Below are 144179 nucleotides of genomic sequence, written 5' to 3'. Positions count from 1 at the left end.
ACAATTAGAATATGTTCAAACAATGCATGTTTTCTAAGGTTCACTGTATACTCAATAACATTAAAGGCCTGGCCATACAAAATCTGTCACTAATTTCATTTGGGCAAATGATTTTTGTTGAAAATCCCTTTCCCATCCTAAACATTATCATTTTGGGCTTTAAATTTGTTGTTATTGTTCTTCCTCCTTGCCACCATATACACGACTAGCAATCCACAAGAAAATCCTAGTTTTTCAACGTCAGTCTTTGATATGTATTTGGTCTTTCTTCCTCTGTACTAGTACATCCACAAAGAAACAACTTCTTTTTCTATTTCAAACCTTGCAAACTTGAGCTATCTCAAATATTTGTTTTAGACATTTCCTTACTCTGGGTTAGAACTAATACTACAATTGATTCTTAATAATACATTTCAAATGCACAACAAGACTTCACAACAAAAAATATAAGTAGATGCATACAAAGATTCACAGACCAACCTGATGGAAGGGGGGATGAACTCGGTCGATAAGTGGGCATGAAGTCCATCGCTCGACTGTAGAATCTGAATGATACGGGAGTGCCAGAGGTGTCAGTATTGGTATGAGCAATGGTATTGGTATCAGTATTGGCATGAGTATAAGCATTTGTATAAGTATCAGTATTGGTATTGGATTTTTTGGCTAATATAATGTAAGGTTTGGAATTCCAATGATGGTTTCGGATTTCCCGGAGGTGCTCTACTTTTTTGTGCCATTGATCTAAATTTGTTCTAACACGCAGAGAACCTTGAATTTGTTTAGCATGCATGGGATGATAGGTATACATTCCCATGAAACCCTAATCAATATGAGGAAACTCTAAAAAAAACACAGAAACCTTGAATTTGTTTAGCATGCATGGAATGATAGGTATACATTCCCATGAAACCCTAATCAATCTGAGTAAACTCTAAACAAAAAACAGATACCTTGAATTTGTTTAACATGCATGGGATGATAGGTATGCATTCCTATGAAACCCTAATCAATCTGAGGAAACTCTAAAAAAAACACAGAAACCTTGAATTTGTTTAGCATGCATGGGATGATACGTATGCATTCCTATGCAATCCTAATCAATCTGAGGAAACTCTAAAAAACACACAGAAACCTTGAATTTGTTTAGCATGCATGGGATGATAGGTATGCATTCCTATGAAACCCTAATCAATCTGAGGAAACTCTAAACAAAACACAGAAACCTCGAATTTGTTTAGCATGCATGGGATGATAAGTATACATTCCAATGAAACCCTAATCAATCTGAGGAAACTCTAAAAAACACACAGAAACCTCGAATTTGTTTAGCATGCATGGGATGATAGGTATACATTCCCATGAAACCCTAATCAATCTGAGGAAAATCTACAAAAAACACAGAAGCCTCTCGCAACTCACAAGAAAACATCATCAATGCTAAGTGAGGGTAGGAAACCTAATTCACGAAATGATTCTAATATAACACAGGAAATCGTTCCACATAAGACGAGCAAACAAGAAAGCCTGACGAATCACAAGAAACCCCGGATGAAAATCACAGAAGAATGTGGAAGAGAAAAGGAGCAGATTTAATATATGCTTTTATGGAAGAAAGACGATTACAAACGAAAGGACGTGCAATCAAAGAATCGAACAGAAAATGAAAGAATTTTGAAGAGGAGACAATGGGAAATACCCAAAGCTACCCCTGAGTTTCCCTTAATTTCCACATACATGCCCCTGGAGGGGGGGGCATCTGGAGAAATAAAGAAAACACGAGTATTTTTTGAAGCCTCGAATATATGTACTATAACCAGCCCGCCCTGATGAAATGCAGAAGTACAGAAAGAAACAACCCCATATCCATATATCCTTGTGATGCAGAAGGAATATCAGACAGCCCCCCATATCCATTTGATCCACAAGAATGATCGAGCAAAAACTCCATATCCAGATCCTTGTGATGTAGACGGAATATCAGACAGCCCTCCATATCCATTTGATTCACAGGAATGATCGAGCAAAAACTCCATATCCAGATCTTTGCGATGCAGACGGAACATCAGACATATCCATTTGATTCACAAGAATGATCGAGCAAAAACTCCATATCCAGATCTTTGCGATGCAGACAGAACATCAGACAGCCCTCCATATTCATTTGATCCACAAGAATGATCAAGCAAAATCTCCATATCCAGATCTTTGCGATGCAGACGGAACATCAGACAGCCCTCCATATTCATTTGATCCACAAGAATGATCAAGCAAAATCTCCATATCCAGATCTTTGCGATGCAGACGGAACATCAGACAGCCCTCCATATTCATTTGATCCACAAGAATGATCAAGCAAAATCTCCATATCCAGATCTTTGCGATGCAGACGGAACATCAGACAGCCCTCCATATCCATTTGATCCACAAGAATGATCAAGCAAAAACTCCATATCCAGATCCTTGTGATGCAGACAGAATATCAGACAGCCCTCCATATCCATTTGATCCACAAGAATGATCAAGCAAAAACTCCAGATCCAGATCCTTGTGATGCAGACAGAATATCAGACAGCCCTCCATATCCATTTGATCCACAATAATGATCAAGCAAAAACTCCATATCCAGATCCTTGTGATGCAGACGGAATATCAGGCAGCCCTCCATATCCATTTGATCCACAAGAATGATCAAGCAAAAACTCCATACCAATATCCTTGTGATGCAGACGGAATATCAGACAGCCCTCCATATCCATCTGATCCAAAAGAATGATAAAGCAAAAAACCCCATATCCATATCCTTGTGATGCGGAAGGAATATCAATCAGCCCTCCATATACATCTGATCCAAAAGAATGATCAAGCAAAAACTCCAGATCCAGATCCTTGTGATGCGAAAGGAATATCAAACAGCCCCCCATATTCATCTGATCCAAAAGAATGATCAAGCAAAAAACACCATATCCTCTCTGAACTTGCAAAACGAATCTAATTAAACCACTGCAGAAGGAAAAAGGCACACAACCATATCTATCTATATATGCAAAAGATAACCTGAAGGACAATCAAATAGTTCCATATTCAACAGATCCAAAAGACTAAGTCAAGCAAAAACTCCATGTCCTTGCTGAATATACAATAATAAAATCCAAATAAAAGGAGAAGAAAAAACAGAACAATCTTCCATATCCATCTGATGCAAGCAACAAATCAATCAAGAACTCCACATCATTTTCAGAATGTGCAAAAGAATCTACTACCACAAAATTCCATACCATGTAATCCTTCTTGACTATGCAAAAGACCTTCATTTATAGACAATTCTGCATACAATATATCCTTCTGATACCAGACACTTGAAAAAAAAAAGTCTCAAGTGTCTCTCAAAACAACTATTTCTGTACAAAAATTCACAAGAAGATACATTTGATCAATCCTCAGTTCTCGAACAAACTCATCCTGTACATACTCACATGGACATCGATATATCCATCATTAGGTTATATATAAGTAACCAGATTTGTCTGTTGGGGTTTCAAAGCTATATACCAGATAAAAAACTAGGTATTTTTAATGAAGCTCATATGTTAAGCTATTAAGAACGATGGCGAACATGATTAAGTCTTTATTTGATTGTCTGGCCATTCACCGGAGTATCCTTCCGAGCTTTCTTTGTTTGAGCTCACGCCATAGCCAGGCATCTGACCTGTTACGAACTCTTCCACTTTTGTCTGAAATCCTGAGCTTATATGATTAGTGACAGATCTATCCTTCCTCCTTCCTTCTTCTGGTTTCCCTTGACCTCCTTCCATCCTCCGCTCTGAAGCAGCTCCTGGTTCCATCCTTGCTTCTCTTCCTTCCCCCTCTTCTCTCCCATCTCCAGCTCCCATCGTGTCTCCTCCACCTCTGCTGTCTCCGATCCTGTATGTGCTCAGGTCAGGAGCCGGGGTCTCGTGAATAGTGAACTTGAGGTCGTGCGGGACGTTCTTCTGGAAGTCGGTCTCGCTCGCATCGGTTCTCTGTAAGAGGCTGCTATGCTCTGCCGCCATAGCCCAAAACAAATGCACAGACAGAGAGACAGAGGCAAAGAGAAGCTTTCTTCTGCAAGACCTCAAGAAAGACAGGTGAAGGGTTTAGGGTTTAGGGTTTAGGGTTTAGAGAGACAGACAGACAGACAGAGAGCGAGCGACAAAGAGAAGCTTCTTCTGCAAGATGTCACGAAAGAAAGGTGAAGGGGTTTAGCGGTTTAGCGGTTTAAGTGCCTAAACCTTTGGGTGCTCCGTCTCCCGTTAATTCTTCGGTTGTTAAAATCTTCGAATGCCTCCTCCTCCTCATGTTCAATTAGCGATGGCCACGGTTCGGTTCGGTTTCTTTGCCTTGAAACCGAACCGAACCATTTAGATAGAACTAAAACCAAACTCAATCGTTTATGAACTCTCGAGTCATTTAAGCAAAGGTAAACCAAAGTTCAAAGTTCAAACCATTTAAACTCAAATCATTTAGGAAAAGGTTGAAACCAAACCGAACCATTTAATAAAAAAGTTAAGGGAAAAATGTCAGGATACCCCTGGAAGTTCGTCTATTTACCACAATGCCCCTGGAAGTTCCAAATTTACCAAACTACCCCCCCTATGTCCAAAAAAATACACTTTATAAAGTAATTATACATTCAAATCTACGAGCCCTATTTACCAAAATACCCTTCAAACACAAATTTCTTTACTTAAGAGATTCTTTGGGTCCTTTGTACTTACTTTATAGGGAAAAGTACCAAGATACCCCTGGAAGTTCGTCTATTTACCAGAATGCCCCTGGAAGTTCCAAACTACCCCTATGTCCAAAAAAATACATACACATATAAAGTAAGTACAAAGGACCCAAAGAATCTCTTAAGTAAATAACCATGTGTATGTGTATAGGTATGGGTATTGGGTTTATATGTGTATGCGTATGCGTGTGGATGTGTATGTGTATGTGTATGTGCATGTGCATGTGCATGTGCATGTGTATGTGTTTATATGTGTATGTATGTGTATGTGTTTATAAAGTAAGTACAAAGGACCCAAAGAATCTCTAAGTAAAGAAATTTGTGTTTGAAGGGTATTATGGTAAATAGGGCTCGTAGATTTGAATGTATAATTACTTTATAATGTGTACTTTTTTGGACATAGGGGTAGTTTGGTAAATTTGGAACTTCTAGGGGCATTTTGGTAAATAGACGAACTTCCAGGGGTATCATGGTACTTTTCCCTACTTTATATGTGTATGTATGTGTATGTGTTTATATGTGTATGTATTTTTTTGGACATAAGGGTAGTTTGGAACTTCCAGGGGCATTCCGGTAAATAGGCGAACTTCCATGGGTATCTTGGTACTTTTCCCTAAACCCAATACCCATACCTATACACATACGCATACACATATACACATATAAACCCATACCCATACCTATACACATACGCATACACATGCACATACACATGTTTCTTTACTTAAGAGATTCTTTGGGTCCTTTGTACTTACTTTATATGTGTATGTGTATGTATGTGTATGTGTATGTGTATGTGTTTATATGTGTATGTATTTTTTTGGACATAAGGGTAGTTTGGAACTTCCAGGGGCATTCTGGTAAATGACGAACTTCCAGGGGTATCTTGGTACTTTTCCCAAAATTTAACTCTAATCATTTAAGGCCAAGTAATTAAAAATATAAATAAACAAAAATACATTAAATTAAATAAACATTTAAGTTAAACTAATTAAATCAATAAAAAACCATTATATTAATAAAACTATCAAGGTGGAAAAAAAAGTTAACCAATAAACCCGAGTTTTAAAATCAAACCGAACCGTTTATTAAAAATCCAAACCATTAAATTTTTTTGGAACCATTTAACGGTTAAACCATGGCTTAACGTTTTGGTTCGATTTGAGACAAAATCGTGCACATTGCTACTCCTCGTGTTCCATCAATCTCCTGGTGCCTTGTCTATTTCTTCGATCTTCTAGTGTGCCTCCTCCCTCATTTTATTGTGTAATCTAATGTCTTCTCTAACCCTTTTCTTTGTCCAGTTGGTGTCCCCCGCTCCCATTCCTTTTTCATCCGTTGCCTCACACTAAAATTCATTAATCCCATGTCTTGTCTCTCATTTATCTCATATATCCTCTCCCGAATCTTGTTTACTGAATGTTTCATTGCTTGTTCTCTCGATCATGCATCAATTTCTTCAAAAGTAAGAATATTGACAAAGGCACGTACCCTTGATAGGTCTTTCTTTGTGTTGACAAGGGAAGGGGTAGGCGGTGAGAAAAAAAACTCACAATAGGCATCGAGTGCAACTCCCCAATGAGTTCGTGTCAGAGGTTCATTTTTAGAGTGTTTTTTCAAAGTATTTCTTTTATTTTGCAACACATTTGTTTGCAAGCTCATAAAGTCATTTAAACTGTTAAGCATCAATATCTCCTTGAAAAAAATCATGTCGTATCATAGTGATCCGTTGAGAGGATTTTCGTTGACATGCTTAGGCATATGTGAATTGCTTTGTGGTTAGTTAATCCATGATTTTTTGGATGGACAAGTTTGAACGCAACTTTATAATAAGATGATTATTGGCTTAGCTTGAAACATTTGAGAGTTCTACTGCTTCATGATAAGAAGTTACGTAACAACGAGTGCCACACATTGAATTAAGCTCCAAATTACCAATTAGAAGGGACTACACCAATGAATAGTTGATGATGACAATGATATGCAAGATAATTATGACAAGGATAGAATGTAAATGTTTGAAAATGATGTTAATCCATTATTATTCATCATTGTCACCTAACTTAACTTATTAAAAACCGAAAACTTTGTGAGTTATAAACCCATTCAAATCACATTAAGTATAATACAATAACATTATGCCCATAACTCTCCTGAAACCGCTACTTGAGAAGAGGAATCATTACATGCTAGGTTTTTTGTATAGCAATCAAGCGACAAACACTCAATTATGATTATGACCATGGCATGCTTTATGAGGCTTCTTTACGATCAAAATAGGGCACTTCACATGGTGGGCACAATAATCGCTTACACTTCCCAATAGAGCTCTGCATAGGACATGCAAAACACTACTAGTGAGTAAAGATGTCTTCAAGCCTTTCTCAATCAATTAGAAAGTTATCTCTCTCGTAATTATGTCACTCTTGCAATTAGAACCATGTGCACAAGATTGACCATACATGTGTGTATATGCATATATAAGTTCAAAACATATTACCCACCCTAAACTTATCCTCAAGATCAATAATTTGTAGGTATTTGAGATATTCATGTAAATGTATCCATGTGTAATATGTATACATATATGCTTGAATGCAACTTGGATGACTTATGAATGTTTGATTCCCATTTTTTAACATAAAATTAACAATACAAAAGTTGTAAATATAGTCATGTTCCTTGCTAAGAGTTGTGTTTACTTTATATGTGCCAATCATTCACTATAAGAAGACAACCTTACCTTTTTATAGTTCCATAACCATGACTTCCCACTACCAAAAGACTTGGGTTCAAGTCTTCGATAGTCTCACAAATGACATCTCTTGGATCCCCGGGTTTAACAATTGTTTCGGCTACTATCTATGAGAACATCCAAACAACAAATAACATGTAACATTTGTACATGTATCCAATTTATAATAACATATTTGAGATGCTTGTAAATATAAACATTGATTTGATGTGCATACTTATTGATGTTACATTTGTATAAAGGTTGCATGTTTTATAGATATGCAAGGCGATGCATAGATTGATACACAATGACCATTATGAAATCTATGGTCCATCATATCTACTAAGATAAAATCTACATGCATTTTTAGATAACGATGCATCATGAACCAACAACCTACTTTTAATAGTTATTGTTTGTCAGTAATTGGAATCCTTTTCTATGTATGCAAACCCATTTGAGGACAAAGATGGTAGTGTAAGTCATATTTGTAAAGACCAAAACAACGTTAGTGTAAGCCATATTGGTAAAGACCAAAACATTGTACGTGATTTTCATAAGGTGTATTGACATCCATCACAGAAGAAAATGAAAAGCTAAAAGCCAATTAAGTAAGAAGTTGACACCTTATGTAAAAAATAACTAATTTGATTAATACTATTATGGTCTTGACATGTAGACAAAGAGGAGACTTCATGTTGGTCCTAAAGAAGACTTCAAGATGCAAATGCTTATCTCGTATTAATATTCCCATATGCACATGCATCGATCAATGGTCTAACTGATGATATGCTTACTCTTTCACGATGTGTAACAATGAGAGTCAATATACCTGTTTTTGTTGACAGAGCCCCCGTGCTTTATTCATAAAAACCTCGATTTCTTTGTCTCTACCTTTTTCAATGTTTAAAATAATATCTCCTCCAACAATCAATCCTGTAAAATTTAGCTCCAACAACTCAAATGGATTGTAGCCATAATAACAAATATATGCTATGTTTAACCTATGAATTCAATGCCAATAATCTTTTAAGTAACCATAGGAATCTCGGTGATCTCTAGGATGGAGACAACTTGTTCAAACACATGTATGTAAGGGCTACCGAAGTTATGATTTGCATTCACTTTTATCTAAATGAGTATACATGCATACAAATTACCATGTAATAGGAACTTGGGCACATATTATATCCCCCAAAGTTCACAATTAATGCATGCAAGTTCTACTAAATTAATACTGTCAACGATGTTTTGGTTTAATTAACATATTTAAGCAATGGCTCTTTTGTGACCACATGTATCCAAGGACGAGTTTTCGTTCTCTCTAAGCAAATAACGACCGAGTATACCCTCCCCTCCCTCAAAGAACTAAGCTCGAAGATTTGAACCAAAACCGTTCAAAAGTATACCATTACACTCGTAAACGATAACAGTCTTGCAAGACGATCCAAACCATCAAGTCCATAAAAGCTTTAACCTTGGGCCGAATACCTCAATAATAAGATACAAGGTCCTTGATTAAACAAATGATGGGGATACATAAGGATTACTTAATCTCACCAATACCCCATTGCATATTCCTCAATGATGATGATGGCGGCTAACAAGACTAGAGCCCATCGAAGAGCTCCACATGACACGACTTACAAGACTAGAGCTCATCGAATAGCTCCACATGACATGACTTACGTAGGGGGGATAAAGGTCGGTCAAGTGTTAGTCGGAAGTGCTAAATTATGTTCTAGATGTGATGATACTTCAATTATGGTGACAAAGATGGCGACAACATTAACATTGTGCAATTTACCTTGGTTTGGGGTTATGGTTGTGAACATCTTGGCATGGAGGAGGAGGAGCTTGTAGGGGGCCAAGAGACTAGGACCCATGTGCTCAAGGACCCACTCTAGAGCATGGAAGCTCTGCTCACTCTCATCCATGGCCACCACCACCACCATCAATGTTCTCCCACCTCCATCCGAGGACGACAAATCTGCTGCCATTTTTCCTTCAATTGTACTTTAATGGGCTCCTTGGATTTCCAATCAAGTAGTAAATTGGGCCTTAAATTGGCTTCAAATTGGGTCTTGATTCGAGGCTTGGATTAAGGATGAAGAGATTAATTAGGATTGGAGTAAGGTGAAGTGATTATAGGATTGAATTACAGTTAGGATTAAGAGATTAAGGCTTGGATCAAAGGATTAAAATTGAGATTAAGGATTGGATTAAGGCTCAAGACGATGATTGGAGTAAGATTAAGGATGTACCATTAATATTTATAGTGGGAGAGCAATAATGGGCCAAATCAGAACACAAGACACGCAAAGTGCGCCTAACAGTTCATATAATTTGAAAAGAAAAGAAGAGAAAAAGGGCACTCCCCCAAAAAGACAGTATCTTTCTCTCTCCATGATTTGCTCCCCATTTCCCCCCCATTATAACGCCTCACTCATGTAAAACCCACATGTCCCACACACCCATACTCACACAAATACAAACTGTACACATAACATTGCCTTTGCGCATCTCGCTCCCCAATGACATGCTTCGTGCCTGTAACGATTCCACTATAGATGGATAGATAGATTCGATTGATCGATCGATCTATTTATCTATAGATCAATCGATCAATAGAGAAATGTGTATCGATTCATATAGGATTCTTGTACATGCATAGACCATTTATTCGGCTAGCACATACATTGAATATCGAATTTCCTTGTAATTCACACAATGCTCTACTCTCGATCCGGAGGATTTCGATATAGATAGATTGACGGCTATAGGTTCGTAAGGTTTATGGTATATAGATGGATCTTGATTGATAGTGAATTTATGGAACGTCACATTTTTATAATTGTTGAACCAAGTGTCTACACATGTGCTTGTCTACCCATGGCCCTCCCCCCCTCTCCCCTCTATAAAAGAGACATTGTCAAATCTCTAAGTCATTTCAATAGTTAAGGCATTAATGGATCAATGTAACCATTGGAGTTTACACATTGGCTATCTACGAGAAAAAAATACAATATCAATAATTTTCATAGAACATGGTTGAGAAAGATTTAACGTTGTGATGCATTAGTAAATCAAATTATTCATATATAGGGGTTTGAGGTTTGGGGAGGAGGTACATCTCTAGAATGTGATTCACAAGGTGTAAAACTTTGTTTCAATGATGTCACATTAGGGTCAATGTAATTTATGCGAATCCTGGAATACTTGGCCAAAATCAAGGACTCAGAGACACGCTACATACCAATCCAAGGTGCTAGCAAGAAGAAAGGCAAAGTCAATACTCTTCGCTCATAACATTGCTAGTAAAATCGATCTTTTACACAAGGACTACATGTATGGACACTCATAAAATAAATTAATAAATACGTTATGTTTAAAAGCATGAATGTAAAAAGTATTTAATTTCAATTCTCAAAACGAATAGTATTAATACTTTGTATAGATGTGAACATTCTTTCATTGTGTGTTACTAAAGTCACAACCATATTGAAGGTTTATTACTCTTGTTTTAGACCTCGATGGTTGGATTATCTTTATGATGAGAAAAGTGATGTTGTTTGGTTGGGAAAAGTAGCTTTAGAATTGGGTTATTGTTTTTAGTGCTAACAAGATTATATTAGAAAGGAATGATTCTACATAGCACCGTGCCTACACCATTTTTCATACTAGTGATCGAGACTTAATAGCAAGGGGGGATTTATTTTTGGAGCATCGACAACAAAATTATATTAGAAAATGAATGATACTACAAAGCACCATGCCTACACACTTTTTTTTTACTAGGAGAGCAATAACCCTTTCGTGTGTTGACGCATAACTAGGTGAGATTTCTTTTGGAGCATTAACAACGAAATACAATTAAAAATGAATGATACCACAAAGCACCATGCACACACACACACACACACACACACACACACACACACACACACACACACACACACACACACACACTTGCAAAGCCCATTGTCTTAGTATATGAAGACTTACTAGCTTGGTGGGATTCATAGCCCAATTAAAAAAATTCATTTTAAATAAAAAAATTGAACAATCATTAATGTGTTGGGTAGAGATGGGCCTCTTCCTTGGAAAGAAACAACTCCAACCAAGTCTCTTTGAACTCTTCGGGGTCTCTTTTAGTATTTATGCCTTAACTCCTCAAGCTTTGCACCACCATTATCTTCCCATCCAACGTTGAGTTGTTTCAACTTGTTTTATATTTCTTCTTTTATTCTTTCATGATCTCTCGGTAATCCTCTACACTAGTCATGACTTTGTCATGCAATAAATATCTCAATCCATGGGTTAGATATTCATTTACATAATTAAAAAATTTACTATTTTGTCATCCTTGAAATCAACAAGAAAGATGTGGAGGTGTTATCTATGCCTAAGTTTGGCCAATGGCCAAAGCTTAACAATTCATGTGCCATGATGCTCACACAAAACTCTCTTGCAATGATAAGAGAAAGAGGGGTTCATTCCTAACTATGAAAACAACATACTAGTTGTGCAAAGACCCTATTTCTAGTAAGACCAAAGAGAGAGAAAAGAAAGATATATTAAATTCTTCTAAGACCAAATTTGGCCCATTAGACAATTAGTTGCAACAAATTGGGAGGTGTACCCAATCATCGAAAAAAATAAATAGATAAAAGAGGTCTAATATTGTACAAAAAGGCATTATGGTGTAACATATTCTATAAAGGAAATGACTATTTGCTAGGCCTAGTTTCATTTCCATCAAAGACTCTCGAAAAGGAGAGAGAGGTCAAAGGATTTTGATGTGGGTGTGGCCCATGGTTCCGATGTAAAAGGTACCCCGAGTCCTGACCATAGCTTCTAGGCAGTATAACTCACATTCCCTTATCTTCTTAATTGCTCTACACAATGATTGTCTTTGAGGCACGCCATCCGGGGTTGTTTGGGTGTTCTTTGGTTTTTTGCTTCAACGATGGAAAGGCTGGGTGGTGTAGATGTGTCCACGCTCATTGCCCCCTCTTGTCCATGTAAAAATTCATTGGTTACATGTTGGTGAATATTAGAAAGGTTATGGTTAGCATTTTGTAGTGTATTCTCGCTATGTTCTTTTAGCTCTAAGATATATCTACCAACGTTCTTGTATCTGGGGTATCTAATAGTTTGGAGAGGATGGGATAGGTTCCTAGTATGACTTGGTATTTCCCCCTTAAGTTGGACACTCACATGTAAAGTGATACTCATCCTCTACTTCTATGTGACATAATCTATATATCATTTCATCTCTTGGGGCTCCATTAGCACGACCATTCTCAACCTCAAGTTGTGAGATGATACTCTAAGTCGTCCAATGGCAACCTTTACCACTTTGACCTACATTTCTTGGTGCATTTCCAAGATGTGTGCTTGGTTCAAAAAACTTTGTTTGTGCATGAGAGAATGACTTTCTTTAAAGCATCCCATTTGCATTCTAGTATGGCACCATGTTGCATCTTTGTCATTTGTAACCTATCCTCAACCATCTTGGAATACATGGGCACTCGCTTAAGGTTCATGCTCGAGTGTGGTTGTTTATTATCTTCAATGGCCTTCTCACAATCAAACATATGCATACATTTGAGGTCAATACATAAAGTCTTATGATGGGATTCCGGTGTCCATTCACCAAGTGAGAATTTATGTATATGATCCAAAACATCTTCGAACAATAGCACATACAATCACACTATTTCCATTGTGTTTCTACATGTAAAACCATTACTGTTGGGCCATAAGGATACACCATTTGCAATAAGCAATTCGGTACCATTCCACATTTGTAGGAAATACCTTCGGAAAGTAGCATAAAGTCAATCACACTATTTCCATTGTGTTTTTACATGTAAAACCATTAATGTTGGGCCATAAGGATACACCATTTGCAATAAGCAATCTGATACTATTACACATTTGTAGGAGTAACTTCCCAAATTGGTTCAAATCTTTTTCATCGTTAGAAGAGTGCTATGTATTTGAATATCTTCTTGCATCGTTGAGATATGTGGCATGAAAGACTCTTGTGCATCAAGTTGGAAACTTCTTGTAGGGGCATTCATGTCATCAAAGCCATTGGATTTGAAAACAATATCATCTTCTAGATTGACAAAAGGTTATCTTTATCCAAACAAGCATAAAAATTAGAACCTTGATGAGGAATATAACATCCAACTACAAAAGTGGGGAAATTGTTAGGTGTTTCTATTTTGAGCCATATGTAGCATTTATGCTCATCATTTTTAAAATATGACGAGAGAAAGAGAGAAGGAAAGAAAGAAAGAAAGATATATTAACGTCTTCTAAGACCAAAATTGGCCCATGAGACAAATGGTTTACAACAAAAAATGGGATATTTACCCATTCATCGAAAGTAAAAAATACAAATAAGATAAAAATAGAGTTTAAGCTAAATAGTTCTAGTAAAATAACAAGCATGTTCTATATAAAAAACATGTTCTACAATGAAAATGATGTTATACTAGGCCTAATTTCATTTCCATCTAAGTCTCTCGAAGAGAAGCGAGAGGTCAAAGGGTTGCGATGTGGATGTGACCCATGGTCCTAATGTAAAAGTTACCCCAACCATAGCTTCTAGTCGATGTAGCTCACGTTCCCTTATCTTCTTAATCTTTTCTACTCCACGTCGACTTATGTGTGCATAGATAGAGGCATATAGTACTATATGCCTCTATCTTGGAACCCATGTATGCATAGAATAGTGCACCACAATAGAGGAATGTACAAAAGTATTATAAGCAAATTATGCAAAATGTAATATATCGGCCCAATCACCTTGTCGATAACCGATCAAGCATTGAAGATACTACTTTAATGTTTGATTTGGATGCTTTGTTTGTCCATCCGTTTGTAGGTGATAACTTGAGGAGAGTTTGCAAGGGACTTTGAGAATTGTGAGAGGTGTTTCCTAAATTCATATATAAATTGTGGGCCACGATCACTGTTAAGCGCTTGGATTGCACCACGAACGGTCATGAAGAAGAGCGCATCAACAAGGACGTAGTATGGCTAAAGGATCTATGAAGAGGAAATGGCAAGAGGAAAAGGAGCTAATGGACAACTAAGTGTGAAAGGGCCATACCCTAAATATAAATGCTATATAAACCACATTGTGGTGGCTTTGTAAGGGTTCTTCCATTTGTAAACTTCTCCTTGTTGATTAAGAGTTAGAGCTTCCTCTCCTCCTTCTTGTATCCCTTAAGCTTAAGAGAGATTAGTGAAGTGTTTAGTTAGAGAACACTAATCTCTCTTCCTTGTTGGTGCTAGACCTCTTAGCAAAGAGGGTGAATAAATTTATTCATTACTCTTATTGTCTATGAGAGAGAGCTTGAGAGATTGAGAGAGATATCGTGCTTAATAATCAATTAATCGCTAAGTGACTGTGAGGTTCGGAGGTGTCCGACAACCATCTCCACCCAATTCGCCATCAAAAGGGTATACGCTGGTCCGAGCTCCACAAACGACATTGAGGAGGGTTTAACTCCGTCGATACATAGATCCTATACATCTATTTGGCGCCGTTGCCGGGGAAGCGACCGACACTTGAAGTCGATTTCGAGTGATCGAACACTCGTAGGCAACCCACTTAACAAGGGAACAAATCAAAAGGAAACCATGATTTTTTTAATTAAAATTGTCACCATTTCACATTTTAATTAAGCTAATTTTCTGTTTTTTTTAGTATTATTTGTTCCCCCCCCCCTAATCGCCCGGACATTAACAAGCCATTTTTCTGGTTAATACTAAGCATTGTTAAGATTTAGCCATTTCAGGGCGAGGATAATTAGTGTGATTCTTGCTGATCACGATCATTTGACTATACACGAAACGATCGTTTGAAAAAATAAAAAAAATAAAAAATTGAAATTCAAAAATTTCGACCAAAGTTCGACGAGAGATCATCTTCCGACGAACTTGCAAAGCTTGACAAGAGAATATCTTTCGACGGGAGATCAAAGTTCGACAAGGAAGCATCTTTCGACTAAAGATCAAAGTTCAACAAAAGATCATCTTCCGACGAACCTGCAAAGCTTGACAAGAGAATATCTTTCGACTAAAGATCAAAGTTCGTCGAAAGATCAAAGTTTGATAAGGACGCGTCTTTCGACGAACCCACAAAGTTCAATGAAAGATCAGCTTTCGACGAACCCGCAAAGTTCAATGAAAGATCAGCTTTCGACGAACCCGCAAAGCTTGACAAGAGGATATCTTTCGACGAAAGATCAAAGTTCAACGAACATACAAAGATCTACGAAAGATCAAAGTTTGATGAACCCGTAAAGTTCAACGAAAGATCAACACTCGACGAACCTGCGAAGTTCGATGAAAGATTATCTTTCGACGAAAGATCAAAGTTCGACGTCGGGACAACACAAGGAACATCCAAAATCCTTCATCGTACATATGGCTAGGTCCTCATGGATGGGGATGTTCAAAACCTGACCCACATGCCAAGAAGAGCTCACCCAAATTGACCAAACACACGGTACTAGCCCATCTAACCCGACTCGATACCACGGAGGGTGGTTAACCCCAGGGATGCTACCGAACATGAACCTCCCACTGAGCCTGGCAACCAAAGCACCCCTCAACACACCCCCACTACAAGAGAGCTCAATGGCAGATTCACTCAACGTAGAGCGACACATATGGGATGCCATGCAAGAGTTACGTGCGATAGAACGAGAAATGATGATCAATATATGGATGATGCAACTCGTGAAAGGAGGATAACTGGAGGTGATCACCCAAGATATCGAAGCTGCTTTGGCGGAAAGGAAAGACACGTTCTTGCGAGTACAAAAACAAATTAACCTCCTAGAAGCATCATCACGTACGCACCATCGAGAATGCGAGCCCAACCCCGCACCGCATTCGAGCACTACGGGCAACAACCCAAACGAAGCACACATGCGAAGACCCCCAACACCGCCACGTATGGACGCGATCCCTACACTTGACCAAACCACCTCAACACCTCCAAATGTCGAACTTGGACTGGCATTACAATCCATCCAAACACTAGTGACATTGACGGAAAAAGAACGTGCAACCGCGAACAACTCAAGAAACCCCACAAACGATAGCGGGAAGAGCACTTCCATTTCTAAACTAGTACCTCGCTTCCTCAGTTTCGGAGACGCTTACGACCACGTAGAGAGGTTCAAACAAATATGTCGGGCTTATGAACCTCTCATAGAGGTTACCAAAGTAGCCACATTCGAGCTTATGTTCGACGACCAAGCCAAAATTTGGTTTAGGACTTTGAATGAAGACATCGTCGGACTTTGAGTATATCATCGAAGTTTTTCTAATCAACTTCGCTCATAGAGGCAATAAATGGAACCCGATTGACCAACTTTTTGCCCTCAAGCAAGAAGTGAACGAGATGGTTAGGGATCATATACGTCGCACGAAAAGTCTTCACCATCGGTGTAGCCCGAGCGATAAAATGTTATACGACAAATTGATGAGCCGCTTCATCAATGGGTTGTTTGACCTAACACTCCAAAATTTCCTCATCGCCAGGATGTGCCGGTCATTCGCGGAAGCTTGCACCGTAGTGATGACTTTCAAAGATTCAATGAGCAGGTTGCGGATACCCACACAAGCGCCTACGAACAACCGCGAGACGACCTCAGAACCCACTCCACCCACACCGCTGAGAACACCCCGTATAGAAAGACCCCAAGCATATGCCCAAAGAGAAAATGTAAGGTGCATAGTGTGCCATGGACATCACACCGGGCATGAGTGCCCTCTCCTCCACCAACGACGACCTCAACATTGTAAGTGGTGCAAAGCCTTCATGATGCACTCTCAAGAGAACTATTGGCAAGCCCCAAATGGAAGATATGGTCAAACACCAGTGGTCGAGCACCCACGATCACCCCCACCGCTTAACTGCCCACAACTACCTGCAATACTTCCCCAACAACCCCCACTACCTCGCATTGGAGCTCGCCTCGCCAAACTAGAATACACCATTGATAACCAAGCTCAGGTTGGGGGGGGTGGGGGAGGTACCCTAGAATATGAAAACCCATACTGGGAGTATGTCATTGAAGAAGAGATGCTTTCTCACTTCGTGGACTTCGAAGGCGACCGAATACCAATCTACGTGTTATGAGGGGAACAGAGGGGCCCACTGATGGGATATCGAAATAAAAATGGTTTAAGAAGGTCAGAATTGAAATGTTTCAATTGACAAGGGCCACATATGGTTAGTGAGTGCCCAACTAAACATGAGTACTACAATCGGATGGCACAACGACCACGATATGTCCCACTGGAAGCACCCTCAAAACCACCAATACAAAGTCTCAACAACACTCACATGACCTCATTGAGTGGTTCCAGCGGGAGGCATCATGCCCGGGGTGTGGTAAAGAACACTTGGTACCTGACTGCCCGGAGAAAAAGAAATGGATTGGCACCAACCTATTATCCATAGTACCATCAATGATTGGCGCCAATGTCATCACATGAGCTCAAAGAGTAGCTCATAATTTGAAGTGTCATGACCAGGGCCTTCCCACGATCACACAGAAGAAGCGAAAATCTAAAAAGACCACCTCCACGAAGACCTCCAAGCAAGATCAAGAACCTCAGGGAGATGTAGAAGCGATACCCACAACCCCTAACCAAGACTTACCCGCACACCTAACAACGTACCAAAACCCAATAGCTGAAAAACAAAAGGTCTAAGAATACATCAAACTCATACACCACGAACAGATCGAAGGGTTGCTTAGCCTCCCAAGTCTAAAATTCGACCAACTAGAAGAATCGGTAAACCCACCACCTTGATACGCGGATATGCCCCCCGTCGCCGCAACGCCAACTAACACCCCCATCTCTCAATCTACTCCGATTAACGAACTCAACACAATCCTGCTCCAACAAATATTAAACCTAAAGTTATGACTACCATTACCTGAAGTATAGAGCTACATCGGCACCTTCGTGACTGACAATCACGAGCGACAACCTATACTTGCTAAAGACGTAGAATTCACACTCGGAGAGCTACTCAAACTCAACATTCAACGATGGCATGACGTCCTTCGTAGCCTCAATGAAGGTCTGTCTGTGGGCTATGGGGAGAAAATACACACCCACATCCCTCATATGACCACATGCCCCAACCAACCCAAAGAAATGCCGGTAGATATATGTGGAGCTCATTTCGAGAGTAATAACACTAGTTTCACTCTGCCCGTTTGCGTCAATGACACAACTTGTGACGCGATTATCGACACTGGAGCAGGGGTAAGCATAGTCAGCTACGAATGTTGGTGTAAGTGGGGCAACCCAAAATTGTTTCCTTCAGACGTCAAGCTCCGAATGACGGATGGTTCCATCCAACGGCCAAAAGGCATGATCCCGACACACAACTTTACTATCCATGGGGTCGACTTCAATCTTACCTTCGTCTTCACAATATCATCTAATCACATGGCTTACGAGTGTTTACTAGGACGGCCATGTTGGGATTTCGGTCCCTCCGGATGGGATGTCCGGAAATGAATGACGGCAAGCCCGGCTACGGAGCCGGATGAAGAAGACCCCGGCTACGGAGCCGGATGAAGAAGACCCCGGCTACGGAGCCGGATGAAGAAGACCCCGGCTACGGAGCCGGATGATGAAGACCCCGGCTACGGAGCCGGATGAAGAAGACCCCGGCTACGGAGCCGGATGATAAAGACCCCGGCTACGGAGCCGGATGATGAAGACCCCGGCTACGGAGCCGGATGACGAATGTACCCGGAGAGAGATCCGGATGCGGGGACATATCTGTGAATATGTTTGCCAAGGGCCCTTGAGGCTATATTTGTAAATAGCCCGAAAGTCATATGTGTATAAATATGACTTAGGGCAAACTGTTCTAGTTGCTGGTCGTAGTTGCTCATTTTTATGCGAAGAGAGAGCAGCCGAGAGAGAGAGAGAGCGACGAAGAGGTCGTTGCCTCTGTGTACTGCCGCCGCCTGTGGCGAAGACAGTGAGCTCAAGGTTGTTGCCTTGTAGCTTCACCATTGTACATCTCTGTTTATACTGATAGTTGGAGTTTGAGGACTCCCGTGGTTTTTCCCCATTTAGGGTTTTCCGCGTAAAACATCCAGTGTACCTTTCTCTCACTATTGTCCTTGTGCACTTTGTATTTCCTGTTTTCTGTGAGTTGATCCTATTCCTCGGTTGTGGCCGAGCACTGTTTTTCAACAAATTGGTATCAGAGCACGGTTAACACAGAAAATGGAAGGCGGCGGTAGTGGGCCTCCGGGCATGATGGTGTTGAACTCACATAACTACGCCGACTGGAAGATAAAGATGGAAGACCTTCTCATCGTCCGAGACCTGTACGAACCGATCGACAGTGCCGAGATACCCAAGGGGGTAATAGAGTCGGAGTGGAAGCTCCTGAACCGGAAAGCCGTAGCGACGATCCGGCAATATGTCGATGTAAGTGTCCTGCAACATGTGGCGAACGATACGAACGCCTATGAGATGTGGAAGAAGCTGTCGGGCCTCTATGAGAGGAAGAATGCGTTGAACCGGACCTCCCTGATGAGGAAGATAGTGAACCTCAAGTACCGGGACGGCGAGAATATGGTGGAACACGTGAGCACGTTCATGGGATTCGTGAACCAGCTTGCGGCGATCAAGTTCCCGTTGGAGGATGCAATGCAAGCCATCATTCTGATGTGTACATTGCCGGAAAGCTGGGAGAACTTGGTGGTGACTCTCAGTACCTCCTGCACCGAAGATAACTTGTCTCTACAAATGGTAAAGACAAGCATTTTGAACGAAGAAGCGCGTCGGAGAGATAAAGAACCGGCCTCCGACTCGAAGGCGCTGCTTACCGAATCGGAACGGGGAAGACAATGGAACCGGAGTCCGCAAAGACGGGAGAAGTCGGGGACCCGGTCGCAGTCAAGAGGAAGACCCACATGCTTCCACTGTGGGAAGCCGGGGCACTTTCGAAAGAACTGTCGGCATTACCGAAAAGACAACGGAGCCGACGATACCGATTCGAAGAAGTCACCGGAGCGAAACGGTGCATACCGGGGAGCCACGGACCGGAGAGGTCCGGATCGGCGAGGGCAGGACCGGAAAGGAACGACGGCACTCGCGGCAAGTGAAGAAGAGATAATGCTCATTACCGAAGAGAGGGAGCTGAACCTTGCCGGTGAAGAGATGACCTGGGTGGTCGATTCCGGAGCGTCGTTCCACCTGACCCCGGAGAAGAAATACTTCTCATCCTACACAACCGGTGAGCACGGCTGTGTCCGGATGGGAAATGAAGGCACATGCCGGATTGCCGGCATAGGAGACGTGTGGCTGATGACATCAACCGGATGCAAGATGCTGCTGAAGGATGTTCGACACGTTCCGGAGGTCCGATTGAACCTGATCTCGGCCGGGAGGCTAGATGATGAAGGCTACACGGGTAGCATCCGGAACGGTGTCATGAAGTTCAGCAAGGGGAGCCTGATAGTGGCTCGGGCCCGGAAGGTCAACACACTGTACCTGATGAATTCCCGGCTATGTCCGGAGGAGCTGAACGTGGCAGCCGACACTGCCGGTGAGCTGTGGCACAAGAGACTGTGCCACATGAGTGAGAAGGGGATGAAGAGGCTTGCAGAAGACAACCTTATTCCAGTGAAGCATGTGCACCTGGAGAAGTGCACCGACTGCCTGGCCGGTAAGCAAAACAGAACCTCCTTCCACTCAAGGCCACCGACGAGACGTAGCGCACCATTGGAGTTGGTGCACACTGACGTGTGTCAAGTAGAAACGAAGTCACATGGCGGAGCCCAGTACTTCGTGACATTCATTGATGACCACAGCCGGAAGCTGTGGACGGCACCGTTGAAGACAAAGGACCAAGTATCGTCCGTCTTCAAAGAACTCCACGCGAGAGTGGAAAGGGAATCCGGCAAGAAGCTGAAAGCGATACGAGCGGATAACGGAGGGGAATACCGGGGGCAGTTCCAGGAGTACTGTCGCTCGAAGGGAATCCGGCTCGAGTTTACTGTGCCGAAGACGCCGGAACTGAACGGGCTGGCCGAGAGGATGAACCGGACCATAATGGAGAGGGTCCGGAGTATGCTGGCGCATGCGAAATTACCCAAGGGGTTTTGGGCTGAGGCAATGTCGACGGCGACATACGTGATAAACAGATCACCCTCAGTACCTTTGGACGGAGACACGCCGCAGAGAGTGTGGACCGGTAGGGAAGTATCCTACCGGCATCTGAAGGTGTTCGGGTGTCTCGCATACGTGCATGTGGCAAAGGACCGGAGAGGAAAGCTAGATCCAAAGACCCGGCCATGCATATTCCTCGGTTATGGCGATGATGAGTTCGGCTACCGAGTATGGGACCCGGTCGACAGAAAGATATTCCGGAGTCGTGATATCATCTTCATGGAGGACAAGACACTCGCCGACTGGGAGTCGGAGAAGAAGATGAAGAGCTCCAAGTCGACCGGTGAGGATCAACTCTACGAGGAACAGTCCCGACCGGCAAGGGACCGGTTAGCACTCGAGGATCTGGCCGAAGACGGTGAAGAAATAGAATCGGCCGAGGAAGATGAAACTGATACCGGAACCGGCCCCGATCCCGAAATGGATTCGGATGAAGAAGAAACGGAGGAGCCGGTTACCGAAGCTCCGGAACGGAGATATCCTCTAAGAGAGAGAAGGGCCCCCCGGAGATTTCCGGAACCAGAGCACGTGCTGCTAACCGACGAGGGGGAGCCGGAGAGTTTTGAAGAAGCAAAGCTTGACAACCATAGCCGCAGGTGGTTAAGTGCCATGCAGGAGGAGATGGATTCCCTGCATGAGAACCACACATATGAACTTGTGGAGTTGCCGAAAGGTAAGCGGGCACTTCGAAACAAGTGGGTGTTCAAGCTGAAACCGGGAGATGCCGGAAACCCCCCGAGATACAAAGCCAGGATCGTAGTGAAGGGGTTCCAACAGAAGAAGGGCGTCGACTTCGACGAGATATTTGCCCCGGTAGTGAAGATGACCTCCATACGGACGGTGTTGAGCATAGCGGCAAGCATGGACCTCGAGGTAGAACAGATGGACGTGAAGACGGCATTTCTTCACGGTGACCTCGAAGAAGAGATCTACATGCAGCAACCGGAAGGATTCGAGAAGAAAGGGAAGGAGCACCTGGTATGCCGGTTGAAGAAGAGCCTTTACGGACTGAAGCAGGCTCCCCGGCAATGGTACCGGAAGTTTGACTCCTTCATGACCGACGAAGGGTACCACAAAACGCAGTCCGACCACTGCGTGTTTGTGAAGAAGTTCGAAGGAGGAGACTCTCTAATACTCCTCCTGTACGTGGACGACATGTTGATCGTCGGACGGGACCAGGGCAAGATACGGATGCTGAAGAAAGCACTTCACCGAACCTTCTCAATGAAGGACCTGGGTCCGGCGAGGCAAATACTAGGGATGCATATCATCCGGGACCGGAAGAAGAAGCAGTTGTGGCTGTCACAGGAGAAGTACGTGACAAAGGTGCTTCATCGGTTCAACATGTCGGAAGCAAGACCGGTCGGATCAACTCTCCCGGCAAACTGCAAGTTGTCCAGCAAGCAAAGCCCCAAGACAAAGGCTGAGAAAGAGGACATGATGAAAGTACCATATGCCTCCGCCGTCGGAAGCTTGATGTACGCAATGGTATGTACAAGACCGGACATAGGATATGCAGTCGGAGTGGTGAGCCGGTACATGAGCAATCCCGGTAAAGAGCACTGGAACGCGGTCAAGTGGATACTCCGATACCTGAAGGGCACGGCAAACGTGTGCCTCCGATTCGGCTCCTGTAAGCCCGAACTCGACGGCTTTACCGACTCGGATATGTCGGCTGATGCAGATACCAGCCGGTCCACATCTGGGTATGTGATGACGTATGCAGGGGGAGCTGTCTCGTGGCAGTCGAGGTTGCAGAAGACGGTTGCATTGTCAACCACGGAGGCGGAGTACATGGCGGCTGTTGAAGCCGGCAAGGAAATAATATGGATGAAGGACTTCATTAGAGAGCTCGGTATCCGGCAGGAGGAGTTCCGACTCTACTGTGACAGTCAGAGTGCCATCCACCTTGCGAAGAACGCGGCCTATCACTCCCGGACGAAGCACATCCAGCGAAGATATCACTGGATCCGGGAAAGGATAGAAGACCAGGAGTTCGTGCTGACGAAGATCCACACGGACGAAAACGGGTCAGACATGCTGACCAAAGTGCTCACACCCGACAAGCTGGAAGCGTGCCGGAAGAAGGTCGGACTGGAAAGACATCCCATGCCGAAGTGAAGGGGGAGTTTGTTGGGATTTCGGTCCCTCCGGATGGGATGTCCGGAAATGAATGACGGCAAGCCCGGCTACGGAGCCGGATGAAGAAGACCCCGGCTACGGAGCCGGATGAAGAAGACCCCGGCTACGGAGCCGGATGATGAAGACCCCGGCTACGGAGCCGGATGATAAAGACCCCGGCTACGGAGCCGGATGATAAAGACCCCGGCTACGGAGCCGGATGATGAAGACCCCGGCTACGGAGCCGGATGACGAATGTACCCGGAGAGAGATCCGGATGCGGGGACATATCTGTGAATATGTTTGCCAAGGGCCCTTGAGGCTATATTTGTAAATAGCCCGAAAGTCATATGTGTATAAATATGACTTAGGGCAAACTGTTCTAGTTGCTGGTCGTAGTTGCTCATTTTTATGCGAAGAGAGAGCAGCCGAGAGAGAGAGAGAGCGACGAAGAGGTCGTTGCCTCTGTGTACTGCCGCCGCCTGTGGCGAAGACAGTGAGCTCAAGGTTGTTGCCTTGTAGCTTCACCATTGTACATCTCTGTTTATACTGATAGTTGGAGTTTGAGGACTCCCGTGGTTTTTCCCCATTTAGGGTTTTCCACGTAAAACATCCAGTGTACCTTTCTCTCACTATTGTCCTTGTGCACTTTGTATTTCCTGTTTTCTGTGAGTTGATCCTATTCCTCGGTTGTGGCCGAGCACTGTTTTTCAACAGGCCATTCCTAAGAGTAAGCCGCCTTGTGATGTGTTAGGAAACAGGTCCCTCCGGATGGGAAGACCCGGTGAGAACCGGATGACGAGTACCCGGCTACGGAAGACCCGGTGAGAACCGGATGATGAGTGCCTGACAAGCGTCGGATGAAGGATTACCTGGAAATGGAAGACCCGGTAAGAACCGGATGATGAGTACCCGGCAAGCGCCAAATGATGCAGGCCCGGTGAGGAGTGCTCGCCGGATGAAGGGACATATTCGTAAATATGTTTCTGAGAGTCCATCGGGACTATATTTGTAAATAGCTGAAAAGTCATATTAGTATAAATATGACTTAGGGCAAACTTTGTATGTAGTTGTTGTCATTCTTGTTGGTGCAAGATTAGAGCGCGTAACAGTGTACAGAGAGAGAGAGAGAGAGAGAGAGAGAGAAAGAAACGAAGAGGTCGTTGCCTCTGTTGTAACCACCGCTTGTGGCGAAGATCGTGAGCACGAGGTTGTTGGCTCCGTGAGCTCATTGTTGTAATCATTGTGATATAGTGATAGTTTGCAGTCTGTGGGTTGCCGTGGTTTTTCCCGTATTTGGGTTTTCCACGTAAACATCCTGTGTATTCTTCTCTCCTTTGTGTCGTGCGTTCATTTCCCGTTTTCTGTGTATGATTCTAAGCTCGGTTGTGGTTGAGCGTTGCGCATAGGGAGCGTGGAGTTCCTGTCAAAGTGGTATCAGAGCAAAACGACACAGAAAATGGACGATTCGTTGGGAGGCATGTTCAAGCTCACCGAGATCTTTGGTTGCCGGTCCAGTTCGGGGACAAGAGACCGGACAAAATCGACGCCACGATATGGGAGGTGATGCACATGAAGACAACGGCGTACACACGGTGCTTCATCGACATGAGCCTATACAACAACTTCAATGAAGAGAGCAAGGCTCATGAGCTCTGGGAGAAGATCAACATTATGTTTCAAAACAGAAATGTTGTTAATCAGGTTTCCGTATTCCGGAAGCTAGTAAGACTCCGGTACCAAGATGGCTCCAACATGGCGGAGCACATGAATGCCTTCCAGGGGCTGATACACCAGGCAACATCATTGGAAGTACCTCTCGCCGATGAGGTACTAGCGCTACTCCTGCTCGGTTCCCTCCCGGATAGCTGGGAGACGTTGGTTGTCACTTTGGGCAACGCCGGGCCGGAAGGGAAACGGTTATCCCTAGCAAGAGTGAAGTCGAGCTTGCTAGATGAGGAGGCGCGTTGGAAAGATAAGGATACGAGCTCCGACTCCAAAGCGCTCCTTACCGAATTGGAACACGGAAGACAAATGAACTGTAGTCCCCAGAACCGGGAGAAGTAGGGGACACGGTCAAAGTCAAGGGGGAGGCCTACTTGCTTCTATTGCGGCAAGCCAACACACTTCCAGAAGAACTGTCGGCACTTCCGAAAAGACAAGGAAACCGACGATACCGATTCGAAGTAGACACCGGACCGGAGCGGTAAAGACCAGAGGGGGCCGGACCAGAAGGGAACGACGGCAATCGCAGCAAGTGAAGAAGAGTTGATGCTCATCACCGAGGTGGGTGAGCTAAACCTTGCCGACGACGAGATGACCTGGGTGGTCGACTCCGGAGCGTCGTTCTACCTTACCTCGGATCGGAAATGCTTCTCATCCTACTCAGCCGGTGATCACGGTTGTGTCCGGATGGGGAATGAAGGTACATGCCGAATTGTCGGCATAGGAGACGTGTGGCTGACAACACCAACCGGATGCAAGATGCTGCTGAAGGATATCCGACACGTTCCGGAGGTTCGTCTGAACCTGATATCAGCCGGTTGGCTAGATGATGAAGGCTACACGGGTAGAATCCGGAACGGTGTTATGAAGTTCAGCAAAAGAAGCCTGATTGTGGCTCGGGGCCGGAAGGTAAACACGTTGTCGTGAAGATTTTCGGCAATAGTGTGAAAATCCCATAAAACATACAAAATCGAGTATGAATCATGTAATACAATAATTGTGAAGATAACATTTTTAATATCTAAGTACAAAATGATGGAGGTTTCGAATGCACTTTATTACACGAGAAATGGACAACTAAATGTCAAGATATGAGGGTATAAATTTTGTGAAAAGAAAAGAGAAAATTGTGAGATATCCCACATAGGCACGACAAATACGGCTCTCATCATATATAAGGAGGAGCAAAAGATATTATCTTTGTGTCTATGTGTGGAGCATAGAGAGTTCAAGGTAACTTGAACTTAGAGTAGAGGTGGCTAGCTACTTGTAAAGGGTTTTGGCCAACCAAAACCGGACCGGTGATGGAGCCGGCGTCGGCATCCGGCGGCGGCATCCGGCGAACCGACGACTAGATAAAATAAATATATAAAAATATATACATATTTACATATACAAGGAGGGCAAGTATGGATTCGAACCTTGCACCTCCAAGTTAGGAGTTAAATGGCTTACCATTAAGCCATAATATTTAGTTGAAATTATATTTCTATCATTGTACTTTTACATGTAAATTCTCATCCATGAGTGCTAAAATAAGTGACATGGTTAGCATGCACCACATGTAATACTTAAGCGCCAAATGGCAAACATGCAATTTATGCATGTCTTGTACCCTCACATGCTCATATGCATGAGAGCATCTATAAAAGTGGGAAGGGGGAGGAGAAAAACATGTTTTTTTTTTATGAAAATTAAGAAGAAGAAATTCGTTATCAAAGCAATCGTGTAATCTCATCTTCTCTCTTTCCCAATCTTTCTTAAGTACTTTCTCGCCAAACGACTCTAAATCCTTCTGGTCCAGAACCCCGGCGGTTCCGCCTCACGATCCGCGCATAGTGACGGATCTTCACGACATAATCAAGTGGTGAACCCGACGTGAAAGAGGCGGTAGGAAGGATCAAGTCGAGATTAATACTTGGAGATGACGTCCTCAAGCAACCAAGCAGGAGAGCTCGAAAGGATGATGCTAATCGTCGAGCAAATGATGAGATCTCGGGACAACGACGCGAGCGTGGAGAAGGCTGTCGATCGTGTCGTAGAGCTCGAGGGCCAATTCGATGGAAGGAACGTTACGAAGTTCCTTGATGCATATAAGAGGGAGATGAATCAAAGGGACGTGTCCGAGGCACGTCAAATCGCAAGCTTCAAGAGAGTTGTCGCCAACAACATCCAAAGACGCGTCATCGAGCTTCAAGAAGGAAAGACAACATGGTCCGAGTTCGAGAAAACGATACTAGCGGAGTTCGTGACTGAAGACTCAACGAGGATGACTCGACATGCCCTGATGAAGTGGATAGAGAAGAAGAATAAGAAGATGAGCGTCTCGAGGGTGTACGACGAATTCGACCAGATGTTTAGTCGTCTCCCCAATACGGACCAAGTATTGCTTGAAGAGGACAAGACTTTGTACTTCTTGAAGGCCGTGGACATAAAGGATAGACGGGAGTTGGGGACTCTTCTCGAAGATGATACCCAAGCAAATGGGCTCGTAGCGGACTGGATCGCGGTGAAGCGGGCATGCAATAGGCTCGACAAGCGTCGCCAATGGGTTGATGACACCGACATGACGGGACCGACTACCACGGAGAAAGCAAGACCGCCGAAAGTAGTTGAGCCGCTGAGACAAAGTAACGTGGAAGAAAAGAAGATTGATGACGACATCATCGAAGAGCTAGCGAAGAAGTTCGAGAAGGTCACGCTAGCCAACATGAATCGTCGGGGCCCTAAAGGAAAAGAACCCTTTAGATGCGTGTGGTGCGATAGCATGGACCACATGCGAAGGGATTGTGCGAGCCTTCGAGAGGCGATTCGACAAAATATCGTATACATAGAGGACAACATGATCTGCTCAAGCGAGACGAGAAGACCCCTACGGGTGAATTTCGGAAGAGGAGGAATGAAGAGATCTATGGAGGATGCCGATGCGACTCATGTGGATGCGATGCACTATGCTGCGTCGGCCGGAATAAGAGTCGGGAAAGACAAGACTGAAGCTGCTAGAGCGGGAGCAAAGTTTTGGACTTCCGTTCTCGAATATGAGAAGAAGGGAAAAGTCACATCGAACGAGGTAGAGCTTGCGGACCGAAACGTGCAAAGCATAACCGGGTGGTCGGATCCGGTGGACGACAACACCATACTCGCAGAGGTGATGTGCGACAACCACGAGGTGTTCGTCGAAGAAAAGAGAAAGAGAATAGAAGAGCAAGGCCCATCAAAAAGACATGAAACAAGGAACGCGAAAAAGAAGGACGATGCGGAGACGAGTCGACCTTTACAAACGGAGGAACGAGAATCAAGCCGAAAAGGGGAGCCAAGCATACGAGTTGAAGAAATGGTTCGGCCCGTGAAGGTTGGTGTCGAAGACCCCACTCGGAGGACAAGGACTATACCTACCTATAAGCTAAGGTCGGACATAGAGCAGACGACGGATCTAAAGAAGATTCTCGAAGAACGAGTTCTTGATAGCCACGTAACTTTGTCCTTGAGGGAATTGCTTGGCATTACGAAGAAGGAGTTCCATGACACGATCGTGGACCTTGTAAAGAGAAAGAGACAACAATCGGACGAGGAAGAAGAGAAGTCGTAGAAAGCAAAAACGAATGCCATAACGATGGCAAGAGACGAAATCGATGAAGATATGGTGGACAGCCACTACACTCGACCTCATTGGGCACGAGCGACAACGGAGACGCCGGTGAAGATCGGGGAGAAGAAAGAGACCGTCGTAGCCTTGATCGACCACGGCTCGGAGATCAACCTCATGTCAACCGACTTCTACAAAAAGGGAAGATGGCCAATCAATACAAACCACGGATGGAAGATTCGCGCGGCAACAAAGTCTACGGAGGACTTGTACGGAGCTTGTCCCAATGTCAAAGTCACGATTGGGGATGTGGAGATGGATCAACACTTCTTCGTACAAGAATCGGCGTCGCATCCTGTCATCCTAGGGCAACCTTATATCACATCATCTCGGATGGAGACCAAAGTGTTCGATAATGGAGCAGCCTTCGCACGAATAAAGAGTCTTGACAACCAAAGATTGGTCCAATTCCTAACAGTGCGAGCCAATCATGAAAGGAATCGAGATAGTCTCGGAGGCGAATCCTCGGATTTTTAGAGCGGACTATTGAAGCATGGGGCACAAATAGTCCGAGCAATCACAAGACCCCACAAGAAAGAAGAGCGCGTGGATTGCAAGGAGAAGCAATATGTGTCACACCTAGTGGCGCATGTAAACTTGTACTACCCGACAAGAAGCACAAGCACCGGATACAAGAATTCGAGAAGATGCTGAAAGAAGAGAACATAATAGAAGAAGGAGAGTTCGTGACTCATATTATGGAAGAAGCCTCATTTAACGACACCATCGGCGAAATCGAGGACGTCGTGGACTTGAGCTATCTTCACAACCAACGCGTGATTTCGGTTAACTCCGTCAACATGTACGCTATCATCGATGAATACCGTCGTGGCATCTCGATGAAGGAAGCTGACATCAACACGAAATATAAAACGGTGGATAAGAAGATCAAGCCAGTTGCGGTTCCGCTACCGGAAGATAGCTGGCAAAAGATGAAGGAAGTCGCTAAAGATCCAAGCTTAAGAGATCCGAAGAAGATAGGTCATGACTTCACCAAAGAGACGAAGGGGAAGCTACGAGTTGGAAAGGAGGATTTCCTTCTCCCTGAAGAGGACCGAATGTTTCGCGACATGCTTGAGAGACATGGGAAGGCTTTCGCATTCTTCCCACGAGAAATCGGATGCGCCGACCCAAAGGTTATAGAGCCAATGGTGATCTTCACGGTGCCTCATGTGCCTTGGAATTTGAAACCGATACCGGTTCCGAGAGCACACCTTCCGAAGCTGATCGAGCTCTTAAAGGAGAAGGTGAGTATGGGAATTCTAGAACCGTCGAATGCTCCTTATTCCAATAGGTGGTTCACGGTGCCGAAAAAGAATGGATCATTGCGATTCATCCAAGATCTTCAACCCGTCAACAAGGTGACAATTCGAAATGCCGGAATCGGTCCGAGCGTGGACGAATTTGCCGAAGCGTTTGCGGGCCGGTCCATCTACTCCATTGGCGATCTCTACTCCGGATATGACCAATTCCAGTTGGCGATCGACAGTCGGGACATTACAACCATGAGGACTCCGATCGGGCTTGTGCGGATGTGTACCTTACCCCAAGGCGCAACGAACTCGGTGGCTCATATGGTGAATGCCATGAATAAAGTCTTGAAGGATTGCATTCCGGACATCACGATGCCATTCTTGGATGATATTCCGATAAAAGGATGTTCGGATGAGGAGAAAGATGAATCGAAAGATAAGGAAGGTTGTAGAAAGTTCGTTGCGGATCATATGAAAGATTGCGAGAAGGTGCTTCAAAGGCTCGAAGATGCGAATTTGACATTTTCGGGAGAAAAATCCGCATTCGGGCAACCGGAGATCTTGGTGGTAGGTCACTTGTGTGGAGCATACGGCCGGAAGCCCTCGCCATCCAAAGTGAACGCAATCCAAGACATGAAAGAAGAATGCGAAAACCAAACGGAGGTTCGAAGGTTCCTTGGAGCGTGCGCGTTTTATCATATATGGATTCCTCACTACGCTCATGTCGCTGAACCGTTATATGGACTACTAAAGAAAAGAATAAAGTTCGAATGGCGAGACGAGCACACAGAGGCGATGCGAAGATTAAAGAAACTGCTTCTTGAAGCTCCGGCACTAAGGAAGGCCGACTATGCCGAAGGGAAACCAATTTACGTGACCGTAGATACGAGCCCAACCGGAATCGGGTGGGTCATCAATCAAGAAGGTGAAGATAATGCGCGATATGCCGTCCGGTTCGGAGCAAAGGTTCTCAGCGAACGGCAACAAAGATATGCCCAAGTCAAGCGAGAACTTTGGGGTATTGTGTCGGCAGTGAAGACGGACAAAGATTACCTGATCGGGTCAGAAGTGATAATAAAGACAGATTGTCTCCCAATTCTCGGAATGGTCTCGGGATGTGCGACCCCAGATCTTGCTATGCTAAGGTGGATCGCCTACATCAAGTCTTTAAACCTAGAGATCCGTCACATTGCAGGGAAGAAGAACGCCATGGCTGACATGCTGTCGAGGGCAAGATTTTCAAACGGAAGTAACATGGTTTCGGAAGATGAAGATGTCGCCCTCGACTTCTTCAAGATGGCTCGATTGTCGGCGGAAGACCAGGACACGCAAACCCTCCACGCCTTCAACGAGAACGAGTACGAAGGAGAGTGGTTACTCATCGGTAGATTCCTAAGAACATTGACGACAGATGCCTCGTTGACAAAGGAGGAGGCCTTACGAATCCGAAAGAAAGCTTACCAATACTTCTTGAAGGGAGGATTCCTTTGGCGACATCCAAAAAGAAGGACAGGAATACCACGACGAGTGGTGGTAAAGAAAGAAGAGCAAGAGACACTGATGACCGAATTCCACGAGAGTGCTTGGGCAGGTCATAGAGGAACATGGGCGACGTTCGAAAAGTTGAAGGAGAAGTACTGGTGGCCAAGCATGTACAAAGATGTACTTCATTTCGTGTCCACATGCGAAACTTGCCAAGTATATTCAAATATACGTCATCGTGATGAGTTAACGCCGACATACCCACTCACCATACACTTCAAATGGATGGTGGATCTGGTCTCGATGCCAATGGGAGTGGGACAAATGAAGTACCTAGCGCTAGCAAGGGAAGACTTGACAAATCAAGTGGAAGGACGAGCCTTGACAAACAAGACGACTTCATCCGTTTGCAAATTTCTACTTGAAGATGTTGTTTGCCGATATGGATGTGTAGGGAAGATAGTGGCCGACCGAGGGGAGTTGGACGCGCACGAAGCGACGGAGCTCTTCGAAAGACTAGGCGTGAAGCTCTCCCTCACGACTGCCTATTGTCAGGAACTCTATTAAGGCAGAGAAGGAATTAGTACTAAAAGAAGGATTAGTACTATTGTTGGGGAATAGTACTAAGACAGAGAAGGATTAGTACTATGAGAGGTGTCGAACTTTGAGAGAAGGAATGAGTGAGTGAGTGAGAGAGAGAGAGAGAGAGAGAGAGAGAGAGAGAGAGAGAATGATGATGCGAAAGATATATGTATTATATGACGGAAGATATACAACAGTAGTTAGAAGGCTTAAGACTGGCGTTGAACCGATTTGGTTCGAACTAATGCCTTGCGCCTCCTTTTATAGTGTCTTCAGGAATACTCCTGAAGTTTCTAGAATGTTCCAGAGAAATCTGGAATATACATCAATTTCCTAATAAAACCTAAATGAAAATAATATCCTTCAAATTACAACTCATAACCTAATGGTAAAGTCTCGACCCGTGTAACAAAAGGTTATGGGTTCGAGTCTAGTTATGACACTATCCCCCCTTTAAAACGACGAGTTTCACGAGTCGTTTTGGATTGAGGACCCGGTTTCTCGGGATATCGTCGATGGAAGTCTTCTAGAAGAGCACGAGCATTGGTCACATTCTCGATCGGTTCCCAAGTACGCTCGCTGGGACTATATCCTAGCCAATCGACTAGATAGTAGAGCTTGTTGCGAACAATCTTGGAATCGAGGATGGCAGCGACCTCATACTCAGGTCCATCTTCGAGCTCGATAGGAGGTGGAGGTTGTATAGTACGTCCTGGGATAGTGCTCTCGTGATAGGGTTCGAGGAGAGAACTATGAAACACCGGGTGTATCCGAAGTTGCGGAGGTAGCTCGAGACGAAAAGCGACATCATTAATCTTCCCGATAATACGGAAAGGACCTAATCGTCGATAATCCAACTTCTCACATGGGCGAGTAGTCTTGATGTGTCGTCGTAGCAGCCACACCCGATCTCCAATGTTAAAACTGGATGGAAGTCGATGACGATCTGCGTAGTCCTTGTGTGATTGTTGAGCTTGCTGGAGTTGAGTAGATAAATCCGCTTGTATCTTTCGTAACCGCTCCAAACGATCCTCCGCGCAAGGATTTGTGGACACTTCTGGGGTTTCAAGGACACACCACCGGGGATGATATCCCGTATAAGCGTAGAATGGCGTGACTTTAGTCGATGCGTGGATAGCGTTATTATAGGCAAATTCGGCGAACGGAAGAATATCTGCCCAGTCATTCTGATGATAGTTGAGAAAGCACCGCAGATACTGCTCCAGTGTTTGATTTGTTCGTTCGGCTTGACCGTCGGTTTGTGGGTGGTAGCCGGAGGAGAGGTTACAAGTGACCTTTAGCATTTTAAAAAGGTGCTTCCAGAATTTTGACACAAACTGGGGTCCACGATCGCTGATGATATTATCAGGGAGTCCATGATGCCGACATACTTCCCGCATGACAATTTCGGCGGTGTCTTCACTAGATATTTCTTTAGTACATGGTAAGAAATGAGCCATCTTCGTATATCGATCCACCACTGTGAGAATCGCACTGAATCCCTTAGAGACTGGAAGATCTGTAATGAAGTCAAGAGCAATGGATTGCCATGGCTTGCTTGGAATTGGTAATGGTTCTAATAAACCATATGGATGATGTCTTGGCATTTTCGCTCTGCAGCATGTATCGCAAGTCCGAACAAAATCTTCGACAAATTGTCGCATACGGGGCCACCAGAATGATCGTTGTACTAAATCTAATGTTTTAGTACTACCAAAATGTCCTGCTGTATATGTGTCATGGCAGTTTTGTACTACTCGAAGGCGGCAAGAACCATTAGGAACATACAAAAGTTCTTTAAAGAAGAGTAATCCATCACAGTATTTGAATTGCCGATAATCCGTACCTGGTGATTGTGATTGTGAACATGACGCTCGAGAGGGGTCAATTTGTGCTAGTATAGCTTGGGCGAAAGCGTCAGTCTTCAAGTCCTCACGTATAGTATTGGTAATGTCGGAATCCACGGGCATGTCAAAGATCTGTGCTGCTTGCAGTCGTGCTGGACCCAAGATTACTTGCTTCTGGTTATCGAAAGCTGGCTCACCGGGACGTGGTGTTAGATACGAACGCCGTGATAATGCATCTGCTTTCCCTTGGTGCTTCCCCGGACGATATGTAATTTTGAAGTCGAAGCGTGTGAGGAAATGGGCCCACCGAGCTTGACGTCGATTCAGTACACGAGCATCTTGAAAGTAGGCAAGGTTCTTGTGGTCACTGAATACAGTGACCTGATGAGGAGATCCCTCCAGGAAATGCCTCCATTGCATAAAAGAATCAACTATTGCTAATAGCTCTTTATCATGAATTTCGTAGTTGATTTCGGCGGCGTCAAACTTACGGGAGTGGAAAGCCACAGGATGTAGCTTCTCGTCGTTACCCTGTTGTGACAGAATGCTCCCCAATGCGAAATCCGATGCATCAGCTTCGATAATGAATGGTTTTTTCCGGATCCACATGACCTAAAATTGGAGCTGATGTAAACGCCTTCTTAAGACTCTCGAAAGCCATGTCCGTCTCTTTAGACCAAATGAATGATTGTCCCTTCCTGGTGAGCTGTGTGAGAGGCAGCACAATTTTTGAGTAATTTTGTATGAACTTCCGGTAGAAATTTGCAAAGCCTAGGAAGCATTGCACATCCCGCACCGAACGCGGAGTGTGCCATTCTATCACCGTTTTGACCTTGGCTGGGTCCATAGATATGCCTTCTGAGGAGATGACATAGCCGAGAAACTCCACTTGGTTGCACCCGAAACTACATTTCTCTAACTTTGCATACAGACCATGTTCTCGAAGTCGTTTTAGTACTAATAGTACATGAGAATCATGTTCTTCTTGGGTCTTTGAATAAACCAGTAGATCATCTAAATAGATGATCAAAAAATCATCCAAGAGGTCTCGAAATATATCATTCGCCATGTGCTGGAAGACTGCCGGCGCATTAGTGAGTCCGAACGGCATGACCGTATACTCGAAGTGCCCATATCTGGTGCGAAACGCGGTCTTCCATTCATCTCCTGGTCGGATCCGTACGAGGTTATAGGCTCCTCGTAAGTCGATCTTCGTGAAGAACCTGGCACCGTTGATCCGTTCTAAAAGACTTGAGATAAGGGGAAGAGCATACCTATTTCTTACTGTGACCTTATTCAAGCCACGGTAATCTACAACGAGTCGAAGCGAGCCATCTTTTTTCTTGACGAAGAAAATGGGTGCGCCGGCTGGAGATTTCGAATGCCGAATGAAACCGTTCTCCAAATTCTCCTCTATATAGGCTCGAAGGACTTCTAGCTCAGTTGGTGACAAATTGTAGATCGGCCCCCATGGCGGCTCTTTTCCCGGTTGTAAGTCGATGGCGCAGTCGTACGGCCGATGATGAGGAAGTGTGTTGGCTTGTACTTTATCGAACACATCAGCATACTGACGATACTTCTCGGGAAGTTGAACGGTGGACTCCTCTTTGGTGATGCTGGAGGGTTGTACTGATATTGCAAAGAGAAACATTTCCTCCTTGCGCCCTTCCTCACGCAACTGACGTAGCGAAATGGTTGCAACCTTCTGGGTAGATCCTTGGGTTTGTCGCAACCGGATTTCCCTTGTCCTCCAATCTATGTCTGGGTCATGTAACTCGAACCATGGTAATCCTAAAACTATGGGATGTTCTGGAATACTAATAATATTAAATGATACTACACATGTTAAGTTATCTAGGACAATATTAACGGGTTCCGACTCTTCTATGATATTACCAGAAGCAATGGGACGACCATCAATGACTACTACTGAGGCTGGACATGGGAGCTTTCTGAGAGATATCTGATGAGCTCGGGCAAAATTCCTATCCATGAAGCAAGAATTAGCTCCGGAATCTAGAAGGGCTAAGGTATGTACTGGAGGGGTACTTTTAGTACTAACTGCTACTTGGACTACGAACACATCACTAACTTGCTTAGAGGGAATGGAACCACTAATGGGCTGCACAGATCTAGGGCTGTCCAACCAAACGGCTCCTATTTTGGCTGGACTTAGTCGTTTAACTCTTCTTCTAATTGGCTAAGGACATCAAATTTGTTTGCGAGATTCGGACTATTAGTACTATTAGGACTATTATGACTATGAGGATTATCAGAGATTCCTACTGACATAGACTCGGGTTTAGTATAGTCAGAACTAACAATGACTTGGTTTACCTGCCTTCTTGGTCTATGGGGACAGTTTATCGCGATATGCCCTGGTCCACCGCAATAAAGGCATAATCGGTTTGTTCGGCGTCGTTGCTTTTCCTCCTCCGATAGCGGCCCACGACGACGTGTAGTGTCAATTTCCATTGGAGTTGGAGTACTTACTGGAGGCGCATTATGTGACTCCCTTTGAAAAGGTTTCGCTACCATTGAGGCATAGGTAGGCTCGGATCTTGCCCTCGGCATCTGAAATTGTCGTTCCGAACGTCGCTCGAAGAGGCGGTTGTCACATCTGACCGCTCGACTGATTGCTTCTGTTAATGATTTTGGCTCTTCAGGGAAAGTCAAGAGTAAATCCTTGACATCGTTGCGTAGACCATAGCGGAACTGCTCCATCAATGCTTGATCATCCCAGGGGATATCGGCGGCGAGTAGGCGGAAATCTGCAGCATATGCGGAGGCTGGACGGTCACCTTGGCGTAATCGCCGGATTTTGTTGATTGCAGTCCTTATGCTGTCAGTATCTCCAAAACATGCTTTAAACTCACTTATGAATTCTTCAAAATTATTTAGTACTGGAGATTCCTTTTCTAGTAGCGGAGCGAACCATGCTAATGCTGAGCCATTTAACAACGTGCCTACTAAACCCACTCGTGATGCATCGGTGGGATATCGGGACGGATGCATTTGAATAACTAACCGTACCTGGTTAAGAAACCCTCTAAACTGCGATCGCGTTCCATCGAACTTCGTGGGAAGGCCAATCTTGGGTTCTTTATGAATCCCTTGTGCTCCGTGCCCTTGTTGTTGCATTGCTACGATGGTTGCTTCGAGTTGTTGCACGTGTAACGCAAGTTCCCCATGCTGTTGTTGCGTTTGCTGCTTTTCTAAGGAAATTTGCTGAAGATCCCCCAACAAGCGTTGATTTTCTTGTTCCAAAGCATGAAACTTCTCTTTCAAGCATTGAAATTCCGAGAAAACGGATTGATACTCTTCAGCGCTAACGGTGGCCATGGGATGAAGGAAAAGGGAAATAAGAGACTAGTAGGAAAGGAGAGAGACAGAAGGAAGAGGGAGACTAGTAGGGAAATCGGTTCAAACTGTCAGGAACTCTATTAAGGCAGAGAAGGAATTAGTACTAAAAGAAGGATTAGTACTATTGTTGGGGAATAGTACTAAGACAGAGAAGGATTAGTACTATGAGAGGTGTCGAACTTTGAGAGAAGGAATGAGTGAGTGAGAGAGAGAGAGAGAGAGAGAGAGAGAGAGAGAGAGAGAGAGAGAATGATGATGCGAAAGATATATGTATTATATGACGGAAGATATACAACAGTAGTTAGAAGGCTTAAGACTGGCGTTGAACCGATTTGGTTCGAACTAATGCCTTGCGCCTCCTTTTATAGTGTCTTCAGGAATACTCCTGAAGTTTCTAGAATGTTCCAGAGAAATCTGGAATATACATCAATTTCCTAATAAAACCTAAATGAAAATAATATCCTTCAAATTACAACTCATAACCTAATGGTAAAGTCTCGACCCGTGTAACAAAAGGTTATGGGTTCGAGTCTAGTTATGACACCTATAATCCGGAAGCAAATGGGAAGATCGAGCGAGGGCATGGACCTATCGTTAAAGCCATCGTACGGGCATGCAACGGTCGAGTCGGGAATTGGCCACGACTATTACCCTATGCCTTGTGGGCCGATAGAACGACACATAGCTCGGTGACAGGGTATATGCCGACGGAGCTTATGTATGGACAAAAGCCGATTATGCCCATCGAAAGGACGATCGCCTCATGGGTAGCGACACCGTGGGGGAACGAGATGAGCCGAGAAGAGTTATTAGCGGCGCGGATAAGGCAACTTGAAAGAAGACCTGAAGATTTAGAAAAAGCGCAAAAGATGATGAAGGCAGCCCGAGTAAAGAACAAAGTTTGGTTCGACAACACGCATCGACTTCGTCCCAAGAAGATTGAAGAAGGGGATTGGGTTTTGGTCTACGACAGCACCCTTGACAATCAACATAGTACAACAAGGAAGTTCGCAAGAAGGTGGTTCGGGCCGTATGTGGTGACAAGTGCCAACGATAATGCCACATACCACCTTGCGGAACTAGACGGATCAAGGTTGGCCGTACCCATTGCGGGAAAAAGAGTAAAGCTTTTCAAGAAAAGACAAGACAAGGATCCTGACCTCGATTACCTCGACGATGAACATAATAGGCCGGATGAAAATGAAGACATGGAGGAATCTAATTGATCATCGTAGCCGAAATCTCACTTCTTCTCTTCCTGGCACGTACCGGAGGACGTGCGGTTTGGTGGGGGTGGATGTCGTGAAGATTTTCGGCAATAGTGTGAAAATCCCATAAAACGTACAAAATCGAGTATGAATCATGTAATACAATAATTGTGAAGATAACATTTTTAATATCTAAGTACAAAATGATGGAGGTTTCGAATGCACTTTATTACACGAGAAATGGACAACTAAATGTCAAGATATGAGGGTATAAAGTTTGTGAAAAGAAAAGAGAAAATTGTGAGATATCCCACATAGGCACGACAAATACGGCTCTCATCATATATAAGGAGGAGCAAAAGATATTATCTTTGTGTCTATGTGTGGAGCATAGAGAGTTCAAGGGTAACTTGAACTTAGAGTAGAGGTGGCTAGCTACTCGTAAAGGGTTTTGGCCAACCAAAACCGGACCGGCGATGGAGCCGGCGTCCGGCGCGGCACCGGTACCCGGCGTCGGCATCCGGCGGCGGCACCGGTATCCGGCGTTGGATATCCGGCGAACCGACGACTAGATAAAATAAATATATAAAAATATATACATATACAAGGAGGGCAAGTATGGATTCGAACCTTGCACCTCCAAGTTAGGAGTCAAATGGCTTACCATTAAGCCATAATATTTAGTTGAAATTATATTTCTATCATTGTACTTTTACATGTAAATTCTCATCCATGAGTGCTAAAATAAGTGACATGGTTAGCATGCACCACATGTAATACTTAAGCGCCAAATGGCAAACATGCAATTTATGCATGTCTTGTACCCTCACATGCATCATATGCATGAGAGCATCTATAAAAGAGGGAAGGGGGAGGAGAAAAACATGTTTTTTTTTTATGAAAATTAAGAAGAAGAAATTCGTTATCAAAGCAATCGTGTAATCTCATCTTCTCTCTTTCCCAATCTTTCTTAAGTACTTTCTCGCCAAACGACTCTAAATCCTTCTGGTCCAGAACCCCGGCGGTTCCGCCTCACGATCCGCGCATAGTGACGGATCTTCACGACAACGTTGTACCTGATGAATGCCCGGTTATGTCCGGAGGAAGTGAACGTGGCATCCGACACTGCTGGTGAGGTGTGGCACAAAAGGCTGTGTCACATGAGCGAGAAGGGGATGAAGAGGCTTGCAGACGACAACCTCATTCCAGTGAAGAACGTGCACTGATTGTCTGGCCGGTAAGCAAAACCGGACCTCCTTCCGACCAAGGCCACCGATGAGATGTAATGCACCACTGGAGTTAGTGCATACTGATGTGTGTCAAGTGGACACGAAGTCGCATGCAGGATTGCAATACTTCGTGACATTCATAGATGACCACAACCGGAAGCTGTGGGCCACACCGTTGAAGACGAAGGATCAGGTGTTATCCGTCTTCAAAGAGCTCCACGCGAGAGTGGAAAGAGAAACCGGCCGGAAGCTAAAGGCGGTTCGAGTAGATAACGGAGGTGAATACCTTGGGTAGTTTGAGGAGTACTGTCGCTCGAAGGGAATCCGGCTCGAATTTACCGTGCTGAAGACGCTGGAACTAAACGAGCTGGCCGAGAGGATGAACCGGACCATAATGGAGAGGGTCCGGAGTATGGTAGCGCATGCAAAACTACCCAAGGCGTTTTGGGCTGAGGCGCTGTTGACAACGACGTATGTGATAAACAGATCACCCTCAGTACCCTTGGACGGAGACACGCCACAGAGAGTCTGGACCGGTAAGGAAGTTTCCTACCAGCATCTGAAGGTATTCGGGTGTCTCGCGTACGTGCATGTAGCTAAGGACCGGAGAGGAAAGTTGGATCCAAAGAGTCGGCCATGCATATTCCTCGGTTACAGCGACGATGAGTTCGGCTACCGAGTGTGGGACCTAATCGACAAGAAGGTATTCCGGAGTCGAGATATTATCTTCATGGAGGACAAGACGCTCGCTGAATGGGAGTCGGAGAAGAAGATAATGAACTCCGAGTCGACCGGTAAGGATCGATTCTACGATGAGTAGACCCAACCGGCAAGAGACCGGTTAGCACTCGAGGAACCAGCTAGTTACGGTGAGGATACCAAACCGGCAGAAGAAGAAGTAGAGGAAGCTGAAACCGGAATCGGCCAAGACCCCGAATCGGATTTGGATGAAGATCAAATGGAGGAGCCGGTTACCGAAGACTAAAGACGGAGATATCCTCTCAGAGAGAGAAGGGCCCCCCGGAGATTTCCGGATGCAGAGCATGTGCTGTTGACCGATGAGGGGGAGCTAGAAAGCTTCGAAGAAGCGAAGCATGACACCCACAGCCACAAATGGTTAAGTTCCATGCAGGATGAGATGGATTCCCTGCATGAGAACCATATGTATGAATTGATGGAGTTGCCGAAAGGAAAGCGGGCACTCTGAAACAAGTGGGTGTACAAGTTGAAACCGGGAGATGCCGGCAACCCCCCGAGATACAAAGCTAGGATCGTGGTGAAGGGCTTCCAGCAGAAGAAGGGCGTGGACTTCGACGAGATATTTGCCCCGGTAGTAAAGATGACCTCCATCCGGATGGTGCTGAGTATAGCGGCAAGCATGGACCTCGAGGTAGAGCAGCTAGACATGAAGACGACATTCCTTCATGGTGACCTCGAAGAGGAGATCTACATGCAGCAACCAAAAGGATTCGTGGAGAAAGGGAAGGAGCACTTGGTATGCCGGTTGAAGAAGAGACTATACGGACTGAAGCAGGCTCCCCAACAATGGTACCGGAAGTTCGACTCCTTCATGACCGATCAAGGGTACCACAAGACGGAGGCCGATCACTGCGTGTTTGTGAAGAAGTTCGAAGGAGGCAACTTCCTGATACTCCTTCTGTACGTGGACGACATGTTGATCATCGGACGGGACCAAGCCAAAATACGGATGCTGAAGAAGGCCCTCAACCAGACCTTCTCAATGAAAGACTTGGGTCCGGCAAGACAGATGCTGGGGATGCATATCATCTGGAACCGGCCAACGAAGCAATTGTGGATGTCACAGGAGAAGTACGTGACAAAGGTGCTTCAGCGGTTCAACATGTTAGAAGCGAAACCGGTCGGATCGACACTCCCGGCAAACTGCAGATTATCCGGTAAGCAAAGCCCAAAGACGAAAGCAGAGAAGGCTGATATGATGAAGGTTCCATATGCCTCTGCCGTCGGGAGCTTAATGTACGCAATGGTGTGTACCCGACTGGATATAGGATACGCAGTCGCAGTGGTGAGCTGGTTTATGAGCAATCCCGACAAGGAGCACTGGAACGTAGTCAAATGGATACTCCGGTACTTGAAGGGCACTTCAAATATGTGTCTCTGATTCGGCTCCGAAAAACCTCAACTTGACAGTTTTACCGATTCGGACATGTCGGCTGATGTGGATACTAGCCGGTCTACTTCCGGGTATGTAATGACATATGCAGGGGGAGCAGTTTCGTGGCAATCGAGGCTGCAGAAGATGGTTGCATTGTCAACCACGAAGGCAGAGTACATGGCGGCTGTGGAAGCTGGCAAGGAAATATTATGGATGATGGACTTCATCGGAGAGCTCGGTATCCGGCAAGATGAATACGACTCTATTGCGACAGTCAAAGTGCCATCCACCTTGCTAAGAATGCGGCCTACCATTCTCTGACGAAGCATATCCAACGTAGGTATCACTGGATCTGGGAAAGAGTAGATGACCAGGAGTTTGCACTGACGAAGATCCACACGGCCGAGAATAGGTCAGATATGCTGACCAAAGTACTGATACCCAACAAGCTGGAAGCATGCCGGAAGCGGATCAGACTAGTAAGGCATCCCATGCCAGAGTGAAGGGGGAGTTTGTTAGGAAACAGGTCCTTCCGGATGGGAAGACCCGGTGAGAACCAGAAGAGGAGTACCTGGAAACGGAAGACCCGGTGAGAACCGGATGATGAGTGCCCGACAAGCGCCGAATGAAGGAGTACCCGGAAATGGAAGGCCCAGTGAGAACCGGATGATGAGTACCCGACAAGCGCCGGATGATGCAGGCCTGGTGAGGAGTGCTCGCCGGATGAAGGGACATATTCGTAAATATGTTTCTGAGAGTCCATCGGGACTATATTTGTAAATAGCCGAAAAGTCATATAGTATAAATATGACTTAGGGAAAACTTTGTATGTAGTTGTTGTCATTCTTGTTGGTGCAAGATTAGAGCGCGTAATAGTGTACAGAGAGAGAGAGAGAGAGAGAGAGAGAGAGAGAGAGAAACGAAGAGGTCGTTGCCTCTGTTGTAACCGCCGCTTGTGGCGAAGATCGTGAGCACGAGGTCGTTGGCTCCGTGAGCTCACTGTTGTAATCATTGTGATATAGTGATAGTTTGCAGTCTGTGGGCTGCCGTGGTTTTTCCCGTATTTGTGTTTTCCACGTAAACATCCTGTGTATTCTTCTCTCCTTTGTGTCGTGCGTTCATTTCCCGTTTTCTGTGTATGATTCTAAGCTCGGTTGTGGTTGAGTGTTGCGCATAGGGAACGTGGAGTTCCTATCATGATGGACTTCGGGAATGACACAATTTATATGCGGAAAAAAAACAAAACATTTTGCATCAAGGCGTACACACAAAAAGTCCATGAACAAGAAGGCAGTCCCCTTGTCAACGACTAGTCAAAGACCATTGAGTTCGAGACCAACCTCCTCGAGTGACACCCCACAAAGATAGTCAAGATCTTGGCTAGAGGCCAATCCCTACCCCAAAGGCCTACTACTCCCAAGGCAAAGAATGTGAGAGAAGACACATCCGTAGCCTCTGATTCGTCAGAGATGAATTGGGTACACCCTCTCGCCACGATTGATGCCCTATACCCCATTGGTACAAAGTGTTGTGATGAAGACGAGGACACAATTTCGTGTTTCAATGTCACCATCCTCGCACCAAAACAGAGACAAACCAATACAAAGGACAAATGCCAAGTGAAGCAAGTGACACGAAAAGAAGAAAATTTGCCCACTGGGAAGACCCTTGAAGAAGTTGACTTCCCCGAACAATTCAAAGTCTATGAATAAGGGACTAGAGTGGTGGCTTGCCAACGACCACAACACACTCCTAAAATCCCAGGAGAAGTGTGTGATGGACCGGCCAGGATCAAGGAAGTCAACCTAGGGACTGAGATGGACCCTAAACCAATGTTCATTGCCACAAATCTCCAATCGGAAGAGGAGGCATCCATAGTCGCACTCCTTACGGAATTTAAGGATGTGTTTGTATGGACGTACACGGATATGAAAGGTGTACCAGCTGAAGTGGTCACCCATAGCCTCCCAATGCGAGCCGATGCCCATCCAATCCAACAACGACTGCGCCCGATGAACCCTAACTATGCCCAACAAGTCAAAGAAGAAATCGATAAAATGCTAGGCGCTGACATCATCTACCCTATCGAGCGTCCCGAAGAAGAACGACCAAATTCGCATATGTGTCGACTATCGACAAGTCAACGATGCCACCATCAAGGACAACTACCCGATACCTTACATTGAACATTTACTCGAAAGAGTCGCAGGGGCGGAAGCCTATAGCTTCATTGGTGGTTTCTCGGGCTACATCCAAATATCGGTAGTCCCCGAAGATCAACACAAGACCGCCTTTGCAACCGAATTTGGTACATTTACATACAAATAGATGCCAAGTGTCCTAAGCACCTATCAAAGAACAACGGACCACATCTTCGTAGTAAAGTTATGAAAAGGGGCGGAGTCCTACGTCGATGATTTATGTTGTCATTTGAAGTGGCATTCCCACATTGCACTACTCCGCTTGATGTTCGAAAAATGTCGGGAGTACCAACTCTCCCTCAACCCTCTCAAGTGTTAGTTTTGGGTCAAACACGGACTCATATTAGGTCATGTGGTGTCTTGACATGGAATCTCGACCGACGAGGCGAAAGTCAAGCTCATCCTTGACATGGCACCACCCACTAGCGAAAAACAACTACAAGGGTTCATGGGTTATGCGGGTTACTATAGACGCTGATTAAGATGTTTGCAGAGAAGGCGAAACCACTCTACGCGTTATTAAAGCATTCACTCGTTCGAGCTCTTGAAGAAGTGTTTGACTAAGGCCCCTATCCTCCGATCCCCAGATTGGAGCAAAGAAGTCCATGTTCACACCAACGCTTCCGCCTTCGCAATTGGCATGGTATTCGCTCAACCTAGCAAAGGAGCAGGTCCCCCTTCGCTAGCCATCAGTTGAACTTTGCAGAACAAAATTACTCCACAACGGAACGAGAAGCCTTAGCGATGATTTACAGTGTAAAGGAGTTCATACATTACCTATTGGCATCGTGTTTCTCATTTTTTTTGGATCACCACACCCTCCTCTACTTGGTAAATAAGACTCATGCCATAGGACACATATCACGGTGGATCGTAACTCTACTCGAGTTTGACTTCAAGGTGTTGGAGAGAAAAGGAAAAGACCATGTACTCGCTGATAATTTCTGACGAATACCAAATGGAGAGGAAGCCATTGGAGTCAACGACGAAATGCCGGACGTTGCATTATTCAAGATCAATACAATACCTTCATGGCCATTAGAGATCGTCCGCGTCTTGACCGAAGGAGCCTTCTTCTTAAAACAACTAAGTCGTGCCCAAGCACATGTCTTGTTGAAGAAGTGTGGCCCCTTCACGATGCTCAAAGGAAACTTGTATCGATGAGGCAACAACGATGTACTCGAAGGTGTGTAGCAGACCATGATATCATCGATGTCATTGAACAAGCTCATTGCGGAAGCGGACGCGGGCATTTCAATCATGAGTCCATCGCACGCAAGGTCCTCCGGTCAGGCCTATGGTGGCCGACACTATTCAAAGACACATACGAGTATGTACATTGATGTGACGAATGCCAACATTTCAAGCACCCACAAAAAGAGGATTTCAACACATTAAACCCAGTAGTGGCTTGGCAACCATTCGAGAAATGGGGTATTGATTTTATTGGCCCAATTAGCCCAACTTCAAACCTCAATCGATACATAATCACCGCCACAGATTATGCTACCAAGTGGGCTCCGATGCACGCACCACTGCCAAATTCCTATACGAAAATGTCATCACATGGTTCAGATGCCCACTCGAAATCATTAGCGACCAAGGCTCTCATTCCCTCAATAAGGTGATAGCACACCTACTAACTTTCATTGATGATTGCTCAAGGAAAACATGGGTTTACTTCATGAAAGAAAAAAGTGAAGTATTTGATTGTTTTCGTAAGTTTAAATGCATGGTAGAAAAGCAGGTTGGAACTAAAATAAAGTCTTTAAGATATGATGGAGGAGGATAATACTTCTCAAATGAGTTTTCTGATTTTCTATGCAATCAAGGAATAAGAAGATAGTTCACATGTAGATATACTCCACAACAAAATGGAGTTGCTGAGAGAAAAAACAGAACTCTGGTGAACGTAGCAAGAGCCATAGAAAAAAATATGCCATTTTATTATTGGGCAGAAGTTGTAAACATAGCAAATTATATCCTAAATAGATGTATAACATCTGGAGTACATGAAGTAACTCCTGAAGAATGTTTCTATGGCAGAAAGCCGATTTTAGGACATTTAAAAGTGTTTGGATGCCTTGCGTATGTTCATGTACCTGTTGAGGTGAGAAGTAAGCTTGATCCAAAAGTTGAAAAATGTATTTTTGTTGGATATTCAGAGGAGGAAAAAGGGTATAGATGTTATAACCCTATGACAAAAAGGATTGTGGTTAGTCGGGATGTAATATTTGATGAGTGGAGCAGTTGGTACAGCCCAAAACAAAATGTAGAAACTGATGAAGACTGTGAAAATGAAGACAGGGATAAATCTGAAAATGTAAGAGATAACCACAGAGATGGAAACAATGTTGGACAACAAAGTTCAACATCAATGGAATGTACTAGACCATCTAGAAGCTCAAGTAGTAAATCGGAATCAAATGCATGGAGTGGAAAAAATGCAAGACACAAAGAATATGATAATAAAAAGGGAAAACAGAAAATGCCAGAATACAAAATACTTGATGATGGATCTAGAAACATAGAAGATATAGATTCAGATACATCATTGGATGATGAGCTTGGTATAGGATCCCTGAAAATTCCTAGTATGGAAAGGGCAATGAAGGATGCAATTCAGAAACTAAGACGATCAAATAGAGAGAAAAAGACAGTTGAAAGATTTGGTTATGACATATATATGGCTATGCATTATGCATACATGTCTAAAATGGTACAAGTCCCTGATCCAAACAACTTTGATGAAGCAAAAGCTGAGAAAAAATGGGTGAATGCAATGCAAGAAGAAATAGATGCATTGGCTGAAAACAGAACATGGGATTTGGTAAAGTTACAAAAAGGAAAAAATGTGTGTAAAGAATAGCGTGCGGGTTTAATGGAGACCTTGAATATACACAGTACGCGGGAGAGAGAGAGAGAGAGAGAACACACAAAGAAACTCAATTCAAAATATTACTCAATCTGTACATACTTTGTGCTCGGTGAGCACCTTATATACAAGCCCTGACAATCAGGCTGACACAAATATTGACAGTACTCGACACTCATAAATGAGCCGACTACACAAACTCCCAAAATTATTCCCTTACGAGAAATCACGCTCTAACGGCCTCTTCGGTTTACGCACCGATACAGCCCTGTTGTGCGTACTTTTTCACGCACCCAATCTACTTACTAGGTTACGTTGCGTACTTCTCACTGAATGTTGAGCTTGTCTCTCAACACTCCCCCTCAAGCTCAACTTGAGGTTCCGTCCGTTCTTCCGGATCTACCCTCTGGTTCCTTCAGGCTTCACGCCTCGCTCACGCTCCTCCACCCATTCAATTCCGCACGCTTCGACCCTTCCGGTTGGCTTGTCTACTTGTTTGGCCCTTCTCAGCTCCCTTGCTGTCGTGGTATCGGCACGTCCTTCGCTGTCCTTTCCTCTGCATGGCCTGCAGTTGATTCGGTGTATCCGAATCGAACATTCTGATTGAATCAAATGCTTCCGATTCAATTCCGCTCTCATCCGAATTGGTTGTCTCGAATTCGTCCTCAATCTTCAGACCCTTGACAACATCCGACCACGTCTTAGTCTTGGCCTTATCTCCCCTTATTTCGGCTGTCCTCGGCTTCTTCTCATGCTTATGGGCCTTGCTTCCGTCTTTGGCTTCTTCAACTGGTTCGAAGTCAAATTGTCCATCTGACTCCGTATCTCCGTCACTTCCGTCGTGATGCTTACCTCCGCTCCTTTCACGCTCTTGTCCTTGTTCTCCCTATTCTTAGTTTCTCCCCCTCAAGTTCGGCGTGTCGAGGTGACGCAACCCAAGCGCACCCGAGAATTTCCGTAACTTGTCGAGACCAAGAGGCTTGGTGAAGATGTTGGCAACTTGCCGATCCGTTGGAACATGCACTAGTTTGACTTCACCTGAAAGGACCCACTCGCGGACAAAATGGTAATGCACCTCAATGTGCTTGGTCTGGGCGTCGAAAACAGGGTTCTTTGCAAGGTGGATATTGCTGAGGTTGTCACAAAAGATCGTCGTCGGATCAGACACCTCTACCTATAGATCCCGTAATAACCGTTTCAGCCAAATGACTTCACACGTAGCGACAGTCGCCCCTTGATATTCAGCCTCCGTGCTCGACAGTGCTATTGTCGACTGTTTTTTGCTGCTCCATGCGATAGACGCACTTCCTAATGAGAATGCATATCCAGATGTGGATCGACGATCGTGGGCGTTTCCGGCCCAATCGACATCCTTTTAGCTGACTAGCTGTTCGGCTACACTACCAACCTCACCTTGTATCGATTGACCGAGCCGTTAGTGTTGTACTTGACCTTGTATACCCACCTACATCCAATTGGCTTCACACCCTTCAATGTGTCAACTAGGTCCCAGGTTTCATTCTCCAATAATGCGTGCATCTCTTCCTCCATTGCGGCACGCCAGTTCGCGTCTTTCACCACTTCTGCGTAGCTCTCCGGCTCACACACTTCCGCCACTCGCGTCATGTACGCGTAGTGGTGCGCCATGTATTCAGTATACCCGTATCTCTTTACAGGGTTCTTGAGGTGGGTAGATTGGCGTAATTCGTGATTACCCGAGTTCACGACCTTTTCGGCTACTATCGACCTCTTCCGGGGAGGTTCCTTTTTAGTTTGCCCGTAGTCAGACTCACTCCGATTTGACTCGGCGCTGCCGAAGTTGTATTCCAGCATTTTCTTCTTGTGTTTTTCCTTGCGCGTAAGCCGTGTCCTCGGCTTCCTGCGTGGGGAATGCACAGCCGAGTCTCCAATACTCGCCGTCTCATCATCTGGTTCTCTATCCCAGCCCAACCACTCATTCGGCCCACTTAGTCGAAATGAGATCGAACTCTCTCTTAGAGCTTCGACGTCCTCATCATGTGGAGGCATGTCAACCTCGGTGATCTCTTCTTCAGACATCGGAATGGATTCTTGAGGTACTGGAGGTGAAGGCAAGTACCACAAAGCGGCTTTGTCGAACACGACATCTCGACTTACGCGTACTTCCTTTGTTCGGGGGTTATAACATTTATACCTCTTCTGTTAATCTGAATAGCTGACTAAGATACACTTTTCGGCTTTGGCATCTAGCTTCCTCCTCTTTTCCTTTCTCACATGCACATATGCAATGCTACCAAAGATCCTCAAGTGTGCCAAGTTTGGCTTCTTCCTGAAATACAACTCATGTGGCGACACTCCATTAGCAGAAGTCCGATTTTGCAAGTAGACAACCGTCTTCACGGCTTCAGCCCAATAGAATTTCGGCATATACTTCTCTTCAAGCATAGCCCTGGCCGCTTCTTCAATCGTCCGATTCTTCCTCTCGGCTACGCCGTTCTGCTTCGGCGTATATCTACACGAGAATTCGCGCCGAATTCCCTCCTTCTGTAGGTAACTTGTGAACTGGTCGGAGAAGTACTCCTTCCAGCCATTGGACCGTAGGCATTTGTGCTCGACAACGCAACTGTTGGCTGCTTCTTGCTCCTCCACGCGATCGCGGCACTCCCAAGAGAGAACGTGAAACGGATGGCGATCGCCGGCATTTTCGGCCCAATCAGCATCGGTGTAACCGACCAACTGCGCGGCAGTATCGGTCCTATATAGTAGCCCCCGGTCCTTAGTGCCATTGACGTACCGGAGTACGCGTTGTGCGCACTGAAGGTGCTCCTCGGTCGGTCGCGCCATGAACTGACTAATCACCCTGATCGGGTAGCTGAGATCTAGTTGGGTGATGGTCAAGTATATAAGGCTTCCGACTATCTGTCGGAATCTCGTTCTTCTCTTCCTCCTTGCATCCCTTAATTGGAACATCATCCAAAAAAGGCATTGTAATATGAGGAATAAAATCACAAAGTACCTTGTTCATTCCATTCATCATATGCGCCACTGAGTTGGTCGCTCCTTGCGGCAAGGTGCACATCCGTACTAACCCTATAGGTGTCTTGATAGAAGTTATATCTTGACTTTTGATAGCAAGTTGAAATTGATCATACCCGGAATAAAGGTCTCCCATTGAATATATAGCTCTTCCTGCAAACATCTCAGCAAACTCATCCACAATTGGCCCTACTCCCGAGTTTCGGATTGTTACCTTATTCACGGGTTGCATATCTTGGATAAATCGGAGTCGCCCATCTTTCTTTAACACAGTGAACCATCGACTCGAGTAAGGAGCGTTCGATGGTTCCAAGATACCCATCCTTATCTTTTCTTTCAAAAGTTCTAATAGTTGAGGGATTCTAGCCCTAGGCATGGGTATTGGCTTAAAGTTCCATGGAATATGAGGGATAGTGAATATAACCATGGGCTCCACAATTTCTGGATCCACACACCCTATTTCCTCCGGTTGGAATGCAAACGCCTTTCCATGCCTTTTTAACATCTCCCTGAACTGCTTTTCTTCAGCGGGTAATAGGAAGTCACCCCCTCCTATTTTCATCCCTTGTATTGTTTCCGGAGTAAACACATGTCCTACCTTTCGTGGGTCTCTGATCATTGGCTCTGTGGCTGCTTCTTTGATTGCCTTTTCACTATCCCCTGGAAGTGGAGCAGCAATAGGACGAACCTTCTTCTCCACTGTCTTGTACTTTGTTAGTACATGTGCTTCATGATCCTTTCGAGCAACTTCTTCAATGACCTCATACATCTTGATTGAATGGACAGGAACTTGGATTTCGTTGTCTTCTTCCATTGCTTCCAAATGAGTTATTGTATCTTCAAAACGTAATTCTTCAAACATATCCTGAATTTCTTCATCATCATCTATTAATCCAGAACACTTAAAGTACTCGAAAGCATTTTGTATTTTATTATTATTTACTTTTAGTATAAAAGTAGCACCATTAGATGAGATTGTACAAGGAATATCTTTATTTACATTATTATTTATGGGGTTTTCTTTTATGCTCGGGCTATCACAGCCCCTACCTGTAAAAGCCCTATCTAAAAATCCTGGGAAAACTCTTCATCCATCTCTTGAATTGGATGTTCCCTCAAGCATTCTTTGTTTCTTTCATGGTTGGGCCTCACGGTTAAGAATTGGACACACTTTCTTCCATCTTGACTCTTGATTCTCGCGAAAGCCGAACCATCATCAATAACCTTTGTTTCCATCCTCACTGCGGTGATGTAGGGCTGGCCAAGGATGACGGGGTAGGTTGATCGATCCTGCACAAAGAAATTTTGATTCACCGAGACATCACCAATTGTTACCTTCACACTAGGACATGCTCCGAATAGATCCTCTGTAGTTTCTGTGGCAACTCTTATTTTCCACCCATGATTCTTGTCAATCGGCCATCGTCCTCGAGCGTAAAATTCCGATGACATCATGTTAATCTCTGATCCATGATCGATCAAAGCAATACATGGAATTTGCTGCTCCCCAATTTTTGCAGGTGCCTCCGTTGTTGCTCGAGCCCAATGGTCCCTTGTATAGTGACTCCTATCCCCTTCATGGACGCCAACATCATTCTGGTTTTTTACACTTGCAGCATTGATGGTGCCACCATACAAATCTTGGAGTGTTGCTGCACACCCTCCCGTAATTTCCTCCGTCACCTGTCTCTTCCTTCTAATAATATCTATGATAACTTCATGAAATTCTTTCTTTGCTATACCCAACACTTCTCTTAAAGTAAATTCTACCTTACTATTTAATATTCTTGTTTCTAGTACCTTTTTTATATCCGTCGTTGTTTCTATGTCTGAGGCAAGCTTGAAAGATGGGCCTGTCTTTCCTTTTACTTTATCAGCTTCCTTCGGCTCAATAGCACCCTTTTCCATCTCCCTTCTCTTTTGTTCTCGTGTCTCATGTCTCTTTGTCGGATCAGCTTCCTCAGCTCTCTTCCGCTTCTCTTCCACTAGCACATCTTGTGCATTCACTTGGGCGAATGCTGATAGCGCGTCTACTGGATCATTCCATCCAGTGAAGTTTCGTATTTCATCTCCCGCTCTTTTTAATTCATCCACTCGAACCTTCCCTTTTCTTGCATAATCCATCACATCTTGCCAAAAGCCAGATCCACCATATGAGTCTTCTACGCGCAATCCTAAGGTTGCCACAGATTGTATCGCTTGAGTCGTTTCTCTCTCGGCATCTTCCATTAACCTTTTCATTCCTCCTCGCCCGAAGTTGAGTTGAAGTGGTTGTCGAGTCTCAGTTGAGTGAATCTTGCCATCTTGATAGTAGATTTTATTATGATTAAGAGCATCCCTATGCTCTTGACAATCTTTCTTCTGGTGGTCGATACTATCACACCACATACACCTTCGCACCATTCCACCTCCTTGCCTTGATGAAGTCGAGCTTTGTCCCGATTCTAGCTTCGTCACTTTGATCGACAAGTGTTTCATGCCTTTCACTAATTCGTGTAAGAGTGATTCTTCTACTTTCTTTTCTCCCGACTCGTTCCCCGTTTCTTCATCATTTCTGTCGGGCAACTCCATAAACCATAACTTTCTTTTGCAAAAATGGGCGCAAGCCCTTTTCACCTGCTCCCAGTCTTCGGTAAGTCCACTTGGACTATTCTGATCTTCTAAAAGCATTCCCAAGTCCTTCCTGTATTTAATATTAGTAGCTTGTAGAAACAATATGACTTTATCTGGCACTATTATATTTCTATCTCTAACATTTAGTTGCTCAAATCTTTCAGAAAACTCTTTTAATACTTCCAAAACACTTAAATGTTTATTAGACTCTACCCAATCCATGAAAGCTCGCCTTGTCATCCTTGACATATCGTTGAGGTTGTATTCATTGAGTAATGCCCTTTCGAATGTTGTCCATGTCTGATTCTCCCTTTGGAGCTCTTGGATCCTCTCTTGTAGCCCAATCGCAGCGACTCGACTAAAGCTATTAATTTTTGTAGCTTCGTCGACACCGCGTTTAAGCATTTCTTCATTATAAATCTTCAGAAATCTTGTTAAATTTATACCTTCGAAGATTCCTACTCGTGCGAGAATATTGTCGACGGCTTTGTCGATGCTTGCCATCATCCCTTGTTCCCGCATCACTCGTTCCATCATCGTACACATAAGCCTCATTTGCTCCTCCATTTCTCCTCGTCGCCGCCTTCACGTCGGGTTCACCAAATGTGTCGGGGTAGTTGTGGTTCGTGCGGCGAAGTCGCAGGGACTAAGGTTAAGGGGAGTTGAAGGAACTTTTATAAGGCTTGCGCGCAAATGTTAGGAAGATAAAGGATATGAAGAATAATAGTTTAAAGTAATATGTGTGAGAGAGAGACTAGTATAGATAAAAGATAGAGGCAATGTATGATTCAAGATGCAAGATAGAGACAAAGTATGATTTAAGACAAAAAAGTTATATGATATGTATTACGAATACAAGATTTTACCAACTTTACAATGTTTGGTAGCAAGATGAACCCTTTCTCTACCGACCCTTGATTCGAACTCACGACCTCAACTTCGAAACGAGAGGTTCTCCACCCAATGAGCTAGTCTTCTTCAGTTGATTGTATTATTTTTTTCACTCTCTCTTCATTCCTTCCCTTGTTTTCCCTTTCCCCTCTTTATATAAGTGTTGCCATGCATATGGTAATGTATGGGAGCATGGCATGCATGCAATGCATGAGTTACATGTAATGCATGATCGCCATTTGGCGCACATGCATTGCATGTGATGAATGATGGCTATGTATGAAAATAGATATGGGATAAGTATAATGATGAAAATGCATTCTAAAATAACTAACCTAGCTTAGTGGTGTATGCTTGGTGCTTGGTATACAAGGTTGAGGGTTCAAGTCCCTCAATTTTACTTAATACAATATATAGCTTCATTCTTATATCATGAAGCACATTTATTACACACTTTTACAAATAAATAGCCTAGCCTAGTGGTATGTACATTGTACATCATATATAAGGATGTGGGTTCAAGTCTCTCAGATATTATTAAATACAACATTTAAGCTCATTTTTATATCGTGAAGCACATTCTCCACGACAACGCGTCATGTACGCATTGTAACCGAACCGCACAACAGGGTTCTTCTGGCGGGTAGATCGGCGTAATTGCTCATTAGCCGAAGTTGAGGCTTTCTTGGCTGACGCGAACTTCGCTCTCGAAGACCCGTCATCACTTCCCTCGGAGTCGGACTCACGTCGATCAAACTCATTCCTATCCGTGCCGTAATACGATACCTTCTTCTTCCCTTTTTCCTTGTGTGTAAGCCGTCTCCTTGGCTTCCTGCGCGGGGAATGCACGATCGAGTCTCCACTACTCACCGGTTCTTCATTAGACTGGTCGAATCGACATAGTCGTCCATTCAGTCGCTTAACCGAAACGAAATCAGACTCTCTTCGCGGGTCCCGATTTCATGTTCATCCGGAGGCATCTCGGCCTCGTTGACCTCATCGTCAGAACTCGGATTGGAGGTGAGGTCCGGAGTCGGAGGCAAGTACCATGATGTGGACTCATCAAACACAACGTCAGGGCTCACGCACACTTGTTTGGTGCAAGGGTTATCACACTTATAACCCTTCTGCTCGTCTGAATAGCCGACCAAGATACACTTCTCGGCTTTCGCATCCAACTTTCTCTGTTTCTCCTTCGGCACATGCACATACGCAATGCTACCGAAAACTCTCAAGTGTCGTAGATTCAGCTTCCTTTCGAAATACTGCTCATGCGCCGACACTTTGTCTCTGATCCGATTCTGGATGTATACCGTGGTTCGTACCGCCTCGGCCCAATAAAACTTGGGCAAGCTCTTTTCTTCCAACATTGCCCGCGCCGCTTCCACAATCGACTGATTTTTCCTTTCGTCCACGCCGTTTTGCTCCGGCGTATATCTGCAACTGAATTCGCGCCGAATTCCCATATGTTGCAGATACCCATTGAATTGACCGGAAAAGTACTCTTTTCCGCCATCCGTCTGCAGGCACTTGATCTTTCTTCCTGTTTCCCTTTTGACGAAACTCTTCAGGTCCCGGAAACCGTCAAAGACTTCACTCTTCTTCTCAATGAGGTAGATCCACGTGTGCCGCGTATAGTTGTCGATGAAGGAGACGCAAAATTGACTCCCGCCAAGACTAACGTTCTGTGCTGGCCCCCATACAATCGGAATGTATCAAGTCGAGCTTGTTCCAGCTCCGGTTACGCTCGTTAGGGAAAGGAAGTCGGTGTTGCTTCCCTAGCTGGCAGGCTTCAAAAATTTGCGCCTTCTGGCCACTAAATTTGGGCAATCCGAACACCACCTATTTCGATTGCAGGTCCTGAAGCCTTTGATAGTTGATGTGGCCTATCCGCTTGTGCCATAAGTCGATATCCGACTCAAATTTTTGTCCTTTAGCGAACATTGTGGTGCTACCATCACTAGAGTCGAGGATAAACATCCTCCTGTCTCTGCACCCTTGCGCAATAACTCAGCCTTCTTCTTCGATGAAGCACCCGAGATGCATGAACCGGACTTGCATCCCCTGGTCGACGATCTGCCCGAACGACACCAGATTCTTCGTGATTGTCGGGACGTGTAACACGTTCATGAGTTTCCCTTTCTGCCCGACATGGCTCAGGGGAACTTCACCGACATTCGCGATCGAATGCGGAGTGTCGTCTCCAGTTGCGACTACTCCTAGTTGCATCGGTTTCTCAAGGTATGAGAACCACTCCTTGTGGCACGTCATGTGGTTTGACGCACTGGAGTTGACGTACCACACCTTGTCCAATTTCAGGGTGGACATCTTCATCGACTCCACTTCGTGTCTCGTCACGAAGGCTGACCCTTTTCCAGCTTTTACTGGACCTTGCAGCGTAGTGCGATTGCTGCTAATTTCTTTTGTCGGTTTGTCCGGAGCCTAATTCGGATCCGGTCCTCTCTGAATCGGCGCACTTCTTCCAACACTCGCTCTCCTTGTGGCCTTTCTTGCCACAATATCAACATTCCGCAATGGATTTCGTTTGCTGGTTCTCGTCACCTCGACTCCCCCTATTTCCGGAGGGTCTGGAATTGCTGTCGGCATCACTTCGGTGCCCTCTTCCTTCATCCCCTCAGTCGCCTCCATTGTGCACCGACTCGCATCATTCGCCACGACCATGGGGCCTATCTCCCTCCGTGTACAACATCTTCTGTCAACATGCATGCTCGTCGACACACCCGCGTGGTTTTCCTCTATAAGGAGCATCGACTTTAGGTCGACAAACGATGACATATTCTCCCGTGTACACATAGCAGTTCGGAATGCTCCGAACTTTGACGCCAGTCCCCCGAGACAGATAAGCACCATCTCGCCTTCCTCGACGTTCACATCAATAGAGCCTAAGGAGTCGCATATCTCTTTGATCTTCGAGGTGTAATCAGCCACGGACAAGTCGCGTTGTCGTAAATTGCTCAGTTCCTTTAAGAGTTGAAGCTTCCTGGTTGTGGTGCTTGCGGCGAAAATCTTCTTCAGATTTCCCCAAGCATCCTTTGCCGTTTTTGCATCCCGAATATAGCTCAGAAGTTGTTCACCCACACAAGACGTGAAGCAGTACAGTACTCTGGTCGCCAATTGTTCCCACACTGGGAAATCTCTATGTGTCGATTCGGGTCCTGTGTCATTTACTTCGTTGACATAACTCCAGTAACCGTGCCCGAGCAGGTATTGGTGCATCTTGTAGGACCAAGATGCGTAGTTCTTTCTATCGAGCTTCTTGATAGGAAGCGAGCTAGCCATGCCTCTATCCATTTTGTTTATCCTATTCTTCTTGGTTGGTTTTCTTTTCAAGCTATGTTGACTGCAGAGGTTCTCAACCCTCGCGCTCTGATACCATGAAAAGAATAGCGTGCGGAAGCAATAGAAAACCGAACACAGAAAACTGAACACAACAATAGAATATACACACACAAAAACTCAATTCAAAATAATACTCAATCTGTACATACTTCATGCTCAGTGAGCACTTTTTATACAAGCCCTGACAATAGGTCTGACACAAGTACTGACAGTACTTGACCGCTCATAAATGAGCCTACTACACTAACTCCCAAAATTATTCCTTACGAGGAATATCTTCCCAACGGCCTCGTGGTTTTTACACTGATACGGCCATGTTATGCATACCAATTTATGCACCCAGTTTACACACTATGTTACGCACCCGATTACGCACCGAATGTTGAGCTTGTCTCTCAACACTTGGTATCAGAGCTTATTCGTCAAACACGACATCTTGACTTACGTGTACTTCCTTTGTTCGGGGGTTATAACATTTATACCCCTTCTATTCGTTTGGATAGCCGACTAAGATACACTTTTCGGCTTTGGCATCCAACTTCCTCCTCTTTTCCTTTGGCACATGCACATATGCAATGGTACCGAAGATCCTCAAGTGTGCCAAGTTCGGATTCTTCCCGAAATACAGCTCATGTGGCGACACTCCTCCATCAGTAGAAGTCCGATTCTGCAAGTAGACAGCCGTCTTCACGGCTTCTACCCAATAGAATTTCGGCATATACTTCTCTTCAAGCATAGCCCTGGCCGCTTCTTCAATCGTTTGATTCTTCCACTCGGCCTCGCCATTCTGCTCCAGTGTATATCTACACGAGAATTCGCGCTGAATTCCCTCCTTCTGTAGATAACTTGTGAACTGGTCGGAGAAGTACTCCTTCCTGCCATCGGACCGTAGGCATTTGATTTTACGCCCTGTTTCCCTTTTTGCGAGGGTCTTCACCGCCAAAAAACATTTGAAAACTTCGCTCTTCTTTGCGATCGTGCATGCCCACGTGTACGGAGTGAAATCATCGATGAAGGTTACAAAGTAACGGCTTCCATCGAGACTCACGTTCTGTGTTGGACCCCACACATCCAAATGGATCAAATCGAGCGGATTACGGTTCTGATTACGCTCGTTGGGGAATGGAAGTCGGTGTTGTTTTCCCATCTGACAGGCTTCGTAGACTTGGCCATTCCGGCCACGAAATTTCGGCAACCTGAAAACAATGTTCTTCGTCTGCATTTAATGAAGCCATGGGAAATTTACGTGGCCGAACCGCTTGTGCCACAGGTCGATATCTGATTCGACCTTTTTTCCTTTCGCGTACAACGTGGTTCCGGCTTGATTAGTGTCGAGGATAAACATCCTCCCTTCACGGCGCCCTTGCGCGATTACTTTGCCTTCCTCTTCTATGAAGCAGCCGAGATGCGTGAATCGAACCTACATTCCCTGGTCGACGATCTGACCGACCAACACCAAGTTCTTCATTATTGTCGAGACGTGCAACACATTCATAAGCTTCCCTTTCTACCCGACGTGGCTGAGAGGAACTTCACCAACATGTTCGATGGTATGCGGAGTGTCGTCTCCCATTTCGACCACTCCTTGTGATTCCGGTTTCTCCAAGTATGAGAACCATTCCTCGTGACTCGTCATATGATTTGACGCTCCGGAATCAACATACCACACCTCGCTTGATTTCGAGGTGTTCACAACCATAGAATTGGCCTTATGCTTCATTACGAAGGTTGGGCCCGATTTGTTTTCGACTCGTTCAGAGCCTTCTATGTAGTGCGATCTCTGATGCCTCTCTGCATCTCTTCGGCTCGATCCGGCTTTGTCCGAATCGGCTCGCTTTTTCCACCACTCGCTCTCCTTGTGGCCTTTCTTGCCACAATACCAGCATTCCGCAATGGATTTCCCTTGCCGGTTCTCATCGCCTTGACTCCCCCTGTTTCCAGAGGGTTTGGAATTGCTGTCGGCATCACTTCAGTGCGTTCTTCCTTGATCCCGTTGGCCGCCTCCATTGCGCACCGACTCGCCTCGTTCGCCACGACCACGGGGCCTATCTCCCTCCGTGTACAACATCTTGCTATCGGCATGTGTGCTCGTTGACGCACCCATGTGGTTTTCCTCTATAAGGAGCATCGACGTATTCTCCCGTGTACACACAACAGTTCAGAACGCTCCGAATATTGACGCCAGTCCCCCGAGACAAATTAGCACCATCTCGCCTTCCTCGACGTTCACATCGATAGACGCTAAGGAGTCACATATCTCTTTGATCTTCGAGGTGTAATCAGCCACCGACAAGTCGCGTTGTCGTAAGTTGCTCAGCTCCTGTCGGAGTTGAAGCTTCCTGGTTGTGGTGCTTGCGGCGAAAATCTTCTTGAGATTTCGCCAAGCATCCTTTGTTGTTTTTGCATCCCGAATATAGCTCAGAAGTTGTTCGCCCACACAAGACGCGAAGCAGTACAGTACTCTGCTCGCCAACTGTTCCCACACCGGGAAATCTCTGTGTGTCAATTCGGGTGCTGTGTCATTTAATCCGTCGACATAACTCCAGTAACCGTGCCTGAGCAGGTACTGGTGCATCTTGTAGGACCAAGATGGATAGTTGTTTCTGTCAAGCTTCTCGGTAGGTTACTATAGAGAAGCAACAACAACAAGAGGAGTTCACGCGACGAGTGCAACAATTAGAGTCCACAATCGTAGTGTTACAACAACAAAGGGTTGAAGGTCAGGGACTTATCAAGGAGCCCAAAATTAGCCTCCTAGCTAAATTTGATGGGTTGAGGGCGCATTTCCGAGGTTTCCTGAATCAAGTACAGTTGGTGATTCAAATGCATCCCGTGCGTTATCCAATAGATGCATCACGAGTTGGGCTAGTGGGCACCTTATTGACTGGCATAACATTGTCGTGGTTTGCTCCATTGCTAGAGACCAATTCTCCTCTACTAAATAATTTTGAGGAATTTATCGAGGAATTTAAGGCTTGTTTTGGAGATACTGATGGTGTGAGAACAACTATCAACAAGATTCGTACACTTCGTCAAGGTGATCAACCAGCTTCGACATATGCTGCCAATTTCCATCTCATCGCAAGCGATATTCCTTGGGATGAACAAGCCCTAATGGAGCAATTCCGTTCAGGCCTTCGTAGTGATGTCAAAGACTTACTTCTTACCTTCCCCGAGGATCCAAGGTCACTTACAGAAGCTATTAGTTGAGCAATACGGTGTGATAATTGCCTTTTTGAGCGTCGATGTGAGCGACAACAACAAATAACAAGATCAAGATTCACACCAACTTATGCATCAATAACGGAGCAATTGTCCCCAAGGCAAATGTATAGCCCTGCTCCAACTCCAAGGCAAACACGTAGTCCAGTCCCAATGGATAGTCCTGCACCCATGGAGATCGATATGACTCAACGACGAGGACCGTTGTTAGACAAAGAGAAGCAACGTCGTCGAGCAAACCATCTATGCTTATATTGCGGAGGTCCAGGACATATAGCCATTCATTGCTCCCGTAGGTTGAGACGTCAGGTAAATCAAATTCACTATGACAATAAAAATGAGTCCAACATTTTAGAAGTAGTTAGTGAATCTAATAGTATGAATAATCCACCCTTGTCCAATAAATTTGAAGTCCTAAACCAATTAGAAGAGGAGTCAAACGAATAAGTCCGGCCAAAATAGGAGCCATTTGGTTGGACAACCCTAGATATGTACAACCTAGTGTGGGTTCCATTTCTTCCAAGCATGTTAGTAGAGTCTTCTCAGCCCTAGTACAAGTCAGGACACCCAGTTGTCAACTTCAAGTCCAAGCCCTCTTAGATACTGGAGCCAATTCTTGTTTCATGGATAGAAATTTTGCCCATAGTAGTGATTGATGGACGCCCCATAGCTTCCGGGAAGATATTTGAAGAGTTTGAGCCAATACACATACTCTTGGGTGATTTAGGATGTGTAGTTTCCTTTAACATAATCCGTAGTCCTGAGCATCCAATTGTCCTCGGTTTGCCATGGTTCGAGCTACATAACCCTAGAATCGATTGGAGGAAGCGAGAAATTAGGTGCCCTTTAGCAAAAAATATCATTGTCAAGGATCGAACTCAGGATTATCCTCCTAAAGTATATAGTTCTACCGATGCACCATATCCTTCTCATCAAATTTCCGCCATCACATTTCAACAATTGTGCCATGTGGGAGGCAAGGAGGACCTTTTCTTATTTGCAGTATCAGTGACACCTTCTAGTGTCACTCAAGGGAATTCAGGCATCCAAATTCCCAAAAAATATCAAGACTATGCTGATGTTTTTGACAAAGTCAAAGCTAGTGTTCTTCCAAAGCATCGGCCGTACGACTGTCCTATTGATCTCCAACCAGGAAAAGAGCCACTGTGGGGTCCGATTTACAATTTATCACCCAATGAGCTTGAGGTTCTTTGAGAATAATCGAGGAAAATCTTGCACATGGGTTTATTCGACATTCAAAGTCTCCAGCTGGTGCTCCTATCTTTTTTGTGAAGAAAAAGGACGGCTCCCTTCCCTTGGTCGTGGACTATCGAGGCTTAAATAAAGTCACCATAAGGAATATGTATGCTTTACCTTTAATCTCCAATCTCTTAGAACACATTAGTGGGGCAAAGCATTTTACCAAAATTGATCTAAGGGGTGCATATAATCTTGTTTGAATTCGGCCGGGAGATGAGTGAAAAACAACATTTCGTACTCGGTATGGTCATTTCGAGTATACAGTCATGCCTTTCGGGCTCACAAATGCACCTGCAGTATTCCAACATATGGCAAATGACATCTTCCAGGATTTCTTGGATATTTTTCTAATCATCTACCTAGATGATCTATTGATTTACTCTAAAACACAGGGGGAGCATGATATACATGTGCGGCAAGTACTTGAATGCCTAAGGAAGTATGGTCTTTATGCCAAACTTCAGAAATGCAGTTTTGATTGCAAACAAGTCGAATTTTTGGGATACACTATTTCATCCCAGGGTGTTTTCATGGACCCAGCAAAAGTCCAAACAATATTGGAATGGAAACCCCCATGCTCAGTTCAGGATGTCCAGTGTTTCCTCGGATTTGCGAACTTCTATCGCAAATTCATACATAATTATTCAAGCATTGTGTTGCCCCTTACTCAACTCACCAAGAAAAATCAAGCATTTTTTTGGAGTATCGAAGCGGACAAGGCTTTTACGCAACTGAAAGAGGCATTCACATCAACACCCATCCTAGCACATATTGATCCTGAAAAGCCATTTACTATTGAGGCAGATGCATCAGACTTTGCATTGGGGAGTATCCTATCGCAACCAAGCGAGGACGGGCAGACACATCCAGTCGCGTTTCACTCGAGAAAATTTACTGTTTCGGAGATAAACTATGAGGTGCATGACAAGGAGTTACTAGTTGTGGTCGACTCATTTGAGCAATGGCGTCATTTTCTAGAAGAATCACCTCATCAGATTATCATTTATAGTGATCACAAAAATCTCACATATTTTCAAATTGCTCGAGTATTAAATAGACGCCAAGCTCGGTGGGCCCAATTTCTAACGCGTTTCGATTTCAAGATCATTTTTCGCCCCAGAAAACAACAAGGGAAAGCAGATGCTTTGTCTCGACGTTCGTATCTAGCACTTCGACTTGGAGATCCGGCCTTTGACAATCAAAAGCAAATTCTCCTCGGGCCATCAAAGCTACAGGTAACAACAATTTATGCCACGCCACTTGATTCTACCCTTCTTGACACTATTCGACAACAACTTCATTCAGATGATTTCGCTAAGGATGTCTTAGCCCACTGTGGTTCAAGTCGTCCATCTTGCTCCACATTGCTAGGGTCATCTCAACATTATTAGGACTTCAAGTGGCAAGATGGCTTATTCTTCTACAAGAATCTCCTTTACATCCTCGACGGATCACCCCGACTTCAAGTGTTGGAACATTGTCATGATGCCCCCATGGCTGGACATTTTGGTATTTCCAAGACCATTGAGCTGGTGAAACGTTCGTTTTGGTGGCCTCACTTGCAAAAATTTGTCGAAGATTATGTTCGCACTTGTGACACTTGCTGTCGCGCCAAAATACCTCGGCATCACCCTTATGGCTTACTACAACCATTACCCCCTCCCAACAAGCCATGTTAGTCTATTTCTATGGCTTTCATTACGGATCTGCCACCTTCCAAAGGCTTTGATACTATTTTAATAGTAGTGGATCGGTTCACCAAGATGGCACATTTTGTACCATGTGTAAAGACCATCAATAGTGAAGAAACTGCAGATCTCATTATGCATGAAGTGTTTCGCCATCATGGTCTCCCGAATGATATTATTAGCGATCGAGGTCCTCAATTTATCTCACACTTTTGGAAGCACCTATGGGCAGGCCTCAAAATCTCTTGCAAACTCTCTTCGGATTATCATCCACAAACTGACGGACAAATAGAGCGCACAAATCAAACGCTCGAGCAATATCTTCGATGTTTCATTAGTTATCAACAAGATGATTGGAGTAATATTTTACATCTTGTCGAGTTTGCATACAACAACACGGTCCACTCTTCTACCAAAGTTACACCTTTCTTTGCCTACACTGGCAACCACCCTCGATGGTGTATACTGGATCTTCCTGAGGTGTCACAAAACCCTAGTGCGGCGCATCACCTCCACCGACTACAACAAATCCAGTTCGAGTTATCGTCACATCTTCACCATAAGACCAATGCCGATCGACATCGTCTTAAGTCTCCATTTAAGGTTGGTGACCGTGTATGGTTGCTTCGTCGTCACATCAAGACTACCCGACCGTGTGCTAAGCTTGACTATCAATGCTTAGGTCCTTTTGTCATCACGGCGCAGATTAATGATGCAACATTTCATCTTAACCTTCCTGCACATATGCGGCTTCACCCTGTCTTTCATAGCTCTTTTTTGGAACCTTGCCGCACCTCTTTAATTCCTAATCGTGTCGTGCCACCACCGCCTTCTGTACAACTTGTGGACGGCCCCGAATACGAGGTAGCTACTATTCTCGATTCTAAGATTGTGCGCAATAAGCTTTATTATCTAGTTGATTGGCTTGGCTATCCTTTGAGTGATCGCACTTGGGAACCCATTGATAACGTTTGTAATGCTGAAGCTCTGGTCAACAACTTCCATCGTCACTATCCAAACAAGCCCGGCCCAACAATGTTAACGCCGACTTCCACTCGGCGTTCTCGAAGGAAGGATAGTGTCATGAACACATGACCATTATGGCGTCACCCGGACTTGAACCTCGAACCTTGTAATCCATACTTGAAAACCTCAACCATTAAGATAGCTTATTGTTATATGAAACAATAAAAGCTACTTCTTGTATTACATTGATTATTGTAAAACCTCTAGATTATTCTAGAATGTTCTAGAATATCCTAGAGCATTCTATGTCTAGAACATTCTAGAACATTCTAGAAATCTCTAAGCTATTCTATAGGAACCTATAAATAAGGGCATACATGTATTCTCAAATCAATTCGAATCAACACCAGTCTTTAGCTCTCATTACATATCTTGTATCCATTCTCTTTCTTTCTCTATATTATACATCCATTCTTCTCTTAGTATTTCGTTCCTTTCTGCTCGTGTTCTCTAATATCCTTCTTCCATCACTCTATCTTTTATCCTTGGTTCTGACAATGGGAGTTATAACCATCGACATGGTAGCTAAAAAGCATGAAGAAAAGAAGATTAAAGATGATCCAAAGAAAGGATAAGTTGAGCTTGAGGGGGAGTGTTGAGAAGCAAGCTCAACAAAGGTATGTGATGCTTATTGAGAAATAAGCTATAGTAGATATTAGCTAATTAGCTACTAGTGGACATAAAGGTGAAACAACTATTTAGCTATGCACATCTATTTAGCTATTGACAACTATTTAGCTACAGACAGCTAATTAGCTGCATATATAAGACACTCATAGCTTAGGTAAAAAGTAAGTGTAGTAAGTAAAAAGTAAGTAGAAGTGAGAATAGAGAGAGTAGTGCAGAGAGTAGTAAGAACAAAAAACTAACGAGAGCAAGTTGAGCTCTACGTGTAATGAAGTAGAAGCTTTTGAACTATGCAAAGGTAAGTCTCTTTCCCCCTTCTTTTCTGTCTTGATCACTAAATGATCCAACACATCACGATCCGATGTGCACACAGAAGAGCCATAGCGTTGTCGTGAAAATCCGTCACTATGTGCGGATCGTGAGACGGAACCGCCGGGGTTCTGGACTAGAAGGATTTAGAGCAACATGAACAACACAAGCAAGTCTTAAGCATGAGACAAGAGGGAGAGACAAATCATTCGTTTATTGCAAAAGAAAATCAATTCTTTATAATTTCAGAATCGTGTTACAATGGGTTGGGTATGGAAATGAGAGATTAGTTTTTCAAAGAAAGGAGCCAACAACCATGCAAGGAGTGGTCCGATGTGAATACGAGAGATAATTTTTTACCAGAAAGCTCAAGTAAACAAAGCTAAGAGTTTGATATCAATATGTGAGATAATTTTCTTCTCGAATACGAGAGGGAAGAAGAAAGAAGGGAAAAAAGAAAAAAGAAAAAAGAAAAAACTAGGAGGGAAAAAATGGGACATATATCGAGGTCCTCGTTGATCCTCCTCCCTAATGTTACTTTGCATGCCCACTTTTAGTCGGATGGCCTCTATTTTTAGTTGCATGGCCTCTGCTTTTAGTCGCATGCTTCCATTTTTAGATGCATGCCTTTTTACTTTAAGCTGCATGGCCTTGGCTTTTGGTTGCATGCGATTGTCCGTATAATTTGGCCAAATGACACAATCATCCATAAAGTTTAGCCCGTGCGCAATCCACACGTGCGTCGCAACCAAACCGTAGACGCGTCAGCGCGCAAAAGTCTCAACCACGTAGTAGTGTACGCATCCACGCATGCGCACGTCCCGACCACGCCGTAGTGTACGCATCCACGCATGCGCGCATGTGCACACACGCGTCTGCGCCGCACATACGCGTCCGTCCGAAACGTCCACGCATATGTCCACGCATGCACGCGTGCACACACACACGTCCACACGCTCGTCCGCACATACACGTCCATCCGAAACTTGCACACGCGCGTACATCCGAAGACGTCCATGTGCGCGTACTTCCGAAAACGTCCACGTGGCCATGTAGACGCGCGTACGCCACGCATATGTCCACGCATGCGCGCGTGCACACACACGCGTCCGCACGCTCATCCGCACATACACGTCCGTCTGAAACTTGCACACGCGCGTACATCCGAAGACGTCCATGCGCGCGTACTTCTGAAAACGTCCACGCGGCCATGTAGACGCGCGTATGCCCGAAGCGTGTACAACACATAGTGTAGCCCAAGTCACCTTGAACATCCTATGCTCCACACATTAATAGAATAAATATGTTTTGGTTTCCCTTATATATTCTGGGTTCCAATGTTGTCCTATCTATGTGGGATATCTCACAATTTTGTCTTTTCTTTTCTTTTCTTCAAACTTCACACTCACATAACTTGATACTTGTTTATCCGTTTTATGCGTAGTAAAACACGTTATGAAGTTCTTTAACACATCTATCTTTCCATATCCATATATTAAGCTAATCGTAAATAATTATTTTACTATTTTTCATATCGTGTGTGAAAAACCACACGACAACGCCTTCGTAACAAAACTATGATGTTATGCATAGATCAAACTCAACTTTTTCGACCAAGCCTTCAAACTCATGTGGTTTAGAAAAGAGAAAACATGTTGCAAACAGTGAAAGTGTGGATACATCTAGTGACCAGGCTTGCGTAATTCAGCCTATCAAATTTAGAAGAATTCCTAGGCAAGTTAGTGTCAAAAGATTTAACTTTTTGTGTTCGGATCTTCAAATTGCATTTGATACAAACAAGTCATGTTGTGGGAATCTTTAGCTTCCTAAATTTGGAAAGGCAAACTTGAGGGGATTGCAACAAAAGTATTTTTCACTTAATGGTGACGAACAAGATACTTTTCTGATTTCATATATGTAGCTTGTAAAGGAACATACAAGAGGACCAAGTTCAATGCATGTTGAATATTACCTTCCGCTAAGTACTAAGTGTTGTCGAGTTTCTTTCAAAATTGCTTATAGCATTGGTAACATGAGGCTCTAGAGAATTCAACTACAACTAGTAAAGGGTTCATGGGTACCTTTCGACAATAATGCATCTGGATGTAAGGGTTGAATAGGGTGCCATGTTGTTAGGTGGATGGAGTTATATTTCTCAAAGCAATGTAATATTATGCCTACTTCTAGAATATTACATTTGTTAGGTAACTTCACTCATCGTGACATATACCAAGCGTATAAGGATAACATGTTATTAGAATGTGTACCTTACATACAATATCGACATTTCAATTGATTATGGAGGTTTCAGTTTAACAACGTGGTTATACCGCGTAAGGTCCGAATGGGTGTTTGCTCTGTATGTGCAAGTTTAGAAAGCATGGCAAAGAGTGGGAGAATTGATGAAGAAATAAAGAACTGTAAGAATTTATAAAAAGAACATCGAGAAAGTCCAAAGCTACGCACCATCGACAAAAAGCATTTCAATCACTAGAAAGGTACATGTGCTTGATTATAGATGGAATGGATCAGAAGAAGACTTGTTTGCCACACTTTCAAAGGTTGTCGAAGGATATTGGAGATGAATGCCTTGTACAAATGCATTTAGTAGGTTGTTTATCGTATTGTCAGACAATAAGGCCTCTAGTCTTCCTAAGTTATCCTAATATCCACAACGACCCTAACCTTACAGTCATCCCGCCAGTACTATACGTGCAAATTGACAACACGGCCAAAGAAAACAAAAACTCAACTGTGTTCGGTTATTTAAGCATGCTAGTAGAGGGGGCATATTTAAAAAGATTAAGGTCAACTTCTTACTAGTTGGTCATACCCATGATCATATAGATCAAATGTTTAATAGGTTCTCAAAGAAATTGGCAAGATGTGATGCTTTCACGCTTCCTACACTATCAAAGTTGATCATTGAAGCTTATACCCCGAAGACAGATGTACAACATTTGGATGAAGTTTATGATTTTAAACACTTCTACGTGAATGGTGATGGGACTCAAAGTAGGGTACCGCTTAATATATAAGTTTTAACCATGTCTTCCTCATAAAAAGAAGTTCTATGAGCCATGACCAAACACTATTGTATGCCAAACAATACTCATCTAGTTCACAATGGGAGCCACAAGAGGGTTGTGGGCTCTTATTGCGTTTTCCAGATGCAGACATCCATTGTGCATAACAAATTCCATATGACGACCATAAAAGATTGGCTCCCGCTAGTTTGATTGATGAGAAAAAAAAATATTGGATGTGATGGCTTGAAGAGAAAAAGAAAAATGTTGAGCGCACCAAGAAGTACACAGGTGATCAGAATGTTGAATGGTGGGGTAACTTCTTCAACCATCAACACATAATTTTAGATGACCACTTTACTAGATATTGGCCACTCCAAAATCCATTCACATGGAATATTGGTGTGCCAATTGGTATACCATCAAGGCTATCCACAACTCATTATCAATCACTAGACCATACTGAACTCAATAATTTAGTTCGTCCACGACAGAGAGATATTTACATGGGACCAAGAAGATCACGTACTGCAAAGGCAAGATGGCAAGGCAATTTGCACGAGCTACAAGCTGGGGGTGATGAGTTGGGCCATCCCTTTTGGATTGCTAAAACTCTTGAAATTATTAAGGATGAACTAAGCAATCAAGTTCAGTCCATTGTGGTTCATTGGTATCGTATCTCTTCCCCAAATGCATTTTCTAGGAAGTACTATTTAGAGATGGCTAAGGATGTCGGATGCACAAGCAGAAAGCAGAGAAGAAAGAATCTACCAAGCACGTCTCCTCTCACATTTGATAATGCAGACATACTAGTGTATGACTTCTCCATGACAAAAACAAGATATCTAAGATAGACCACAATCAAGATAATAAAAGAGAAGATCCCAAATGTGGATCCCAACACGACACAAAGATGAACAAGGAGCAAGTCTCATAATCACGGTGATGTTGGATTGCAATTGGATGAAGACAATGCGTTGGTTGCTAGTGATGATGAGGATGAGGATGGGTCTGAAAATGATGGCGTAGATTTGGGAAGTGATAGTTCTTATACATGAACTATAAATATTGTATTTTACATTCCATGTTAATTCACGAATATGTATAAATATAGGTGGTAGGCTTTTGTAAATTTTGTACATTCTGTTGTAAGTTTGGAGTGTCTATTATTTAGGCATATTTTGAAAGCCTTAAACTTTTGGGCATTGCTAAAAATCAGTATATTTTTGGTCATTTTTTTAAAACCTTTACGCATGTGACACCCCTTTTTGTGAAACGACGTATTTTTTGCTTTTTTTTGACGAACAGTTCATAAAATGCAACATATTGCCTGTTTCAAATTACCTAGTGTTCATTGTTTCAAATATCATAAATATATAAGGACCTATAAATGTTGTAAATGAGGGACCGACCACAACCTGTCAGCAAGCAAAATGCAAAGACAAGAAATTGAAACCAAAGACAAAAAAGCACAGACAACAAGACACGAGATTTAACGTGGAAACCCGTGAATGGGAAGAACCACGGGAGCCCACACACTCCGAATAGAATTGCTATATGAATGAGAATACAAGAGACTCTAAGGGAACGACCTTGAGCTCATCTTTGTCTTGTAGATGGATACACACACTCACCCACACACTTTGATTACTTAGGGATTACAATTTTGATTATCTCTATAATTCTCCTATGTCCCAACAATAATATATTTTCCCTAAGTCTATATATATACTTATCCACAGTATGGGCTATTTACAAATGTAGCCTCTAATCGCCTAGAATCCGAATTGGCTCTTTGACTCATCTCATCCGAAGGGACAATTTTTCCCAACAAACTCCCCCTTCACTCCGGGATGGGGTAATTCGGTAGACCTAGTCGATGTCAACTGTCATGAATACAGAAGCATCATGGTTTCACTTGGGCTTGAACCCAAGACCTTGTAATACATAATCAAGAACCTAACCATTAGGATAGCATATGATTATATAAAATAATAAAAGCTACTTCTTGTAATAGATTGATTATTGTAAATGTTCTGGAACATTCTAGAACATTCTAGAATATCCTAGAACATCTTAGAATATTCTAGGTCTAGAACATTATAGAACATTATAGAAATCACTAGGCTATTTTATAGGAGCCTATAAATATGGACATACAATTCTTCTCAAACCAATTCGAAACAAACTGTCAGAACCAGAGAAAAGATAGAGTGGTAGACAAAAGATGTAAAGAGATAACAAGAAGAGAGGAATGAAGTGATAAGAGAAAAGTTTCTCCTTTCCTCCCACTTGGAACAATTGCTACAATGTGATGGTTGAGATTTGGTGAAAAGGAGATGGTGCACTGGTAGAACTATATTGTTTAAGGGAATACTCCTAGGTTCGATCCTTAGCGATGATGTTTTCTGCAGAAGGGCACCAAATTTCTCGCCTCCTCCAATCTATTCGTGGGTTATGTAGCTCGAACCATGGCAAACCAAGGACAATTGGATGCTCGGGGCTACGGATTATGTTAAAGGAAACTACACATCCTAAATCACCTAAGAGTATGTGTATTGGCTCTCACTCTTCGAATATCTTCCCGGAAGTTATTGGACGTCCATCAATCACTACTACTGAAACTGGGCAAGGAAGTGTGTGCAAGGATATTTGATGTTTTTGGGCAAAATCTCTATCCATGAAACAAGAATTGGCTCTGGTATCTAAGAGGTCTTGGACGTGAAGTTGGCAACTTGGTGTCCTAACTTGTACTTGGGCTGAGAAGACTTTGCTAACATGCTTGGATGAAATGGAACCTACACTAGGTTGTACATAGCTAGGGTTGTCCAACCAAATGGCTCCTATTTTGGCTGGACTTATTCGTTTGACTCCTCTTCTAATTGGCTTAGGACTTCAAACTTATTGGACAAGGGTGGATTATTCATAATATCAGAATCACTAAGCGCTTCTAAAATGTTGGACTCATTTTTATTGTCATAGTGAATTTGATTTACCTAACGTCTCAGCCTACGGGAGCAATGAATGGCTATATGTCCGGGACCTCCGCAATATAAGCACAGACGGTTTGCTCGGCGTCATTGCTTCTCTTCGTCCAAAAATGGTCCTCGACGTTGGGTCATATTGATCTCCATGGATGTCGGCCTATCCATTGGGGCTGGGCTACGTGTTTGCCTTGGGGTTGGAGCAGGGCTACATAACCCACGAATAGATTGGAGGAGGCAAGAAATTTGGTGCCCTTCTACAGAAAACATCATTGCTAAGGATCAAACCCAGGAGTATTCCCTTAAAGAATATAGTTCTACCAGTGCACCATATCCTTTTCACCAAATCTCAACCATCACATTGCAACAATTGTTCCAAGTGGGAGGAAAGGAGGAACTTTTCTTATTTGGAATATTAGTGACACCTTCTAGTGTGACTCAGGGGAATCCAGACATCCAAATTCTCAAAAAATATCAAGAATATGTTGATGTTTTCCAAAGCATCGGCCATACGATTATCCCATTGACCTCCAACTAGGAAAAGAGCCACCGTGGGGTCCAATCTACAATCTATCGCCAACTAAGCTTGAGGTTCTTTAAGAATACATTGAGAAGAATCTTGCACATGGGTTTAATCGACATTCAAAATCTCCATCTGGGGCTCCTATTTTTTTTGTGAAGAAAAAGGACGGATCGCTTCGTTTGGTCATGGACTATCGGGGATTAAATAAAGTCACCATAAGAAATAGGTATGCTCTTCCTTTAATCTCCAGACTTTTAGAGCGCATTGGTGGGGCAAAACATTTTACAAAGATTGATTTAAGGGGTGCATATAATCTTGTTCGCATTCGACCGGGAGATGAGTGGAAAAGGGCATTTCGCACTCGGTATGGTCATTTTGAGTATACAGTCATGCCTTTCCGGCTCACAAATGCAGCCGCAGTTTTCCAACATATGGCAAATGACATTTTCCGGGATTTTCTGGATATCTTTCTCATAATCTATTTAGATGATTTGTTGATTTACTCTAAAACACAGGAGGAGCATGATATAAATTTCCAAAAAGTACTTGAATGCTTAAGAAAGTATGGTTTGTATGCCAAACTTGAGAAGTGCAGTTTTGACAGCGAACAAGTTGAATTCTTGGGTTATACTATTTAATCTAAGGGTAACTTCATGGATCCAGCAAAAGTCAAAACAATATTGGAATGGCAATCCCCACGTTCTGTTCGAGACATCCAATGTTTCCTCGGATTTGCTAACTTCTATCGCAAATTCATACAAAATTATTCAAAGATCGTGTTGCCTCTCACCCAACTCACCAAGAAGAATCAAGTGTTTGTTTGGACTATTGAAGTGGACACAACCTTTACTCAACTCACGCTTTAACTATATCGATTATATTCTCGAACCAGTCGGGGGATGTTTACATTCTGAACCACGAGAAACCAGCCCTCACTCATCGTGGGGACTACGGGACCTAGGGTCGGCTACTGAACTTTCACCATCTGGGGTGCAGAGTTAGCTCAACCGCAAGGAGAGGGATGCCTAAGGCAACAGGATTCCCTAAAGCAAACTATTGAGTCACATCAGCTCCTATATTAGCACATATTGAGCCCGAAAAGCCATTTACCACTGAAGCGGATGCACCAGACTTTGCATTGGGGAGTATCTTATCCCAAGCATTCACATCAGCTCCTATATTAGCACATATTGAGCCCGAAAAGTCATTTACCACTGAAGCGGATGCGCTAGACTTTGCATTGGGGAGTATCTTATCCCAAGCAGGCAAGGACGGGTAGTCCCATCCAGTCGCGTTTCACTTGAGAAAATTTATTGTTGCGGAGATAAACTATGAGGTGCATGACAAGGAGTTACTAGCTATGGTTGACTCTTTTGAGCAATGACAACATTTCTTGGAAGGATCGCCTCATCAAATAATCATTTATAGTGATCACGAAAATCTTACGTATTTTCAAACGGCTCGAGTGTTAAATAGGAGACAAGCTCAGTGGGCACCGTTTCTAACTCGTTTTGATTTCAATATTGTTTTCCGCCCTAGGAAGCAACAAGGGAAGCCAAATGCTCTATCTCGACGTTCATATCTCGCACCTCGACCTGGAGATCCGTCCTTCGACAACCAAAAGCAAATTCTACTAGGACCATCAAAGCTACAAGCAACAACAGTTTATGTGACGCTGCTTGATTCATGCCCTGTTCATACTATTCGGCAACAACTTCACTCAGATGATTTCATTAAGGATGTCTTAGCCCACATTAATCCAAGCCTTGCGTCTTGCTCCACATTGCAAGATTCATCTCAACATTATCAGGAATTCAAGTGGCAAGATGGATTACTCTTTTACAAGAATCTCCTTTACGTCCTTGATGGATCACCCCGCCTGCAAGTATTATAGCATTGTCATGATGCCCCTATGGTTGGACATTTTGGTATTGGGGTGAAAGCATGTGAGTGGAAACAATTAGCTATGCAAAAAGTTACCATTGATAAATAGTCATTTTTGCAAAAAGCTACCATTAATAAATTAGCTATGCAAAAAGCTAGCATTGAAAATAGTAGAGAGTTTTAATTATATAAATAAGCACCATAAATGTGCAACATACACATGCAACATAAATTGATATGTGCACCATAAATTATATACCAAATTCCTAGGTCCATTATAATGCATGATCCTTTGCCACATCACGTGGGCCATCTTTGGTTGAGTATTCTGGCTTAGATTACTACCATTGTTGCTAAACCCTATTGAGTCCACTCCTCCATTGTCGCCATTCTACACTCAATTACCGACATTGAATGGTCCAAGTATCATCTGCCACTGTTCGATCCGACGGAGTTCACTCCTCCATTGCCGCCATTCTACACTCAGTTGTCACCACTGTTCAGTCCAAGCATCATCTGCCAAGTTCACTCCTCCATTGCCGCCACTGTACACTCAGTTGCCGCTACTGTGAAGGTCGTATTTTACTGCCACTTTTCGATTCGATGGAGTTAACTCCTTCTCCACTGCCGCCATTCTACTCTCAGTTGCCATCACTATGTGTTCCAACCATCATCTACCACTGTTCGATTTGACGGAGTTCACTCCTACATTGCCATCATTCTACACTCAGTTGCCGCTACTATTTGGTGACCGGTCCTGGATTGTTGCCACTTTTCGATTTGACGGAGTTCAATCATCCATTGCCATCATTCTACACTTAGTTGCCGCTACTGTTCGGTCGTGTATTGCTGCCACTTTTCGATCGGAGGGAGTTCACTCCTTCTCCACTGTCGCCATTGTACTCTCAATTGTCGTCACTGTGCATTCTAAGCATCATCTGCCACTGTTTGATTTGACGGAATTTGCTCATCCAATGCCATCATTCTACACTTAGTTTCCGCTACTATTCGATGGTGTATTGCTGCCACTTTTTGATCCGAAGGAGTTCACTCCTTCTCCACTGCTGCCATTCTACTCTCAATTGTCGTCACTGTGCGTTCCAAGCACCATCTGCCACTGTTCGATCTGACGGAATTCACTCCTCCATTGCCATCATTCTACACTCAGTTGCCACCATTGTTCGGTCCTGGATTGTCAAAAATGTTCGATCAAACGGAGTTCACTCCTCCACTACCGCCATTCTACACTCAGTTGCCGCCACTATGCGGCCCTAGATTACCGCCATTGTTCGGTCTTGGATTTGAATAACTATTCTGTCTATTGATTATCTTGTGTATTGTTCTATATAATCTTGTGTATTGTGGAATATTTTTGTGTATAGTTGTTGCCCATAGGCATCTTTAATACGTGTCTTTTTTTCAGGAAAATTAGGGTTTAAACCCATCAAGCCAAATGGAAGGGGAAGGAGGCTGTTTAGAATTACCCCTCAATGATCATCAGGATAGGGATGAAGCTATTAGGACACAACAAGCGATACGAAAGTATTGGGCAGAAAAAAAAACATCGTCAATTGTTGAAGGATACGAAAACCACACTCACTAAAGGTAAAGATAGTATTGGTTGGGATATAGGTCTAAATATCACTGAGAATGGACGTAATGAGACTACTATCATAGAGAGAAAGGTTGTAGAATATTTCAATGTTCAAACCAAGCACATCAGCAATGAAGACTAGAAGGTAGTACTTTATGGAATATTAAATGATCCATCGATAAAGGAATTAGTTGATTGTGATGGTCTTAATGCAAACATAACATCTGTACTAGTAAATAATCTCCGTAATAGTTTCGTATCCATGAGCAGGTCAGAAGATGATCTTGTCTTAAAAAGTTCTAGTCTAATGACGTTACTTAATAGTGATGTTGACGATATTAACATTAGTGTGTTATTTAAGGTAATTGGTGTTAGTAGAAAAAATGTGTACAATACATTGAACCGAATAGTTTCCTCGAGTGAAGGAACTAGTCTGTTAAAGCTAACAACAAGATGTAAGCCAATGTCACCCATAACATCAGAAATCAAGGATATAATCAAAATATTTTGGACTAATGAGAGTAGGGTTTCACCCAATAAGAAGGATTTATGCAGGAAACGTGTTGGAAGGAGTCAATACGAGGAGCATCCCATTCATCTTCTTGATGTCCCTCAAGTATTTACATTTATCTCAACATTTCTTTTGACTTTTGAGCTTAGTTAGTTAGCTTATTAGCTACCTTTAAATATGACCATACCTGAATAGCTAATTACCTACCTCAGAATATGCCCATAACAAACTAGCTACCAAAATAGCTAATTAGCTCCCTAAGTATATCGAACATAGCTATTTAGCTACCAGAATAACTAATTAGCTACCATTCATAACTATTTAGCTACCATAATACCTAATTAGCTGCCTATAACAATAGCTAATTAGCTATTGTATTAAACTATGCTAGTAGCTAATTAGCTACCACTTAGCTAATTAGCTATTGTACTAAACTATTTAGCTACCATTTAGCTAATGTATTAAACTATGGTAGTAGCTAATTAGCTACCACTTAGCTAATTAGCTACTCAATTAAAGTATGGTAGTAGCTAATTAGCTACCACTTAGCTAATTAGCTACTCAACTAAAGTATGGTAGTAGCTAATTAGCTACCACTTAGCTAATTAGCTACTCAACTAAAGTATGGTAGTAGCTAATTAGCTACCACTTAGCTAATTAGATACACAACTAAAGTTTGATAGTAGCTAATTAGCTACCACATAGCTAATTAGCTACTGCACTAAACTATGGTAGTAGCTAATTACCTACCACTTAGCCATAGAGCTAATCAGTATGTCCATTTTATTACGCAGGTTGATTTATTTATTAGGTTCAAGCAAATGCGTCCAAATATCAAAGTTCAACTACGAATATTCGAGTCTCTTAACCCACACTTTGTGAGACGCTTGAAGGATCGATACACATGTTGTTGCATTTACCATGTACAAATGGGTTTTCTCAAGGACTCTGTTAATCTACTATGTCACCATAGCTCCTCCCTAACAAATGTAGTTTGCATTTGTGTGTGTCCAATTTGTCGATCGAGCCAACATGAGCATTGTAAATCATTCGAGCATGTTATCTCTTCCATGAGTTGTCTTTTAGATTCAATATTGTGTCCAACAGAAACTGAGGCCATCTTCCACAATCATAAATGTGTCATGGGTTTATGTCAAGATTGTGGCCCTAGTAGATTTAGGTGGTGTCCAAATGAATTGAGTAGTGAAATACTAATCTCTGTCAAGTTATTTGAGTCAGTTGACACCAATTTCGAAGGAAAGGTGTGTAAAAGAAAGGATCTAGTTAGGAAGTCGCTTAAACCAATGGATTTGGCATCTCTATTTGTAGTATCTCTAAGAAAGTTCATTAAACACAACTTCATTTATTCATGGAAAGCCCATCAGTTTAAGACTTGCATATCTGATTTTCCAAATGATGTAGTAGTCTCAGTAGTAGATTTCGCAGAGAATTATACTTTCAAGCAGTAGAATGAAATTCAATTTATGCATTGGTTTTTAGCGCAGGTAACCATTTTTGTGCACATAACATATTTTCGAGTTTTAGGTGATGTTAAAAAAGTAATTCATTTTTTTATTTCTAATGATAAGAAGCATGACACCTTGTTCATCCAACATTGTTTTAACTTACATTGGCAATGATTATTAGCTAAACGTTTGGAGCTTACTCAACATGGGGTCTGGACTGATGGAGCTGCGTCACAATTCAAGGCTAGACATCCATTTTATTTTGTGGGGAGGTATCCTGCTATAACAGGTTTGGAGATGAGATGGAATGTTTTTGGGTTTGGTCATGGTAAAGGTGAACATGATGGTGCAGGTGGTGTTATAAAGCGGGCACTTACCCATGAACAACTAAAGGCAAATGGTGTGCAGATGAATTGTGAAGCACATGTAGTTGAATTTTTTAGAGCTAATATGTCAACGAGTGCAACTGGTGTTTATTCCTCGCAGGTCCGAGATATCAAACATGAATTTTGGGAAGTGAAGATAGATGAAGTAAATAGGGAGAAGACCTGGGAGTGCCAAGGAATTCCCGAATTGCGATCTCTCCATGTTGTTCGCAGTTATTCTAGGTTGGATGGTCATTGTATTGCAGTTAGAGAATTAACTTGTTTTTGCTTCCATTGTGTGCAGGGAAATTGGAGGTATTGTTTAAACAAAGCATATATTCAGAATTGGGAGTATCATACATTGAACAATAAGGAAGTAGTTGATGGGGAAACAAAAAAGAATGTTGACTTCGCATATCAAGGACGTGGAGATACTCTGAGTGATGTCTTAAATGTTGGGGATAATGTTGCTGTAAATGCAGAAGAAGGCAATTCAGAGGATGTTGATTTCTATATATTGAAGTGCACGGTTAGTAAACAGTGTGCAACGCAGAATATATTAGATGCTTGGGGAAATGTTGTATCTACCGGGACATTCCACATCGAAGGTATTTTTTATGCAAGACTAGATGATTACGATTATGTGTATAGGCTATTAGAAGACAAACCAGTGGCGTACATGTACTCTCATTTGGTCAGGTGCATCAATGTCCCAATGTCGACATACAATAGCTATTCAGGTTTATACACAGTTAGTGCTAATGTGTATGAAAGTATTTACAACAGTATGCCATGGTATTTGTAGCTACAAGTAGCAATTACCAATTTTCTTGTAAAACAAACAAAGCACATGTATTGCAAATAAATAGTTTAATGGACCTGTTTGGGAGTTTTTTTTTTCATATACAGTCTACTTTTTGTGCTTCTTTCTCAACAAAATCGTGTGTCATTTTTATATACAGTCTTGTTTCTAATATACAGTTTAATAATATCGTTTAGGGTTCTTCTTTCTGAAATACAGATTTACTCAAGTGAACCATGTACAAGTTAAAATAGTTTGCATAATTTTAAGAAAAAACACTATCATGAAATTAGCAATCCTAAACATACTCTTAAAATTACACTGTAGATAGTTTACTCAAAACAAGCAATTTAATTCTTCATTGCTTAAGTGGTAGCAAATTACATATTTATAACATCCCAATGCCAATGTCTTGAAATCGTCTATAAACAACTAAGCTCTTGCTGGTCAGTGGAACTTGTCTACATATATGATCTGCATACCGAGCACGGTATGGAGTCCACAACCATGTAGCTAGTTGGCAACTCAATGTTTTCACCAAATAGTGTTCAGGCATTTCATCGGGTAGAATGAGACAGCATCTGCGAATGTTGAAGTAATGTCGGAAATGTTCCGTATCCAGAATCAACGTATTGTCGGCATTATAATCTGGCCAAGTGTCCCAAAAATCAGAAAGTCTTTTGAATCTTGCAACATCATTCTGCTCACAATTCTCTCGTGTCCACTGACCCTTGAAATGTTATCGCCACTTCAGGAAGAATCTTTCTACACACTTCCACACATCCGTACGTGGTTTTTCGCTCCAAATAAACAAATCGAAATATTGTACAACCCACTCCAGAAATTGATTTGCATCCCTCCTTGGTGTCATATATCACACACTCATTAGGACTTTATCAAGCTCCAAGATCAAGGCTCTTCTTTCGACCTCTAATGGTTTAGGTTTTCATTCGTGTAACTGAGCATCTGTTACACCAATTACTGGTAGCACATGATCTAGGTCAATCAACTCAGGTTCTGTCGGCACAATTGGTGTCCTTTTCCTCTTCAAACCCCTGGTCGACTGGGTTGGGCCTGGCTTCACATTCTAGTGCTCTTGTGTTGTTGACTTAGTCATTGGCTCAGTGCATGTAGATACTGATTTGGTCGATATCAGCCCATTGGTATCACATGTTGCATCTACCTGCAAAATCAGATCATCTGTGCAACATGCTTTATCAACTTGCATGACCAGATCATTTGTGTCAGTTGCTACATCTACTTTCAAGATGTGGCCCTCTAAACACGCAGCAACATCAACAGTTTCCACATTGCCATCGGCCTTAGGAGCAATAGATTCAAACCCTTTAGACTCTGCAACATTAGAAAACACCAACATATTCACACTCACAAAGTAACTAACAATCTCACAAAACAACATAATGAACATGAAATATTTTCCATCATAGAAACATGAACATAATTATCTTGGAGAAACATCATAGAGTTCCATTACATAATGTGGATCAAGCAACAACCAATCTGAGGTTTTACTTGTCCAAATAGATCATAGTACAACTTCATAAAACCCTAGGAAAATCGCTAACAATCATATCCCACTAATAAGTATTTTGCTCCAATTCAAGAGCCCCTTGACCGAGTAACGGGTCTTGTCCTCGATCGTGGCCCTTCTTCAGCCTTTTTCTAGCCAGTTGCCGATTTGGCCTTGCTTCTTTGACCCATTGCGCAAGTGTGTCCTCCTCCGACAACCTTTCCATCACCTCAGCAGCGGCTTGCAAGTCAGCCGCATCTTGCACTAGCTTTTCCAGTACAATGGGATCTGTTTGGACATTATTAGTAGTTGGGCTCAGTGGGGTGGAATCAAGGTTTTGGGATTCGAAGAAATGTTGCATCAAGTGTTCAAAAACACTATTGTTGTGAACCTCAGATTTACATGTTGTTTCCAATATTTCAAGGCTTTTCACATCGTTGCCTAATTCATTACCATCTTCCAAAAGAATAGGGTGGAGTTAATCTGAAGGAGATGTGATAGCAGGACTCTTACTTTCAGCCATGTTGGCAACTATCTCCTCATCGGTTGCAGTGTCATCAACACCAAACAGGTCATGCGCCCTCTTTAATCCACAAGATTCTACAACAACATGGTTACTAATTAGCGACATCTTAGTTAACTAGCTATTCTTCAAGACTACGACAGTAGCTAATTAGCTACCACTGAGCTAATTAGCTACTTCTCTTTGGTATAGTACTAGCTTATTAGCTACTCAACTAAAGTATGGTACTAGCTAGTTAACCACTCTAACTAAAGTATGGTAGTAGCTAATTAGCTACCACTTGGCTAATTCCCTACTGTACTAAACTATGGTAGTAGCTAATTAGCTACCACTTAGCTAATTTTCTACTGTACTAAACTATGGTAGTAGCTAATTAGCTACCACTTTCCTAATTAGCTACTCAACTAAAGTATGGTAGTAGCTAATTAGCTATTACTTAGCTAATTAGCTAGTGTACTAAACTATGATAGTAGCTAATTAGCTACCACTTAGCTAATTTGCTATTGTACTAAACTATGGTAGTAGCTAATTAGCTACCACTTTGCTAATTAGCTACTCAACTAAAGTATGGTAGTCACTAATTAGCTATCACTTAGCTAATTAGCTAGTGTACTAAACTATGGTAGTAGCTAATTAGCTACCATTTAGCTAATTAGCTATTGTAGTAAACTATGGTAGTAGCTAATTAGCTACCATATTTAGTTAATTAGCTATTGTAGTAAACTATGGTAGTAGCTAATTAGCTATTGTAGTAAACTATGGTAGTAGCTAATTAGCTACCACTCAACTAATTAGCTATTGTACTAAACTATGGTAGTAGCTAGTTAGCTACCACTCAGCTAATTAGCTAATGTACTAAACTATGGTAGTAGCTAGTTAGCTACCACTCAACTAATTAGCTACTGCACTAAACTATGGTAGTAGCTAATTAGCTAAGTGGTAGCTAATTAGCTAACTAGTAGCGAATTAGCTACGGTACTAAACTATTGTAGTGGCTAATTATCTACCACTTAGCTAATTAGCTACTCTACAAAACTGTGGTAGTAGCTAATTAGCTACGATTTAGCTAATTAGCCTCTATAACTAAAGTATGGTAGTAGCTAATTAGCTCCCACTTAGTTGATTAGCCCTTGTACTAAACTATGGTAGTACCTAGTTAGCTAAGTGGTAGCTAATTAGCTACTCAGCTAACGTATGGTAGTAGCTAATTAGCTACTCAGCTAACGTATGGTAGTAGCTAATTAGCTACCACTTAGCTAATTAGCTACTGTACTAAACTATGGTAGTAGCTAAATAGCTACCACTTACATAATTAGCTACTCTGCTAAAGTATGCTAGTAGCTAATTAGCTAACAGGTAGCTAATTAGCTAAGTGGTAGCTAATTAGCTACTGTACAAAATTATGGTAGTAGCTAATTATCTACCACTTAGCTAATTAGCTACTATACAAAACTATGGTAGTAGCTAATTAGCTACCATTTAGCTAATTAGCTATTGTATTAAACTATTGTAGTAGCTAATTAGCTACTGCACTAAACTATAGTAGTAGCTAATTAGCTACCACTTAGCTAATTAGCTACTATACTAAACTATGGTAGTAGCTAATTAGCTACCACTTAGCTAATTAGCTATTGTACTAAACTATAGTAGTAGTTAATTAGCTACCACTTAGATAATTAGCTACTATACTAAACTATGGTAGTAGGTAATTAGCTACCACTTAGCGAATTAGCTACTGTACTAAACTATGGTAATAGCTAATTAGCTTCTACTTAGCTTTTTAGCTACTGAGTTAAAGTGTGGCAATAGCTAATTAGCTAAGTGGTAGCTAATTAGCTACTCAGCTAAAGTATGGTAGTAGCTAATTAGCTACCACTTAGCTAATTAATTACATGTTAGGTAATTAGCTACTACACTACAACCATAATAGCTAAATAGTTTCCACACTTTATACAACTTTCCTAATTAGCAAAGATGGAACTAATTAGCTACACTATGGTCACAAGCATCAATTTTACCTATGTGTTTTCTCCACTCATCTGGAAGAGATGTACTACAATACCCCAAACAAAATGCAGCAATGCGACATGCATATTGAAAACAAACGATATGGTATGTGTGCTGGCATGGTTATAGGTGAACCAACAAAGTAGCAGATTTGTCCTCTACACGTAATCCAAAAGCGATGCAACGTACTTGAACAGTCAATATATCGTTTCCTAGTTCTCCTTCATTTGGTAAGGGAGCAAGAATGTTCTGGTCCAATTCTTGTCTGCTCCTTACCATCCCCTCCGCAAAATGTAGTTGCTTCTTAAGGCAGCTAACTACCTGTTGTTGACGGGAGTATTGTTCCTGCAACGCAGTCGAGAAATTTACCGATTAATTATTCCTTAATGAGAAAGATACGACAACAAGAAACAAGAATCATTAACTTACTTGTAGCTTTTCCAAATTGTAATCAACGACAATATTTACAACTAGAAGGTCCAGGTTCATTGAAAGAACCTGGATCTCTGTCTGTAGTTGAATTTTCCGTTGGGGATCCAATGACCCCTCAATTTCAAGTTCATGTTGAGCAACCTATTCCAGATAATGCCTCAATAGCACATTTTTATGTACAAGTTATTTATAACATATTACATACCAGCAAAACAATAGGTACCTGAATCTTATTTCTTTGTTGTAACTGCCAAAATGACTTTGCTCTCCATCGTAGCAGCCAATGTTGTTTTCTCTAAATCAGTCTTAAAAAACTCCAATGTCTCACAGGCTTCATGGACATTTTTTAGCATATAACTAATCAATGCCTCACATGTATCATGGACATTGGCTTTCATTGTGTGTCGGTGTGGCGTATACTTGCGGGTTTGTTGGGAGTCGGCAGTTGCATCATCAACTGCCATGCTCCAAAATCTTGCCATTTTTTGTTGTAAGCTCCCCATCTTCTGACATCTTTCTACCGATGCCTCACCATAAATTGCCCAAGCTACCCTGTACATTTCAGGGTCACGAGATTCCTTCATTGTTTTGCAATGCTCGTATGCAAAAGTTGTGGCAAATGAAATGGACAACTCGTTGTTGACCGGGATCTCTTGATGTACTTTCTGGTGCAGTCTCATGCAGTCGTCGTACAAGTCCGGTCGTACATGCTTGAGCTTGACCTTGCCTTTCACTCTAGGCACGTTATATACTGACATCCAGTCTACATCACTAATCAATCTATCAGTTAGAACAGTAGGGTCAATACCCTCGAGCGACAGACCATATATGTTGTGAAAGTCCTCCTTTGTCTTGCAAAATTTTGCGAACTTCAACACTCTAGGATAGGGAGGAACAAGCCACCTGAAATAGAAAATCAGTAATCAGAATTGGTGCAAAAACAGAATTTTTAATGTGAATTTGGTGTAATATTACAACTCTTTGAGACAGTAATCTGAAATTTGTAATATGTCCTTTTCAACATGTATCAGAAATCAACCACTTAAAAAATCAGAATTTGTCATGAGAATTGGTGCAAAATTACAACAGATTGCAGCAGTAATCAGAAATTTGTAACCAGAAACTTGCAATCTGAAATTTGTAATCAGAGACCCTAAACCACTTAAGGGAAACACAAACCCTAATCATCACTAAAAGCAGAAACCAACCTTACTAAGAAATTCTGTCAATCAGAAACACACCTACTGCAACACCCCGATCTTCGAGACATCCTTTATTATAGATCTAAGTACTAAAGTAAGCTTAAGATAAGGATAAAGAATGAAAGATAGAAAGGAGAAAGAGAAAGAAGGGTGCCGATCCACCCGACCACCCCCGAGCGAAGGGATCGAGACGGACTCGAGCCTCGATCGGCGTCCCATACCACCGTCGTGGCGTCGAGTCGTACCTGGTGCTGGCGCGCTCGCTACAAGAGTTGACCCACCACACGAGCAGAGTCTCAATGTAGTCAAAAGATGATCAAATGAGGGTAGCTAGGCCTCTTATTTATAGCGATACCCAAGGCCCCCAGGCAAGTTCACACTTGACCTAATGGGTTGTCTCAATCCCGAGGATTAAAAGTAATCCTCCCCTTCTTTACACTCTCGTTTAACCCTCACACTTATCCACGTGTATAGAATACTACGGTAAATTCTTACCACGGGATATTATATGGTCATGCCCGTAACATACTCCCCCTCTTTAAAACATTGCACTCTTGCAATGGAAAGTTAGGGAAGTTAGTTCTAAGAGTATTTTCGCGTTCCCATGTGGCATCTTTTATTGATTTATCCATCCATTTTATTTTAAATTCTCGGATTTCTTTAGTACGTAATTTTTTTGTTTTAACATCGAGAATTCTTTCTGGTACATGTGGTTTAGAAGATAATTCTTTAGAAGTAACCAGAGTTTCAGTCGTAACTGTATTGTCGCCAGAACCTAGAAGTTCTTTTAGACGACTCACATGAAGAGCGAGACGATAGGTTGATGACCCAATGCATTTGAGGACTGTAAAAGGTCCACAAAACCGTGGGGCTAACTTAGCGCACTTACCCGTAGACAATGTCTTAGAATTGTGAGGTACACGTAAAAATACCTTCTGTCCAGGGTTGAATACACGAGGGTGCCTATGATGATCAGCATAAAAATGTGCTCTATCTTGAGCTATTTTTATATTATCTCGTGCAATATGCAACATATCTTGCATATCCCGAAGAAAGTTTTGCGTACTTCGCAACTCATCATGATGTATATTAACATCAATCGGGGCTCGTGGCTGAAAACCATACATCAACATAAAAGGACTATATCCCGTCGACGTATGCTTGGAGCTGTTATAAGCAAACTCCAAAATTGGGAGATAACGTTCCCATTTTGTTGGTTTTGCACCAACGTATGCTCGAAGCATGTCCTCAATAATTTGATTTACTCGTTCTGTCTGTCCATCGGATTGAGGATGATCCGTGGAGCTCATGCTCAACGTAGTTTCTAACTTCTTAAAGACTTGTGTCCAGAATTCACTAGTAAACTTTGGATCTCGATCACTCACGATATCCATCGGTAACCCATAAAAACGAAACAATTCGTCAACGAATTGGTAAGCCAATTCAGGAGCTGTTACCGTGGTTTTAGTAGCAATAAATCTGGCCATTTTAGTTAGTCAATCAACGACAACCCAGATGGCATCATGACCTTTTTGGGTGCGAGGAAGGCTAACAATAAAATCCATGGATATACTTTCCCACTTATTATTGGGAATGTCCAAGGGATGTAAAAGTCCTGCGGCTTTAAGTTGCTCGGCTTTGTTAACCTGACACTGGTGACATTTAGTCACATAGCTATGTATGTCAGGACGCATCTTAGGCCAATAAAATTGAGTGGAGATGAGAACGAGTGTACGATGTATTCCAGGGTGCCCTACTGAGGGTGCATCATGGCATTAAAAAAGAATCCTCTTTTTGACCTCGGGTAAATCTGGAACACAAACCTTCCCATTACGGTAGAGCAAACCGTTAGCAATGTGGAAGTATTCCTTCGAGGATGTGGTGGTGTCTGTTCCAGACTCAACTCTTGCCCAGTATTTTGCGAAATAACTGTCATCAGGATACTTTCCTCGAAGGTGATCATAAAGATCTGATGATATTGCAGTGAAGCTAAGCATGTTAACTTCACGGATGCGACTTAGTGCATCAGCGACAGTGTTCATGGAACCTTTACGATATCGTATGGAAAAATCAAAGTCCTAGATGAGATCAGCCCATCGTGCCTTACGACCTTTCAGGTCTTGTTGGTCACAAAAATATTTCAAGGACTCGTGGTCCGTAGTTACCACAAAGTGATTTCCATAAAGATAATGGCACCATGTTTTGAGCGCATGTATAACTGCAAATAATTCCTTTTCTGGAACGGTATACCGACATTGAGCAGAATCAAGTTTCTTACTCTCGAATGCTATTGGTTTACCATCTTGATACAAGACAACACCTATAGCATAATCGCTTGCATCGGTTTCAACCTCAAAAGGTTTTGAAGGATCAGGTAAAAGAAGTGAAGGAGCCTTGCAAAACCAGGTCCTTGAGTTCCTTAAAGGCAAGGTCTAGTGTAGCATTCCACACAATAGGTTTTGTAGACTTACGCGTTTGACCTTTTAAAAGATCAGTAAACGGCGTCGTCAATTGGGAGTAATTACGAAGAGACTTTCGCAAAAACCCCACAAAACCAAGGAATGATCGAACTTCTCGAATATTCCGAAGAGTGGGCCAAAGCTTGATTTTCTCAATGTGAGAAGGATCAATTTCAACTCCTCGTTCGGTTATGAGATGTCCTAGATAAGTAATTGATTTCTTGAAGAACTCACATTTTGAGATCTTCGCATAAAACTGTTTGTCACGCAATGTTTGTAAAACAAAGCGGACATGTCTAGCATGTTCTTGTAATGTACGGCTATAAACTAAAATATCATCCAAGAAAATAACAACAAATTTTCCAAGTTGTTCTCGGAAAATGTCATTCATTTCTTGTTGAAAAGTAGCCGGAGCATTGGTCAAACCAAAAGGCATAACCAAAAACTCGTAATGGCCATAGCACGTACGAAATGCTGTTTTAGGAACATCGTCCTCACTTATTCATATTTGATGGTAGCCAGTACGGAGATCAAGTTTCGTAAAATACCGAGCTCCCTGGAGACGGTCAATTAAATCGTCAGCCCGGGGCAATGGATACGAATTCTTGATCGTCACTTTATTCAAGCGTCGGTAATTAATACACATACGCCATGTGCCCTCTTTCTTTTTAACCAAGAGAACTGGTGCACCCCATGGAGATTTACTATAACATATATAACCCATTCGTAAATAGTCCTTGAGTTGCTTAAATACCTCATCTTCTTCGGATCGACTTAAGCGATACGGAGGTATACTTATTGGTGCAACACCAGGTACAATATCTATACGATGGTCTATATTACGTTTAGGATGTAACCCATCAGGTAGTTCACTTGGAAAAACATCATGAAAATCATTTAAGATTTCATCAAGTTGTTGTTGTTCAAAATATGTTAATTGAATCGGGACATTATCGATATTGTAAACGTGAATGTCCGGATCAAGTACACAATAAAATAACGTAGAACAAGACAACTCGGATATTGATGGACACGAGGAAACAATCGAGAGGGATTGTTTTTTTACACATTGAATAAAATGCGTACAATCGTTCAGTACAAAAGAAATGGAATGAGGAACCCAATCAATAAATAAAGAAGAGTTTTTATTATAAAACCAGGGATAACCCAGTATTACACCGGTGGTACAAAGATTCATTACATGGAAGTCTACTTCCTCTATATAAGTATCAATAGAAATTCCTAATGAATGAATCGCCCCGTTGATGTATTGTACTCTTCCATCAGCCAAGTGCACCGTGTAGGTGTGATCACTTACGGTGGGTTGGATTCCCCATATCTGAACCAAACGATCATTCACAAAATTGTGTGAGCTTCCCGAATCAAATAAAAATTGTACGGGAGATCCATTGATATACCCGTTTGCACGTAGTAAATCATTGGGACCCAATACATAGTGAGGGAAAGAACATTGACAATTACTTAAATGATGTGTATAGACCTCAAGGACATTAGGAATCTGACCTTTATGGTCTGCAGCTTTAGCTTTGTTGTCGTGCTCTTTCCGTTGGAGCTTTCGACATTGATCTTTTGTATGACCCTTCTTTTTGCAGAATACACAAAAAGGATGTTGTCGCTTACAATCGCGATCCAGGAATTCGTTGGGTGTCTTGCGTTTCCCAACAAATTGCGACTGCTTAGTCCCGGGCGCTTCGTTGGGTTTGTTATGGTCCTTCTTCGAAGTGCGTTGATAGCGAAGAACTATTTCAACGGCCTCTTCGAAGGATTTTGGATCCTTATCGTGCACTATCCAGTGATAGTCCGAATTGGGGATGCCATTGACAAAACAAGCTATCAACCAATTGTCCCCTACTAGACCCGATTTTTGGATTTGGGTTCTAGCATGGTGAACATAGTCTTCTAGCGAGGAAAATTTCCTGCTAGAGAGGTTCATTAAAGCTTGTGCTGCCTCGGTTCGAGAGGGAGGTTGCAGAAATTGGCCCTTAAAAACCGTGACAAAATCTGTCCAGGTATCGGGCAATTTCCCCATAGTACAGAGGCCACGCCACCAGGCGGCGGCCTTACCCCCGAGTTCTCGGCCGACATATGCAATCTTCGTACTATCTGGCGTGGGATAGAGCTCAAAATGAGACTCCCATCGTCCCAGCCATGTGCAGATTGCTTCTTCGGTTCTTTCCTTTTTGTCTCCCGTAAATGGCTTAACGACAAATGATGGTTCACCTTGTCGATCATCAGGTCTATTAGTCTCACGTTGTAGACTAATGACACGTGCCTCAAGAGCACTCTGAGATTGCCGAAGTTCGGTCATCTGTTGAGCGGTGGAACTAAGGTATTGGGTTATTTGTGCCAAATACATCTCAGTGGACATTTGTCCAGGAGGATTCCCTTGAGTTCCTTCCGCTTGAGCGGATGACATCGGGTCGTTAATTTGAGCCATTAAAGATTATTTCTGGAAAAGAATTAGGATAAGGTCAGAGATATAGTCATAACATCATGTCGTGATGTAAACATATCATGGGCGAGCATTAATCGATATCATTATCTCACGTCAATACCCCTCTAGACGTATGAGATGAGGTTCAAGATCAGGTTACTATGGTAACACAAAGTTGTTTTAAAAACCATGGGGGTGACAAATAAATGTCTTTCCCTGATCTCTATATCGATTTTTTCATGGTGGCTCCCCGAGGCTCAACCATGTATGTTCGCGTCATGAATAGTTTATACACGAAAAAAATGTTAACAATAAACTATGTTTCGGTGCCCACATATGTGGTTTCGGCTCTTTAAGTCCTATTACGAGGACCCCGAGGTGCACTTAGACCTTAAGTCTAAACATGTGTTATAGTCATATGTATCAAGGATGTTGTATGGTCTTGATCATATTTGAACTCGAGACCTCGAGAACAAATAAATTAAACATTTGAGCCAACCAAGTAAGTTGCTCTTTTTGAATTCTTAATGTTTGATGCGTATAAGAGATATGCGAGATCATATATGTTTTTTCTAAAAGAACATATATGTCAAGGGTCCTTATTTCGCCCTCATTTACCAAAACTATGTTGGTACGTTACCTAACCTCAAGTCTCGTAATTACGATGGCATACGCCAAAGTGCAACCTAATGGTCAAGCCAAATGAGCCCTCGTTTCATAGTAGGCTCACGTGGCCCATCACATGGTCACGTCATTACGAATGCCTCTCGTAAGAACGAGCTCATGGTGGCATCGTATCCATGTAACGAGGGAGGGATGTTGGATACGTGTGTCATTGGAGCGACCTCACTTGAAATGGGTCAAGCCCTACGTACTCAACATCATTATGGCCATAGGCGTTTCTTTACGTAACGAAATCGAGGTCATCAACGGGGTTGTCAACAATAAAAAATTGTTGAAAAAGGGATGGTGACAACGCCATTCTCACAAAAATGTGAGGACGGCCACCAACATCCTTTTCTCGACAAGGACAACTTTCGATATAATCACGTAATAACGAATATACACATATGTTTACTTATCACATATATACGATCAAATATGTATATACGTGACCACATATGCCTATATTAACATATCGTTATATTAAATAGCCACAAATGATGTGATCGAGAGACGTAATTGAGGTATATACCTCTACACACACGAAACATCCACAAATAAGAGATCATCGTAATACGCAATTGAGGTATTGACCTCTTACGCATACGAGACCAACCGCATATCGTTTACAACAAATCAAGGTATTAAACTCATACGCAAACGTAACATATGTTCGTGAACGTAATACGTAATTGAGGTATTAACCTCGTACGCATACGACACTCATCACATATTATTAATATGTCAAACGAGGTATTGACCTCGTGCACATATGTAAACGTTTTAGATAATCAATTAAAGACCACTACAACATCATTGACTTAATGAAAAAAATTACATATAAACTAAACACATGATTAGATGGGAGAAGAGAGAATAGAAAGAAAAATTATGGAAAGAGTTACCGAAGTTCTTTGTTGATCGTTGTTTGGATCAAGGCCAACCGCACAACGATCGATCAGCATCAATCAAAAGACAAATGAAAAACAAAGAAACATTAGTACAAAAATCTGATACCAAATATTATAGATCTAAGTACTAAAGTAAGCTTAAGATAAGGATAAAGAAATGAAAGATAGAAAGGAGAAAGAGAAAGAAGGGTGCCGATCCACCCGACCACCCCCGAGCGAAGGGATCGAGACGGACTCGAGCCTCGATCGGCGTCCCATACCACCGCCGTGGTGTCGAGTCGTACCTGGTGTTGGCGCGCTCGCTACAAGAGTTGACCCACCACACGAGCAGAGTCTCGATGTAGTCAAAAGATGATCAAATGAGGGTAGCTAGGCCTCTTATTTATAGCGATACCCAAGGCCCCCAGGCAAGTTCACACTTGACCTAATGGGTTGTCTCAATCCCGAGGATTAAAAGTAATCCTCCCCTTCTTTACACTCTCGTTTAACCCTCACACTTATCCACGTGTATAGAATACTACGGTAAATTCTTACCACGGGATATTATATGGTCATGCCCGTAACATCCTTGTTTGGGACTCCAACGACTTCGCCCTATTCGATTTTTGGGAAAGATGAACAGGCACCAAAGTTACAGACAATTATCAGAAAGGAAAAAAAAAGTTTTTTTAATATGTAACTGTTACATACCTGGACGAGGATCAACTTGCTCGTGTGTTGTAGATCTGAAGGTGCAATGTCGATCTCAGAGTTTTTGTGCTGCTACGGGGGCTTCATCTGCGTTCATGCTCAGAGTACTCCATCTGTTCGGAGTTCGAACTCGAACTCAAGATTATCAAGAATTTGATGACATTCAAGTCGACCTTAGATGATGGCACGATTCCCCATGTTCCACTACATCATAAACCAAAGTTCAAATATTTGAGTATTCTCATAAATTAAATGACATGTATTTAACTAATAAAACATAAAATTTCGTAAACCATCCTTATGATTTTCCCACAAAAAACTAGCTAAACAAATAGCTAATTAGCTGTGGTCATTTTAGTAGCTAATTAGCTATAATAGTGTTTCCACTCGCATGCTTTGTACCCATTGCCAAGACCATGGAGTTGGTGAAGCGTTCGTTTTGGTGGCCTCATTTGCAAAAATTTGTCGAAGATTATGTTTGTACATGTGACACTTGTTGTCAAGCCAAAATACCCAGGCATCATCCTTATGGCTTGTTACAACCATTACCGCCTCCAACCAAGCCATGGCAGTCTATTTCTATGGATTTCATTACGAATCTGCCACCTTCAAAAGGATTTGATACCATTTTAACAGTAGTCGATCGGTTTACCAAGGTGGCACATTTTTTACCATGTGTAAAGAGTATCAATAGTCAGGAAACCGCATATATCGTTATGCGTGAAGTATTTCGCCATCATGGTCTTCCAGACGATATAATTAGTGATCGTGGTCCTCAATTTATCTCTCACTTTTGGAAGCACCTATGGGCAGGCCTAAAAATCTCCTACAAACTCTCTTCGGCTTATCATCCAGAAACCGATGGACAAACAGAGCGCACAAATCAAACACTCGAGCAATATCTTCAATGCTTCATCAGTTATAAACAAGATGATTGGAGCAATATTCTACATCTTGTTGTTTGCATACACTAACATGCTACACTCTTCTACCAAGGTTACACCTTTCTTTGCCTACACCGATAACCATCCTCGTGTTGGGAAATTGGTCTCTCTGAATGGGATCCAGTGATGAATAAAGAGGACCCGGTGAGAACCGGAAGAGATCCGGAAACCGGATCGGTGGACCCGGTGAGAACCGGAAGAGAAGATAAATTTGTAAATATGTCTTGAATAAGCCCATTGAGGCTATATTTGTAAATAGCCCTAAGTTCATATAACTATAAATATGACTTAGGGCAATCACTTTAGTGTGCGTGATTGTGCGTTGCATATTGTTGTAACTGTTGTATAGAGACAGAGAGGGAGAGAGAGAGATACAGAGCCATACTCTGTCATAACCGCCACTGTGCGAAGAAACAGAGCTCGAGGTCGTTGCCTCCGAGTCTCTGATTGTACCCCTTCTCTTCATAGTGATAGTTATGAGTCTGTGGGCTCCCATGGTTTTTCCCTATTAGGGTTTTCCACGTAAACATCTTGTGTCATTTTCTTATGTACTCACCACTTCCCATTTCTGTGTTTGATTCTTACAGAAGTGATTTACTACTCGATTGTGGCCGAGCGATATTCCGCACATTTCTCTACACCTCGATGGTGTATCTTGGATCTTCCCAAGGTCACACGAAACCCTAGTGCTGAGCATTATCTTCATCGACTACATCGAATCCAGTTAGTGTTATCTTCACATCTTCAGACAGCTCAAGCACAACATAAGACCAACGCCGATCGCCATCATCTTAAGTCTCCTTTTAAGGTTTGTGACCATGTATGGTTGCTTCGTCGTCACATCAAGACAACCCGGCCATGTGAGAAGCTCGATTATCAGCGCTTAGGTCCTTTTCTCATCACTGCGCGTATTAATGATGCCACCTTTCGTCTTTTAATCTTCCACATGCGGCTTCACCAAGTCTTTCATAGCTCTCTTTTGGAACCTTGTTGCACCTCTTCTATTCCTAATCGTGTCGTGCCACCTCCGCCCTCTGTCCAACTTGTTGACGGCCTTGAATACGAGGTAGCTGTTATTCTTGATTCGAAGATTGTGCGGAATAAGCTTTATTATCTAGTTCATTAGGTTGGCTATCCTCCGAGTGATCGCACTTGGGAACCCGTCAATAATGTTTCTAATGCTCAAGCTCTTGTCAAAGACTTCCATCGTCGTTATCCAAACAAACCGGTCCCTACATCGTCGTTCTCAAAGGGGAGATAGTGTCATGAATACATAAGCATCATGGCTTCACTTAGGCTTGAACCCAAGACCTTGTAATACATAATCAGGAACCTAACCATTAGGATAGCATATGATTATATAAAATAATAAAAGCTACTTCTTGTAATAGTTCACTATTGTAAATGTTCTGGAACATTCTAGAACATTCTAGAATATCCTAGAACATCTTAGAATATTCTAGGTCTAGAACATTCTAGAACATTATAGAAATCACTAGACTATTCTATAGAAACCTATAAATATGGACATACAATTTTTCTCAAACCAATTCAAATCAACACCAGTCTTAAGCTTTCGTCACCTTTCTTGTATCCATCTTCATTCTATCTTACTAATACATTCATTCTTCTCTTATCACTTCATTTCTCTCTTCTCGTTATCTCGTTATCTCTTTACATCTTTTGTCTACCACTCTATCTTTTCTCTTGGTTCTGACATCAGCATGCATTCAACTTGTCTATAGGCAGCACCTTGGTCAGCATCTCTGATCCATTCTCATCCGTATGGATCTCTATCATGAAAAAATCCTTTCTTCTACCCTCTCTCTAAGCCAATGATATCTTCTCTAGATATGCTTAGTTCTGGAGTGGTAGGTGGCATTCCTAGCAAGGTGGATGACACTTTGATTGTCACAGTGTAGTCAGAATTGTTCTTGCCGCATTCCCAACTCACCAATGAAATCCCTCATCCAAATGATTTCCTTGCCGGCTTCGACGGCAACCACACACTCTGCTTCTGTGGTCGACAAAACCATAGCCTTCTGTAACCTCGACTGCCATGAAACGGCTCCCTCTACATAAGTCATTGACTCATTACATATCCAGACGTGGACCAACTAATATCGACATCAGTCGACATGTCGGAATCCGTGAACCCTTCCAGCACAGGATTACCTAAGCCAAATTGGAGACACATGCTTGAGGTCCCTCTCAAGTACCAAAGTATTCACTTAACTATCACCCAATTGTTATAGGCATGACCATATAATATCCCGTGGTAAGATTGTATCATAGTATTCTATCCACATGTATAGAATACTATAGTACAATCTTATCATGGGATATTATATGCTCCTACCTGTGGTCCTTGTCGGGATTGCTTATGAACCGGCTGACCACTCCGACAATGTAGGCTATGTCTGGCGTAGTGCACGCCATTGCATACATCAAGCTTCCGACTACTGAGGCATACGAGATCTTGGTCATCTAATCTTTCTCCACTTTTGTCTTCGGACATTGGCTTCCAGAGAACTTGCAGTTTGTCGGCAGTGTTGATCCAACCGTTTCCCTGTTCGGATTGGGCTAGGCCACTATGTCCTTCTGCTAACAACCTGCTTCTGGCTACCTAGGATGCTGAACCCCTCTTCTCCGTTTCCAAATCGGCAATAGTTTTTTCTTCCATGAAGACTATGTCCCAAATCTTGATTAACTTCTTGTCAATCAAGTCCCATGGCCAGTAGCCGAATTCATCTTCATTGGGCAAAAGGTGGCCATGTTCTGTTTTCCGGCCATGCAGTCGATACATTTGTCTAGATGCACATTCTTCACCTCTAGCACAAGTTCTTTTCTGGCTAGCATTTGCATGCCCTTTTTACTCTTGTGGCACAGCCTCTTATGCCATAGCTTGCCGGTTGTGTCATCTGCCATATTTACCTTGTTCCGGCTCCACCACTCTTGCATCACATGTAACGTATTTTTCTTGTAAGCTCGAGCCACTATCAAGCTTCTTTTGCAAAATTTCCACGTGCCATTTCAGAATTTACCATTGTAACATTCATTTCCAACCATTCGGACGATATCAAATTCAGCCAGATATCCGGAACATGGCGCACATCCTTCAACATCATTCTACAGTCAGTAGAGGTCAGCAAACATACATCTCCGATTCCAACATTTCACCATGCATTTTCATTTCCCATCTTCACGTAGCCGTAGTCACTGGTTGTATACAATGAGAAGCATTCTCTGTTGGGGGTCAAGTTAAATGACGCACTGGAATCGGCCACCCATGTTGATTCTTCATCGATGATGTTTTTGTCGTTTTGTTCACTGATGAACACTAGCTCTTCCTCACTCGCGGTGATGGCTAAGGTGGTCTTGTTGTCCGAAATCTTTTTTAGCTTGACACAATCAGCTCCCCCATTTTCCTTCCAGTAATGTCGACAGTCTTCTTGAAGTGTCCCGACTTCCAATAGTAGAAGCATGTGAGCCTTCCCTTCGACTTCGACCTCAGTTTGGACTTGTCCCTATTCTGCGGACCTCTCTATTGGCCCCTTCCTCTATTGGAGTCACCTTCTATGACTAGGGCCTTATGATCAAAGATGGATTCTCTGTTATTCCGACGAGCTTCTTCATTTAACAAGCTCGACTTTACCATCTCCAAAGACAATTGCTTCCCTTGTGGACCTGCGTTACCCAAGGTTACCACTAGCGTCTCCCAGCTCTCTGGAAGGGATCCCAACAGCAGTAGTGCAAATACCTTGTCAGCCAGAGGTACTTCTAGAGAGGTGGTGTGATTGATTAATCCTTGGAAAGAATTCAGGTGCTCAGCCATGCTAGAACCATCCTGATATCTCAATCTCACTATATTCCTGAAGGCGGAGACTCTATTTACAGGGTTCTTGTTCTCGAACATGAACTCGATCTTCTTCCAAAGGACTTCGGCCTTCATTGAAGTTGTTGTATAGACTCATGTCTATAAAACACCTTATGTATGTCATTGTCTTTACATGCATAACTTCCCAATTCGATGCATTGATCTTGTCTGTTTTTTCGTTGTCATACTGCACCGGCAACCATAGGTCTTTGCACTCGAGCATGCCTCTCACATTCAACTTCCAGACTGAGTAGTTGGAGCCAGTCAGCTTCAACATCCCTCCGAAGGATTCATCCATATTTATACTAATTGATGGTATTGAACCTAGCTCTAATACCGGTTTTTTGTAAATGAGGGACCAACAACAACCGATCCGCAAAGAAAAATGCAACAACAAAAAACTGAAACCAAGACAGAAAAGCATAGACAACGAGACATGAGATTTAACATGGAAAACCCTGAATGGGAAAAACCATGAGAGCCCAAACACTCCGAACAAAATCACTATATGAATGAGAATACAATAGACTCTAAGACAACAACCTTGCGCTCGTCTTCGTCTTGCAAACGGATACGCACACTCACCCACACACTTAGATTACTCAGTGATTACAACTCTGATGATCTCTATAATTCTCGTATGTCCCCACAATAATATGTTTGCCCTAAGTCTATATATATACTTATATATAGTATGGCTATTTATAAATGTAGCCTCTAATCGGCTACAACCTGTTGTAGATACAATGTAGAAGGAGATGTGAGGACCTACAAGGTAAGATGTGTACAGCAAACAACATAAATATGCAACAAAAAAGAAGAAGGAAGGTAGGAGATAGACACAAATTATGCTTCAATGGATGTTCTCTCTTATTCTCTTTTCTGTAACTCTTTTTACTCCAAGATCCTTTTAGAATGTTAGGTTGAGCTTTTATACTCAAGCCCTAACTAGAGAATGTGTTCACACTAAGGATACAAAGTAGAACGACTCGACCTTTTATGGCAACAAACTCCCCCGTAAAAGGGCTACTCTTTCCTATGTATACAAATAATTGGGGTTATCTCCCCCGTGAACCTAGATTACAAATCTAATCTATAGTGACAAGTATACATTCAAAACTGTTGGCATTGGGCTAAACAAGCAGAGATAAGGTCAGTGTCTAGCCTAATTTGGCTGATCTTCTAGATTGTGTGAACTGTCGGGTTGGCATGTCTGAGTCCGTCAAATCGACTTCTTTGGGTCAAATTTTGTTTGAATCGGCTCGTTTGTTCGGATTGGCTCGTGTCCAATTCCAACTCTCGGCCTCTGATCGATCACTTGCTTCTCGCTTGCGCTTGCTCCTTTGCTCCTCACTGGATCCTCGATATGTCTTGAGGTTCATTCATTCCTCCGTCATCTCCTCTCTAGTCAGTGTCCTCGCTCAGTGTTGCATCTTTAGCCTCTCAGTATTTTGATTCTTTTAACTTTGCCTTTTCAGCTCGTCTGATCGGCTCAGTCTTCGACTTTCCTTCTGCTATTGTTCGTTCGGCTAGTCATAGTCCCATCATGTTCCTCAATGCTCCGAAGCATTGTTTTGGGAGTGGCTTCGTCAAGAAATCGTTGATATTCACCTCGGTGTTGACCTTCTAGAACTCGACCTTCTTCTCTGTTATGAGCTCCCGGATATGATGAAACCGCACCTCAATGTGTTTCTTCTTCGCTTGATAAACTAGATTTCAAATGAGGTGTATTACGCTCTGAGAGTCGCAATAGATGGTCGGTGCTAGATTATCGATTGACAGCCGATGCAGCCAAATGGCGTCCTTCGTTGCCTCTGATGTTGCTATGTACTCAGCCTCTATGGTAAACAAGGTCATGCACTCTTGAAGCTTCAACCTCCATGAAATGGTGCCGCCTCCATAGGTGAAAAGATAGCCTGATGTCGACTTCTGATTATCCGTATTTCTGGCATAGTCGAAGTCGGTATAGCCTTTGACTTCGGTTGGATTGGACGTTCCGAAAGTTAGTTGTGCCTCCTTGGTTCCTCTAAGATACCTAAAGATGTGCTTGACAGCCTCCTAATTCTTCTGTATTGGGTTCACCATGTACAAGCTTACGACCTCTACAGCATAGGAAAGGTCGGTGTACATGATACTTCCTATGGCCGATGTGTAGGGTATCTTTCCATTGAGCTCTCTCTCCTCATCTATCAAGGGATAGTCTCTATTCGATAGTCTGATCGACGTCAGTTGCGGAGTCGATGTTGGCTTCACATCCTCCATGTTGAAGAGCTTCAACCCCTTACAAATGTAGTCATATTGGGAGAGTCAGAGAGTCTTTGTCGAGGCTTGTGTCAGGCTTGTTCGAGTTCCTTCATCGCAAATTTTTCTTGAAGGCTCCGCTTTAGTTCTTCGATATCTACAATGACCATGTCATCAACGTATAAGATCAGATGGATCTAGGACATCGGCCAATTACCGAAAATATATACATGGGTCAAAGTCAAACCGGCAGTAGCCGAGCTACCGAATATAGGTATCGAATTTCTGATACCACATCCTTGGCGCTTGTTTTAAGCCATAAAGGCTTTTCTTCAGTCAAAATACGAGGTGAATTTTCTCCCCTGTCGCCATCAAGCCTGCAGGTCGAGACATATAGATGTCTTCTTCCAAGTCTCCGTGTAGGAATGCGGTCTTGATGTCCAGTTGCTCAAGCTCTAGGTCTTCTGTCACCACGACTCCGAGTAGGAGTCGAAGGGTGGTCATCTTGACTACTAGAGAGAATATCTCATTGTAGTTGACTCCATGTTCTTGTTTGAATCCCTTGTTGATGAGCCAAGCTTTATATTTGGGCTTCACCGAATAGGATTCATATTTGTATCTGAAGACCCATTTGCAGGACAACGACTTCCTTCCAACTGATAATTCGACCAGATTGCATGTTTGATTCTGATGAATTGAGTCCATGTTTGATTCTGGTGAATCAAGTCCATCTCGGATTTCATGGCTTGTAGCCATGTGTTGGCGTCCGTTGCGACTACAACTTCCTCGTAGGATCTTGGTTTGTCTACATCTGTGTAATTGACGTAGTCGAGGCCCGGTTGATAGTTCACTCTCTTGGCCTTCTGACTCGTCCAGAATCTGTTGGGTCCTGTGATCTTTGGTTCGCATCCTTTGGTCATCTTTGTGAGCTGATCGGCATTTCTTGAGCTCCTTAAATAGGATTTCGTCAATGTTGAATCATCCTCCCTTTCTTCGGGATCGATTGACCAAGTGGTTGGTGCCTTGGTCGGTTCAGTTCAAGTTTTCTGTACTTTGGCCTATTTTGGCAAGTTGATCAATTCAACTCTGTCCTTTTCAACTCTTGTCAATCATTTAATCGAATCGATTTCGACTAGTCAACCTCTTGCCGATTCGGATTCGGCAAGGGGGATATTGACTCAGTCGATTTCGATTGTTTGTGTTGAGGTATAAATCGTTGATGGACAAGAAAGATCGATTGAAATATACAAACAACAGAAAATAGAAAATAGTACACAATATTTACGTGGAAACCCTAAATAGGGGAAAACCACGGGCAACCAATTTTTCACTATGAACAAAGGTATAGGAAGGATAAAAACAAATTACAAATCTCTGCAAATCAGAGAATACCCACTTAGGGTTTTGGCTAGTTCCATTAAACTGTCGTTCTCTCGCACACTCTCGCCTCTCTTCCTACTCTCAATGCTACACACATTGTTCTGCTCTCTGCCACAGAAGCTCTATGCTCATCATAACAATAAATTTTCCCATGCTATTACTATTTATAGGAGAGATATGTTATTATTATATATGTACATATAATAATAAGTATTTGGCCCGACTTATCGGCCTTATCTTCGACGGTCCAGTAGCCCCGACTTGTTGGCCTTGTCTTCGACTTGGAGCATCCATCCAATGTAGGTGACTATCATAGTCGACTCTATCTCCTTCAAACTAGTCGACCAACCTGTCGACTCGTTGGTCTATCTAATCAAACATCCTGTATTTGGCTTGTCGATTCGACTGCCGACTTCTTCCTTGACTTCAATTGTTGACTTCTCCCATATGTGTTAGGAACAATACTAAGACAGAGAAGTATTGTCAAGAACAGTACTAAGATAGAGAAGGAATTAGCTCTAAAAGATGAGGATTAGTACTAGGGAGGTGTAGAACTCTCGAGACTTGAAGGAAAGAGTGAGTGAGTGAGAGAGAGAGAGAATGATGGTAACAAAATATATATATTATGTGAAGAGAATATATTGTAGTAGCTAGGAGGCTTAACACTGGCGTTGAACCGATTTGGTTCGAAATAATGCCTTGTGCCTCCTTTTATAATGTTCTCAGGAGTACTCCTGAAGTTTCTAGAATGTTCCAGAGAAAACTGGAATATACATCTATTTTCTATAGTAAAACTTAAATGAAAATAATGTTCTTCGTATTACAATATATAGTCTAATGGTTAAGACCTCGACCAATGTAACATAAGGGAATTGGTTCGAATCTTGCCATGACAGTATCCCCCCTTTAAAACAACGAGTGTTACGAGTCATTTTGGATTGAGGACCCGGTTTATCTGGATATTGATGATGGAAGTCTTCAAGAAGTGCACGAGCATTGGTCACATTCTCTATTGGTTCCCAAGGACACTTGCTAGGACTATATCCTAGCAAATCGACTAAATAATAGAGCTTGTTGCGAACAATCTTGGAATCGAGGATGGCAACAACCTCGTACTCAAGTCCATCTTCAAGTTCGATCAGGGGTGGAGGTGGTTTAATACGACCTAGGATGGTGCTATCCAGATAGGGTTCTCGGAGAGAACTATGAAACACCAGATGTATCCATAGTTGCAAAGGTAGATCGAGACAAAAAGCCAATACGGAAATACGGAAAGGACCTAGTCGCCGATAATCCAACTCCTCGCATGGGCGAGTAATCTTGATGTGTCGTCATAGTAGCCATACCTGATCTCCAATGTTAAAACTGGATGGATGCCGATGACAATCCGCATAAACCTTGCGTGTTTGTTGAGCTTGTTGTAGATGAGTAGATAAATCCTCTTGTATCTTGCATAGCCGCTCCAAACGATCCTCTATGCAAGGATTTGTGGGTAATTTTGGGGTTTCAAATACACACCACCCGGGGTGACAACCCGTGTAAGCAGAAAATGGTGTAACCTTTGTCAATGAGTGGACAGAGTTATTATACGCAAATTCGGGGAAGTGGAGAATATCCGCCCAACAGCAAAGATACTGCTCCAACGTTTGATTTGTTCATTCTGCTTGGCCGTTTGTTTGCGGGTGGTAGCCGGAGGAGAGGTTACAAGTGACCTTGAGCATTTTGAAGAGGTGCTTCTAGAATTTCGAGACGAATTAGGGTCCATGGTCGCTAATGATACTATCGGGGAGGCCATGATGATGACATACCTCACGCATGACAGTTTCAACAGTTTATTCACTGGAGATTTCCTTAGTACATGGCAGGAAATGGGCCATCTTCGTATATCGATCTACTACTGTCAAGATTGCATCGAATCCCGTAGAAACTGGAAGATCTGTGATGAAATCTAGAGCAATGGCTTGCCACGGCTTTCTTGGAATTGGTAATGGTTCTAATAAACCATATGGATGATGCCTTGGCATTTTTTCTCTACAAAACACGTATCACAAAATCTTCGACAAATCGTCGCATATGGGGCCACCAGAATGATCGTTGTACTAAATCTAATGTTTTAGTACTACCAAAATGCCCAGCTGTGTATGTTTCATGATAGTTTTGGACTACTCGAAGGCGACAAGAACATACAAGAGTTTCTTAAACAATAGTAATCCATCATGACATTCGAATTGTCGATAGTCCGTACCTGGTTGTTGCGACTGTGAACAAGATACTTAAGAGGGATCAATTTGTGCGAGAATGGCTTGGGCGAAAGAATCTATCTTCAAGTCCTCCCATATGGTATCGATAACATGGGAATCTAATGGCATATTGAAGACCTGCGTTGCTTGCAGTCGTGCCGGTCCCAGGATTACTTGTTTTTGGTTATCGAAAGTTGGCTCGCCGAGACACAATGCTAGATACGAGCGTCGTGATAATGCATCTGCCTTCCCTTGTTACTTTCCTGGACGATATATAATTTTGAAGTCAAAACGAATGAGGAATTGGGCCCACCGAGCTTGACGTAGATTTAACACACAAGCATTCTGAAAATAGGCATGGTTTTTGTGATCACTGAATACAGTGACTTGATGCGAAGATCCCTCTAGAAAACGCCTCCATTGCATAAAAGAGTCCACTATTGCCAATAGCTCCTTATCATGAATTTCATAGCTGATTTCGACAGCGTCAAACTTGCGTGAGTGGAAACCCACAAGATGTAGCTTTTCATCATCGCCTTGTTGTGACAGAATGCTACCTAAGGCGAAATCCGACGCGGTTGCCTCAATGATGAATGGTTTTCCCGGATCAGCATGAACTAGAATAGGAACTCGTGTAAATGCCTTCTTAAGACTCTCAAAAGCCATGTCCACTTCATCAGACCAAACGAACGATTGTCCCTTTCTGGTAAGCTCTGTGAGAGGCAGAACAAGCTTTGAGTAATCCTGTATAAACTTGCGGTAGAAATTGGCAAGGCCTAAAAAGCATTGCACATCTCGCAACGAATGTGGAGTCTATCATTCTACCACCGTTTTGACCTTATCTAGATCCATGGAGATGCCTTCTGAGGAGATGACATAGCCCAGAAATTCCACGTGGTTGCACTCGAAGCTACATTTTTCTAGTTCTGCATAAAGACCATGTTCTCGAAACCGTTTTAGTACTAACAATACATTAGAATCATGCTCTTCTTGGGTCTTTGAATAAACCAGTAGATCATCCAAATAGATGATCAAACAAACATCCAAGAGATCTCGGAATATATCATTTGCCATGTGTTGCAAGACTGTTGGTGCATTAGTGAGACCGAATGGCATGACCATATACTCGAAGTGCCCATATCTGGTGCGGAATGTTGTCTTCCATTCATCTCCTGGTCGGATCCGTACGAGGTTATATGCTCCTCGTAAGTCGATCTTTGTGAAGAACCTTGCACCATTGATCCGTTCTAAAAGACTTGAGATAAGGGGAAGTGCATACCTATTCCTGATGGTGACCTTATTCAAGCTACGATAGTCTACGACGAGACGAAGTAATCCATCCTTTTTCTTGACGAAGAAAATGGGTGCGCCAACTGGAGATTTCGAATGTCGAATGAAACCGTTTGCCAAATTCTCCTCTATATAGGCTTGAAGGACTTCTAGCTCGGTTAGTGACAAATTGTAGATCGGTCCCCATGGTGGCTCTTTTCCCGGTTGTAAATCGATGGGGCAATCATACGGTCAGTGGTGAGGAAAAATATTGTCTTGTACCTTATCGAACACATCGGCACACTGACGATACTTCTCTGGAAGTTGAACTGTGGATTCCTCTTTAGTAGTGTTGGAAGGTTTTACTGATACCGTGAAGACAAACATTGCTTCCTTGGGTCCTTCCTCACGCAATTGATGTAGCAAAATGGATGCAATCTTATGAGTATATCCTCGGATTTGCCGATACCGGATTTCTCTTGTTCTCCAATCTATGTCTGGGTTATGTAATTCAAACCACGGTAACCCCAAGACAATTGGATGATCTGGACTACTAATTATATTAAATGATACTACACACACCAAGTTATCTAGGACAACTTGAATCGGCTCTAACTCCTCTACGATTTTTTCGGAAGCAATGGGACGACCATCAATAACTACTACAGATGTTGGGTAATAAAGTTTTCTTAGGGATATCTGATGAGCTTTGGCAAAATTCCTATCCATGAAGCAAGAGTTGGCTCCGGAATCTAAGAGTGCTAAGACATGTATTGGAGGAGTACTTTTAGTACTAACCATTACTTGAGCTAAGAACACATTGCTAACTTGCTTAGAGGAAATGGAACCACTAATGGGTTGCACAAATCTAGGGTTGTCCAACCAAACACTCCAATTTTGGCTGGACTTAATCGTTTAACTCTTCTTCTAGTTGACTAAGGATTTCAAATTTGTTTGAAAGGCTTGGGCTATTAGGACTATCGGACACACCTAGAGAAATAGACTCAGGTTTAGTACTATTAGTACTAGCGGTTATTTGATTTACCTGCCTTCTTGGCCGATGGGGATAGTTCACTGCAATATGCCCCGGTCCACCGCAATTAAGACATAATCGATTTGCCCGATGTCGCTGCTTTTCTTCTTCCGATAGTGGTCCGTGACGACGTGTGGTGTCGATTTCCATTGGATTCGGAGTATTTGTTGGAGACATATTAAATGACTCCCTTGGGAAAGGCTTTGCTATAACTGAAGCGTAGGTGGGCTCCGATCTTGCCCTCAGCATTTGAAACTAACGTCCCGAACATTGTTCGAAGAGGCGGTTATCGCATCGTACTGTGCGACTAATTGTTTTTGTCAATGACTTTGGTTCTTCGGGGAAGGTCAAGAGTAAATCCTTGACATCGTTACGTAGGCCATAACAAAATTGCTCCATTAATGCTTGGTCATCCTAGGGGATATCAAAGGCGAGTAGACGGAAATCTACGGCGTATGCGGAGGTTGGACGACCACCTTGACGTAATCGTCGGATTTTGTAATTGATGTCCTTGTGCTATTAGTATCTCCAAAACAGGCTTTAAACTCACTTATAAACTCTTCAAAAAACATTAGTAATGGAGATTCCTTTTCTAACAACGGAGTGAACAGTGCCAAAGTTGAGCCACTTAACAACGTGCCTACTAGACCCACTCGTGATGCATCGGTGGGATATCGGGAAGGGTGCATTTGAATGACTAAGCTTACCTGATTAAGGAATCCTCTAAACTATGATCGCGTTCCATCGAATTTCATATGAAGGCCGATCTTGGGTTCTTTATGAATCCCTTGCGTACTTGGTCCTTGTTGTTGCAACGTTACAATGGTCGCTTCGAGTTGTTGCACGCGTTGTCATAGTGTGAATCACACACTACGTGAAATGTGTAAAATACTATATCCGATTTAAAGTACGTATAATAAATAAAATAAAATATTAAAAATATTTATTACATGCATAGGGCAGGATTCAAACCCTATTCCTCCACGTTGACAAACCCCAACCTTACCATTGTATTAACTTATCCTAAGTGTTTTAAATATAGATTTAATACGTATAAGACCTTTATTAAGAGGTAAGTCATGCATTTTTTTAGAATGCGTGAATACTTTATTTATAAGAAAAAAATGTACACCAATGAAAAATGACTCGTGCACATCTAACGGGCATGAACACTCTAGAAAAAGCATGAAGTTATGCTTAGCCTCTTCCATCCTTATATAAGGAGGAGAGAAAGATGTATGGGGGTTGTTGATTATTTTACAAGGATTTTGATCAATCTAATATATTCGTGGGATTCACGATTTTTTTCCATCTATTTCTCTCTTACATTCTAAGTATCAATTAATAAACTATACTTATGGGATTCACGAGTTTCATATCTTCCTTCAAATATTTCTCTTTCTTGCAATCCATTCATAAGGAGCCTTATCTCATATTCTTCTTTCTCCTAGTCCAAAACCTCAGTGGTTCCCACCCAACTCACGCAATGATCCGGAGCCGAAAGGCACGACATCGTAACACTAGTTCCTCATGTTGATGTTGCGCCTGTTGCTTCTCTAAGGAGATTTGTTGAAGCTCCCCCAACAGTCGTTGATTTTCTTGTTCCAATGCGAGAAACTTCTCTTTCAAGCATTACAACTCTGAGAAAACAGATTGATATTCTTGAGCGCTAACAGTGGCCATAGTATGAGAGAAAAGAGGAATAAGAGATTAGTATGAAGGGAGGGAGAAGTAAGAAGATAAAAGGAAGAGAAGGATGGAGACTAGAAATCAGTTCAAACTGTCAAGAACAATACTAAGACAGAGAAGGAATTAGCACTAAAAGATGAGGATTAGTACAAAGGGAGGTGTAGAACTCTCGAGAGAAGGAATGAGTGAGTGAGTGAGTGAGTGAGTGTGTGTGTGTGTGTGTGTGAGAGAGAGAGAGAGAGAATGATGATAACAAAAGATATATATTATGTGAAGAGAATATACAGTAGTAGCTAGGAGGCTTAAGACTGGCGTTGAACCGATTTGGTTCAAAATAATGCCTTGTGCCTCCTTTTATAGTGTTCTCAGGAGTACTCCTGAAGTTTTTAGAATGTTCCAGAGAAATCTGGAATATACATCTATTTTCTATAGTAAAACTTAAATGAAAATAATATCCTTCATATTACAATATATATTCTAATGTTTAAGAGCTCGACCCATAGGTCATCACATAACCTGATGTGGATTGAGAGACACCACTAGGTTCTCCCAACTATCCGGTCGAGTACGTAGAAGTAACAAGGCCTGCATAGCATTGTTGTTAAAAAGCGCGTATTTTATAGATAGAGTATGTTTTAGAATGCCCACACGTATTCTAAACGTATTCAACCTTTTGGAACTGTCATTTGTTTAAGCCTAAATTTGTAAATAATTTAAAATTTAATTTTCTAGGGATTTTTTTGTAGAGAAAAAGAAAATAATTATGTAAATATTGAAATAGAGATAACCATTTATCCATGGGCAATAAAGATAATTGGTATTTACGATATAGTATTCCAATTCCAAATATCTTTGCATTCAACATCAGTGTTGTTCAAGTATTCAATGTATTCAACGTATTCAACGTATTTAACAACTTATTCAACGTATTCAAAACATATTCAAAAGGTATTCAAAATGTACTCAAAACGTACTCAATGTATTTTACCTTTAAATATGTATTCTAAGAACTTATAAAAAAAAATTAGAATACTTATAAAATACATAGCATACGTATTGTACGCGTACGATATGCTATGTATGTTAGAACCATGCTGCATAGCATCATCTAATGGAAACTTTGCTGCCACAAGTTGATTCACCAAACCCATGAAGGTGTTGATGTGTACTACAATGCTTTCTCCACCTTTGTACTTCAGTCTCACAATCTTTCTCATCAAAGAAGTTTTGTTGAAGGCATTTTCCCTCTCATACAACCCTGACAGTTTATGCCACATTTCGTAGGCATTTGTGTCGTTAGCAACATGTTGTAGGATGCTCACGTCTACACACTGTCTGTCGGTGGCCACCACCTTCCTATTTAGGAGTTTCCATTCAAACTCTAATACCCCTATGGGTATTTCACTTCTGTATATGGGCCAAGTGCATTCGAATGATCGATCTAGCTATTTTCTCCATAAATCGTCATTCTTCTACACACATTGAAGTCGGCTTGTTGTTATGCCGAATGGCTTCAATCTGTCATCGGATGATGTGGACATCCTGCATCATTTCCTTCTAGAGGGCGAAGTTCTTCCTGTTGAACTTCCGCATTTCCACACTCGTGTCGGACTGTCACCATTCTTTTACTAGAAGTAGGTGTTGTTGACCTTGTCATTTTTTCTCTGCTAGATGATTTCTCTTCTTAGCTTTTCTACTATTCGTTGTCACAGGACAACAAGGTCACTTTAATACCACTTGTTTTAGGTAAAATGTAGAAGGAGATGTGAGGACCTACAAGGTAAGATGTGTACAATAAACAACAAAGATATGCAACAAAAAAGTGTTAACTCTTCAGGCCGGACAATGGCCTAACATCGCTTCTTCTTGGCTAACCGAGGGAGGCTGCAGTGACCTTTCCGGCTCTAGCGGGATGGGACTTGCCGGTGTTGCCGGTGGTGCTGGGGCTTCTGTTTCCGGTGCCATCTACACCGGTTCCGGTTCCTTCCTTGGTGTAGGAGTCTCAGTATGGGGAGCCGGTGTTGCCTCTGTCTGAGGGTCCGAACGTTTCCCGGCTGTCTCAACGGTCCTTGCCGACGACCGTCGCTGGAGGTGCTCCGTAGGCTCCTCCTCTATTTCCTCCTCCTGAGCTCCGGCATTGAGTTTTGCCGCCAAGGGGTTCACTTCTCAATTCACCGATCGGCGGAGTGTGACCTTTACAGGCCGTGCCGGTGGTTCCTCCTACGCCTCCGTTGGGCGCTTCCGGCTTCCGCTTCCTGCTGCCGCCTGTTCTGCATCCACCGCCTTTCCCTTACTGGCCTTAGAGGCCAACAGCTGTTGCCGTTTGGAAGCCGTCCTTGGGGTGCCGTCTGGCACTCTTCCTCGCTTCTTGGGCTGGACGGTCTGAACAGGTGGCACCAGCAAGGTGAGCCACTGCGTTACGGCATGCCATATCCTTCGTCCGTCTCGGCCTTCTTTGCCGTCTTTGCCTCTGACGATCTCGATCGCCGCACACAACCTGTCGGCAATCAATACCGGCCAATCCACCTTGATCCCTTCATATGTGGCGATGATCATCCCTGCCCGGTTCTGCGGCATGACAGGGGGTCTAGGGTATACGTGGCCGTATTCATGGAGCACACGAGCAATTTCGCGGAACAACATATCTCCGCCGCCCTGTGTTCGGTAGCCCTTGCTGGCTAGAGAGTACTCACCAAAATACCTGATGAGTTGCTCCGGGGTTGGATTGTCGATCGTAAGTATGCCTCCCTCCGGAAGGCCTGTTAACGCTCGAATCGCCTCTGCCGTTATGACCTCTGTATCGATTTCCTTGATCACTTTGTCGGCTTCTTTGTGTGGCGGTACTTCCATCATCATCAAGAAGCCCTCGAGCCCGTGTTTCTTCAGCCATGTCTTGGCGGCTTCCGACAGCGTTTGCGGGTCCATTTCTGTGTCGGGGTCGGACTGCGGTGGCGAGGATGGATGGTGATGAGAGCGGGGTTGAGAAAGAGAGAGTTCAGAAGGCGGGGGTTCTCTGTGCACAGGTTCTCGTCTGATGATCTTGCAGCGTTTCGGTGCTTCTGTGCTCCTGGGTTCGCGAAAATACAGGGTCTTTACGCGCAATGGTTTTTGTCTGTGCATTCTGGCGCCTTTTTCGAGTTTGTGCATGTCGCGTACTTAAAATAGTATTATGTCCTCTAGTGGCGCTTTAAATGCCCACTACGTACCTTTTCGCTCCACGCTCTTTCATCCATTCATTCCTCACTTTTGCATGATTGTTTTTTTTTTTTTTTTTCAGTTATTATTATTATTAGTGTGACGTCACATGTCCATTGGTCCTCCCGAACCCTTACCGGCCTCATTCTCTCCGATTCCCGGCTTGCCGTCTCTGCCGTCTTGGTGGTTGCCGTCGGTCCTTTGCTCAAACGGGTTCTTAGGCATCGGTCCTCTATATGCCTTTAACCGGAATCCATTCACCCATTTGCCCAGCACTTCGCCGGCAAGTGTCCCCAACTGGTAGGACCCATTATACTCCCGTGTTAGCCAATATGGTCCGGTCCATCTAAACCTTGGTTTACCCGGCATCTTGCCCATCCGGGTTTGGAATACAAACACTGGTTTGCGGATTGCGAACATTTTTTCATTACCTTTCCTATGCCGGTCGACGAATGCTTTCCGTCGCCGTTGCTCCAATTCTAAATGTAGGATGCTGGCCAACCGTTGTTCCTCCAGCTCACACAGCGTTGTCAGCCTTATTGTCTCCGACTCCTTCTCGTTCAGCCGTTCTCGTAGCTGGATCTGTAAGCTAGGTACTTGAAATTCTACCGGCATGACCGCCTCGAGTCCGAACGCCAACCGGAACGGTGTTGTTCGAATGCTCGTTTTGTATGCCGTCCGGTATGCCCAAAGCGCGCTATGTAGCTTTGTGTCCCAATCCGTTCGGTTCTCGTTGACGATCTTCCGAAGGATGTTCTGGAGCGTCTTGTTTGTTGATTCCGCTAATCCGTTCGCCTGTGGATAGTAAGGTGTGCTTCGTTTGTGGACCACGGCATAGAAGGTCGTTAGGCTTTCCACTACTTGTCCGAGAAAGTGCCCCCCTTGGTCACTTATCAATTCAATGGGGCATCCGTAACGGCACCAGATGTACTCATATAGAAACTTTGCCATTGACGCAGCGGTGTTATCCCGTAAAGCTTTGGCCTCCACCCATTTCGTGCAGTAATCCGTAGCAACGATAACGTACCGATTACCCGTTCTCATTGTCGGTGGCTTGAACGGTCCTACAAAGTCCAGCCCCCACTTTTGGAATTGCTCGAGTGGTAGTACCGGTTGGTGTGGCATACGAGCCTACTCCGTTGGCTAGCCCATTCTCTGGCATAGGTCACATTCTTTTGCGTACCGTACCGCATCTCTTAATGTCGTTGGCCACCATAGGCCACTTTGCCATATTTTTCTGGCCGTCGCATCTCCGGCATAGTGACCTCCGGCAACTCCGCAGTGGACTTCCCTCAGTATCAGTTCCTTTTCATCGCTGCGCACCGCCCGTCTCCATATGCCGTCAGCACCCTTGTGGTACAGTGTGTCTTGCAGTAGGCAGAAATGTCGGCTTTGTACCGCCAGGCGTTTCCGTTCGTCCCGGTTCAGCTCTTCCGGAGGTAGTCCTGTGCTCAGAAACTAGTGCATATTTGTGAGCCACTTGTCTTCCTGGGCCACTGTCTCATCTGCTGCCGTCTCCGTAGTGACTCGAAACAGTTCTGCATCCGGAAACTCATCCGGTACTCCGTCACCCGTTTCTCCGGACTCCAATCGGCTTAAGTAATCCGCTACGGCATGTTGTATACCAGGTCGGTGGAATATTTCAAACTCGAACTCCTGTAACAATAAGGTCCACCGGGCCAATTTGCCGGTGAGTGACGCCTTGGACACCAGGTAAAGGAGTGTCGAATGATCTACATGGAAGGAAAACTTCCTTCCCAATAAATAGTGCCGAAACTTTGTCACACTGTAGATCATTCCTAGAGCTTCCCGTTCCGTAGTAGAGTAGTTCCGTTCTGCTTGGGATAGCTTCCGGCTGGCATAGTACACTGGCCGGTACCACTTTGGTTCCGTAAGCTGCATCAGTACGCTTCCGATTGCGATGTCAGAGGCGTCCACGAACACGTGAAATTCCTTACTCCAATCTGGAGGTTGTACTACCGGTGCTTGTGACAATAGTACCTTGAGGGCCTTATACGCCCTATCCTCAGTATCGGTCCACTGGAATGGTGTTCAATGTACAGCGGCATGCAACGGTGTAGCCAGGTCGGCCAAGTATCGGAGCATCCGGCTGTGCCACCGAATCTGGCCTAAGAACCGGCTTAATGCCTTTGCCGTTGCCGGCGCCGGTGCTTCTAATATGGCTTTCACTTTGTCCGGGTCGACTGCAATACCTTCCTGGCTCATGATATGTCCTAACAAAGTTCCACTAGATACGCCAAATACACACTTTGCCGGATTCAAGCTTAGCCGGTATGCTCTACACTTTTCTAGACAAAGACGGAGGTGCTGAAAATGGTCCTCCTTCCGACTATAGACGGCGAAATCGTCAAGGAAAACCTGCATAAAAGCCGGTATATATTCACCAAAGATTTCCATGATGATTCTTTGAAACGTTGCCGGTGCCGTTTTGAGTCCGAACATCATCACCACGGCCACAAACACCCCCCATTCGGTGACGAATGCCGTTTTCTCCTGGTCGTCGGGGTGCATCCGGATCTTATTATACCCGCTGAATCCGTCTAGGAAGCTATAGACCTCGTGGCCGGCGACGGCATCCAACACTCCATCTGTGAGCGGAAGTGGAAACGTATCCGTTACCGTAGCCACATTGAGTTTCCGGTAGTCCATGCAAACTCGAATTTTCCCGTTCTTCTTCGGTACGACTACGATCGGGCTCAGCCATGTCGCTTTCTTTACCGAACGGATAAAGCCAACTCTTAGCAGTTTGTCGATTTCTTCCTTGACCTTGACAGCATAATTGGGATTCATCCGGTACCGTCTTTGTGCCACTGGTTTTGCGTCCTTGCTCAAGTGCTGGTATAACTGAGGGTCGAGTCCTCGCATATCTTCGTATGACCAGGCGAACACATCCCGGAATTCCGTGAGAAGTGTTATCATTGTCGTTTTGTCTTCGGACTTCATTTCCTTGGCGATGTGCACCGGTTTTGCTTCGTCCGTGGTGCCTAAATTCACCTCTTCTAGCTGCGATGCTTTTACGCGCTGTGAAACGGCCATTTCCCGTTCCAACGCTTCCTGCGCTTGCCGTAACTCCCGGATTGCGTCTTTATCTGGTTCTGCTTCCGCCTCTTCCGGTTGAGGTAAGTACGGTGCCACGGCTTCGGCAATGTCTATTTCGAAGAGGGGTATGATCTTCGGGTTTTCCTGCAGGTATTGAGCTTCTTCTTCGTCCGCTAACCCTTCGAGCATGTTGACGCATTCCGCATACAACGATGTACATTCCTTGCCAGTGCTCGTCCTTGGTTGTGTTGGTACCCGTACCTTGGCTTTTCCTCGCCGGAAGGTAATTATATTTTTTCGCCAATTCTGTTTGATATGTGTCGTTTTCAACCATGGCCGCCCCAGCAATAGCGAGTATGCGCCTTGTGCCTGTAATTGTAGCACTACGGCCGAGATGTGAAATGTATGCCCGCCGACGGTGACTTCTAATTTCCGTATTAATCCTGTCGGCCGTACTGAGGTTGTATCGGCCATCTGCAACCAGAATGGACACGGCTCCCACTCGTGGATTCCTAGGTCATCACATGTCCAGAGGCTTATTACATTTACCCCAGAGCCTCCGTCTATAACTGTGCCGGGGAGTTCTTTCCCTTTTACAATGGCAGTGATTACCGGACTGCTGGTGTCTACCACTGTTGGTCCCTCCTCTGGATTCAAGAAGAGTACCGGTGCCGGTGATGGTTCTCCTGCCGTCATGGCCGTCTTCAGTCCTTCCGTGAATCTAGGCACGAGTTGTAGGAGTCTTCCTAGTGGTAACGTAATCTGGCATTCTTGCAACGCCTGCCATGTCTCGTTCTCGGTGTGACTACCGCCGGCAAGCCCTGCGGTGTTCTCCTTTTGCTGTTGTAAGTCTGTGACATTCTGCTCGCTTGCTTTCTTTACCCATTCCGTTGCTTGTTTGCGGATGGTCTCCTGTGTCTCCCGTTCTTTGGCCATGCCCTTCGACCTTGTGGTCACCTGCTGCAGGTCTGCCACCTCAGGGACTACCATATTTACCGCCGGTCGTTTTTCATAGCTCTTCACCGGGCATTGGTTACTATAGTGGCCTTCCTGTCGGCAGTAGTAGCAGTAGGTCTTCCGGGTATTGCTAGATTCGGCATTGTCTATTGTACCCGGGGCAGGTCCTACGGTACGCGCGGGGTTTTGTACCGGTTGGCTACTTGGAGCTCCTTGTTCCGGATCCCGGGGGTAGCCGCCTTTTTTAAAATGCCGTTTTTTGTTATAGCTTTTCTTATTACGGTACTCTTGACGGGGTTGTCCGTTATATCTGCCGTATTCCTCCCGTTGCTGACGATACCCAGGGGAGTGCTCCCGGTCATACTGTTCGTATCGTCTATTGTAATCCTGGTACCGATCATGCCGATCATAGTTCTCTCGCCGATCACCGTACCGGACATCATTTTCCCGTCGCTCTCCATACCGGACATCCTGTGCCGGTCGGTCACGGTCCATTCGCCGCCAGCGTTCGTCTTCTTCATCCCGGCTGCTGCGTGGCTCAATTTGTCGGACGGGCGGTGCTTGCCGAGTCAACAGATTATACTCGCACCTATCCGTTGTATGGCTCTTGGATTGACAGATTACACATTGTGTCCTCATAGTGCATTCTAGAGCCGAGTGTCCGGAATTCAAGCAGGTTGTGCACTGTATTGCTTGCCGAAACCGGAGGTCTTCATCGGACGGTAACGCCCGTTGAAGTGCGCCCAGTGTGAGCCAGGAGCCCGAAGAGTTAACACAGTTTTTGGCGACCCAACACAATGGCCTAACACAAGGTGTCTACGGGAGACACTTCACCAAAGGGTGTTACGGCAACCGGATTAGACTTAAACGCTTAATCCGACTTAATCAAGTTACTTATTAGGATCGTCTTCATAACACGCGTAAGATATAACAATTAAGACAGAACGGCAATTACACAGAGATATAACAACGCTTACGCTTTCATTAATTAACCGCTAACTATTACATTGTATCTGGGCCTTTAAATAGGTTTCCGGTCTGTATTACAAAACGGTGCCATCCGCACCTGTTCGGGATCGGTCCGGATCCGGAACGGCATACCGATTCCGGTCCGTCCGTCCACACTCATAGCTTAATTACAACCACATTCCTTCTACTTAATTAGCTCTCCGTTTCCCACTCTGGACTCCTTTGCCGGCCGGTAACAAAAAGAAGAAGGAAGGTAGGAGATAGACACAAATTATGCTTCAATGGAAGTTCTCTCTTATTCTCTTCTCTCTAACTCTTTTTACTCCAAGACCTCTTTACAATGTTAGGTTGAGCTTAAATAAAGCCCTAACTAGATAATGTGTTCACTAAGGATACAAAGTAGAAGGAGTCGGCCTTTTATGCCAACACGGCCGAATCGGCCTTTGACTCTCTACCAACCTTCATCCGATTCAGCTCTCTGTTGATCCAGCATCCGATTTGGCTCTTTGACTCATCTCATCCGGAGGGACCAGTTTTCCCAACAATAAATAGGTGTCTACTCATTCATCAAAACCCATTCGGTTTAACACCAATCTTCAACCCCTTAACATATTCTTTGTAACCCTTGTTCTCTGGTAATATAAATTCCTTTCTATTACCAACCTTCTCTATCTCTCTCTCTACCTTCTATCTTCATCTTTTTCTATTTTCTCTCTCTCCTGCTCACAACAAAGGATCCTTGAGGTAGGAAAAGAGGCAATGAGGAATCATATAACAATAATGATCAATAGCTTATGTTTCATTTATTGTAAATATTATTAGTTTTCCCTCACAAACTTATTGTAATTTAGTGTTGCCTTTTGACGGCCGTTTTGACCGTTTTTGGCAAATTTAACCGTATATGAAGGTTAATTTGAAAATGAAACCGTCAATCTTGAAAACGTAAAAATGAAGGTTTAAAATTTGTTAATATCATCAAATTTTTAACAATTATACAAGTGTCATTACAATTTGTAATGACACTTGTATAATAATTAAAAATTTATTCAATCATTTGTCTCAATTTTTTACATGTTAAATTTTTCATGCAGTTACACCTTACCCAACATGGTTTGTCATCAACGTGAGTAAAGAGAGTGGGCGAGGATGAGACCAAGAAGACAATGACATAATGAGGGATGGCTAGACCAATAGAGAGAGAAAGAGAGTACAAAAGCATGGGAGAGAGAATGAGAGGGATGTCTTTATTTATAGGCTAGAAAATAGTCATTTTAAGGGGTCGCAAAACGTATCACAAAATGCAGTGTATAGCGACAAGCCAATAGCAACATTCTTTATAACGACTTTTGGAATCGCTAATGCCCATTTCTATTGTAGTGTTTCTCAACAGGGATTGATTCTTGTGACCAACAATCACGATGTTTGTTGAAGCCAAACTAAATTCACTACAACAAAACGGGGCATTAGCACGCCCTTTGATTTGCTAAGAGGTGTCACAAATCGATGCTTATAGTGTGTCTGTTAAAAATTGGTGACATTTGAAGATTGAAATACGTCGTTAAATCATGAGGTTTCCAAATGCTTCAGTATGTGACATAATAGTCGGCAACGGTTCGGTTTGAACCAAACGAACCGCAAAACTATGGCTTAAACGTTTAAACGGTTCGGTTCAAGTTTAGGTTTTTTTAAACAGTTCAGTTCCATTTCAATAGTTAGAAACCAAGCCTTATTCTCACATTTTAGGAAAATCTTTAAAATCTTTAAAATTTTGAAATTTTGAAATTTAAATTAATGAAATATTTTAAATTAATAAAATTTAAATTTTGAATTTTGATCTAAGTTGAAAACCGAAACCAACCACGAAACCGCGGTTTTAACGGTTGAATGGTTTGGATCTTTTAAAACTATTCGGATTAATGATTTCGTGGTTCGATTCGATTCGATTTCGTGGTTCAAGTTTCGAAAAATTTAAACGGTTCGGTTTTGACAATCTCAAACTAAACCAAATCGTTACCGATTGTTAATGTGATAGGTAATATGTGGGGGGGAAGTGAGAATAAAATAGAGAGAGAGAGAGAGAGAGAGAGAGAGAGAGATTAACTAATACCAAATTTGGCCCATGAGCAATTTATTAAAGTAATGGGATATGTACCCAATTATCTAAAATAAAAAAGGGAAAAGTACCAGGATACCCCTGGAAGTTTGTCTATTTACCAGAATGCCCCTGGAAATTCCAAATTTACCAAACTACCCCTATGTCCACAAAAATACACTTTATAAAGTAATTATACACTCAAATCTACAAGCCATATTTACCAAAATACCCTTAAACCTAAACTTATTTACTTAAGTGATTCTTTGGGTAGTCTTTCTTTTCTTTCTTGTTCATCATCAATTCTCTTCATCAGTTAGTCTCTCTCTCTCTCTCTCTCTCTTTTTATCATAATTACCTTACCCTAGTGGTAAGTTGTTAGCACTACAAGCACTACGTTGTGGGTTCGAAACCCAACTTCCTCACCTCTCTCTTATATACTTCTTATATATCTCTTAATTTACTAGATGCCACTGTGGAATGTAAGGGTTGAACCCATGACCACCTGGTCTCCATTGGGCAACCTTACCAACTTAGCTACATCCATCTGGGCCTATGTGTGTGTGTGTGTGTGTGTGTGTGTGTGTGTGTGTTTATATGTGGTCATTTCTCTATTATTAGGTTTGCTCTTTCTTCTTTTATTATTCAATCCCCTTTTCCTACTAATTTCTCTTTTTCTTGTATCCTTCAAAGATTTCTTCTTCTTCTTCTTCTTCTATTTGTCTATCTCTCATTTCGATGGTTGATGTCTCTCATAGAATGACTTTGGTGGAGGGAAGGCAGTTTGACTCTTTGAAGGAGCTTCAACAAGCTGTGAGAGATGATGCAATTGGCTCTCATGTTGAGTTAAGAGTGATCAAGTCGGATAAAACAAGGTTCACATGAATTTTGTACTCATATGCTTTTACACTCACTTGACTTTTAATCTTAATTTTGTGCTCACATGACTTTTGCTATATTAACTTCTAGATGTCAATGGAGGTTGTGTGCATCTTGTATTGAAGGACATCCAACATGCCAAATCAAGAAGAATAGGGAAGAACACTTGGGGAACAAAGAAGTAAGATCAAAATGGTTGGTTGAAACAACATTGGAGAAGTTTAAATATCATCTTACATACACACCAAAGGAACTAATTGGTGATGTGCGTCGTGAAAAAGGCGTCACTATCTCTTACAAGGTAGCGTGGAAACCAAAAGAAAATGCACATGCTCAAATCCATGGGGATCATGTATTTGCATATCAAAATCTTCGAAATTATTGTCAAAACATTTTAGAAGCTAATCCTGGTAGTGGCACATGTTCAAGAAACAATTGAAGGTTGCTTTCTTTGCATATTCATCGCTTACAATGCAAGCATAAATAGTTTCATGCATTGTAGACCAACAATTGGTCTAGATGGAACTCATTTGAAAGGAAAATATCTAGGAGTCCTTCTCACGGCTACTACCATTGATGCACAAGGTGCTTTGTTTCCGGTTGCATTTGGTGTAGTAATAGCAGAGAATGATGATAATTGGTGTTGGTTTCTTCAAAGTTTGAAGGATGTTCTTCGACACACAGATCCAATAACGTTTATTTCAGATAGACAAAAGGGTTTAGTGGATGGTGTCATGTTGGTGTTTGGCAATGATACATCACATGGATATTGCATGTGCCATCTATCAGACAATTTCAGAAAAGCTTTTAAAAGCACTCAACTATTGGGGATGTTGTGGAAAGCTGCAAATGCAACTAATACTCAAGACTTTGATGTTATCATTGGAGAAATACGCACTTTAAATAGTAATGCAGTTGAATGGCTAATGAGCACCACCGACCCCTCACATTGGGCTACATGTAAGTTTTCAGGGAAAAGGTTTGGACACTTGACATCTAACATTGTCGAGTCCCTAAATGCAGGCTTATTAGAGGCTAACGTTATGCCTATTCTAGGGATGATGGAATTGATGCACCAAAAGATAATGTCATGGTTTTATCAAAGGAGGGTTAATAGAGAAACTTCTAAAGCACATATTGGATTGGTTAATGGAGAGATAACTCATGATGCATTGGTTGGATATGCAGAGAAATTCATTAGAGAATCCATACAACAAGGAAAACTATACCGTATTTTGCCATCTACTAATGATGTTTTTCATATCCATACTTTGAAACATGTTAGGATTGTTTATGTGGATAAGAAGATATGTACTTGTGGACAATGGCAGTGTTACGGGCATGACTATATAATATCCCGTGGTGAGAATTTACCGTAGTATTCTATACACGTGGATAAGTGTGAGGGGGAGGATTACTTTTAAATCCTCGGGATTGAGACAACCCATTAGGCCAAGTGTGAACATGGCTGGGGGCCTGGGGTATCGCTATAAATAGAGGCCTAGCTACCCTCATTGATCATCTTGTTGACTACGTCGAGACTCTGTCTTGTGGTGGATCAATTCTTGTAGCGAGCGCGCCAGCACCAGGTACGACTCGACGCCACGGCGGTGGTATGGGACGCCGATCAAGGCTGGAGTCTGTCTCGATCTCTTCGCTCGGGGGTGGTCGGGTGGATCGGCACCCTTCTTTCTCTCTCTCCTTTCTTTCTATCTATCTAGATCTATCCTTATCTAATGCTTACTTTAGTACATGTCTCTAATAGGCAAGATATGGGGTTACCTTGTGCACATGCAACGGTTGCTATTTTGTTTCAAAAAGAAAGAGTTCAATCTTTTGCACACAAGGCATATTTGTTGCAATCATATTGTGATACTTACAAGGAGCCAATATTTCCTGTTGTTGTTATGCATGATAATATTGTTGGAGGCATGTTACCACTAGCCACACAAAGACCTCTTGGACGTCCAAAAACCAAATGTATACGCACAATAGAAGAAGGCACAAAGAAGAAAGAACATCGTTGTGGAAGGTGTAGTGGGAAAGGACACATTGCTCGCAGTTGTAGGGCCCCAAGTTAGTGACGATTGTGCATTATTCGATAATTATTTTTGGTTTGCGAGTATTTTTGAATTTGATGAAATTGAGGAGATTTAATTGTGATTGCATTTTGCTAACAAAATTTAGTGTAAAATCATGAAATTTGGTTTAAGATGCATTTTAATAGCAAAGTGTTATGTGAGATTTCGTTTAAATGACATTTTGGTAGCAGAGTTTTTCGTGAGATTTGGTTTAACATTTTGGCCGCAAATTGTTTGCGAATCCGCAAATTCATGGAAATTGGCTTCAAAATGGCATCCCAATGGTAAAATTCGGTGTGTGATCAAATGTTTTGGTTTTAAGATTACATTTTGGTCACTTCAATCACAAATTTTGGTTTTATGGGATTAAGCCACTATAACTCGGTGTAAATTTATAGAATTGGATTTTAAGGCGACCTTTCAATTGAAATTTTTGATATATAATATAATTTCGATAATTTAGTTTGATTTATCATGTATTTTGAAAAATAAAAGTGGTATAAATTGGTCAAAATAGGTATATAGTGGCATTATGGTAAATAAGTTTAGGCTTAAGGGTATTTTGGTAAATAGGGCTTGTAGATTTAAGTGTATAATTACTTTATAATGTGTATTTTTTTGGACATAGGGGTAGTTTGGTAAATTTGGAACTTCTAGGGGCATTCTGGTAAATAGACAAACTTCCAGGGGTATCCTGGTACTTTTCCCAATAAAAAATTAAATACATATAAATAAAAGTATAGATTGACACATGCGTGATATTCACAATATTTGAGAATAAAAAATGGCCCCAAAAATTTATAAAACCATTTGTTTTCCAAAATTAATTAATTAATTCACTAAAAAAAGAATAATCACTCATTAATAGATTATAAAATATAATTTGTGTCAATTGTCCTTTTTAGTGTCAAATAAAAAATGGGGGATTTTATGAACCTTTATTCTATTTTATTGATTTATGATTTCTTTTTTTATTTATTTCTTAAAAAACAAATATTTTTACATTTATTATAGAAATATAATTAGTTTCAAGTCCCCCTTTTAATGTTAAATAAAAAATATCCACAAAATTTGGGAGAGTAAAAAGTGGGGAAAAAACTTAAGCTTTTTTTTTTAATAAAATAAATACTTTTTTTACATCTATTATAAAAATATTATTAGTATTAAGACTCTAAGTCCCCATTTTATTGACAAGTTCCCTTTTTTTATCTAGGAGACTAAAAAGGAGGGAGTTTATGAACTCTCCTTTTTTTTTACGAATATTTGTTTATGGACTCATATTTGTATTCCTATACATTCGTGGGGAAGCCCCACAAATGCGAATATGTCAATCTATGGCTAAAACTATAGTTTCATTTCATCCACTAAATGATATGTATCTTTAAGATTTGCTCCACATAATAAATTATATGTATCTTTAAGGTTTGTACCCCATAATAAATTATATATATCTTAAGGTTTGCCCACTAAATATTAGCTAAAACACTAAAAAATCACAAATGTAAAACTTTATAGATCATTTACAAAGAGATTTTCCCCTTTCAGATTGGTGTAACCATTAGTGTTCTAGCTCTAGAGCTAACTTTATTGTGTTCCCCTTCTCTTAGTTTCGTACATGGTCCTAGGTGTTAATGCCAATGTTTGTATGACATGTACTTAACAATGATGGTATATATACGTGTGGTTTCCAATACTACAATAAATACATATGGCTAACTTTACTCTGTTCTTCTTGTTTTGGTCTCACCTTGGTCCTTGGTAGCAATGCCAATGTTTATACAACAAGTACTTAACAATGATGTTAAATATACATATAGTTCCCAACACTAGATTGAATGCATATGACATGCAGGTCATCATGATTTTAAGGGTTGCATCAATAAGTATTTACCGTGTACGGGTCGAGATACAATATGAGAAGAAGTTGGATTTTTTTGAAACTTTGCTTAGAATTCCTCATGAAACAAGGCATTGACAAATGTTGAATTCTCTTAGTTTTTGTTGCCATTAATTTATTTATCCAGCAAAAGTGTTACTCTATCAAACAACACAATGGTGAAGGATCTAGGTATTGGAATATTGGAATTACCAAAGTTTACTAGATGATAATGTGTTTATGAACACTCTTTGCACCCACTACTTTATTACCTTTCTACATATTAAGGTTATACTTGTCATTACACTTCTTCATTAGCATCATCATCATGGTTAGACAAATGACCAAATCTCATATCTAATAGATATGGATATTAATGGTCAACATCAAATGGATCTAAAGATTCATGAGTCTCTATAACTCTCCAGATTGTTTATGTTAATTGTCGAAGAATGAGTGTGGAATATATTCTAGTTATCTTAAATATAGACATATTCCACAGAGCAACCAACATGCGAGATCACTTTCATTATATATCATCTTCCTCATTAGTTCTTCATTATTGTATGCATTATTATTATTGTAGACATCATTATCAATGTTACAGTTTGTCGCAACGCACATATTTTTAGGATGTAACCCAACACATAATTTCTTGTTTTAACTTCACATATAAGAACTACATTTATTAGTCCAAATTAGAGCAATGGGATGAACGAGTTTTGATTTGGTTACATTCTTGTACCATCCAATCATATTTTTTAGTAGGTCACATAAGTTCAGTTTGTTTGACTCAACATAAAACTCATTGTTTAAACTTCACATCAAGATAGTTTTAGATATGGCACATAAAAACAGCAATGCCCAAGAGGTTGCATTCAAACGGATGAAACAATAGGTTCTTCTTAATTGAATAAGGCCATCCCAAGGAAGGATGCCTTGAGCTAGTTATGAGTTATCACATGAAAAGCTCTTCTTCAATTTAAGCAAATGCATGCCCTTTACAAAATCTATTTGTGTGGCTCAAATAATCAATAACCTAAGTTGTAGAGATGTAGTTGTAGTCCCTGGGTCACTAAGTTGGGAAATCAAGGAACTCATAAATATGTAACCATATCACACAAATGTCCTTTTTAAAGCGCCTTGTTTTTTACATCATTGAGATTCAAATGTGTCTCATAATCATTTAACTAAAGCATAGTAAAAACCATATGTACCATACGTGAATTCGCATTCGCGAATGTTTCAATCATTCACGTGAGAAAAACACCCTCAAAGAATGATAAATACCATACTTTTGGATTAACTATTTATAATGAGGTAAAAAAGCCAAAAAAATGGAAATAAAACAAAAAAAACATTAAAAAATGGGGAAAAAAATTTAAAAACATTCGCATTCGTTTTCCAACGTAGGATAACGAATGTTATGCTAGACGAACACGAATTTTACGTACTATGAACTACAGTATATATGAAAATTATTTATCCATGAGAAATTTGTCCATGTTTTCAGAATGAAGGAAACGTAGGGACTTCATAACAATTCAAAGGTACTTTGGTAACATTCCCGTATTATGTATTGTGGTTAAATACAAATTGATATACTAAATCAACTATTGTTCTAAATGGCAAATTAATAATCACATATGTACCTAGCTTAATGATAAAGAAATCTTTATTCAGGAAAAAAAATTGGCAATTATTATGACAATATATATTGATGCATTATGATCAACCCAACCAATTCCATGATATATAAACATCTTTAACAAAACCTTTATGAGGTCTTGATAACATTTTTTGGGTTGTGATAACACCATGCAAATTGTTGAGAATTTGCAAGGAATAAGATTATACGGGATAACATAGTAATGTAGTTCAAATATTTCATTGAATATAGTTATACTTATGAAACATAGCAATGTAGATAAATTGTACATTTCAATAGTATGATTATTAGAGTTGTGGACATATAGTTCTTTATAGTGACGTCACGGAGATATACTAAAGTAGTTCACATAGATATTCAACATAAATACATAAAACCAGTATATATTAGTGGGGTTATATGGTGAGGAGTAACACTTCTGGTTATAACTTATGAGATTGATTACCGAAATAAACAGATTTAATTATGATTATTAAATATGTGTCCACCACAAGCACAATGCCATGTTTGAGGATAATAATCTGGAGGGGGTGAGAAGTTAAAATTAACAAGGGACTTGTGTATAGGTACCAATACAGCTCTACATGGTCGACATCCTCCACATGATCTCCTTTCACACTTGGGTGGTGTCGATCCAATCATCTTTCTCTACACGTCCATTTCTTAGATTAAGTCTTAAGTATATCCTTCATTTAGTTTACTTTGATTTCAAATTATAATCAATTGGAAAATTTCCATATTAAATTGGTCTAGTTAGGTCTAGTTAGCATCTTTTGTAAAACAAGAATTTTTTTACGAATTCCAAAGGGACTATATGACTGAAGTACTACAACATGTAGAAAAGGGTACCATATAAATAAGGTTTTGCATGTTGAGTTGGATATCATGGAAACCAAGTATTTACACATCAAAGGGTACTCGACAGCATGAGCAGGATACCCAAGAAAAATTCTTAGAAAGTTAGGAGCATGAGCCACATTATGCATGAATGTCACTACACCAATCCAATAAGATGGTTAATAAATATAGTTTATTCGTCCAAAATCATTAATCGACATCCGCAAATGACATAAAGTCTAGCATTAGTAATGTTATGGATGTGCATATTAATCTTGAGATCATTAATGATATTTGTGAATTAATGTCAATTATTAGTGAGATACTACTTACTAACACCAGTAAAAGTCAAAAGTCGAGCTATTGTTTTAAATCACGACCCTCTCTCCTAAAATCACAAATTGACTTGTGGTTTTAATTTACAAGTCTCTTATCTCTCTCGATAATCACAAATTGAACTATGGTTTAAAATTAATCTCTATCTCCAAGGTCTAAAATCACAAATTAAGTTGTGGTTTCAAATTATAAAACTATCTAGAATCACTCATCGAGTTGCAATTTTAAAATCACAAATTGAGTTGTGGTTTTAAATCACAACTTTGTATATCTTGCTCTAGAATCACAATCGAGTCTGCATTTTCGATAGTGATTTTGGGGGCACTATCACATATAGGTATATTAATTACTGAGTGTGTGAGCGTGAGACTATATTTAAACCACCTTAATTATTCTTTAAACTTGGGTATCAATCTAATATTATCACTAATCTAATTTAACTGTATCTTACTCGAGTCATATTCCACCAATGATGCATCATATCTCGATGATGGTGTGAATCTGTTAAAAAAGTTAAGTCCAATTTTGTAAAATGAATTACAAATGTTAATGTTTATTATTCTCTTCAACATAATTATTAATAACTAATCAATTAGCCAAAAAACCATGAAAAACATCCACACATTTTACTAACTAAAACTAAATCACAAACTTTTATGGTTTTTTTAATTAGATACAATATTTTGTTATTAATCAAGCATTGTTTATTGAAACTAAGGTTAACTGAATTTAGGGATCTTATTATAAAACTTAAGTCGATATATGGGGGAACCTATCAAATACCAAGTCTAATTAGAAATCTTTACAAATTAAGTGATTGAATCCAATGACAAATAAAGGCTTATTGAAAGAACTAACCTTAAATTAGGGAATCCTTAATTTTTTATTATAATAGGTCTTAAATAGTAATATGATCATTTACCTGATGAGGAAAGTTTAGGCCATTTCACAATATTCCTTAACATCAGCATTGAAGCATTTATGGGAATGGATTTGGAAGGTGAAATAATGATATAATGATGCAAGAGAATTATATTGATACAAAAGAGTATAAGTAGCTTCATTCTACAATCCAATTGAGAGTATTAATACTAGTAAGTATTTAATACAACATTATGCATATATATATATATTGTGTGTGTGTTTGTGCACAAAATGATTGAAAAAATCAATCAAAGAAAGAAGCAAACCTTAGCCCACTATAGGCTAAGGTCTACTACATATAGATGAGCTCAATTCTCTATTGGAAAGAGATTTGTCAATTATGTTGCCTCTAATCATCTATAGTCCTCTCAACATGGGTTGTCAGACAATATGAGATCAATTTCTTGATTTCGGACCTACGTAATGTCAGTCTTGCCGGTACTTCGGAGGACACTCGCATATGGCTTCTTCCAATAATATTTGTCTTTCAAACCTTGGACTAGTACTTGTACTTGTCGTCTCGATAACGATCGTTCATCACAATGGCTTTCTACATATCCCTTGTATCTTTATGTTTTTCAACTAGTCACCTTTAAAATAATTCTTGTGACCTTTTTACACACCCTCGCAACTTTCGCTCACATAGCAACACCACGACATTGTAATGTAAGAGCATTAAATCACTTTTGTACGGAAAAGTGTTAGACTCAAAGGCAAGAATAAATTAGGTATAGAGATAGAAATCATAGTTGGAAAACAAATGTGTTTACCTTTAATGTCACACATTACTTCTTAACGCTCAAAATCACATTGATAAAATATAAGACCTATATGAGAGAAATTGAACTTCTCAACCAAACATCAAATCAAGCAATGTCCGACAAGATTTGTGCAAGAAATGAAAGATAAATTTAAAAAAAACTCATGTATCCTAGATGTGATATTTTGGAAAGACCTTATGTTTGTTAACTTTGCCTCAAAGCTTTGAGCTTAGCCACTAACTATCTATAGTCAAAGCTTAGAATTTTTCCTCCAAAACAAAAGAAAGAGAAAGAAAACAATTTAATTAATATGCATCTAGTTGCTTAGGATTTGTTTTTCTTTGTATGACATATCCCCGATATTTTCTTGTAACTTAATATCTTACGAACTTAAATTTTTGGGGAGATTAAGATGCATAACACAAGAATGTGCCCTCATACCTCAACAATCTTGTGGTTGTTTCATTTTCCCTTCTAAGTAAGAGTTGTGGCTCTTGTCATTATCAAAATGACATGTTCATATAACACAAGCTACATAATGAAGTCTCATATCTAAATAGAACTCACAAGGATTAGGTCCCTATCACCCCTACCCATGGGTGAACTCATGAGTGTATTTATGTGGAATTATGGTGGGGAAAACTCCAATTGGAGTGTACCCCAAAGTTCTAGTAGTAAAAACATCTCGTTGGTTCTAAAAAAGTGACTTAAAAGTTTCTCCCATTTACATGTTCCTTTACAAATGAACGGACAAAGGACGGATGTTATTCAAGAAAATACCGTAAACAAGGGATGTTGAGGCATTGATTGCAAATTATATAGACAACACACACATTCTCTCTTTAATGGCACATTATTTCACATGTGGGAAATCTCAACAAGAGGTGAAAATCCAGAAACAATGTCTATAGATGGGGACCTATATATCTCCAATTCGCAATGAACTAAAATGTTTCAAAGGAAAGAGCAAAGAGATGCTCTCAAATATCGTGATAGATGACACACATAAAATAGAAACTCAAGTCCTAAGAATAGTGTGCTTTCCTGTGTTCATAGATCCTAATTAGTGCCCAAATATTTCACTTTCAACGCTAATCAACCTTACAGATGCTACAAAACAATAATTCAAATGCCATCAAAACTCTAATTCAAATGCACATCCATGTAATAGTGGTGCTGATAATAAGGACATTGTCCAAAAATGCACGCACATGTGCATCGGTGAGTGGGTCCTTCATGTGTGTATGTATATCTAATATTGTAAAGGTAGAAAAGACGGAAAGAAAGCTAACACCATACAATTATGTGTGGCCTTACTTTATATGTCCTATTACTTACCATTGAAAATTACTCAAAGAAATAATTGAACATTTAAAACATACAATAAAAAAACCTCTCTCAAGAAAGTAAGATTACAATCATGATTTTCAACAAATGCACCAAGTACATATGGTATGCTCTATGAATTTATATTTGGATTGAATTTTTGTTTGAAGGAATTCATGAGAAGGAAGCTCAAAATATTTGTGTGGTCTTCGTATATCCTTTTTTATAGCTCTCTGATAGCTTTTATTTCTATTGAAAGACAACAATAAAAACTCCAAAGGATTTTAAAGTGTGTGCTTCATCTTTTATAGTCACATAAACAAGTGTACAATATTTAGAGGTTCACTTTATGTTTCAGGAGAGCGTAGTAGCGTACATCTAATAGCTATTATCCCAGGCTAGATCAATAATATCACCTTCCTTGTTTCGTAACTAGAAAGGTATGTGAAGTTTGTTTCATGATCTAGTGATGAATAAATGTTGTAATTGACAAATATTTTCAAAGTAAAGTCTTCTAGCTTTTATTGATTCATGTCTAGCTCAAGTGCCAAATATTATTGGCGTGTCCTTTTATGCACAAAGTATTCAGATGGCATGGAAATCGAGTAATGAGACACACGTGTGCATGACGATTACTTTGCTATTTTTATGGGAAGGCTCTTAGTGTGTGACCCTTATTTACACCTTTAGTATAAAGGCTACAATATTCCTTTTTCTACGCGTCAAATTCCTCCTTTAAAGCACATAGAAATTTACGTCCTTGTTCTAACAATCTCCTCCTTTTAGGTGTAGCACTTCCTCCTTAAGGTAGAGTTACACTTTGAACATTCTAACAACATGCATGATGTTAGATGCATGATTCTATGGAGGTATTGGACACAACCCCTTATGGTTATTTAGCCACAAAGTGGCAAACATTGAAATAAAACATATATTCTATCTTTTAAACAACCATTGTCACAAATACATCGGCAAGAATTTAAATAGACAAATGATAGTCCTATATTCCCTAGAAATGTTAATGTTATTTTACACATCTTTTGGATCACAATAGTAAACAAGAGAAAAAAATCACCACAACCAACCCTGACATAAGATCATGCTATTATAGCATGAGAATAAAAATCTGCATTGGGAATGTTGAAATGGAATGTCAATATTAGCGTGAGTACTTGCAATACATATGCACAAAACAAGAGACGATGCACGATCAAACATTACTAGAGACAGTTCCTTGAAAGCTATGCACAAAAGTGACGTAATTGAGGAGCTAGTGATATTAGTAGGAAAAAATACTGAGCATAGAAAACATATATGGTGAATATATTTTCAATAAAAATTTGCATTGGGAGTGTTGAAATGGAATGTCGATATTAGCACGGGTACTTGCAATTTACATATGCACAAAACAAGAGACAATGCACGATCAAACATTACTAGAGACAATTCCTTGAAATCTATGCATAAAAGTGACGTGATTGAGGAGTTAGTGATATTAGTAGGGAAAAATACTGAGCATATAAAACATATATGGTGAATATATTTTCAATAAATTAATTTAAAGTGTAATTGAATCACAAGTAGGACAATATGTACAAAACACACAATGCAACGCATTGCCATGAATTCATACATCAACCACTAAAAGGCCATGCATGTGCCCACATTTATCATTCAAGGAACGCCATACCTACATAAGAATAATGAGGGAAAACAACACTCTTACCTACCGATGGATAAAGTTGTTTGGATAAATATATCCTATTTCTTACCATGTGTACTAGATGAGGTTTAAGTGCGCAAGAAAGAAGGTGAAGAACAATTTGAAAGATACAAATAAACAATAAATGATTATCGAAGATCTAGATGAACCAATATTCACAATGAGTTCATAAATATCAATGCAACGATGTCACATCTTCTATTTTGAAAGATAACAATCTTCGTAAGGTAAGTAATGAACTATCTTCCCAAAAATTCTTTGCTCGAAGAAAAAAAGAAGCCTTTTGTCTTTCCCTCTTCCATCCCTTTATATATTGAAATTTGGATGCTTTTCATCTAACGCTATTGGTAAAATTTTCTTTGCTGCTTTGTGCTTTTCTATTGTAGGTGAGTTGGTTGATAATATGCCGATGATGAGGTGGCATCAAATTGGCTAATCCTAACAATGATAAAAACATAATTCTTATTACGGGAAATGCTCCCAATTTATTCATGCTCACAAAAGCTCATAATGTGCACATTGTGAATCTAAGTAGAATAATATAATATATCCGTAACTACGATGATTATTATTGAACATTTAGATGTGCTTCAAAATGTGCCATTTAATCACTATATGATTACTATTAAATCATCAACCAATTTTACCAATGATGTATGTAATATTGCAAGAACATGCATGGTGCAAATTTTATTACATTTGCAACATGGTCAAATGGGGCCCTTAATTGAAATATTGAAGCAATTGACAACCATGTTTTTGTTTTGGAAATATAAATTAAAGTTTGGCCTATACAATTTATTAAACTTATGTAAGGGTCCCCATTGCTTTGAATAACAATCGGCAACGGTTCGGTTCGGTTTGAGAGGGTCCAAACTGAACCGTTTAAATTTTTTGAAACCTGAACCAAACCGAACCGAACCAAACCGCAAAACCAAACCATTAAAGAATTTTCAAACCGTTTAACCATTAAACCGTAAAAACCGCGGTTTCCTGGTTCGGTTTCAGTTTTCAACATAGGCCAAATTTTTTATTTTTAAAAATTTATAATATTTCATTATTTAGAAATTTTAAAATTTGTAAGATGTTCCTAAAATGTGAGAATAAGGTGTAAAAATGAAAAAATTGTTTAAAAACAATTAAAATGTTTTAGATTTTTTTAAAAAAATTTAAAATTTAAAACCGTTAAACTGTTTAAACTGCAATTTTTGACTGTTGAAACAAAACCAAAACCAAACCCATCCGTTAAAAAAAACCTAAACCTAAACCTGAACCGAACCGAACCAAACCGTTGAAACCATTAAACCGCAATTTCGTGGTTCGGTTCGGTTCAAATTGAACCGTTGCCGATTGTTAGCTTTGAACACTACACAAACTTGTGCTTAGTATGCTTAATGTGATTCGACAAGAAGAGCATACTCATTAATAGGCAATTGATCATATTAAGAGTTTTTACTTGGACCTTGCATCTTAAGTACAAGATTCCCTAGACTTTGACACATATTGTTGTGAACCTTCACACTAAATAATCATCAAGTCGAGAAGAGCTGTTGTAGAACTTGACATTAGAAAATCATTATGTAAAATGAGATCATGCTTATTCTTAACTAGTTTTCAAGGCGCAAAGCCAAACACAATGCAAAATTAGATGAAGAAAAACAAGAAAAGAATTTTTTTTTTCCCAAAAAAAAAACTCCTTCCATTAGTTATAAAATTTTACAAATGAGGCGATTATGTACAAATCCCTAAAGGGACGCGATAGTTCCATCTAATGTGGAAGCCCACTGACTCAAGAAAGGGAGAGGACGACCATTGTTGGACGAAGGCTATACGTTGTCTTTCAACTCCCTCGGAGCCACCTTTAAGGCCATCATATTGGCTCTTCAGAGTGGCTACAATTTCACTCCATATCTCTTGCAGTAACCTTGTTGGATGGGTGGTTTGGTTGGAGAAGACTCGCCTACATCGTTGTTTCCATAGAATCCAAAGGGTTATTGAGCTGACCAATTCCAACACCTCTTGAGATTTGTCATTAAGAGGAAAATGGTGGACATTGTCGTTGGAGGAGAAAAGAACCTCTTGTGCTTTTATCACCAAAGTCATCCCCTCCTCCTGATGCTCATATCGGCCAATTGCAGCCTGCCATGATAGCCAACATATATTTCCCCACTTGATTGAACCTTGCACCTTAATAATCTCCATAAGATAAAACTTTTGTAATCCCAATCTTGGGATTGATTGTAATCTTTCTTTCCCTTTTATTAATGAAATTTGTTAATCTTTCTCATTTCGGTTAATTCTTATTACATAAATACACGAATTTGATATCCTCTAGACAAAGGCCCGGGGGTCTTGCCTCAACGTTCACGTATCCTCATCGTATTTTCTCGACATCTTTGGTGAACCCGACGTGAAACGAGGCAGTAGGAGGATATCAAGTACGAAGATGGCTTCGACAAGTGGAACTCAAGGAGAAGAATTGACTAAAGGCATGGTGTCCGTCGTCGAATTCATGCTGAAAGAGAGAGATCGGGAGGCTTTAGTCGACAAAGCTGTTGATCGAACTGTGGAGACAGTTGGAAGATTCGGTGGGAAGAACATCACAAATTTCCTTGCTACATACCGGAATGAGATGCAACAAAGAGATGTCCATGATCCAAAACAAATTTCAAGCTTTAAGCGTGTGGTAGAACCCGGGATCCGTGAGCATGTGATGGAGATCCAAAACGAGCATGCAACTTGGGCGGAGTTCGAAAGGGCTCTTCTCACTGAATACATGCTTGAAGACGCATCGCGGATGACTCGGCATACGTTAATGAATTGGATCGAGAAGAAAGGGAAGAATCTGTGTGCATCGGGAATTTATGCCGAATTCGACCTGAAGTACAACCGACTTCCGAGTGTCGAGCAACGAGTTCTCGATGGAGATAAAGTCTTACTATTCCTAAAGGCAATGGATGCGAAAGATCGGCGAGAATTGGGTAGTTTCTTGGAGGACGAAACACAACCAAATGGTTTGGTAGCGGACTGGGCGGCGGTGAAGAAGGCTTGCAACCGTTTTGATAAGCGGCGACAATGGCAAGAGGAAGCTGAGGTCGAGAATCTACAATTGTGGAAGAAGGCACCTACGACGATTGAGCCTAGTAAGCCGATCAACAATTTCGACAAGAAAGCAATGGAGGAGTCTATAATCGAAGAGCTCTCCAAGAAGTTTGAAGCGGTATCGCTAGCCAACTTAGGTTGACGCGGGCCCAAGGGAAAAGAAGCGTATAGATGTGTGTGGTGTGATAGCTTTGAACACTCACGAAGGGAATGTGCTGATTTGCAAGATGGGATCCGCAAGAATGTCGTCTATTTGGACGGCAACATGATTCACTCAAGCGAGACCCGGAAGCCACTACGAGTGAACTTCGGAAGAGGTGGGCTGAAAAAGATTGTAGAAGAAGAAGATGCAAGGCATGTGGAGGCTATGCACTATGCCGCTTCGGCTGGGATACGAGTTGGAAAAGAGAATCTTAAAATGATCAAGCCAGGAGCTGGGTTTTGGCCAACGGTCTTCGAGTGCGAAGAAAAAGGCAAAATCAATTCGGAGGATCTAAAACTTGCTGACCAAAACGTGCGACGAGCAACCGGATGGTCAGATCCAATCAACGAAAACACAAGCTTTGCGGAGGTTGTGTGTGACACCTATGAAGCCCTTGTCGAAGAGAAGAGGAAGAGAACCGGTGAAGAAGATGGCACATCAAAGCGACCTAACACGAGGAACGGAGGGAAAGAAGGGCCACCCCAACCTATCCCAAGAAAAGAGATTGGTGAAACAAACATGAAGCCCGGTGGATCGAGCCAACCTGCTCGGATGGAAGTCGAAGAATCAACGAAGAAAGGAAAAGAACGAGCGGCACCGACTTACAAGCTAAGGTCGGACATAGAACAAACAACTAACTTGCGGAAGGTCCTTGAGGAGAAGGTTTTAGATAGTCATGTCGACCTTACCTTGAGAGAGCTACTTGGGATCGCGAAGAAGGAGTTCCATGATACTATCGTGGACCTTATTAAGAGGAAGCGGCAACAATCTGATGAAGAGGAGGTGAAAACAAGTGCCATAACCATGGCAAGATCGGAAGAGGAGGAAGAAGAAGAAGTGGTGGCGGATAGCCATTACTCGCGGCCTCATTGGGCAAGAGTGACAACAGAGACACCGGTGAAGATCGGGGAGAAGAAAGAGACCGTGGTCGCTTTGATTGACCATGGCTCAGAGATCAACCTCATGTCGACCGAGTTCTACAAGAAAGGAAGATGGCCGATTAATACAAACCACGGATGGAAGATTCGAGCGGCGATGAAGGCTACGGAGGACTTGTACGGAGCTTGCCCCAACGTTAAAGTCACGATCGGGGATGTAGAGATTGATCAACACTTCTTCGTGCAAGACTCGGCTTCACATCCCGTCATCCTAGGACAACCATATATAACATCGTCCCGGATGGAGACCAAGGTGTTCGATAATGGAGCAGCCTTCGCGCGCGTCAAGAGTCTTGATAGTAAAAGATTCGTTCAATTCCTGACGGTGCGAGCTAATCATGAAAGGAACCGAGATAGCCTTGGAGGAAAATCCTCGGATTTTTAAAGCGGACTATTGAAGCATGGGGCACAAATAGTCCGAGCAATCATAAGTCCCCACAAGGAAGCAAAGTGCGTGGATTGCAAGGAGAAGCAACATGCGTCACACCTGGCGGCGCATGCAAACTTAGACTACTCAACAAGAAGGAAAAGTGTCAGATACAAGACTTCGAGGAGGTGCTGAAAGAAGAAAGCATAATTGAAGAAGAAGAATTCGTGTTATATATTCTGGAGGAAGCCTCATTTAACGACACCATCGGCGAAATCGAGGAAGTCGTGGATTTGAGCTATCCTCACCATCAACATGTGATTTCGGTTAACTCCGTCAACATGTATACTATCATCGATGATTATCATCCAGGCATCTTGATAGAGGAAGTCGAAGTCAACACAAAATATAAAACCGTGGATAGGAAGATCAAGCCAGTTGCAGTTCCGCTACCGGAAGATAGTTGGAAAAAGATGAAGGAAGTTGCAAAAGATCCAAGCTTAAGGAACCCAAATGCAATTGGTCACGTCTTCACTGAAGAGACGAAGGGAAAGCTACGAGTTGGAAGGGAGGATTTCCTCCTCCCTGAAGAGGAGCGGATGTTTCGTGGAATGCTTGAAAGACATGGGAAGGATTTCGCGTTTTTCCCACAAGAAATCGGGTGTGGTAATCCAAGGACGGTAGAACCGATGGTGATCTTCACGGTGCCGCATGTGCCTTGGAATTTGAAACTGATACCGGTTTCGAGAGCACACCTACCGAAGCTGATCGAGCTCTTAAAGGAGAAGGTGAGGATGGGAATTCTAGAACCGTCGAATGCTCCTTATTCTAATAGGTGGTTCACGGTGGCAAAGAAGAATGGATCGTTACGATTCATTCAAGATCTTCAACCCGTCAACAAGGTGACAATTCGGAATGCTGGAATCGGTCCGAGTGTGGATGAATTTGCCAAGGCGTTTGCGGGCCGGTCCATCTACTCCATCGGCGATCTTTACTCTGGCTAAGATCAATTCCAGTTGGCGGTCGACAGTCGTGACATTACAACCATGAGAACTCCAATCGGGTTGGTGCGGATGTGTACCTTACCTCAAGGCGCAACGAACTCGGTGGCTCATATGGTGAATGCCATGAACAAGGTCTTGAAGGATTGCATCCCGGATATCACGATGCCATTCTTAGATGATATTCCGATAAAAGGATGTTCGGATGAAGAGAAGGATGAATCAAAAGATAAGGATGGATGTAGAAAGTTCGTCATGGATCATATGAAAGATTGCGAGAAGGTGCTCCAAAGGCTCGAAGATGCGAATTTGACATTTTCGGGAGAAAAATCTGCATTCGGGCAACCGGAGATCCTGGTGGTAGGTCACTTGTGTGGAGCATACGGTCGGAAGCCTTCGCCATCCAAGGTGAATGCAATCCAAGACATGAAAGAAGAACGTGTAACCCAAATGGAGGTTCGAAGATTCCTTGGAGCATGCGCGTTTTATCATATTTGGATTCCACACTACGCCCACATTGCTGAGCCATTATATGGTCTACTAAAGAAGAAGCGGATGTTCGAATGGACGAGCGAGCATACAATCGCCATCGGAAGGCTGAAGAAATTATTGATGGAGGCACCTACATTACGGAAAGCGGACTATTCATACGGCAAGCCCATTTTTGTGACTGTGGATACTAGTCCAATCGGAATTGGATGGGTTATCAACCAAGAAGATGAAGATTGCAACCGATATGCAATTCGGTTTGGCGCGAAAGTGTTAAGTGACAGGCAAAGAAGGTATTGCCCAAGTGAAGAGGGAGTTATGGGGGATCGTCTCGGCAATCAAATCTGATCGTGATTACCTCAATTGTGAAGGCTCTAGTGAAAGCTTGCCATGGGAAAATAGGAGAATGGCCACGTCTATTGCCATTTGCATTATGGGCTGACAGGACTACTCATAGCTCGGTGACGGGATACATGCTGGTAGAGCTCATATTCGGACAAAAGCCAATAATGCCGGTAGAACAAAGTATTATTTCATGGTTTGCATTGCCATGGCAAGATGAGATAAGTAGAGAAGATCTTCTAGCATTGAGGATTCGACAATTAGAGCGGAATTTGGAAGATGTAGAGGTAGCTAAAGCGCGGCTAAAGAATGCAAGGCTAAAGAACAAGAAAGACTTCGATAAACGACATCGACTTCGGCCGAGGAAAATCGTTGAAGGAGATTGGGTGCTAGTCTATGACAGTAGCCTAGATAACCAACATAGTACGGCTCGAAAATTCTCACAACGATGGTTTGGGCCATATGTGGTGAAGAAAGTGGAAGATAATGCAACATATCATTTAGTAGAACTGGATGGTACACCACTTGCCTTGCCAATTGCCAGTAAAAGAATCAAGATCTTCAAGAGAAGAGATAGAATAGAAATTGGATTCGAAGCTTTTGACGATTCAGTCTTAAGCATCGATGAAAAAGTATAGTAAACAAAAATGAATCCTCACCAAAATTGGCACATACCAGTGGATGTGCAGGTTTGGTGGGGGCGAATGTCGTGTGAATCTTCACACACTATGTAAAAAAATAATGAAATAATTATTATAGATTAGATTAGTAGCTTACTATAGAAAGATGGATATACTCAAGAGCTTCAAAATGTATTTTACTATATACAAAATGGAGAAATACATATCAAGTTATGAGAAATTAGATAGGGAAATTAGAACTATCCCACATAGATAGAAAAGTTAAGGCCCTAGCTATATAAACACCTTGAGCTCCCTCATTTTTCATTTCTGCTAAGAGCACTTTGGCCACATTGTCTTGATGGATGATGGTGGCCAAATTCCCTAAAACCGGAAACCGGCCAGTAAGCAAATCCGGAAAATGGGTCCGGTAAGCAAATCCGGAAACTGGCCAGTATGCAATTTGGAAACCGGCCGGTATGCAAAACCGGAACCGGCCGGCAAGCAAAATCGGAACCGGAACCGACCGGCAAGCAAAATGGAACCGGCTATCGGACAGCAAAACCGGAACTGGAACCGGCAAGCAAAACGGAACCGGAAGGCAAGCAAAACCGAAACCGAAACCGGCAAGCAAACCGGAACCGGCCGGCAAGCAAAACCGAAACCGGAACCGGCAAGCAAACCGGAACCGGCCGGCAAGCAAAATCGGAACCGGAACCGACCGGCAAGCAAAATGGAACCGGCTATCGGACGAGGTTGGACGCGGACGTACGAAAGATTGGATCATGCAACAAACTAAAGTAAAGTGAAGAGAACTAAAGTAAAGGCCATGTGGACGCAAGCAACTAAAGAAGGAGTGCATGGAAAAAGTAAAGGTCATGTGGACAGTCACATGCAACCAAAAGAAAAAGCTAGGCAACTAAAAGTAGAGGCCATGCAACAAAAAGTGGAAAGGCTATGATCAAGGGAGAACTCCATATTTATTCCATTTTTTTTCCTACACTAGGACTCACTCTCCATATTATCTAATTTTTTTTTCTTTCGTTGGGGAGCTCTCTTATCTTATCGAAGCCAATAACCCTAATCTTCCCTACGGAAGCTATCTCTCAAGTAAACCATAATTTCCATACGGAAGCAATCTCTCAAAATCCAAAATTCCTTGTCAAAGCCATATCACTCAAGAATCATAATCTCTTATTTCCTCTAATCTATTATTCTAATCATCTCCATAAGATAAAACTTTTGTAATCCCAATCTTGGGATTGATTGTAATCTTTCTTTCCCTTTTATTAATGAAATTTGTTAATCTTTCTCATTTCGGTTAATTTTTAGTACATAAATACACGAATTTGATATCCTCTAGACAAAGGCCCGGGGGTCTTGCCTCAACGTTCACGTATCCTCGTCGTATTCTCGCGACAACATGTATGTGATCGAAGGAAGAAAAGTAAAAGAAAAAGGGGACACTAGAACAACATGAACAGACAAATGGGTAGCTTGCTCCCTACTGAAAAGCTAAACAAAGCAACTATTCATCTTGGGAGTACAAGATGAACCAATACCTAGTTGGCCAACGGTATTGGAGCTACATCAACGGTGTAGAAGAAAATCGATCCGACCCAAAGAACATTGGTCTATAAAGGGAGGGAGAGAGGACTGAGAAGTGAAAGTAGCTATTGGGTTCGAATCCCGCTTCTTTTCTTCCGCGGTTCGCCTTTAGGCCATGAGGGCGATCCGATCCCCAGTAGCAAGAGTCCTGAAAGGTCATGGAACTGGCCATACTTCCACTTTCACTCTCACTTTCGCTTTTGCTTCTAATTTCAGAGGTATGTATATTCAACAAATCAGATCAAATTGTCTATCCATGATAGAGCGAGTGCTACTCGTAGTTCAGGGGCAATGTATTTTACGTTGCTTACTTTCCTTTTGGCCAATCTGCGCTCTTTATCGTCGAATGTTAAAGCATATTGACTGCTCCCTTTCCCGTTTTTCCCGCTTAAATGAAGAGAGGCGGGACTCTCATTTAAGGGGGGTGACCTTAGGCCACCCTTTGAAATAACCAATTGATAAAGAACGGAAAACAAGCAAAAGTCTTTGATGGCAACTAATAGGAAGATTCTAGGGAGAATCGAGATCCGATTTCATATGACTTCATGGTGAACATGATCTTCCGGAATCTCTTCCATTCCCACGTGAATGTACCGAAAGAACAGGAGATTGAACGAAATCAAAGTGAAAACATTGGTTATGAGAAGAATTAGGATTAAACAGGTATCACGTTTTGGGGAGAGAAGGAAGTGTTGTTGGTTTGGGAATCGTGCACTCGTGCTCTATATTCGTATCCTCTGTTGACGTTTTGTTCAGCCAGACGCCTCTGCTCGCGTAGGAAGCCTGTGTGCTCCCGACAGGGGCTCCCCATTGTAGCTCGGTGCGCGGGTGTGTGTTTTGTTCGCTGAGCCGGTTGTAATCTAATCAATTCTATTTGTTGTCGGAATTCCTCGTTGTGTCACTCTGCACCCGGCCAAATCGGTTGTGTCCAGTGCTATCCCGTGGTCTATTGCTTTTGGCTATCGACGTTAATTGTTCTCCGATTATTATTCTCCCTCTCATTCTTCATCTTTTAGGCTCCTTGGTTTAAGGCCGCAATGGTCCCGCCTAGGTTCCCACGCATACGCGGAATAACACGACATAATTTGGTGAACCTGACGTGAATCAGGCAGTAGAGGAGTTCTTGAAGATGAGGGGAAGTGAGCTCGCTGAAGCCATGGCGGTAGCTGTTGACCACCTAGTCAGCACTCATGAGGCCTCGGGTGCCCTTAACAAGGCCATCGAATCGATTGTCGGCACAATAGGCCGATTTGGTGAGAAGAACGTGACAAGCTATCTCAAGGCCTATTGCATCGAGATGATGATGAGGGACATCCCGGAGGACAAGCTGTTTGTTAGGAAATAGGTCCCTCCGGATGGGAAGTGAGAAGAACAGAACAGAAACCGGATGTGGTGTACCCGGCTACGGAAGACCCGGTGAGAACCGGATGAGGAGTACCCGGTAACGGAAGACCCGGTGAGAACCGGATGACGAGTACCCGACAAGTGCCGGATGATGCAGGCCCGGTGAGGAGTGCTCACCGGATGAAGGAACATATTCATAAATATGTTTCGTAAGAGTCCATTGGGGCTATATGTGTAAATAGCCGAAAAGTCATATTAGTATAAATATGACTTAGGGCAAACTCTCTTATTGTGAGTCGTTATTCTTGTTGGTGCAAGATTATAGCGCAACTGTGTATAGAGAGAGAGAGAGAGAGAGAGAAAGAGACGAAGAGTTCGTATCTTTGTTGTAACCGCCGCCTGTGGCGAAGATAGCAAGCTCGAGGTCATTGCCTCGGTGCTTCACTATTGTACATTTTGATATAGTGATAGTTTGCAGTCTGTGGGCTACCGTGGTTTTTCCCTAGTTTGGGTTTTCCACGTTAACATCCTGTGTACTCCTCTCTCCATTGTGTCGTGCTTTCGTTTCCCGTTTTCTGTGTATGATTCTAAGCTCGGTTGTGGCCGAGCGTTGCGCAAAGGGAGCGTGTAGTTCCTGTCAAGTGGTATCAGAGCAAAACGACACAGAAAATGGACAATTCGTTGGGAGGTATGTTCAAGCTTACCAACTCCAACTATTCGGTGTGGAAGTCGAAGATGAGGGACATGCTCGTGGTTAAAGATCTTAGGTTGTCGGTTTAGTTCAGGGACAAGAGACCGGACAAAATCCACGCCGCGATATGGGAGGTGATGCACATGAAGACAACGGCGTACATACGGTGCTTCATCGACATGAGTCTCTACAACAACTTCAATGAAGAGAGAAAGGCTCATGAGCTTTGGGAGAAGATCGACATTATGTTTCAAAACAAAAATGTTGTTAACCAGGTTTCGGTATTCCGGAAGCTAGTAAGACTCTGGTACCAAGATGGCTCCAGCATGGCAGAGCACATGAATGCCTTCCAGGGGCTGATACACCAGGCAACAACATTGGAAGTACCTCTCGTCGATGAGGTACTAGCGCTACTCCTGCTCGGTTTCCTCCCGGATAGCTGGGAGACGTTGGTTGTCACTTTGGGCAACGCCGGGCCGGAAGGGAAATGGTTATCCCTAGCAAGAGTGAAGTCGAGCTTGCTAGATGAGGAGGCGCGTCGGAAAGATAAGGATACGAGCTCCGACTCCAAAGCGCTCCTTACCGAATCGGAAGGCGGAAGACAAAGGAACCGTAGTCCCCAGAACTGGGAGAAGTCGGGGAGACCGTCAAAGTCAAGGGGGAGGCCTACCTGCTTCAATTGCGGCAAGCCGGGACACTTCCAGAAGAACTGTCGGCATTTCCTAAAAGACAAGGAAACCGACGGTACCGATTCGAAGTGGACACCGGACCGGAACAGTAAAGAGTGGAGGGGGCCGGACCAGAAGGGAATGACAGCAATCGCAGCAAGTGAAGAAGAGTTGATGCTCATCACCGAGGAGAGTGAGATAAACCTTGCCGACGACGAGATGACCTGGGTGGTCGACTCTGGAGCGTCGTTCCACCTTACCCCGAACCGGAAATGCTTCTCATCCTACTCAGCTAGTGATCACGGTTGTGTCCGGATGGGGAATGAAGGTACATGCCGAATTGTCTGTTGTAGACGAGGTCGTCTGTGCGGAAGATCAAGCAGCATTCGATTGCTGTTTTGTACCTGCGTATGACAGTTTCTAATTCGTTGCACAGAGAGAGAGAGAGAGAGACACAAAAGACTTTCTATTTCTCAAAGAAACAATACAACACCCAACCTTACAAAAAGGTTACAAGGTCACTATATATAGTGACCGACTTAGGGCAACTACCCTTTATGCTAATTACACAAATGGCCCAGAGGGATAGTGTGAATACGTCCATTATACACATGTATTCGACACTCCCCCGTAATGGGCGTATACATGAGTTATCTAAGATTACAGGTATAGACTTAGGTTCTCGGACATATCAGCTTTGTTCGAGTCGGCAGGGTCCGAAGGCAGAAGACCAAACTGGTCGGGTCGGGACAGTTGAAGCCGATCATTAAGGAACTGATGTCGGTTGTCGGGAACCATCCTGCTCTGTGTCCGGCTCTAACCGGACTGGTTTGTCGTTACGCCCATCTGATGCCGAAGAGACCGAAAACGGTCTGCCGAGAGACACTTGGTCATTCCATCTGCGACATTGTCGGTTGTGGATATTTTCTCTAGACCGATTTTCCCTGAAATGACGCAGTCCCGAACGAAGTGATATCGAACGTCGATATGTTTGGAGGCGTTGTGGTGAACCGGATTTTTTGACAAGGCAACAGCACCTTGACTGTCGCTGTAGACAACTGGAGCCGAGTCATGGTCGACTTGTCGAAACGTGTGCGCCAGCCGACCGAGCCACAAAGCTTCTTTTGCTGCGTCGGACGCAGCTACATATTCTGCTTCGGTCGTTGAGGTCGCTGTGCACTCCTGAAGTTTCGACTTCCATGAGATTGCTCCAATGCCGAATTTGAAGCAGTATCCGGTTGTTGATTTCCGACTGTCTATACAGCCGGCGAAATCCGAGTCGGTGTAACCGACTACGCCTGAGGTTCGGTTCGGACCGAAAAGAATGCCGTGGTCTTTTGTGCCAGCCAGATATCTGAACACATGCTTGACTGCGTTCCAATGCGATCGGCCAGGATTGTGCATAAATCTGCTAACGACTCCTACGGCATGAGAGATATCAGGCCGTGTCGCGACCATCAGGTACATAAGGGAGCCGACTGCCGGTGCATACGGTACCGACTTCATATCTTCCCCCTCCGGACCGGATGTCGAGCAGTCTCGCTGAGAGAGCCGAAGATTCATGGGGAGCGGGGTTGATGCAGATTTGGCTGATTGCATGTTGAAGCGTTCTAAGACACGTCGGATATAGTCGGTCTGAGACAAAAAAAGATGTCGTTTATCGCGATGCCGACTAATCTTCATGCCAAGGATGTGTCGTGCCGGACCGAGGTCCTTCATGGCAAACTTCAACCGCAGTTGCCGAACGAGATCGGCAAGTTCGCCCGCGTGGCGTCCAGAAATTAGCATGTCGTCCACGTAAATGATGAGGAAGATGGGTGATCCATCTTGACCTGTGTTGGTGAAGAGACAATGGTCCTCATCGCTTTTGGAGAAGCCGATCGATTGGATGAAGTCGTCGAACTTCTTGTACCATTGTCGTGGTGCCTGTTTGAGGCCGTATAGACTCTTCCTGAGTCGGCAGACTAGATGTTCTTGGCCAGTTGCCACGAAGCCTTTTGGCTGCTCCATATAAATTTCCTCTTCAAGATCACCATGGAGGAATGCTGTTTTGTCGGAAGCCCTTCGCAACTAATCTGGCCTTGTACTTTGGGGTGGTCGAATCAGACGTCTCTTTTAGTCGATAAACCCACTTGCAAGGAAGAGCACGTCGGTTCCTAGGTAATTCGACCAGATCCCAAGTCTTGTTTGCCCGAATGGAGTGCATTTCCGACTCCATCGCCAGATGCCAGGTGGCGGAATCGACAGATGTCGATGCTTCTTCGTAAGACGTCGGTTCTCCGGCGTCGGTGAAGAAAATTCCAGGAGAATACCTCTCCGGAGGTTGCGACAGTCTCTCGGATCGTCGAGGTATGATTGGGCTGGTCGCATCGGGTATCGAGGTCGGATGGTCCGAAAGCGGATTGTTCTGCTGTGCCGAGTCGGGGTTGTCCGAGTCGGTAGTGTAAGGTTCAGCTACCCGTGAAGCTGACCGTGTGTTAAGAGCGGGGCCTTCTTGAAGGGTCGGCACATCGGAAAATGTTACCCTTCGGACTTCGGTCGGTGTTTCGACTGATGGAGTCATAGCCGACTCGTTGAACACAACGTCCGAACTTCGAACGATTTGTCGGCGTTCGGGGTCCCAGAGTCGGTATCCCATTTTGCCGTCTGATCCATATCCAAGGAAAATGCATTTCCTGGACCGAGGTGCAAGTTTTCGGCGATCATCTTTCGGAATAAGGGCGTACGCCTCGCATCCGAAGATCCTCAGCTTGTCGTAATTCGGCTTGCTGCCGATCCATAGTTCCTGAGGAATTTGAAGTCCTAGAGGTCTACTTGGCGACATGTTGATTATGTGTACTGCCGTGAGTAGAGCCTCTGCCCAGAAGCCATCCGACAGTCCGGAGTGTTGGAGCATGGAAACTATCCTTTCTTGGATTGTCCGATTCATTCGTTCGGCAATCCCGTTTTGCTCCGGGCTGTGTGGTGCCGTAAATTCACGTCTGATGCCGCGTTGTCGGCAGAATTTGACGAATTCTTCGGATTTGAACTCTCCCCCATTGTCTGTCCGAAGGCATTTCAGCTTTCGGTCGGTTTGATTTTCTACCATAGCGAGCCAATCGGTGAAGATCGAGAAGACACGATCTTTGGTTCGAATTGGATAAGCCCACACCTTTCGAGTCGAATCGTCAATAAAACTGACGAAGTAAGAGGCACCGCCTAGAGACTGATGCGGCATTGGGCCACAGACGTCCGAATGGACTAAATCAAGAGGTCTCGTTTCTCTTGGTGCTGATGTCGGGTGTGATGCGGCTGCTTGTTTGCCATACTGGCAATGCTCGCAGAATTGATGGTCGGAGAAGGAGAGTTTGGGGATGTATCCGGCTCTAGATAGATGCGTAATGCCGGCCTTGCTGAGGTGTCCTAATCTTCTGTGCCATAGTGATGACACAGGAATATCCACCAAAAACAGGTTACCCTCTCTGAGCGTAACATGTAGCGGATACAGTGAGTGTATCTTGGGTCCTCTAGCAAGCAGGAGGTTCCCCCTGTGGAGTGTCCACCCTCCCGAAGAAAAACCGGCACGAATGCCGTCTTCATCTAGTTGTCCGACTGAGATCAATGGCCTTGTGAGCTCGGGTACATGTCGGACATTGTGGAGTACAAGTGTAGAGCCACCTGCAAGGTTGAGCTCTACTGTGCTGATTCCGATGATGTCACAGTGTTGTGAGTTGCCGACTCGAACTGAGTCGGAGTGACGGATCGTATATTGCCGAAATTGGGATCGATGAGGAGTCACGTGAAATGAAGCGCCCGAATCTAAGAGCCATGTGCTCGATTCTTCAGTCGTGAGTAGAACTTCTGATCCGACTGGATTTTCGATTGATAGTATATTCGGGTCGTCCGGTAGTACATCAGCTGAGAAGCTGACGTAATTGATCTCCTCATGCCGGCCACTCTTCTTGTTGTTCTTGTTCTTGAGTGCGCGGCAGTCGGCTTTGATGTGT

General features: G+C 42.6%; 3 protein-coding genes and 1 pseudogene across 3 annotated transcripts in view; 1 reads left to right on the top strand and 3 right to left on the bottom strand.

Annotated features, from left to right (window-relative positions):
* Nucleotides 1-1039, bottom strand: part of LOC147860892 (uncharacterized) — a 2024-nt gene extending 985 nt beyond the window's left edge. Inside the window, exon 1 of the mRNA XM_087323741.1 lies at nucleotides 481-1039. Coding sequence (XP_087179867.1) covers nucleotides 481-814 — 334 coding nt within the window. The 5' untranslated portion in view covers nucleotides 815-1039. The remainder of the gene's footprint in view (nucleotides 1-480) is intronic.
* A 5735-nt stretch (nucleotides 1040-6774) lies between these two features.
* On the bottom strand, nucleotides 6775-9626 carry LOC147860891 (universal stress protein A-like protein). Its single transcript, XM_087324002.1, has 4 exons — nucleotides 9313-9626; nucleotides 8338-8441; nucleotides 7512-7630; nucleotides 6775-7098 (listed from the first exon to the last, which is right to left on the bottom strand). The coding sequence occupies exons 1-4, from the start codon at nucleotides 9503-9505 to the stop codon at nucleotides 6993-6995; spliced, it is 522 nt and encodes a 173-aa protein (XP_087180128.1). The 5' UTR covers nucleotides 9506-9626; the 3' UTR covers nucleotides 6775-6992.
* A 36479-nt stretch (nucleotides 9627-46105) lies between these two features.
* Nucleotides 46106-119369, top strand: LOC147860890 (uncharacterized; annotated as a pseudogene).
* Nucleotides 119370-123355: 3986 nt separating this feature from the next.
* On the bottom strand, nucleotides 123356-125284 carry LOC147860889 (uncharacterized). The gene is made up of 3 exons (XM_087323210.1): nucleotides 125010-125284; nucleotides 124539-124588; nucleotides 123356-123562 (listed from the first exon to the last, which is right to left on the bottom strand). Exons 1-3 carry the CDS (start codon nucleotides 125149-125151, stop codon nucleotides 123374-123376), a joined length of 381 nt encoding a protein of 126 aa, XP_087179336.1. The 5' UTR covers nucleotides 125152-125284; the 3' UTR covers nucleotides 123356-123373.
* Nucleotides 125285-144179: the final 18895 nt, after the last annotated feature.

The sequence above is a fragment of the Azolla caroliniana genome, unplaced genomic scaffold, assembly GCF_043228905.1.
Source record: "Azolla caroliniana isolate FFs.n. ecotype wild unplaced genomic scaffold, voAzoCaro1.0.p SCAF_8, whole genome shotgun sequence".
In the NCBI taxonomy this organism is placed as follows: domain Eukaryota; kingdom Viridiplantae; phylum Streptophyta; class Polypodiopsida; order Salviniales; family Salviniaceae; genus Azolla; species Azolla caroliniana.
The sequence above is the reverse complement of the archived record's forward strand: the minus strand, read 5'-3'. Positions and strand labels throughout refer to the sequence as shown.

Coding starts and splice junctions, on each gene's coding strand:
- LOC147860889 (XM_087323210.1), bottom strand. CDS start 125,151: ATGAAGCTACTTATACTCTTTTGTATCAATATAATTCTCTTGCATCAT. Junction 124,589..125,009: donor GCCTAAACTTTCCTCATCAG/GTAAATGATCAT, acceptor CTTTTTTAACAG/ATTCACACCATCATCGAGAT. Junction 123,563..124,538: donor ATTGGTGGAATATGACTCGA/GTAAGATACAGT, acceptor ATGGACGTGTAG/AGAAAGATGATTGGATCGAC.
- LOC147860891 (XM_087324002.1), bottom strand. CDS start 9,505: ATGGCAGCAGATTTGTCGTCCTCGGATGGAGGTGGGAGAACATTGATG. Junction 8,442..9,312: donor AACCATAACCCCAAACCAAG/GTAAATTGCACA, acceptor TAAATTTTACAG/GATTGATTGTTGGAGGAGAT. Junction 7,099..7,511: donor GGTTATGGAACTATAAAAAG/GTAAGGTTGTCT, acceptor TGTCCTATGCAG/AGCTCTATTGGGAAGTGTAA.